Genomic DNA, 123,734 nt, shown 5'->3' with positions numbered 1-123,734 from the left:
CCCCACCCTGTCAGCCACCATCACAACAGTGACAACATCCTGGGAAAAGCCCATGGCAAATGGGAACCATCCTGTCTCTGGGACCCAGGCAGCTGCACTCTGCCACTTATCTGCACATGTGACCCTGCTGATTCTGGGGGCTGAGAAGTGGCTTTCAGCTGTCACCTGTAGTGACAGAACACTGTCATCCACCAAAGGATGCCAGTGTCTCCCCACCCACTTCCCCAACGCCTGGTAGCCACTCACCTGGACTCACCTGCTATTAAGTGTCAGTGAGCCACACACTCCACGTGGCCGTCTATATCTAGCCCTGTCACTGGTATTTTTTAGTTTTGCTGCATTGTAGAATGGATCAGAGTGTCTTTTTAATTTTTTTGGGGGGGGTTGCAGACACGGTTTCTATGTGTAGTCCTGGCTGTCCTGGAACTCACTCTGGAGACCGGGCTGGCCTTGAACTCAGAGATCCACCTGCCTCTGCCCCATGAGTGCTGGGATCAAAGATGTGCGCCACCACTGCCCCACCTGGCTTCAGCCAGTGTTCGTAACTACTGAGATATCCTTCCAATTCCCAGAGCCTCATTCTTGTTCACAGCTGAGCAACACCATAGAGGAAGGTACCTTAGGAGACACCCCAGCTGAGGTGCAGGGCTGCTGAAGGCAGTGGTCACTGTCACTGATCACTGTCCCCTTCATACCCTTTGGGTGCACAGCCTTGGATTGAACACCTTCCCAGCTACTCTTGAGCTGCATGGAAAAAACTTCAGATTCTGGAAACTTCTCTGGGTGAGCTGAGCACACGAACAGGTGGAGAAGAGTGTTGCCTGCACAGACCTGGCAAAAGCCAGCATCATCCTAAAGCTGTTGACCACCTCACTTTGAGACTCCCACAGTCCCTGTGAGCCCTACCCAGATCATAAGTTTTCTTGGCCTTTGAATGGAGAACTAACTGAGTGAGGATTTCTCAGGAAAACTGGCTCAAGGAAGGGAGATTGAAGAAGAGTCATGCAAATAAGGTGCAAATTTAATGCAAATGGGTGGGATCATGCAAATTATAGAAACATAACAGAAGAGGATTTTGGGAGACAGGAGCTGCATGACAAAATTGAGAAGGATGACCTGCATTCCTTGTGGGATTAGCTCAGGAACTTCCACCCACACAGGCCTCCAGCAATCTCCAGTGGATGGAATTAGGACAGCAGCTTTCTTTCCCAGTTCCCCAAGCATACTCTGGAGTCCCCAAGGATCCCCTCCCTGACCACCCTCAAGTCGCAGGGGATAATAAGCAGGGCTGGCTGAGGGAAGGGGTCAAAGTTCAGGACTCCCACTCTCTTCCTCCACCACATTTTCTTGGCATGTTACCCAGACAATCAGTCCTGCTAACGAAACTGAGACGCCAGGAATGAGTAGGGATAGGGCCTGGGTCTTACTGGAGAGGGCAGGTTTTACCTTCAAGAATTTCCATGATGACATCGTGGGTGCATTCAAGCCCCCTGCTGCCATGGCGGATGACAGGGTGAGAGAGAGAGTGACCAGAATCAACCAAAAGCAGGAGGGACCATAGGGGACCTCGAACAGGTTGCAGTTATCTCTTTAGCCACAAGGGGGAGCAGTCAACCTAAAAAAAACTAAATCCTGCCGCCAGACTCCACCAACCATCTAAACAGATTGAAAGGAAACCTCTGAGCCTCAGTTTCTCTATCTGTAACGTGGGGACGTCACAAGAACAGCCTTCCGAGAGGTCAGCATCCAACACACAGATGATAACTGTAAAGCACGACTGTTGGGCTGAGCCCAAGGGGCTGGGGACTAGCAAAGGCCCAGGTGTTCCAGGAACCGGGAACATGGAGGCAGAACTGCCCTTCCTGCCCTAAGGCCAGCGAGCCAGCGCTTCCTGGGGGAAGGGGACTCGGACTACAAAGGGATGAGTCCCTCGGCAGCAGGGTGATGCAAGTAGATGGGGTTGGGGTGGGAGCGGGGTGCTCGACCTGTTCTCCCAGGACACCCAGGTCGCCAGTATCAGGCCTGCTATAGCTGCCCCCACCCAGCAGCAGGTGGCCTGCCAGCGACATTCCTCAGTGCCGGGCGCCAGGCAGCCGCTCCTGCCGGATGAAAGTGGGCCTGGCCGCGTGGGACTCGTGTTTTTCCAGCAGCTTCTTCAGCCACAGCCTGACCACAACCTAGATTCTGTAGGGCTAGCCACTTCGTGTTTGTGTTCAGCCTGGCCAGACAGTAGCAGGGCCAGGCCGGGGGCCCTGGCCTCCCAGAAGGTCTGGCTGCCCAGCCTGAAGCATGCGCTCCTCCCACGAGAAGCCCTTGTTACAGCTACTTAGCTGTTATTTCCTTTTCTTTGTTGTTTTTGTTTTGAGACAGGGTCTCTCTAGATAGCTCTGGCTGACCTCGAACTCACCACATAGTAGAGAATGATAGAGAATTCCTGCTGCCTCCACCTCTCACAGGCTGAGATGACAGGCATGTGCCAACGTGCTGGGCTTGGCTTGTAGCCCTTAGAGTCAGTTTGGAATGGGGTGGTAGTCACTGCTGAAGGTGCAGACCTGGGTTGTGTGTAACAGGCCCACTTGTCTGTGACTGGATTCTGTGTCCCAGCTGTCCCAGCCACAGGTCCCCAGCTGAGAAGAGGGATCTATTAGGACATACACACACACACACCTTTAATCCCACAATGGTGGGGCTGAAGCAGAAGGCTCTAGTTCCAGGACAGCCTGAGCTCCATACAAAACCTGTCCCCGTTGGTGTGCAAACAGGCAGTGAACGGCTTATGTTCAAGTGTTGGCAAGGCCGAACCCAGTCAAGCCCCGGCTCAAGCACTAAGGTCACAGCCATGTGCCCCTGCAGTCTGCTGAGCCTCATGCTCCAGACCTGAAGCTCCTGGGGGCAGAGGATAAACCTACAGCTCAGAGTTGTGGATCAGACTTCACCTTCACCCCTATAAACCCCAGCAAACAGAAGAAAAACTAAATTTAAGACTTTCAGTCTTTAAACCCTTGAAAGCCCATATTGAAAACTCCATGTCCTCCAGACCCTGACCCTACAAGAAGGAGGTTTTGTGCCCGTTTTGCCTTGACTTTCTAACTGCAGTTCCTAGGGGTCATTATCTAGGCACAACTCTACATGTAGCTATCTCAGAAGTAGGGTGTGCCCTGTGTGTGTGCCTTTGTATATCTGTGTTCCACACAGGACCCTCACAAGACTGTGGGCTAGCCTATATGCTTCATGATGCAGACTGGGACAGGCTGGCCCTCTGCGAGCTCACGTCTCCAGAAGCCCTCAGGCAGGAAGAAGGCCTCACCTCTGCCTGGCTGGTCCTCAGCCTGGCTCAGCCGTGCTCCAGCCCTGTCTGGGGCCAGGCAGCCTTTGAGGACATAGCTGAGGTTTGGCGGTGCCGCCTCTCCGGGGCTGAGTCAGCATAGGGAGGGAATCAGGCCTCCACTGCAGAAGCAGTTGGGATCTTGGAGGCCAGGGTCCACTAGCCCACTTGGGCTTCAAGAGGGTGGGGTGTGCTCAGTGCACCCAGCTGTAGGCAGCTGGACTCTGTAGGACAATTATGTAGGCTTCAGAAAAGACCCTGAAGTCACCAGTCCCCAACATCCTAAGCTGAGGTAACTGTGGGGCACACAGGCACAGGTGGGTATGGTGTGGCCTCCAGGCATGGGGCCCCACAGAGGTGGCAGTGTCCTGCCTAGTGCATCCATAGGTGTCCTAGGATGATAGGATGATAGACACTAGTTAGGTGTCCAGAAGGTTCTTGGGGGGGGGGTATCTGACTGTAAGGGACAGAGATCGGGTGTGGTCAGGAAAGCCTGACCTCAGGCCTGATGACAGTCAGGCATGTTGGCTCTGACTGACACATTGGCTCTATGTCCTGGACAGTGGCCCTGGGTGAGGACATGTCTGTCTCCCCATGTCTCTGTCCAACAACTGAGAGTCCCCTCTCTCCATGCTGGTCCCCTCCTGATGACCTGCTAATGCCCCCATCTGGGGCCTGGGCTTGGTCCCTGTTTCCATCCAAGGCACCATCCCACAGTAGTGTCCCTGCACCTGCACTAACTGGAGCTGGTGTCTGCCAGGCCCATCCCTGAGAATGAGGGGAGCGGTGGTAGGGGAGTGGTGGGTGGCTGTGCCAGGCCCACAAGGCCACTACAGGAGAGCCAAAGATGCTCTACCAGGACTGAGCTGGGAAAGAGTGCTGGGCCATGTAGTGAGAACAGACCCCAGAGAACCTGTCCTAAAAGAGAAACAGCTCATGGGGGCTGCAGGAGTAGGAGTCTGTCCTGAGAAATGTATAAGGTAGGCTGGGCCAGCAAGATGGCTCAGCAGGTAAAGGCACCTGAGGACCTGACTTCAACCTCTGGGACCCACATGAAGGAGGAAAGAGAAAAGCAACTCAACAAAGCTGTCCGCTGACCTCCATACTTTTGCTGTGATATAAACATGACCACACATGCACAAAATGCACAGGGAGGGAGGAAGGGAGGGAGGAGAACGTTGACCTCTAGAGGTCTCTTGCTCTAGAAACTGCTGCCCTCCCTCTGTGTCTCTTGCACTCTTGTCCCTCCAGATTTTGAACGTGTTGCTCCAGCTAGCTGCTGTGCCCTTCCTGCCTCACCTCCTTGCCAAACTCTTACACATCCTTCAAGACCCAGTTCCTAGCTGGGCATGTTAGCTCACACCTATCCTGCAGGGTTGGGCTAGAAACAGGAAGACTGAGAAGTTGAAGGCTATCCTTGGCTGCACAGTGAAATTGAGGTTAGCCTGATCTACACAAGGCCCTGTCTAAAAAAACAAACAGAAATGCCCAGTTACCATCTCCCCCAGGTCACAGTATCCACACCAGATGAGGCTTTCTGCTATGAAGCAGGGCCCAGTCATTCTCCCTATAACAAGGCTTGGGACCCCAACACACTATGTATGCATTAAGCTCCCTTAAAACGTCTAGTCTCCAGGGCCACATCCTGGCGGCCCACAGTGTTCATCTGTCTTGCCATCCTTCCTCTTGGATTCCACTGTTTTCAGACTTGTTTTAAGTGTTTTACTGGTCCAAGATTTTTCTCTTTACCACAGTTGTGAGGAATTTTAAGAACCCCTGGTTCTAAAATTATAAAATCTAAAATGTCAGGGGTGGGACATTGGGCCTCCTATGCCCCGAGCTGACCTCAGGGTGGCAGGAGCCGGGTCTCTGGGGGGTCTTGGCCCTGATTCCCTGCTCCCCCCCCAGCCAAGGGGTGCGTCCTGGCTGCCTTGCTGGGGGTGGAGGAGGTGATGGATTTACCAGAAGCTATGGCTGAGGTTCCAAGAGGGAGGCTGGGTCTGAACACCAGGGTAGAATGAAGGCAGAGCAGCAGCCAGCACAGGGCAGCTCCCCCTTCCCTGGGAGTCTCAACTTCCTTATGAGGAAATTGGGGGCAAATGCTGTCCTGTTAGTGAATAGGCAGTGAGGGAGGAGGTCCACAACCCAGCTGACCCCACCCCACACTAACAAAGGGACCAGGGCCAGGCCAGTCACCCCCCTAAAACCCTGCTGGCAGCTAGAGAAGCCCAACACTTTCTCAAGGAGAGGTATTTGGCAAGAGAGCCGGACACCTCATCAGGGGCCTGGACTCCATAGTAGGCTCCCCCTCCTGCTGCTGGGGAGCTGCTGTGGTGGGTTAACCTCGGACTCCCCCAGGCAGCTCTGACAACTACTCTGCGTGACCGGGACTCTAAGCTTCCTGTCATCTACAGGAAGAGCAGAGCCCTGGGGTCACCTTAGAGGCCAGGATCTGGACTTGCCATCTTTTTACTGGCCCTTCCAGAGCCACATCCCACAGAGTACAGGAAAGTGTTTTGGTGTGGGTGAAAATGGCCCCACCAGGAGGGGTTTGCTTCTCAGGGGTGCTCATGAGTGGCCAGGCCTAAGCAGAGTCTGGGGGTTAGCTGAGATGGAGACATGTGCAGGATTGCCATATGAGGGGACTGGGGTCCACAAGAGCTGACCCCAAAGGGGTCCTGTGTGCTTGCCGGTTGCCCATCCCTCATGAGCTCACACAGCTGATCACCTGCTGCCAAAGCTTGCATGGTGGGTGATAAAGGGATTGTGTAGGCCTAGGTGACAAGGCACTCCATGCCCCGCTCCCTGACAGGACCCTGCTTCCGGGAACTTAGGTAGGCACAGGACTCTTTCTTGGGGCTGGGGATTTGGCTCACTTGGTAAAGTACTTGCCTAGCATACACAAAGCCCTGAGTTCCAGGCCTGCCCTACATAAACTGGGTCACACATCTGTCATCCCAGAACTGGGAAATGGAGGCAGGAGGATCAGGAATTCAAGGTCATCCTTTACTACATAGTGAGTTTGAGACCTCAAACCAAACGACCCTCTCCGAGGGCCCCACTGTCTCCAGGCTGGGGCTGCAGGGGCACACATCCGTTTCTCTGGAAATGGGGTATGATGAGCACCCTGTGCTGTGGAGTGCGCCTGCCTGCCCACTGCAGTTGAGCAGGTCAGATTCTGCTGTGCCCTGACTTCCCATCACCCCGAGGCCAGGAGGGTGCCAACAGTGCCTGTAGCTTCCATGGTTGGCCAAGGTATGGCTGTGCCTCCACATGAAGGTGCCCAGGCCAGCATAGTGGCCTATGTTGAGGAAGTCCAAGGCAGCAGTGGTGGTAATGGCCACTACCTGCCCCAGGAGCTTCCCCAACAGGGCCCTTCCTTCTGGACCACTAGCCAGGCCTAGCCAGTGGCTGTTATGGAGTTACTGTTTCCTGCTCATGGCCTTGGCTCATAGTCATCCCCTTTGCAGCCAGGTACCTGACACAGGTGTGCCATGCCACTTGGGAGTCCCTGCTGACACAAAGGACTCTATGCCTCCAAGCCTTGTTTGGTGGGTTTTGTTTTCTGAGACATGCTGGCTCTGTGGCCCAGGCTGGATAATATCAGAATCCTCTTGCCTTAGGTGCCCATTGCTGGGACCACAATCCAGAGTGTGGTGTTCTGCCCCATGCAGACTCTTCCCTTTTCAGATGACACGACAGGTTAGGAATACAGTGTTTAATTGAGCTCCATAGCACCTGCCCCCAAGTGGAGGGCGTTCCCAAGCACCAAGGAATCACCACCCTGCAGCGCCAGCTTCCACTGCATGGGGGGCCCCAAAGCACCCTTTCCTCACATTCCATGGGGCCAAACTGGATCCCCACTCACTGAAACAATAAATATGACCTCAGAACCAAAGCTGGCGCAGGGAGTCCCACAAAGCTCACAAACAGGCTGCCACCTAGTGATTTCAAATCAAGGACTGGGCATGGGAGTGAGCCAGAGCCTGCCTGGGCATGGGAGTGAGCCAGAGCCTGCCTAGGCTGGAGTGAGGCCCAGGCCTCAGGCGGACAACCATGTCCTCGGCCCAACATTCTTTCTGATCACAGAGCCACAGCTGTCTGCCCAAAACTCTCATCAGCACCCACAGTTTTTGTCTTGACCAAATTCCGGGCAGGAAAGGGGAAAGGGGACCCAGAAGCCTGGGGACAAAACGGGGCAAGGCTTTCTGAAGACGCCAGAGTCTAAAGCAAGGCAGAGAAGCGAGGTGGTGAACCAGATCACTGTCCGGGGGGCAGACCGAAGGGGTCGGTATTTCCGGCCTGGGTTTGGGCAAGCCGGGAATCGCGGTTGGCCTGACCCATCTCCCTACGGATGTCACCAAGCGCCGATTCTGGGTTCTCCAGCAGCCGCTGGAAGAGGCTGGGTCTGGCACGGGGTTCACGGCACTGGAAGGTGACAGCTGTGCCCGCATCTGCCTTCATTTCCCGGGAGAAGCCGTCGGAGGAGCCGTCGAAGCAGCGGCCGATGGCAATCTCCTTGGCCAGCCGCGGGCTCTGGTCGGTGACAGTATAGACGCCATAGTTGTGGCCCAGTGCGTCGAGCGGCGCGAGCATAGCGAAGGTGGCCGGGTCGTCGTCGGGAGCCGTCGGTGGGTGCCGGGCCAGGTAGTCCTGTAGGAGCGCGTTGACGGCCACTCGGCGGCAGCTGCCCTGAGGGGTCACAGTCACCAGCGTCCTGTCCACCTGGCGCTGGTCAAACAGCATGCCCCCGCACTTGAACTCCACGCAGGCGGCCGAGGCACCGGGGCGCTCGGGGTGGCGCACGCTTCGGGTGTCGCGGAGGCCGTAGAGGCGGCCGCGCGTGCCCACGTGGGTGCCGCCCGCGTTGTGCGAGCGCACCATGTACTCCTGCGGGCCCTGCAGCCGCACCTTCAGGAAGCAGGCGCGGAACTCCTGCGGGTTGGGCCACCAGGCCAGCAGGTCTCCGGTCCACGAGGCGGGCGCGCCCTCACGGAAAGGCACCACGTCGTACTCGTACTTGTCCGCCTCCACGCGCGAGAAGCGGAAGTGGCTGTGGGTGACCGGCGCGTCCTCGCAGTCGCGCAGGCGACGCCACGGATACATGGGCCCGTGCGCCTCGGACTCGCGGCCCGCGCGTGGGCGCGCGAGGTTCACGCGGAAGCCGGTGCGCTTGAGCGCCGGGTCGTCGTGGTCGGTGCGCTGGTAGCCCAGGCGCTCCAGGTAGGGCTGCGTCACGCCCACGGCGGCCGCGGTCGCGCGTGGCCGCGATGGCGCGGCCTCCAGCTCCTCGCCGCCCAGGGTGGCGGTCACCAAAGCCGTGTAGGCGTCGGGCCGCTCGGCGTCGCAGAAGGCGGGCACGCATGCGCCGTTGGGCCCGGTGACCGCGCTGTCGAAGCGGCCCCACGCGCGCGGGTTGCCCGCGAAGCCGGGCGCGGGCTCCAGGTTGAGCAGCGTCACCACCACGCCCTGCACCTGCTCGGCGGGCGCGAAGCGGTCGGTGCCGTACGCGCGGACCTTCACGAAGCAGCGGCGCCGCTCGGGCACGTCCAGGTTGAAGAGGCGGCGCTCGCGCACGGTGAGCGCGCCCACGAGGAAGGCGCGCTCCTCCCTGCGCGCGCGCCGCGCCGCCGCCTCCTCGCGCCGGAAGCCGCCGCCTCCCTGCTCGGCCCCCTCCCGCTCCCACAGGCCGCTCTCGGGCTCCAGCGACCAGAGGGCCAGCGCCTCGGCGTGGCCGGGCATGCGCACGTGCTCGGCGTCCACGCGCACGGCCGCGCGCGCCGCGTGCAACTGCTCGGCGGAGCCGGGGGCGCGCAGGTCCACCGCGAACATGCCGTAGGTGCGCAGCGGCGCCATCTCGCCCGAGCTGTCCAGGAAACGCAAGTCGCTGGACGCCGCGGACGCCGACGCCAGGTCACGAGGGTCCACGAAAGTGACGCGCGCTTCCACCGGCCCGGTGTAGGCGCGGCCGTCGGGGTGACGGAAGGTCCCGGGTGGCAGGACCAGTTCGCCCAGCGCCGGCGCTGGCGCCGCCGTCCCCTCCGCGCCGCCCAGCGGGATCGCACCGCCGCGCTCCGCGTCCAGCAGCACGGAGGCCGCCTTGCGCAGCGCACGGACCTCGTGGTACACGCCGGCGCCGCGGGGGTCGAAGGGCAGCACGCGGACGCTGTCCACGAACTCGCCTGTCGGGTCCACGAAGGTCACTACGAGGCGGTCGGTGACCGGCGGTACCTGGATGGTGAAGTCGCCCTGGTAGGAGGTGAAGCCGATGGGCGCGCGGCCCAGCAGAATCCTGGCGAAGCGCAGGGGCTCCCCGGAATCCGCAGCCACCACGCGGCCCCTCACCAGCCCCAAACGGGGCAGGCACTTGCGACAGCCACACTCGGCCACCACCTTCACCGGGAGCACGTAGCCGGAGCAGCGGATGTCCCTGCTCTCCAGGCGCAGCACTGAGCAGCAGCGAGAGCCCGTGTCCCCACAGCTAGGGCCGGGGTCCGCGGGGCCCGCGCAGCGCGTATCCGCGCACAGGCCCACATCTAGGTACGCGGGGCCGCCGCCCGGCTGGCCGCAGTCGTCCGGAAGCTTGATCAAGTATTCCTGGGGTCGGGGATCGCAGGCCGGCTGGCCGGGAGCTGGGGAGTCCACACAGCTGGGTCAAGGGAGGGGGCTGAGATTGGGGACGTGGACTGGGCTCAGGTGGGGCGGGACCGGGAGGCTCACCGAGCACCGTGAGCTGGGCGGCGCGGGAGCGCACGGCGCCAGCCTCGTTCCAAGCCTTGCAGTGGTACTCCCCTGCCTGGTCCTCGCGAAGCCCCCGCAGCTCCAGGTGCGACCCAGACCCATGCTGGCGCCGGTCCAGCAGGGTCCCGTTGTGGAACCTGAAGAAGGCAGTAAGTGGGGGTGGGCCGACTGCCTCTGTCATTAGGTCTGGTGAGTGGCTTCCTGGAGCACAGCCTTCTCCCTGGACCTCTGCACTCTGAATAAAGGGAAACTGAGGTGGACATTCTCTCCTAGAGGTCTTGGTTTTGTTGAGACATGGCTGTGCACCCCAGGATGACTTTGAATTCTTGATCTCGACAGGCGTGTCTACCAGGGCTGCTTTGTTTCTTCTTCTTCTGAGACATGGTCCCACCACTATGTAGCCCACTCTACTTCAAGCTACAACAATCCTCCTGCCTCAGCACTGGGATCGTGTGTTCATCACTGCACCTTAGGTTTTAGAGGTGCCAAAGGGGACAGGAACTCCCACCAACCCAAAGCTGGCCCAGTTCCCTGAGTTGGTGTAGACACTCACCAGGAATATTTCTTAGGCATGGGGGTCCCCGAAGCCTTGCAGCAGAAGGTCACATTCTGGCCTGCCTCTTGCACTCGGGACTCGGGGTGTTTTACCAGGTATGGTTTCCCTGAGGGGATAGGAGTTGGCCAAGGTCATGGCCCCAGAGACCCCTTTTCACTCATGGACAGCCTGCCTCACCTTGTACTGTCAACAAATGAGTCATATCTACCCCCCCTTGGCCTGGAAGGTCCTCCCCTGTCACTCAATCCCATGTTCTTGGCTGCAAGGACACTCACCTAACTCTTTGAGGACGATGGTCACCACGGCTGAGTTGGAGCTGTTGGCATGGGCCAGTGCTGTACCGGTGGAGAAGCCATCCATCTGGGCACTGACATTGGTCTGGCCGCCAGCACAGACTCCAGGCACCAGGAAGGTTCCATGGGTGTCACTGGTGGCTATGGTGCCAGGTCTGGCTTTAAGGAAGACCCTAGCTCCTGGCAGCGGTCGCCCAGATGGGGTGACCACTGAGCCCAAGAGGATGTGGTCAGGGCACCTGCAGGTGTCAGAGCTACACCCTAAGGGAACATGGGGCGGCAAGGACAGAGAACTCGTGGGGAGAGCTTTGCACTCAATCATTCAACAAACATGTAACACCCCCCCCCAACCAATTCCCCTTGGGCTTCAGTGTGGCTGGACTGGAGTCAGGGATGAGTGGGCACAGCTGGACCTGGGGTGGGGGTGGGGGAGGGGGTGGGGGACGGACTCCAAGAGGCTGATTCACAAAAGATGGTGAGCATTCATTCACAGAAACACCTAGGCAGGGCTGGGAGGGAGGGAGGGACACAACATCTGTCTCACTTCCAATGCTGCTGCTTCTCCACAAAATGGAAAATTACAGTGGAAACTTCAGGGCAGAGATGCCGGTGGTGTGCCCACCATTGGCAACCTCGTGCCCCCACCCTATGAGGGCCCTGCTGTAGCTGTTTGCAGACCATGTTTGTGGAGCCCAGGCCCGAGTGGAATTTCCAGTCCCCTCCTGGCTGGCCCTGGGCATCGTGTCTGCGTGGGCGAGCAGGACAGACAGAGACTGAATGCTGCATGCGTGCACTCAGTAGGCAACTGGCTTCCGTCTACAGAGGGCTGTGTGTACACTAGAGGAAATGACTCCTTAAGTCTGCCCATGCCTGCCCGGTATTAACCGACCTCTGCGTAGTCTCTTTGCCTTGCGTATACTGGGCCTAGGAGTCTATGCCCAGTAAAATCGCGTTCGACTGTGTGAAATCACGACCCAATCGGGCAAAGGAGGGAAGGAATTGCCAGTATTGTACCCTTATAGGCCCTTGCTGGTGTCCCAAGCTCCTCCCTTTACTGGCCTGACCTTTTCAGGGCCTCCACTTCAACTAGTCCAGTCCTCTTGGCTCCTTATGCAAGCCCCACCCCTGACCGTCCTGTCTTCAGGCTCAGTCCCTCTTACCTGGGCACCGGGACCTCACGCACTTCTGCGCCTCCTGGGGATTACCAAGACACGTGTCCCCAGACGAGCTTTGACAGCTGCGGCGGCGCAGGCGACGGCCTGGCCCGCAGCTCTTGGAGCAGAGACCCCACGCACCCCATGGTCCCCACGCAGCCTCTGCGGAGCAAGGAGGGAGATGAAATAGAGCTGCTCACTCCCCGCAGCGGGCTCTCTGGACTATGCGAGTCCGGTCCCCTGCCCCCTCCCAACATACACAGTGGTCCTGCACAGAGCCAACCCCGGCTCCAGGCTCCCTGCTAAGTGCTTCTGGTTAGCCCTGCTGTTCCCCCATCAGCCTTGAATACGATGGGGGCTCAAGCCATCCTCCAGCTGTTCAGGATGGGCCGATGGGGTCCTGGCATTCTGGTGCACTACCTACCAGTTCCTCCCCTCAAACCAATGCCAGCAGGTGATGGGTGTGTCTCATTGAAGCCACGCCCACGGCCCCACCTAGGTGCACACCCAGGCCCTGCTTTCGCTACGCCTTGCTCCCCAGGGTCACACTTTCTATGGTCCCGCCTTTACCGAGTGGGCAGCGGAAGCGCACGTGGTAGTTGGAGCAGCGGCGGCCTCGCGGCTGCTCCCGATTGAGGCACCAGAAGCCGCGCGCTGGGTTGGCGTGCACCTGCTCGCCCACGGAGGCCGGTAGCGCCCAGTCTGTGGTGCGCGCCTCCAGCGCCAGAGGCCGTGGGCACACGCGCGCGGGACCGTAGTAGAAGCGGATGGCGGCCAGGCTCTCGAAGTCGCCATCTCCTCCCGGATGGTCCACGTTGAACCATGACGTCCACTCGCTGGCCTCTGCGGGCACCGAGTACTGAGCCCAGGTCCCCACCTCCCGCCAGTCCCTCTAGCTTGAGGCCCTGGGGTCAGGGCTTCCAGGAGCTGTGCTATCCAAGAACTCCACACTCTCCCCACCCTCCCCCATAATCCCACCAGCCCCAGGTCACACCGCCGGTTGCAGAGGCCCTGACTCACCCTCCCAGTCCTCCAGGGCTGGCGAGGGCTGGCCGGGGTCTGGTCCTGGGAGGCCCCTGGCAGCTTCGATGCGCTCCTCAGTAGAGGTGGCGTCTGCAGGAGTGCAAGGAGGCACAGGATGGGGACCGCTGAGACCCCCTTCTGGCGCAACAGGGGGAGCACGACCACCGCCTTTCGCGGGATAGGAAACAGCTCTAGCCCCGGGGGACCGCGGCACTACCCATCCCCTCGGCGGCTAGTGCCATCACTAGACCCCGAAGCCCTGTCCCTCTCCACGGGTTGGGTGACTATGTCCCGCTCTGTGCCCCAGTGTTCATCAGACACAAATTTAATCGCCTGCATTCGCCTTTCTGTGCGTTTTTCTGCCCGCAGACTTCTGCGTTCTCTTCTACTACTTCTGGTTCCTCCTCCTCTACTCTCCGGGTCTCTAGGTGGGGCTCAGGGCACCAGCAGAGAGGTGCTTGGTTCCTCTAGCCTCCAGCTTTCAAAGATGGACTAGACGGAGTGACAGCCCATAGAACCCTTCTTGCTGGGTCCCCAGCCCCGCGGAGGGGCAGCTCCGACCCCTTGGCACAGGTTTGGAGACCCAGCGATCCAGGGTTCAAAGCTTTGGCCTGGCGCTCTATCCCCGGAGGGTAGAAGAGGTCTCCTTGTGCGGCTCTCCGCGAAGCTCGTGAGGTGCCCCACCCCGTTTTCCGCGGCCTGACCCGGGATCCCGGGCGTCTCACCTCGCGCTCCCGCTAGGTGCGCCGCCGCGATACAGAGACAGAGCACGGGCAGCGGGGACGCCATCGCCAGGTCGCAGCGGCTCGGCTGGGCGCTCGGATCCGACTGGGGCCGGTCCGGCGGCCGCTAGGCACTGGCGAGGGCGGGACGACCGCAAGCCACGCCCCCTCCAGCCGCACGGGGTCGCCCTTTGGTCCCCCCCGCGGCGCCTCCGCCCTGGGCCGCCTCGCGCCGCGCCGCGCCGCCCCACGGCTTCCGCAGCGGGTCCCGCGCCGCGCCCGAGGCGTCATTTAGTCTTAAACCTAGAGCCCCCGGGCGCTCCGGCGGCCAGAAGCTCTCCTTCGCGCTTAGTTAGCTTCGGTCTTCAGCGCTCTAGGCCACCCCCGACTGCCTGAAGTCGCTCCCGGTCTGGCCTGTGCTGCAGCGCACAGCTCCCCTCCCCAGGCCCCGGGAAGCCCCTTCTCCCGCACCCGGTGCGGCGCACAGAGCAGGCGAAGGGAGAGTGCAGACGTTTATTGGGCGGGCGGGCGGGTCACAGCGCGGCCACGCACTCGGTGCCGGCGTACTCGGGCAGGCGCAGGCCGAACTTGCGGCGCACGTCCTCAGGCACGAACCTGCCGGCCACGAAGTGGCGGCGCCCGGTGAAGCGGCGGGCGCAGCTCTTGGGCGCGGCGAGGGACACCAGCACGTCGGGCTGCAGGGCGTCCGCGGCGTCGCCGCCGGCCTCGGCGTCCCAGCCTGAGGACGGAAGGGGGCGCTGGGAGGAGCGCGGCTCCGGACCCGGGCCGCCTGCCCGCCCGCCCGCCTGCCCGCCGCCCCCACAAGCCGCCCAGGACCCTCTGCCAACCCTGCCCGGGACGTCTCCTGCCTCAGGCGCGAGCCGGAAGCCGCCCGCTCCTCTCTGACAGGAGGCCTGCGGCTGCAGGGTCCCCCTTGTTCCCGGCCCCCGGCCCCCGCCCCGGGACAGCCGGAGGCCCCGGCTCGGATGCTTCCACGCAGCCCCCAGAGAGGGCCGGCAGCTGTGTGTCCCCGCGGGCCAGGCCTGAGGAGCGAGCTCACGTCTGCGTGGTCCGGCACGCGGACGGACCGCGAGGACACCGGGTCACCTGAGGCGGCCACTGGCAGCTTCCCGGTCCTGAGGGTGGGTGCGGAGCAGGATGAGGGCAGACACGGAAACCGAGGCTGAAAGAGCTGGGTGGGGAAACTGAGGCTTGGGGCGGTGGGGGGGGGCAAACGAGGGCACAGAGGCTGCCCGGGCGGCATGCCTGAGGGGACGTCCAGGCTCACGAGCGGGATGGAGAGCCGCCTCAGGGTGGCCAGCGCGCGTGCGCAGGGCCCGCCCGCCTCCGCCGGCAGCACTCCAGGGCCCAGCAGGGCGTCCACCACCAGCCCGTACGCGTCGTCGATGAGCCGCGCCTGTGTGAGCACCGGGGTCAGCGGCCCGGACCCGGGGTGTGCCGGGCGGGGTCAGGGTGGGCGCCGCTGACCTCGGCGGGCAGGAAGGACAGGAACGGGATGTCCATCTTCTCGCACTGCGTGGTCAGGTCGCGGTGCAGCGTGTCGGCCGAGCGCACAGGGCAGAAGATGCTGGGCTGGTAATCCTGGAGGGACCGGACCCGTCCGGTGACGGCGGCGGCGGGAGGGAGCCCGCCCCGGGTCTGTCCCCCACCACAGGGACCCTGTTACTCACGAACACCCGCAGGTGCCGCGCACACGCCAGCCCCACAGCGCCGTTCTGCTCGGGGCCGCACACGACCAGCACGGTCCTCTGCTTGCGCGACAGCAAGGACAAGGGGAAGGCCTGCGACACAGCACAGCAGGGTGGCTCGATGAGAGGGCAGAGGGAAGAAGAGGTGGTCTGCCAGCAGGGCAGGTTGACTCGGTGCATCCAGGCTGGGAACCCGACCTCTGCGCCGGGGCCCCGTGTGGTTTGTTTACTCCTTGCACACTCCGGGCACAGCCCCGCTTTCTTGCGCAGCTACCCCCGATTTACAGCTTAAAGTGGGGCTAGCATCGCGCCTTTATCCCTCTCCATTTCCTATCTGTTGCCTTGTATTTCAGAACCTCAGTCTGCACAGGGTTTTTTGCTTTGTTTTTGTTGAGAGGTTCTCGATCAAGCTGGTCTTGAACTTGCAGCAATCCTCCTGCCTTAGGCTTTCAACAGCCTAGCTGGCAGTTGTGAGCCACTATGAGGGCAGTCTGGGCTACAGAAGAGGACTCAGTAGATAAAGGAGGGACCCGAGTTTCTTTCCTGAAACCCGCATGGTGGACGGAGAACATTAGCTCCCTCATGCTCACACTCACACGATGGGGGTGGGGGGCAAATAAATGTTTTTTTTTTTGTTTTGTTTTTTTTAAGGAAGGAGAGGCTAGACTCTGGAGGAGCGGGGACATACGCTTCCTTGGGCTTCTGCATTTATAACTGAATTGCCCTGGTCCTGCAGGACCCCAAGGCCAGCCAGCGCCTCTGGGGGCACTTCTGGGGTGAAGGTTACCTGAGCAGGATACACTACTTTGAACCCTGCTTCAGACCTCATTTGACTACCCTGCCCATCTCCTCGTGGGGGCATTTAAGGGCCTGTACTTGGGCGGCCCAAGCCCCACCCTGTAGGTGTTGCCCCTCTGGGACCCCACTTGTGCCTTGTCTGGCAGTGCGCCTGGAAAGGAAACCTTGTTCTCCAGTTTCCCCACCCAGCACTGGGTTGAAGGACCCTCGAGCAAAGTGGGCTGGTACCTTGGTCACAGCCACCGCACTGGCGTGCCCGTATAGTTCCACCAGCTGCTGCCACCCGAAGCGGTACTCATCCAGCAGCTCCCGCTCCAGGGCGGTCGCCTCCGAGGTGCTGCAGGCAGAGTCCGGCAACTGGCTCAGAGGCACAGAAAGGGAACGGAGACTCGGGGATGGCTCTGGCCTAGTCCTGATCTGTGTGACAGCATCTCTTGCCCAGTTTCCCCATCCCACAAGCTTGTTTTGAAATGGCAGCCTGAGGCGTGCGCACCCTCTGGTGGTTAAAGATACACACGTCGCTCACTTCAGCGGTGTTTTTTGTTTGGTTGGTTTTTTTCCCCCAAAGCTGAGCGACCCAGAGATCAGAAGATTCTGAATGCAGTCCGATTCTCCCAGCTGCATATCCCAGTGTGCCATCCAACTCCTAAATCTCCTCCCTCAGATTCATATCCCAAACCTTGAGAATTTGATGGGGTGGTGAGATTTCTTCCACAGAGATTAGTGGCTCTAGACACTGGAGAGGGCAGGGAGTGAGGATTGTCAAAGTGGGTTTTGAAGATTGCAGAATTTAGCAGCTCATTCAGGAAAATGGAAATGGGACCTTTAACCATGAGACCCTAGACGGCTTATCTTCTAGGACAATGAAATTAAGATATCTGAGCCTTGCTTTGTAGCTCATGTCTTTAATGCCAGCACCTGGAGGCAGAGGAAGGCAGATATGTGTGCATTTAAGCCCAGCATGATGTTCCACATGATGTTCCAGGCTGGCCAGGGTGAACCTGTCCTTGTTTGTTTTTTGTTTTTTTTCCCCCCTAGACAGGGTTTCTCTGGGTAGCTCTGGCTGTCCTGGAACTCACTCTGTAAACCAGGCTGGCCTCAAACTCACTGAGATCCACCTGCCTCTGCCTCCTGAGTGCTGGGATTAAAGGCATGCGCCACCACTCATGGACATGAGGCCCTATCTTAAAAAGAAATAAAGATTACTACCACGTGGCTGAGGGTTGTCTCCAGCTACCTCTAACAGAACTGAATAAATTACATAATTCATGAGTCTGTGTTCAAAAGTCATTAGCAATTCAATGTTGTGTGTGTGAACACCTGCCAAGCATGTGTGAGGTCCTGGGTTCCACACCTAGCACTGGGCAAAAATAATTTCTAGAAAGCAATGGCAAGTTCTAAACGTGTCCCAGCATGGGACAGGGCAGAGGCTGGGGGCCTCCACTTGCTGGGGGGTGCAGGTGAGCTGCAGAGCAGACCCTGCACTACAGAACCACGACTGGGGTAGAACAAGGTCTGCCTGTGCCAACAGCCCTCTTCCCTGATTTCCCAGCTGTGAATTGAGGAGGGGGTGCCAACTGGCCAGCAGTCACTGCCATGAGAGGACAATCAGGTAGGGTACCCTGGAGGAGGGGAGGTAAAAGAAAGAAGTAAGAGCTGGAAGAAGTCCAGATGTGTGGGGAGCATGGCAGGCAGGCAGGCAGGCTCAGTGCCACACGCCTGTAATCCCAACACTTAGCGGCAGAGGCCAGTCTGGTCTACAGAGTGAGTTCCAGGACAGCCTGGGTTACACAGAAAGAAAACTGAAAAGCACTGTGAGGTAGACACTGCAGCCAAGAGGACAGGAGCTCAGGGACAGAGAACCTGGAAGGAAAGGAAGTTGGGACAGCACATCCAGTATGCACTCAGTACGGGGCAAGGCCTGGACACAGTGGCACACACTAGAATCCCAGCACTTGGACCGTGAGACAGAATGGTCTCAAAGCCAAGTCTGTGGGGCTGAGGGACTAAGTTCAGCTCCCAGCACCCACGCCAGGCAGTTCACAACCACCTGTAACTCCAGCTCCAGGGGATCCAATGCCTCTCACCTCCATAGGCACCAGAACCACACACACACACACACACACACACACACACACACACACACACAAACACAGAGAGACACACACATACACACAGAGACACACGCACACACAAAATGAGATGATTTATGTTGGTAAATGGCTTCCCTTGCAAGCATCACCTTAGTTTAATTCCCAGAACCCAAGGAAAAAAACAAAAGCAAAACCTAGCTGGGTACAGTAGGAGAGTCTGTAACCCAACTGCTGGTGAGGTACAAACAAGAGAATGTGTGGAACTCACTGGCCAACCAGTCTAGAAATCAGTCAACTTTAGGTTCAGTGAGAGATTCTGTGTCCAAAAACTGAAGTAAAGACACAGAGAGGAAAACACCTGATGTGGACCTCTGGTCCCCACTTTCTGTCTGACAGCCATGGCTGCTTCTGCAGAGGTGATAGTGAGCAATCCCAGGGAACAACTCGACCAGGGCTGCGGCTAACCCTGGTGGACAGAGTGAACAAGAGCTCATGGGACCAGCAGGGAAGCCTGTCTGCTGTTTGGAGGCTGTTATGGGGGAGGTCTCCCCCCACCAGTTCCAATGCTGCTCCTAGAACAGGACCAGCAAGGGTAGGGTCTCTTTCAGGGCCAGTGTTGAGGTCTGACAACCCCAAATCACTTCTAGAAGGGCAAAGCACCCTCCAGTCAGGGCATGCCAGGTAGTCTCTCCAACACCTCTCCCCATCACCTTTGCTCACCTGGTTGCCTGCACACAGTCTCTGTGCCCTGAAAGAAGGCAGCAGCATCACCCGACCCTGAGCCCTCTTGCCTTCTAGTAGCAGCCGGTATTCAAAGCCTCTGTGTGAGCCCAAGTCCCTCAGGGTGACACATCAAACATTGAGGGGAACTATGAGGGGGCAGCTTGCCTGGAATGCGGTTTCCCTGGCAACTAGGCTTCTGCTGCACCCAGCAGACCCTAGGGCCGACCCCAGTCATTCCCCTGTCACCTGCTGACCTGAGAAAGCGCCTCTCCTCTGGTGCCTCTCCAAGGCTCTTGGAGGCCAATGCATTGCCGCTCATGGTTACACAGGCAGGCAGGCTGACTCGCACTCCCTTTTAAGCAAGTCTGGTGGGCGGAGCCCTGACTGGGAGCCTGCTCCTCAGGGGCTTCTGTGTACAGTCATTGGCCCAAGCACAAGGGCGACTTAACCCATGATGTGCCACGGCAGCAGACTGGTGTAGGGGGATCCGCAGAGTCAGACGATGGCATTTATTTGACTGTTCTTTATTGTGGATATCGCTCGGGCCCTACGTATACCAGGTGAAGCCGAAATTGGCGTTGTCCAACTCCTCCTGGGTGCGCAGCCCATACAACTCGGAGTTGAGAGGCGGCACCCAGCGCGTGGTGTGGAAGACAGACTCACCCACCTAAGGGCAGGAGCAGGGTCAGTCCTCAGCAGTCCCCCTGACCCTGGCCGCCACCCCACCCCACCCCCACCCCACCTACCCCCACCCTGGACTCACCTTCCAGTCAGGCACATCTTTCATGATGATGGCCTCCTCCTCCAGGTTCTCCCGAAGAATTTGCAGGGTTCTGTGGCCACAGGGTGGGGCTACAATCAGACCTATCCAGGGCAACCACTCTGTCCCTTCCTTGACCTATAGCTCCTCCCATTCTGACCTACCTCCGGTCCTTCTCTGCCTGGAAGAGCGGCATGAGGGCGATTCGAGCCTCCAAATCCTCGATCTGCAGGCGCCTGTGAAACCAGGACACCCACTCGGGGTCAAATGTGGCCACTGAGGGAGTGTTAGACACAACCTGACAGGGCCACAGGGTGCTGGTGGGGAGCGGGGAAGGCTGGCCGCCTGAGTTGGAACAGGAAGGCAAGTCTACAGCTGACACAGGCAGGCTACAGCAAACACAAAAGTGTTGGCTTCACACTTTCCTTTCAAATAAACTTTTTTTTTTTTAAATCCTAAAAATAGCCCTGTCTGATGATCTGGGTGGAGAGGGGGGCACACTCATCACCAGGCTCTGGGCCTTACAAAACCAATTTCCCTTTGTTCTCAAAATAGCAGGGTGCTGGGTCTGAGGTCTTCCAGCAGTTATTACCCCCACAGGGAGTTGGGAATCTCTCAACTTCAGGAGCTGGGAAACAGAATCCAGTGATGTGGTTCAGGAAGAGGCCTCTAGTGGAGTTCCTTTTCTAGTGACACCCCCATCTATGACACTCATGGTCCTAGTCTCTCTGCCTCCCATGGCCTGGTTCTTTTTTTGTTGAGGTCTCACTGTGTGGCCCTGGCTGGTCTAGAACTCATAGAGCTCCACCTGCCTCTATGTCCCAAGTCCCAAGCATATCTGGCCTGGTGATCACACATAATACCAGATGGGAGACCCTTGAGTCCCAGGTGCCCTATTTATGCTAACCTGGCCTGGGAACAGCTGAAGGCCTGATCCACCAACCCTTTATTTTAGGACAGGAAGTGAGGGGTAGGACAGCCAGCCAGGACTTTTGCCCTCACAGAACCCGGTGCTGAAAAGGGCCCTCCCTACCTGCGCTCACGGTTCCACTTCATCATTCTCCAGTAGCCAAAAAACAAGGTCCCGATGCCCACAGCAAACATGCTGTAGCCTGCAAGAGAAGTGAGGCCCTCCTTCTCAGCATGGTCCCTCAGGACCCCACCCAGCAACACTGGGTCTCTGTGAAGTGTCTGCTGACTCTCCTCCACAGGTGGCCTGTCCCTTCCCAGCCACTTCCCCAGAACAGTCACTGACAGTCCTGCTTTGTGTCAGTCCAGGCTGCCACACTTTCTGGAAGGTACAGGCAGCAAGGGCACAGGAGAGCCCTATGGTCTAGAGCAGAACTTCTCAACCAGTAGGTCACGACCCTTTGGGGTTCAAACTACCTTTTCACAGGGGCCACATATCAGATATTTACATTATATTTCATAATAGTAGCAAAATTAGTTATGAAGTAGCAATGAAAATGATTCTATAGGTTGGAGTCATCGCAACATGAGGAACTGTATTTTTGTTGTTGTTTTTCAAGACAGGGTTTCTCTGTGTAGCTTTGGAGCCTATCCTGGCACTCACTCTAGAGACCAGGCTGGCCTCGAACTCACAGAGATCCACCTGCCTCTGCCTCCCAAGTGCTGGGATTAAAGGCGTGCGCCACCAATGCCTGGCGGAACTATTTTTTTTTTAAAGATCTTCCTTTAAAAAATAAAAGATTTATTTACTTATCATATACAGTGAAAAGGGCACCAGATCTCATTACAGATGGTTGTGAGCCACCATGTGGTTGCTGGGAATTGAACTCAGGACCTTGGGAAGATCAGCCAGTGTTCTTAACCCCTGAGCCATCTCCCCAGCCTGAGGAACTGTATTTTTTAATTGTTATTTTTGTTTTTCAAGATAGGGTTTCTCTATATACCCTGCTGTCTTGGAGCTCACTCTGTACATCAGGCTGTCCTGAAACTCACAGAAACCCACCTGCGTCTACTTCCCAAGTGTTGGTATTAAGGCTAGCGCCACCACCATACTGTGAGGAACTGTATTAAAGGGTCGCAGCATTAGGAAGGTTAAGAACCACTGGACTAGAAAGACAAAGGTGCCAGGTGTGGTGGCCCACGCCTTTAATCCCAGCACTCATGGTAGAGGCAGACAGATCCCTGTGAGGTGGAAGCCTGCGTGGTCTACATAGGTCCAAGACAGCCAGGGCTACACAAAGAAACCTTGTCTTGTGTGTGTGTGTGTCGGGGTGACAACAACAAAAGGACAGATGCCTGGTCCCCACCAGAAAGCATGGCTCTGAGCAGCACCACCAGAGGCTGGAAGTGCCCCCGGGGTTGCACAGCCTGCTCCTGACTCCAGGGGTGGTGTAGGCGCCACCAGTCCAGCAGGGTAGGCCACCTGCCTTACACCCAGGGGAGACAGGGACCACTATAAATAATTACTGAAGACCAGCAGGGGCAACTCCAATCCTGACTGGCAGGACAAGCTCCAGGGATTATCTACCAATGACTAGAGAGGGTATGGAGAAGGCTGGGCCACAGGGGGAAGAATGGGTTCTGGGGTGCAGCCTGACTGGACCCTCAGCTAGGTCAGGAGCTAAATATTTCCACCTACTCAGCTCGGACTTTAAGGCTCATGCTCAGAGGCCAGGCCCTCCAGTAATGGAAAGCAGGGGAAGCCTTTGGTGTTCGAGGCCATCTCTGGCAGGCTGACTGCAGGGTTAGTCAGCCCTCACCCAAATGGGAAAGCACCTGTACAAATGCTGCACCCTCATTTCCAACAGCTAAGAGGGCCCTAGGGGCCTCATCTTCAGACTCAGTCCCAGAATCTGACCAGAGCTGCTCCTAGTAATTTCTCAGACCAAACAGGCCCTTGTGGGGGGCTCTGGTCCTCAAGTGTGGGCACAATTAACACTGAGGCAGCCTATATTCAGGAGGTGCCATGGGCGAGAGTAGAGCCCACACACACCTTCCCCTCCAGCCACCCCCCACCCAGTAGCTGAAGCTGTAGGAGGCATTGCCACCCTGTGCCATTCTTTCCTGAATCAATAAACGTGTGAGTGAGTGGCAGTTCTTCCCCAACTGTGTGCAGACTCAACACAATCACCATCACAGCCTTGATCCTTTCTCCTCTGCAGAAACCCACAGTCAGGTCATGAGATTCATATGGAAGTACCCAGGGCAGTAATGCTGCTTTCAGGAAATGTGACAGCTTCAAACTCATCAGGCAGCTGTGCACAAAGACACGCTTGCCAGCAGGACAGAACCGGACATCCACGATCCGAAAATAAACCCTCAAAGTTTATGGCCAATTAGCTTTGGACAAAGATACCACAATAATTTAATGGGGTTGAGGAGACTTCTCAGCACTGGACCACTGGCCACACAGAGATGCACAGTGCCCCTGCTCACCTGGAGAAGGAACTCAACTCCCAGTGGATGGAGACCGGAAAGTAAGAGCTAGAGATGTCCAGGGCTGAGCTATTTATTTATTTATTTATTTATTTAGGTTTTTCGAGACAGGGTTTCTCTGTGTAGCTTTGGAGGCTGTCCTGGCACTCCCTCTGGAGACCAGGCTGATCTCAAACTCACAGAGATCCGCCTGCCTCTGCCTCCGCCTCCCGAGTGCTGGGATCAAAGGCGTGCACCACCAACGCCCGGCCAGGGCTGAGCTTAATAGGTAGAATGCTTGCCAGCCTAACATGCTGACTCCTGATCCCTAACAGCATCATCCAGGAGTGGAGGCGCATGTCTGTGATCCCACCACTCAAGAAGCAGAGGCAGGATAATCAAGGGTTCAAAGTCATCCATGGCTACATAGGGCAGCCAAAGCTATATGAGAACCCATTACACACACACACACACACACAGACACACAGACACACACACACACACACACACACACACACACACACACACACACACACACGGCTAGAAGTGATATCAAAAGCCTTAAGGCAGGTGGATCTCTGGAGTTAGAGGCCAATCTTGTCTACATAGAGTTCTAGGCCAGTGAGGATAACATATGAGACCCTGTATCAAAAAGAAAAAAAATAGATAAATTTAAAAGGAAGGAAGGAAAGAAGGAAGGAAGGAAGGAAGGAAGGAAGGAAGGAAGGAAGGGCCCGCACCTTTAACTCCAGCATTCAGAAGGCAGAGGCAGGTGAATCTCTGAGTTTGAGGCCAGCCTGTTTCACACAGTGAATTCTAGGCCAGCCAGGGCTACAGAAAAACTCTGTCTTGAAAAAACAAAAGAAAACAAAAGAAAAGAGAAGAAAAGAAAAGAAAAGAAAAGAAAAGAAAAGAAAAGAAAAGAAGAGCCCAAGTGCCCTGATGCATTCTTATAACGCCGGTGCCCAGGAGGTGGAGTGGGAGGGTCACTGTTTGCAGCTTCCCTGGTTTGCAGCAAGTTCCAGGCCAGCCAGGGCTCTGCAGTGAGACCCTGGTTCAAAGAAAGATGTGCACAGCATGGTGCTCCCCCCACCTCCTCCAAAAAACAGTGAATATATAAATCTACTTTAGAAGAATACAAACAGGACTTCCTTAAGTAAGAGAAACTATTTGTGTAAATGACACTATTAGCTGAGCAGGCCACTGGGAAGGGAAATATCTGCAGAGTATCTGAAAATGTCACAGTACCCCAAACTCAAGTCATCAATAATAAAAATCACATACTCTGGGTGGTGGTGGTGCACACCTTCAATCCCAGCACTTGGGAGGCAGAGGCAGGTGGATCTCTCTGAGTTTGAAGCCAGTCTGGTCTACAGAGAGAGCTTCAGGCCAGCAAAGGCTACACAGTGAAACCCTTTCTCTAAATAAATAAATCTTAAAAACAAAACAAACAAAAAAAGGCGCAGAGCAATAAGGCCAGCACAGCTGTGTCAGGATCTAAAGGGGAAAACCGCATGTGATTTCCAAACAGAAGGAAGCGCTGGGCAGGTGGTTCAGTGGGTAGAGTGCCTACCTAGCAGGCACAAACCCTGGGCTCCACAGCCAGCACCACAGAAACCAAGCTTAGTAACACACACCTGTCATGCCAGCACTCAGGAGGTGGGAGCAGGTTCAGTGCAGGGTCACACTAAGCTACAGAGAGAATTCAAGAGCTACATGAGACCTTGCCTTTAAGTAAATAAAATGCAGGACACATAAAGATTAAAAGTAAGGAAGTAAAGCTTGTAGGCCTGAGGAACCCCCCAGCTTAGTCTAGGTGCCTATGGGCAAATGCTATGCAGTCAGCATGGTGCAGGCCTGAGTGGGGCACAGGCTTGGGTGTGTTACAGCTCAGAAAGAGATGAAACAGAGGAGCTGCCAAGTGGCTCAGCTGGTAAACGCGCTTGCTGAAGAAACCCCGTGATCTGAGCCCCATTCCTGGAACCCCCACGAAGAAAGAAGAAGAAAACTGACCTCCCCATACACATGCATACACAAAACAATTATTAAAATATAGAGCTGGGCCTGGTGTTGGTGGCGAACGCCTTTAATCCCAGCACTTGGGAGGCAGAGGCAGGCGATCTCTGAATCTAAGGTCAGCCTGGTTTACAGAACTAGTTCCAGGACAGCCAGGAATGTACAGAGGAACCCTGTCTTGGGGAAAAACGGAAGGAAGGAAAGAAGGAAGGAAGGAAGGAAGGAAGGAGACGGTGTACACACCTATTATTCCAACACTCCAATGCCTGAAGCAGGAGGAAAAGAGAAAGGGCATTCAAAGCTAGTCTGGGCAAGAGTAAGAATCCTCAGAAAAAAGAGAAGCTGGGCAAAGGAGGCAGCTCAGGGGCTAGGAGCACTGGCTGTTCTTGCAGAGGAACCAAGTTTGGTTCCCAGGACCCATGAGGTATCTCACAGTTGTCTGTTACCTCCAGTTCCAGGGTTTCTGGCACCCTCAATTGGGCTTCAAGGGTATACACAAACAAGGTGCAAAGACATACAACAAAACACATGAAACAAAAGATTAATTAAAAAAAAGGGGGGGGGGGGCTGGAGAGATGGCTCAGAGGTTAAGAGCACTGATTGCTCTTCCAGAGGTCCTGAGTTCAATTCCCAGCAACCACATGGTGGCTCACAAACATCCGTTATGAGATCTGGTGCCCTCTTCTGGTGTGCAAATATACATGTAAGCAGAATGTTGTATACATAATAAATAAATAAAATCTTAAAAAAAAAAAAAACTTTAAAGAGTACTTGCTGACCATGTGGTGGTTACACCTTTAATCCCAGCACTCAGGAGACAGGCAAACCGATTTCTGGGTCAGCCTAGACTATAGAGTAAACTCCAGACAGCCGGGCTACACAGAGAAACCCTTTCTGGAAATAAATAAAGCACTTGCTGCTCTAGTTCAGTTTGCAGCACTTACATGGAAGCTCACAGCTGTTTTTAACTTCAGTTCCAAGGGATCTGACACCCTTTTCTGGCTTGCACAGACACCAGACATGCATGTACTTTGTAGCCCAAGCTGGCCTTGAACTCAAGATACCTGTCTGCCTCTGTCTCCCAAGTGCTAGGATTCAAGGTGTGCTGCACCTGAACCACCACCACCACCACCACCACCACCACCACCACCACCACCACCACCACCATCACCACCACCACCAACACCACCCAGCCAGGGATTCTGTGTATTGCTTTGGAGGCTGTCCTGGAACTCACTCTGTAAACCAGGCTGGCCTCGAACTCACAGGGATCACCTGCTTTCAAACAGGGTCTCACAATATAGTCCTGGCTGGCCTGAACTCTTCACATAGTCTAGGCTAGCCTCGAACTTGGGATGATCCCATCTTTGCTTCTCCTGGGTAGGGCCTGAAGGTTTTGTTTTTTATTTGAGGTATAGTTTACAAAATATGCACAGTAAAGTATAATGAATTAAAATCTAAATCCGCAGAGGGTGGAGTTACCAAGCTCAGGTCCTCTGGAAAAACATCAGGTACTCCTAAACACCAAGCCATCTCTCCAAGTTCCTGAATTCTTTCTTTTCTTTTCTTTTTTTTTTTTTTTTAGCAGAAGGCAGCATCATGTAGCCCAGGATGACCGGTGTCCACCACTTGGTACTGTTTATGCGGAGCTAGGAGTGAGACCCAGGACTTTGAAATGTTAGGCGGGCACTATACCGATTGGACCCCAACCCCTAACTATGGTATTTTTGTAACCCTGAGCAACGAGGGTGGGAAACTTAATATTCTCCCCATTCTTTTCCTGCTGAAATCAACAATACAATTCTAAATGTTACTTAAAACACACATGTCTGTCAGCCTGGCAAGTGGAGGCGGAGGTGGGGGGTCGAGAGCTGCAGAGTGGCCTGGGCTCTGTGCCAGGGCACCATCGACACACACGGAACCTCCTCTTTGGGTCAATCTGTCATTCCAGCACCCAGGGGCAGCGGCAGGGCGGCCACGATTCTGAGGCTAGCCTGGGCTACACAGTAAGGCCCTAACTGCAAAAAAAAAAGAAAAAGAAAAAGGTGCAGACTTGTCAGGTCCTCCCTCGGCCGGCCTGAAACCAAACAAAGTCTGCGAATCGCGGCTCGCTCTGAACGTCCCGCAGCTTAGCTTCTCCAACTGTGGAAGCCACCTGGGGGCCGGGGAGACGCGCAGCCGGGTCCCTCAGGGCGCTGCGACGGCGAGGCCTCCCTCCCTCCGTCCTTCCCTCCCTCCCTCCCGGTGTGACATGACCCCCGCCGCACACTGACCCGACAGGCCCCGGCGGGGCAGGTTCCGCTTGTAGTCGATGGGGCCGTAGCCCCCTGGCGGGGGCATGTCCTGCTTCACCTTCGACGCCGCCATACTTGCGACACCCCACTTCCGGTCACCAGCGGAAGTGAGGCGACGCTCGGCGGCCATTTTGAGTGTGGCGGAAGTGGGTCGTTCTCCGACGGTTCTGAGGTTCCCGCCGGTCCCCGGCGGCCAGCCCCGAGATGTGCACCAGGGCCGCCGTCCGACCCATCCCGGGCCCCGGCAGCCGGCCGAGCCCACCCCGCCGAGCAGCGTCGCCCCCCGGGCCGGCCGGGCCGCGCCCCGCCCCACGGGTGACCGGTCCCCCCGCCGGCGCCTCACGGGGAACGGGCCCGGCCGAGCGATTGAGTCACAAAGCCCGAGGCGGCCTGCGGCGCCCGCGCGGGGCGGGCAGCGCGGCCCCCACCCCGGGCCCAAGTGACGCCCGCGGTCACTTCACAAGGCAGAAATTGTTACCCGGGCAATAACAGTCGTCGCGGCTCCAGGGCCTCGGGAGTGGGCACATGGGGGCACGGGGGTGCGGGTGCCAAGCACCATGGGTTAGGCCCGAGATCGGAGTCCGGCCGCCCCCCGACAGCAGCCGCCTCCTGCTCCCCGCGCCCCGGGCGCCACCATGTCGGGCGACAAGCTCCTGAGCGAGCTCGGCTACAAGCTGGGCCGCACAATAGGTGAGGGCAGCTACTCCAAGGTGAAGGTGGCCACCTCCAAGAAGTATAAGGGCACGGTGGCCATCAAGGTGGTGGACCGTCGGCGGGCACCTCCCGACTTCGTCAACAAGTTCCTGCCTCGAGAGCTCTCCATCCTGCGCGGCGTGCGGCACCCGCACATCGTGCACGTCTTCGAGTTCATCGAGGTGTGCAACGGGAAGCTGTACATCGTGATGGAGGCGGCGGCCACCGACCTGCTGCAGGCCGTGCAGCGCAACGGGCGCATCCCGGGGTCGCAGGCGCGCGAGCTCTTCTCGCAGATCGCGGGCGCCGTGCGCTACCTGCACGACCACCACCTGGTGCACCGCGACCTCAAGTGCGAGAACGTGCTGCTGAGCCCCGACGAGCGCCGCGTCAAGCTCACGGACTTCGGCTTCGGCCGCCAGGCGCACGGCTACCCGGACCTGAGCACCACCTACTGCGGCTCGGCCGCCTACGCGTCACCGGAGGTGCTCCTGGGCATCCCCTACGACCCCAAGAAGTACGACGTGTGGAGCCTGGGCGTCGTGCTCTACGTCATGGTCACCGGGTGCATGCCCTTCGATGACTCGGACATTGCGGGCCTGCCCCGGCGCCAGAAGCGTGGCGTGCTCTACCCCGACGGCCTCGAACTGTCGGAGCGATGCAAGGCCCTGATCGCCGAGCTGCTACAGTTCAGCCCGTCCGCCCGGCCCTCGGCGGGCCAGGTGGCGCGCAACGGCTGGCTGCGGGCCGGGGACTCCGGCTAGGAGCCGGGGTTCTCGCTGTTCCCGCCGCACCAGGCCCTAAGCCAGGGCGGCGCACGCGCGACTGGCGAGCTTCGGGAAACCCGCGAAGTCGCCGCGCGCCACTGCGCACGCGCCCTGTCCCTTCCCCTCCCCCGACGGCGGCGGCCCGCCGAGGCCGGCTGTTGGATTCCTCCTGCACAACCCGATTGCTGGAGGGCGCATGCGCATCCTCGATTTCTGGCGAGAAGGCCCCGGGAGGGGCGCTAAGAGAAGAGAAGGAAGCATTGCGCCTGCGCGGAATGAGCTCCTGCTGCGCGGTGGGTGGCCGCGGCGCGGCGAAGCTGCGGGCCAGCCGTGCGGGCCAGCCGTGCGCTCCAAGTTCCAGTTTGGAACCTGCAATAAATTCGCTCTTCCTCGCAAGTGGCGTTAGCGGTGGGCCCTTGTTAGAGAACAGGGGGTAGGTGAGGTCTCAGCACCTTAGAGAAAGCCATGTATGTGAAGATTCCAGCGTCAGAACTTTCAATTCCCCAAACTGGCCAAACTTCTGGAGGTTCTGTAGTCGTCAACAGGTTGTGATGATGCTTGAATTGGGATCGGCGTGCGTAAAGGAAGGGAGTGCCTGTCCGCAAAAACCGAGCATTGGCAGATGGGGAAACTGAGGCCCACACAGGTGTCAATTGTGCAGAGACGACTATGGTTTGTACTCGGGTATCAAGATGCCTGATGGTGGAACTCTCCCTAGTTTACAGGGAGAAAACAGACCCAGCAAGCCCAGTTCTTCGTGTCTTGAATCAGGTCCTGGGACTTCAAAAGGCTTGAACCATCCTTGCCTAACAAGGATACAAGTGCAATGCCAAGTAACTTAAGATAAAATGTGGAAAGAATTGTAAGTTATAAAGGATGTTAGGTAGGGCAGGGGTATCCAGAGAGAGACTATGAAGCTGTTTGGGGGCTGTGCCCAAACCATTAAAAATGGCACAGAATGCCAGGAGTGTGGCACATGCCTTTAATCCCAGCACTCAGAAGGCAGAGGCAGGTGGATTTCTCTGAGTTTGAGGCCAGCCTGGTCTACATAGTGAGTTCCAGGACAGCCAGGGTTAGAGAAACCCTGTCTCCAAAAACCACACACACACACACACACACACACACACACACACACACACACACACACACACACACAGGCCAGAAAACACAGGACAGAGTGATCCTGGGGAAGTTCCTGGGGCTGAAATAGGAGGGGAATGAGGAAATGGAGGGGAGCTAGAGCAGTACTTCAAAGGGGACCCTGGAGGTGATTTTACTGGGGTTTAGTGACTGGGAAACATTTTCAACCGTCTCCTGCCCCTGTATGAGGCCCAGGTAGTCTAAGGGGCTGTCTGCTGTGGGTCTTGCTATGCTCAACCCCTGCTCCCCTCTCCACAGGTTTCTGGTACCCTGGAGGTCCAGCGTTAGCTCTGTCCTCATTCTGGGTCTCAACTGCCTCATGATGGGGAAACTGAGGCTGCAAGAGAGGGGGGGACCTAAACTCTAGTACTGTCTGGACCTAGTAATGCCAGACCTAGGCAGAAACAGTCCACCCTCTGGTGAATAGGGAGGCTCTGTGGTCACGGGTTTGTGCTCAGTACCTGAGGCATTGAGCAGGACACAATCCCTGGGGCTTGGGCAGCAGATTCCATAGATGGAGTCTTCCAGATTCCAGCACACTAGAATGGATCCTTATGTTCACACAAGCTGAACTAGACATACCACCTGCTTCCCATCGTTCCTCTCTCATGCCGGGGATGGAACCCAGAACTTGAGACTAGGCAGGTGATGGTCCCCAGGGCAAGCCCCAACCCCACTCTGGGGGATTCTAGGCATGGGTTGTACTGCTGAGCCACACTCTCAGATTTGTTTTTGTTTTTTTTTTTTTGGGGGGGGGTTCGAGACAGGGTTTCTCTGTGTAGCTTTGGAGCCTATCCTGGCACTCGCTCTGGGGACCAGGGTGGCCTCGAACTCACAGAGATCCACCTGCCTCTGCCTCCCGAGTGCTGGGATTAAAGGAGTGTGCCACCAACGCCCGGCTAGATTTGTTTTGAGACATGGCTTTGCTATGTAAGCATGGCCAACCTAGGATACTTAACATGTAACCCAAATGCCCAGCTTCCCATTTTCCTTCTGTCTTCCAAATAGTCTCACTATGTAGACCAGGACAGCTCAGAGATCCTCTGTCTCCCAAGTGCTGGGATTAAAGGTGTGCCCCCCCCCATTTTTTTGCTTTCATTTGTGTATGCTTTTTTTTGGCATGTTTGTGCACTATTTGTTTACAGAGCCTGTGGAGGCCAGAAGGCATCAGGTCCCCGAGACTGGACTTACAGATGGCTGTGAGCTGCTGTGAGGGTGCTGGGGACTAAACCGGGGATGTCTGCAAGAGCAGCCAGTGCTCTTAACTGCTGAGCCATCTTTCCAGCCCCCAATTTTTAAGTAAAATGTTTCTAATAGTGGTGGATGCCTGTCTTCCCTGCACTTGGGAGGTGGAAGCAGGAGGATCAGTTCAGGCCTGAGCTTACAGCAGATCCTGCCTTAAAATCACAAAGTGAAACTGGGCATCTCAAGCTGATCAGACACCGGTGGTGGGCCAAGCCCACAGTGAAGCCCCACAAGGTGCTGGTAAAGAAATTACTCCGACAGGTCCCTGTAGCCTCAGGTGGGCAGAAGTCAATTGGGATTCTCACTGGAATCCAGCCTGTTGAGATCAAATAGGCTGGATCAATGCCATGTTGAAAAGGCATGTGCACCCCACCTTCCACTCCCCACTTTAAGATAGGCTACCAGAAGCTGGGACAAAACACTGGGGCCCCAGGAAATTAAAAAACAATACAGTGACATTTGGTTGTTTTATTGTCCTTCAGTGTCTCAGAACTCCCAGATACAAGGCGGCTACCAATTCCAGCTCATTTCTTGGAATATATAATTCCTTTGGTAGTAAACTTTAACACATTATCAATGACTCAGTCACAACAAATACAAGTAGAAGCTGTCTTCCCCAATCCCATACCCTGCACTAGTGTAACTGTTACACTGAAAATTTAGAAACCGCTTTTTGGCAATAGTCCAAGGTCTTCAGGCTGACAGGATTTGGAATGGTGAGGACCATCCTTCTCCAAACACCAAACAGGACCATTCAGGCCGATACTCACCTGGGTTCTCTGCTACAGCCAGCACTGTCACCTTACTCTACCTGGGGTAAGCTTTGGTTTTCCTGAGGTGTCTATGTGGGTGGTCAGGTCCTGAGGCTGCTCATAGGGTCACTATCCCCCACATACCTACCCAGGTGACACTTGGGAGTTGGGCAAGGTCCCTGAGGTTTCTTCAAGCAACTGCCCCCTTCAAACCTGTCCCCAGCAACAAGAAGATACTGAGTGAAGTCCATGTGCCCCCACTGACCAGAGCGTCTAGGCAACCAGTTCATGCATGAAGTGCCATGCCAATCACATCTAACTTTTCACAAGTGTTTTTTTAAAAGTCAGGCATGGAGGTGGAAGCCATTAATCCTAAATCTCAGGAGGCAGAGGACAGCAGATCTTTCTAGGGTGTTGCAAGGAGCCCAGGACCCAGCTCATCAGGATAGGGATGGAGGCAGCTTTGTGGCTGACACCGCACCCTAAGTACTTGGTCTTCCTGGCACAGTCCTTAGTCATGTCACTCTGAGGGCCTGCTGCTCAGACCAGTGCAGTGGACAGGGGCTGGCAGCACTTAGTAACTGAGGGCCCTCACTCTCTCAGCCCTCCTCACACAGTGTCACCCCTGGGAGTGACACACCAGCAGCCCTGGACCTCTGCTGAAGCTTGTCCCCTGTGAGGTACACAAGCCTTAGGTGACAGGTCAATGTCAGGATGGGGAGCAATCACCAGACGTAGATGGCTGGAAGTGTAGGGAGATCACAAGTATACCACCAACAGAGCCCTCTGGTCAGACCCTGACAGTTAATAGAGGTCTTCATCCAGCACCAGGTAATGGTTTGAACTGAGGACTACTGGCTAGGATGACTTCTAGCAGAAGCCACCTAATGTTGCTGCTTCATGGAGGCAGAAGACCTTGGTCCATATGTCACTGAGCAGAGGCCAGCCACTCAGGAAGGGCAGATAACAGGAACTGACTTACCAGGCACACAAATACTCGTGTAAGAAATGCTTGCATATATTGAAATATTTACATATACATTTATTGGTGTAAAAACACCCCCTCTCCCCCAAAAAGGGTCGATTTCTTTTCATTCCCCCAAATCCACCCAGGGAAGTGACACACTCAAACCTAAAAGCACTGAGAAACTTGGGTTTCACACAACAAAAAGATTTTCCAAAACTTGAACTCCCATATGCCCAAATAATTCCTAGAGATGGAGGATTTGCACACAAGTGAGCACGGGGTTAAATGAGCCTTTATTAGGAGGAGGCAGGGGCATGTCTGCAGAGGGTGTGTCTGCAGAACAAGGGTTTAAATTAAAGTCCCTAACTGTATTGTGTCGAGGGAAGCCAGGGCTGGTCGGGATCCGACAGCAACCAGTCACTACAGATGAGCAGTAGGCTGCTCTGGGCAGGCTTGACACACAGTGCTGCTTCTGCCTTTCACCATGAAACCAATTTCTTAGTGGGAGGGACAAAATAAAACTAAAGTAGACCTGGCCCTTTCAAAGACATCCCTGTGGACTGAGAAGTCGATGGAAGTAAACCCTGCCGGCCCCAGGCCCCTGTAGGGTTCTGTATGGGCCTACCTGGGTGCCTCTTGGGTACCTTGAGCTTGTGTCCATCAAAATGAAGAGGAAAAGGAAAGAAATTTTAATAAAATAAACCACAAAAAATAACCCAGTACCCTCCCTGCTAGCAGCCAGCTCTGGTTCCAGCACAGTAGGCCCAGCATTCCCTTGGAACTTCCAAGTGTCTGGCAGAGTCTGGGGCTGCGGTTCATTCTGATAACCGTGGAAGCCAGGGGCTGCAGCAACAGACACAACTGGAGCCGTGGTGGCCCCTGTCATCCCTGGGTACTGCCACTCAGAGCATTCTCTGGGACCAGGGCCTGCCAGGATGACACTGTGCACAACAGGGACCCTGGGTCTACACAGTTCACTTTTAATTCCATCATCATTGTGAGGTGATTAAAAAAGAAAAAACAAAAACCCAAACTTCAACCTATAGATGGCCATGAGGAGGCAGAGACTGGGGAGCTAAGACGGGAAAAGCCAAAAGAAAACAAAACCCTGGCTCAACTTTGGGAGCTCCGGGTGCCAGCCTGGCCTGGGCATGTCACAGTGTCCAGGGTGAGCTCCTACCCATGCTGGCCAGGCAGAGCTGGCCCCAAGGTCCGAGTTTCTGCTGGTGTCGGGCAAACTAAAGGCAAAAAGGAAGGAGAAGGCCCTCGGGGAGGGTCCCTGGTTCTGATCCCGGGTACCAGGGTGGCACCCTCTTCTGAACACCGCAGGGCTAAATAGCCAAGGCCTGAGCTGTCTCAGGCAACTGGTTAGGAGGGTGGTCTGTGTGTCCTAGGCCAGGGGCCTCGGGAGAGCAGAGGGCCTGTCCTCAGCTGGGCCGGGCTCACACTATTTCCACGTGGCTGACTGGGGGATGGAGCGTGGAGGGATCATGTCCAGGAGGTATTCTCGCTGACGGTCCACAGCTGAGGAAGTCTTATGCACTGCCAAGCTTGGGCTGACGAAGGCAAGGGTGCCACCTACAACAGAGCACAGTGACAGGTAGAAGTGAGCCCAGCACATACCCAAAGGACCCATGAACACCACGATCAATCAATTGTCTCAACCCCAGACCTCATTAAGGTGACCTATGTATGGAACAGTGGGTCGGGGTTTTGTGCTAAGATATGGGTTTTTGCATCAATGCAATGGAGCTTCATGGAACAGTGTGACTGAAAAGTAATTCTCCACATGTATAAGTACACATAGGTGAGGTGAAGAGTCTCTCTGTGCTGGCCTCAGACTACAAGCCTAAAGCGGTCCTCCTGTCTCGTCTTCCTAGAGCTTGAGGCCATGGGATGGCAGCTTGCCCTGCTTGGGGTTTTTTAAATGGTTTTAGTCTGCGTGGTGGTGGAGCACACCTTTAACCCCAACACTTGATAGCCAAGACTACACAAAGAAACCCTTTACTACTTTATTTTTTGAGACAGGGTTTCTCTGTGTAACATTCCTGGCTATTCTCGAACTCGCTCTGTAGACCAAGCTGTCTTCACTGAGGTCCACCTGCCTCCCAAGCACTAGGATTAAAGGCATATGCCACCACCATGCTGCTCACAAAAAGATTTAGAGTGTGTGTGTGTGTGTGTGTGTGTGTGTGTGTGTGTGTGTGTGTGTGTATATGTATGTATGTATGTATGTATGTGTAGGTGCCATTAGAGCCACAATTGAGGTTTGATCCCCTGAAACTGTAGTCACAGGCAGCTGTGCCCCCAGGGTGTTAACTCACTCAGGGCCTCACACCCCTCAAGCAAATGCTTCATCACTTAGTTATCTCCTTTTAGTTAGTCAGCAATTTCTACATTGCCTTGGCTTGTCTCGAACTCTTGGGCTAAAGCCATCCTCTTGCCTCAGCCTCCCAAGTAGCAAGGACAGTAAGTGAGTGTCACTGTGTCTACTCTCACACCTAACGAACTACAGGTGTATGCTATTATGCCCGGATCACAATAGGTAATTTAAGAAAAGGCCACAAGTTCTTGGCTCTTCCTTGAATGTGCCCAGACCTGAGCACCACCCCTTCTATACTGTCTTGTTGAAGAATATTTGTTTTACCACACAGAGATGTGTTGCATTTGTTTAACTATGTAAAGATGTGTGGCTGTTTCACCTTGCCTGCCTAAGGCATCTGATTGGTCTAATAAAAAAAAAAAGCTAAACAGCCAATAGTGAGGGAGGAGGAATAGGCAGAACTTCCAGGAGAAAGAAAAGGAGATGATGGAGACACCAAGGGCCAGACAGACAGACTCGGAGGAAATCGTGAAAGAAGGGATACTAAGTAAAAAAAGGTATAAAGCCCCAAGGCAAAATGTGGTTAAATTAACAGAAAAGAGGTTAAATTAAATTAAAAGAACTACTGGGGCAAGCCTAAGCTAATTCATAAATAACAATAGCTCTTCTTGTCTTTACATAGGAGCTGGTTGGTGGCCCAAATTCAAGTCCAACTACACTGCCTGCCAAGGCTCCCTGGCTCCTGACCTTGACTGGCACACACCCTGTTCCTCCAGCAGAGTGGGCTAGAGGACAGCAGGGTTGGGGGCTGACAGCCCCTGCAGCCCTGTTAGCACCACAGCCTACCTATCTCTGACCTCATGGTTCTGCTCTGGGAGCTGGTACCATTAACCTCTAAAGCAGGGCAGCCAAGTAACACCAAGCGCAACAAAGGGCTGAGGAGGGGGTGAGCATCAGGGTAGCGGGTGACAGTAAGCACCCCTCAGCTAGGTGCTCACACTCTGAGGCAGGCTAAAAGTGAGCCACGAGAAGCTCTTCTGGTGGCAAGGTGTCACTTGTCCCAGGAGGGATGGGAGTGTTTTAGAATAGAACTGTAAAGGTGTGTTACATTTGTTTACGCTGCATTTGTGTAATTATGTAAAGTGTTGCTGCTTTAACTTCTTGCCTAAGGCACCTGATTGCTCTAATAAAAAGCTGAATGCCCAATAGACAGGCAGTAGTAGAATAGGCAGGGCTGGCAGGGAAACAGGTTGAATCTATGAAAGAACGAAGGAGGGAGAGGGAAAAGCCAGGGGCCACCCAGACATAGAGAAAGGAAGGAAGGAAGGAAGGAAGGAAGGAAGGAAGGAAGGAAGGAAGGAAGGAAGGAAGGAAGGAAAGAGCGAGCCCTGAGGCAAAATGCAGATGAAGAGAAACAGGTTAAGTTACAAAAACTAGTGAGACAAGCATAAGCTAGGATGCACATTCAGAATAAAAAAAATTGGTGTCATGATTTGGGAGCTGGTTGGTAGCTCCAAAGAAAGCAAGCCTACTACATGGGAGCAAGAGGCTGTGCACTCAGGAGGAAGCGGGATGTACACCCTCTGTTGGGGAACCAGGTTGTTCCAGACCAGCCTGTACCAGACTACACCCCACAAACAAGGAAAGGCAGCCTAGTGGCAGAAGGCCCCAGAGGTAGAGTTATACCTGTGCTCAGGGTCGTCTTTTTCCAGTTGGAAGTGGTGCCCTTGCTGGTGCTCACAGCTCTCTCGGAATGTCTGGCAGTCCTGCTTACCAGGGCCGTAGCTGAGGCTGCATTCTGCAGTTTGGGTGACTGGCTGAATGTGTGCAGAACACCACGAGGTGTTGTGGCTGAGCCCCGGGACAGCTGACTGGAAGCCTACAGAACACGAAGGGAACCAGGCTTAGCATGGGCAGGGGTGGCCAGGCTGCTTCGAGTGGCCTTTCCTTGTCTGGCTGACCTCTTCCCACCCACTTGTGTCTCTAGAGTCCAAAGTCAAAGCGGCCATGTGAGTTACACTAAGGGGTGGAGAAAAGGGAGGAGACAGGGAGGAGGGAGGGCGGTGAGAGGAGAGCGTGAGAGCAGGAGCACAGCAAGGACCGGTGTCTGCAGTCGGGCAGGCGGGCGAGGCCCTGGCTGGGTTCTGACCTGTAGCACAGCCCCGTTACTCCAATCACGGGCCTCTCCTGAGCGGAACGCCAACTTACGTCGGGGCTTTATGACCTACACAAATAGGATTGAAAGGTATGTCAGCAAGGACCATGACACTAATCCAAACTGGCTGAGGGTGCCCTATCAGACAGGCCTGGCCATGATGGCAGTGCCAACACCTGCCGACTCCAGATACTGCATGAGATGGTGAAAAATGTTTCTGGTGAGGTACAAAATGTGATCAGACAGAAACCACAAAAAGAGCAGCACACTGGGTTAGTGGTGCACACCTTAATCCCACCACTCAGGACACAGAAGCAGGTAGGTCTCTTGTGAGTTCAAAGTCAGCCTGGTCTACAGAGTGAGATCTGGGACAGCTGGAGCTACATGGGGAGACCCTGTCTCAAAAAAGAAAAGAAAAAAAGGGATAGATTGGTGCAGGTCCAGGTCCATACCCTACTCCTCTCCTTCAGCTATCCAGGGTGTTCTCACCAACACCCAGCAAGGCTCTCAGCAGTCATTTTAGACAGAAGTACTTCCCAGTGGACTGGGAGTGAAAGCTACAAAATCTAAAGAAACTGCAAATTAGTGTTTTCATTAAGTGCAATTTAACCTGCAGTTAAGCACCAGGCGGGTGGGCAGAAGAGGACGCCGCCGGAAGATCCTGCAGTCTAAGGATGGTGATGGCTTCAGCTCTCACCTGCTTCAGCGTGGTATGTGGGGCTGCAGGCTCGGCCTTTGTGCCGGTGGTGCCCACACCCTGCTGCAGCAGCCGCTGCTCCATCTCCTGCTCCTGCTGCAGCGCCTTCACAAAGGCAGCCTTCAGCCGACTGGTATGTTCCACCTTGAGGGCCTTCTTTTGGTTGGACGTCATGCAGTTCTCACACATGACAACTCCGCCCTTCTCCCGCCAGCGGCATGTGAAGTCCGTCTTGCACTGAACACACATATAAGGCTCCCGGGATAACACAGCAGCAGCTGTGCTGGCAGAGATCCTGCCTGCTGTAATAGATGGGGTGACTTTGTCAAAGTAACCTCAATGGCTGTGGGCAGTGGCCTGGGTAGGCACCTCCCATAGGTACACAAAGACCACACACAGTGGATGAACTTCAGAAAGGCTATGGTTGAACATCCCTGGTACCGACTCTGCAAAGTCCCTGTGATACTGGTCTGGCTTGGCCTTGCCATGGCAGGGGTCCTCACTAACAGATGTGTCATAAGTTACCCTGCCTTGTCAGTTACTGGCCTTGCAAGCAAGTGGATATTTACTCCCTCTTCTTGGGGACATGCTACCAAACACTGACGATGGCTGAGGCCAGGAAACAAGCAACTTCCTCTTCGTGTAGCTGGCAGTAGAACCAAGCCTCAGTTCCAGGAGGAGCCTGGCTGCACTATGGATCAGCTGCATTACTGAGTTGCTGGCATGCACTCTAGGCCTCACCGCGGGCCACAGCATGGATGGGGCAGAGGGACAAATGCACACTGAGGAATATGGCAGACAGGATTATGGGGATGTTCCAGAGCTAAGAGACAGTACCTGTACTAGCTGTCCACAGCTCTGACCCACCTCACCTATACACTGAATGGGGGAGTGGGCCTAACAGAATGAGGGTGGGCAGGGTTCTGGTTTAGTCTAACCCCCCCAAAACAGGGTCAGAGCTGACTGCTGGCACTCCACAGGCAAGACTCCTGCCAGCCCTGCCTGCGAGGGATGGAACCCGGCTGGCACTTGCATGCACTCAGTGCCCTCTCCCAACACTGCTACCAATGTCACTTCACTACAGCATGCTAGCACCCAGGCTTTCCAGAAATGCACACTTGGTCTCTCTTGGCAGCCCAAGAGGTGTGCATTACTAACCCCACGCCACAGGGGCCTGCTGGCTATCTTCAGTGCAATTCTGTGCTCAAGGCGTGCTACAAACGTTACCAAGGAGTACACACAGGGCAAACCTCTGAGCCTATTGGCCCTCAGTGCTCTGGGGTGTGGTCTAACTCAAGTGTGTGGGGCTGGGGGGTCCCAGGAACCAGCACCCTCAATAACCAGCTCCAGGGAGGCAGTGGGCACAATTCTGCATGCTCCCACCACATTCCTCTTTGCACAGTGGCATGGACAATGGAAGCCCTTCTCTGTGCACACTGCCCCTTCCATCTATGTCAAAGAACCAGCACTAATGACCACAGTCAAGGGCCAAGGTCTGCTGGGTTCAGTCATTGTCACCCCTTTTTCTCCTGGCATTTGACAAAGCCACTTGAGGTAGGAAGAGAGGCTGACCACCTCTAACCTGCCATACCAGCTCAAAGGTTCTTGGTGTATGTCTAGGTGCCAGCTGGGCCATTCAACCACTCCTTTCTTGTCTAATGCTGTTTCAATAGGGGCCTACAGATGCCCTATCCACACTGTCCCCAAAGACAGTAAAGAAACAAACCTGGCTGAGGCAAAGGTATCCCGATCTGTCCTTTGGGCCAAGAAGACTAGAGGCTTTGAAAAATTCTGCCTCATCCAAGGATCAGCCTCCTGCAGATGCTCAACCTCACCCCTAACCACACCAGCACTGACTTCATAGTGCAATCGGTGGCCACATGGCTGCCCAATAGCCAATTCTAGAATGTCTTGCCTGAGGCTGCAGCAGGAGATAAGGCCACCCACCCACCTTGTGTCTCCAGCAGGTTCTGCACCACCTCTTCCAGGCCGACTAGGTAGATGAACTCATTGTTGGCAGCACTGGGCAAGAAGTTCATCTCTGGAGCAGGAGGCTTGGGAGGTGGGATCTCGAGCAGAGTCTTCTCCAGTTGCTTTCGCAGTGCTAGCTTGGCAGCAGCCTGTCGACTAGCTGGAGACTCAGCAGATGCAACCACAGAGGCCACACTGGTGGGGGTGGAGCTGGCCTGAGCAGAGGCAACTGTTGTCCCCTTCAGTGAGGCTGCAGTGGGCTGTGGAAGACAACTAGGTGAGGCTCAGGCTACCTAAAGCAGGCTCCATGTCTGATGCACACTGAGCCGGGTACAGTGGTGTATGCCTTTAACCCCAGCTCTAGGGAAGCAAGGGGAGGCACATCTCTGGAGTTCAAGACCAGCCTGGGCTACATAGTGAGACCGTCTCAAAGCAAAAACAAACTACAGTAAAGCTGAGTGGCTTGCTACCACGTAGGTCCACAGCTGCAGAGATACCCAGCTCCCTGCTTGCTCAGGAGTCCAGCAAGACCAAGCTGGGAAGCAGAGTGCTGCTTCTCTTGACTCTGTCTGTCTACAGGGCCATGGGGGTATATAGCTCCTGCTTGGCCCATGCCACACCCAACTTCATGTCCCCATTAGGGTGGTCTCCACCCACCCCACTGCTGGGCTTAAACCCAGGCTGACCATGCCAGTGTCCCAGCTCCTAGGGTGTTGTGGAGGGATTGTCAACATCTCCACAAAATACAAGGCACCGTGTACTACTTTTTCCCTGGATGAACAGATAACCAAGACACACAAACATCACTCTGTGAGGGCTCTAGATGCTGAAGCCCCACTTAGCAAGTGGATCCAGCTTAGGCTTCCAGTCTCTGACTAGCAGGGGCCCTGGCTCCATCACTACCAGATCACCACGGTAGCATACTGAGCAAAGCAGAGGTGGAACATGGGCTGCTGTGAAGAGTTGCCCAATTCCCTCAGGCTTTTGTTTTAGCTAGAACACACACCCTTCTAAGTGGGAGGCAGAGATAGCCATTGTCTGTGCACTGGAACTGGACTTTAACACAGGCAAGAGCCCTTTGTTAGAGCTGTCCAGAGTCCAGCCCTGTCTTGTCTGAGGAGGGCGGGCAGTGACAAACAAGAAGAAAGAACTCGCTGTCAGCAAAAGGCCTGCAGACTGGGTAATTTCATCTGTCAGACAAACTCTTACTCTAGCCCTTTTCTTTCCATCCTGCCACTCAGGGGTGGGGACAGACCCTTCCCAGCTCAAAGACTGTGCAGAGGTGGAAGGACATAGCTAAGAATAGCCAGTCCACGGGGCTATGGGAGATCTGTGGCATGCTGTCCTCCAGCCTGAGGACACAGTCAGCGGGAGCTGGGCGAGGTATTGCAGCAGTGGCTCTTGGAAGGATGGGAAGCTCCCGAGGGCTCTGGTGTCCCTCTAGTGGTCTCCCCATTTTTTACTCAAAGCCTGCTGTGTCTCACATGCAGTCCCCACACTTTATCAAAAGCTTCCTAACTTTGCTAGAGGCCAATCTGTGCATGATCTTCACACCTAGAACTCCAGTCCCACCCTCAGGGGTGTCCAAGACCCCACTGGACTCAGAAGTCAAGAGTGTGACACTAGCCCACTCCCAGAAGAAACAATGACACCTTGAGACCTACCAGCAACCCTACTCCAACCTTGCACCTGGCTTCCAGTCTCACCTGAGGGATGTTAACAAGCAGACTGGTATTGGGGACATTGGCGACACGGATGAGTCCCTGCTGGATGATCCTCTGTCCCTGAATTTGCATGCTGGGCACTGAGGCACGGGGGGCTAGGAGGAGAGGTGGTGGCCCCGTGGAGGAATGCTGTCTGATGTTGTGAATCTGCTGGGAGACAGGGGACAAGAAATGCCACTGAGACCAACCAACCCTGGCAAGACATGGAAGGGGTGAATACCTGGTGCCACCCCAGCACACATGCCGGACTCACCTGGGCCCCTCTGACAAGTGGTGGCATGACTACTTGGGAACTGGCCTGTGGTCCCAGCTTGGCAGACACCTGCTGCCCACCTCGGACCAGTGGCGGAGGGATGATGCTGCCCGGCATTCGAGCAGAGGAGGTCTGTGGATGACATTGAGGCCCAGGATCATATATTTGTTCTTTTTCTGTTAGAATTGCTTCTGCCTTTACTTCCCCAGTGCATGGATGACAGGTGTGAGCCACCAACCTGATTTATGTGATACTCAGGGCTTGGTAACATGAGGCAAGGAATCTAATAACGAAGCCACAGCTCTAGGTTGGTTTCTGTTTTAAGGTAACAAATTAAAAACCAACACAGAAGCCATGCCATTTAATCTCAGCACTAGGGAGGCAGAGGCAGGCCAGGGATACACAGAGAAACCCTGTCTCTCAACCCCCCTTCCAACCACCCTAACCAAACAAAAACCCACCTAACACACACACAAAAAAACAATATTAGCTAAAATACCTATTTGTTGTATACACGACTCTACCAAGAGCCATGGGAAAGCAGAGGAAGGAAAGGAGGGTGAGACAGAGCCACTGGGACCTGTGGGCAGGCAGAGGTCTGAGCTGAGAAGCCTCAGTGAAGCCCACTGAAGAACATCTGTCCTACTCTAGCCACTCTTTCAATCTCACTGGGTGGTCACCACTGACCAGTCTGTGACACTGATTGTAGCCTGGTATGGTAGGGTAGTTTGGGGTACACGTGACACTTCCGGTCCTTGCCTGTTTACTTGGAACGAGGCCCCGTGTCACTTTTTTTCAGAAGGAATAGGCAGCCACAGAACCAAGGCTGCTCAGGAGCCAAAGTACAAACAATGGTGGTGCTGGCCAAGAGGCAGAAGGGTATGCACAAACCTGAAGTGATGTCTTGCCAGCAGGAATGTTCTGGTTACCCCGCACTAGAGGGGGAGGGGTGGTCACGGTGCTCCCTGAGGAAGCTGCAGGCTGTAAGACAGCAGGGTGCATCAGCAGGGTAGGGTGTGTGGACTGTGGATCGTCTTGCACACACCACCACCCTGTAATCATCTCCTGCTTGCTCCCTCCTACCCAGGCACCCTGTGTGTTGGGCCTCTGCCCTAGACCAATCCCTCAAATCCTGGGATGCCCAGATTCTGACAAGGCTCTGAGGTGGGCAGAACATGTACCTTCTGCACTATGGCTTCCTTTTGTATTTGACTCTGCCGTAGCTTCTTCAACAGGACCAGCTTAGCTTCCTCTAGCCTCAACTCCTCCTTCAGCTGCTTGATCATCCGCTCTCGCTCTTCTGGGCTGCTTTTCTATGAGAGCAAGAGCATAAAATTGGCAAGAGACTCACTCAGTAGAGACTCTGCAAAGCAGTGGCTGGACTCTCAGGCATGGGCACAGGCCCTACAAAGTCTTACCAGTAGCGCCTCAGTGCTGGTGTCCTTCAAGGCTGCTGTGGTCAGCCCATTCATCCTTGGGCTTGATGGCTGCTCACTGTCAGAGAGCACGATCACATCAGGTGAAGGAGGTCTCTTCTCGGACTTTATGTCACTGTCAGACAGAGGCAACAGGGGTTAGTAGAACAGAGCACTCGGCCCCTCCCAGCCTCCTCCAGATGTTCTACTGTCACCAGCTGTCTCTCTTGCCACCTACATCATGGTCGTCCCTACTAACTGGTCCCTAGGACTGTCCACCTCAGACCATATGCCCTGCCTGTGAGAACATGGTATATCATGGATACTGTGGAAAGTGCTACTCTACTGTTGAGCTAGATCACAGGTAAACACACTGAGCTGCAGATCTCAGTTTCTGAGATGTGGGCAGGACAGGACATGAGCACTCTGAAGCCAAGGGCCCCCACCTGCTCACACTGGGAATCACACAATGGGAAGCCCACCCCTCCTTTAACCCAGTCCCATACAAGCCCCAGAAAACCAAAACAGCTAGATGGCCTGCTGTTGGCCCTTGCTTTTCACTTCACAAGGGAACCTGGGGCCATCTGTGAAACCACCTACCTAGGACACACATGGCAAGTAGCTGCAGTGACTACAGGTTTTCAGACTCAAAAGAACCACTGTCTCAAGGCTCAGAACGGCTCTGCCTGAGGATACCAACGCTGTCCTAATCGTTACACTTTGTCCTCTACCCCAACTCTGCACACTCTTTCCAAGTTTCAGAAGAAGCTACACCACACAACACTCACCACTATCACCCAAACTTCTATGAACCCAACAGCCAAACAGGCCCCTGGGAGCTGAGTTATGGCAGGAGTGTTACGGGCTGCCAGTTACCAAAGTTCTCCAATACTGTGCGTTCTTTCCACACTCCCTAAAGGCAGTCACTGAGCCAATGGCCCAGCATAGTCTGTGTCAGTTAAACCACACAGGAGCTCTGAGGACACTGGACTTCCCTATTTGTAAAGGGTGTCAGAGGGTTGCTTCTAAAGCCTCAGGGCCAAATGTGCTCTGCTGCTGTACCACATGGGTGGGGACAGCAAATCCTAAAGAAGGTGCTGTGTGCATAGAGGGCAGGCTACAAACTGCCCCTGGGTGTGTACCCCAACACCCTCTGAGGACTCATCTCCCATTTGGCTCCTGGAAAAGCAGCTCAGGACATGTCCACTAGGTGGCACTGTGACACAGGAGACACACGGATAAAGTTAACTGGAAGTCACAGCACAAAGCATTGCTGTGGTTTGTGCTAGAGCAAAGTGAGGAGTCACTTACTGAAGAGCCTCTGGACCCCCACAGCCCTCAGGAAGAGTCAGAAGCAGATTGACCAGCCAGAGGTGGTCCTGGTTTCCTGGTTCCACTCAGGAGCATGGCAGCTACACATGAACCCTGACAATGGCTACCAGGTTGTCAGGACAGGGGTAAGGAAGGACAAAATTGCAAGGCCCAAGCCTGGGGGCTACTTTGTGTCAGTCTTTGGCAGCCCAGAAACTGTCATTGGAGGGTTGGAGAAATGGCTCCATGGATAAGGGCACTGGCTGCTCTCCCAGAGGGTTCAGGCTCCGTCTCCAGCACCCACACAACAGCTCACAGCTATCAGTGACTGGAGTTCCAGGGGATCCGAAACCCTTACACAGGCACACAAGGTAAAACACCAATGCACACAAAACAAATTATTTAAAAAATTGGAGACCCTGGGCTGCTCCCTCGGGGTCTCTCCTGAATGAAGGCCCCATGGGCCCTACACTACCCAAGATCAGCTTTTAAGGTGACCTGGCAGCTCTGATTCCAGGCCATGGGCTGTACACACCATCAGCTGCACACTGTGCTGCAGCAGAGGCCCAGATGGATGTGGTACTGGACAGAGCAGCCAGGCCTTAGAAGCACCCAGGACTGACTTCCTGGGCACGCACAGACTGAAAGGCAGCCAACTGCAGGAGGTTACCTCTTTTCTATCTTCCTGAGGTAGACCTCTAATAAAGGGATGAGGGGTAAGGCTGGGGCAGAGACCATCCTGGGCTGAGGCCTCCCTGACCACTGTGCCCTCTGATCCAATCTTGGGTCCAAACTAATCAATAACACATCTCAGAAGTGATGTCACTGCCAGTGATCACTCAGCATCCCAGCCACAGGCAGTCAGCACTGAACTTCCTCTATGCTAATCAGGCCACCAAAAAGTCATGTGACAAAGGCAATTCCCTCCTTGGTCATGTGACCCTTTAACTGTGCCTTCCAACGTGAAAACCATGGCAACGGGCAGTTCTAACCGGTTTGTGACACACAGCCTTCATTTTGAGAAGAGAGGTAAGGGTTCAGGTGCTATCAGAAAATGGAGGCTTCACTCACCCTGAGGCCCTTTCTGTGCAGCCTCCAGGGGACTGTGCCTGTGTCTTAGGCACCCGGTCACCTGAGGTCATCTCTCACATACAGAGGAAACCACAAGCCCATCTTGTTCCCAAACTGAAAAACTTTTCAAAGCTCAGCTTTTAACAAAAGTACCTTCAAGATTCTCTGTACTTTTTAATTTAGGAACAGGCACACATGGATTACCCAGCAACAGGCACTGGAGGGAGACTTATGAAAGAGTATAAACAGAGCAAGCGGAGCGTGGAGAGTAGTGCGCAGGTGGCTGTTGCATGGCCAGGCCGTCTGGGTTGACTGCATTTATCAGGAAACTGTATGAACGTGTCCTGCCTGCTCACGCCCAAGTTGAGAACACACTGAAGCACAACGTCACTAGCAAAGACCCCTGCAAAAAGGCCAACCTGGTCATTAACACCACAAGCTCTATTTCCTACCAGGGTGTCTGCAGTGTCCTGCAGGGTGGCTGAGCTCTTAACCCTCTTGCCAGGGGAGGTGCTCAGTTCCTACCTGTGCTCCCTCAGCCTCATGTCAGGAAGGGGCTTCATGGAGGAGATAGAGTTGGCCTTGGGGACTAGACCTTTGTGGTTCTCAAATGAGGCTTCCTGGGGCCCAGTCCTCCCAAACCTACATTTTCTTGGTACCCACTGAGTAGTGGCCCACTGGAACACACAGGACACAGGAGAGAAGACACGTTCACAGGTGGGAACAGAACAGAAGCACTAAAAAAAATAATGGCCCTAAACTTATTTAAGGGGAAGATTATTCAGTACAAATGCTAAACATAAAGCATTCTTATGCACCTCAAACTGCAAAAACCCATAGAAAAGGTTTCCAAGAAATTGTTGCCCAGACCCACAATGCACAAACAACACATCACCTAAGGTGAGAAATGTGTCCAGTGGGGCCTCAGAGCTAACCATGTCCTACAGCCCAAAGACACCTCACTCAGGACCACAAGTCCTTCTTGGGGCCAACACTGGGGCCCAGCATAGCTAAACCATGACCCACCCACCTACCCTTCTGTACCCAAACCTTGTACCACAACACACAGTAGCTTGAGTTACACACCTGCTCCCTGTCCAGCCTTGTCTCCATTACCCTCCAATGGTCTTCTGCCATCAGAATGGTCCACGTGTACATTCATTAGCCCAATGGCTCCTGAAGGAGGCCCCCAATCTTGCAGGAACCCCTCAGTTTCCCAAGGGACTTTTAGAAAATGTGGCATTAGTCACTTAGTGTATGTTTGTGTGTGAGGAGCACACACAGACAGGATGGACAGATGACACCATGCCCCCTGAACAGGCTGGCTGGCCAGTCGGCCTCCCTCCCTCCCTCTAGGTGGTACATCTTTCCCTGACTCACAGGAGGGATTCCCCACTCTGAGAATGTATCTCTCACATAGGTGACACAATCTCTGGTCCCAGTAAAGGCACAGGAGGATCAGGGCACCTTGCTGTGAAGATCCTAAACAAGTGCTCCTCCCACCAGAGTGGGAGAGATGGATTCACTAAGACTGAGCAGGCTGGGGTGAAAGAGACCATGGGGCTTCTTCCCAGAGCCAGGGAACTGTCCCCTCAGTACTGTCTCCTATAGGCATTAATACGGTCCTGTGAGAGAAGCACCCCGAAGCTGTGCTGGAGACTAATGGGACTGGCTGCTGAGTGCCCCACACAGTAAGAGACAAGACAGCAGGCATCCTGACTTTTGCTTCGTAAAGAACACCACTTTTCCTCTACTACTCTCAGGGTCTCAAAGGCTCAGATGTCTCAGCCAACAGGCAGAGTGGGAGTCGTATTGACAGCATTAGGGGCTGCTCTGTCCCCCAACGCTCACCTAGGAGTGGCTTCACTGGTCTTAAAGGACCTGTTTCCACTTTGACAAGATGTGGCTATCTGGCCAGGCACACACCTTTAGTCCCAGCACCTGAGAAGCAGAGGCAGGCAGATCTGAGTTCGAGACTAGTCTGGTCTACACGGTGAGTTCCAGCACAGCCAGGGCCACACAGAAAAACCCTGTCTCAAAACACCTAAGACAAACAAACAAAGGTAGTGTTGTAGGCTCAAATCCAACTTTGAGGTTGCTGTGTCCTGTTCTATTAGGCCACAGGGAATACCTCTCCAAATCTGGCAGGCCAATGTCCCAGAGGCCACAGCAACAGCAGACTCCCCTGATAGATATGCTGACAGATTAGTAGCCCTGTGAGCTGGAGGCATGGGGTGGGAGTTAGTTACCTCAAGATGGTATCCAGCCACCACAAAGATCTGGATTAGAAAAGGGAGGGGCCCTCCTGAGATCTTCGACTGGGAGGGGAGGGGGGAACCCACACGGAGACCCGGGGGTTGGGGTGTGTGTGTGTGTGTGTGTGTGTGTGTGTGTGTGTGTGTGTGTGTGTGTGTGTGTGTGTGTGTGTGTGTGTGTGTGTGTGTGTGTACACCTGCTCAGGACTGCAGGCTGGCAAAGGGTGTGAAGAATGGGGTCCACTGCTGCACCTTGGGAGATTCAAGACAGGATGTGTCGGCTCAGGATTCCACTGACATCTAGGGTCTAAGTGAAAATCTTACATGTGTAGGCAGCTACTGAATACCAAACCACCTGAAGTTTGTTCATGTGAAGTTTGTGCATGTGGTCACAGCAGCCTGGCAGCTTCTACACAGGCCTTCAGAACCCTGGCTCTGGGCTATGTGTAACGGCCTCAGGCCACATGACGTAGGACAAGTCCACAGATGGGACAGAAATGGGTTTGGCCTGTGTCAGCCACTATATGTAACTAATGGAAACCCAGGACAGTTGACAGGGGACCAGCTAGCCCACACAATGCCAAACAACACAGCACTGCTTTAAACCACTACAGGGAGGGGCCTAGGCCTCCTTCCTTAAGGCTCTCCCCAACAGAGGACACTCACCGGGACAATGCAAAGGAACAAGAAGGAAAACAGGAAAGGCATCCATCTACCAGAGACTGCCATGCACCCTCAGCAGCTCCCCACACAGGGCAGTGGAGGCAGCCTTCTGTCTATGGTAGGACAGGCTGAGCCAAGCACACAGCAGACCAGAGCTGCAGGATAAAGGGTGTGTAAGGAGTTGCCCCGGGGGTCCATGAGAGGCTGGGGCGCCTGTTTCAGAAGCCACCTGCAGTGCATCTGACTCAAACTCAGAACGCTCACTGCAGTGCTGCTCACCCAACACAGACCCACTGCAGAAAAACCTACTAGACAGAGAGCGCCCACACCCAAAATGCTTTCTGTGTGTAGCCCTGGCTGTCCTTGAATTCAAGAGACCCACCTGCCTCTGCCTCTGCGTGCTGGGATTAAAGGTATGTGCCACCCTTCCTGGCACCATCCCCCACAATGACCCAGCAGCCCCAGGGCTGAGTATGGAGACACTTTTCAATGGCCTTTCTTACCATCTGGGCACGGGAACAACTCACATGGATTCCCCCACCCCCGCCCCTAGCCTGTTGCTTTCTCCTTCAGGGACCCTTGTAATGAGAACAGCCCTGGCTGGCCTGTCTTGGGCTCTAGAGCCCACCTGCTCCTTGCCAGCAGGCCTTGCTCAGCATCCATCATCACTTCTCCCAACTATAACCCAAAGGCCTCTGACTGAGAGTTGGGATGCAGAACATGGGCTACAGAGGTAAGCAGCTTTGCTGGGAATTCAGAGTGCCGGCAATCACTCTTCCTGGAGACTTTACCTCTAATTTCTGCTCTGGAGCTCCAACATAGTGAGATGCAGGGAAAGGCAGCACATGGCCTGTGGGGCTGCACCACAGAGCAGCAAGGCCTGCACTGCCACCTCCTTCCAGGCAAGGACAGTGAAGAGCAGCTGAAGGTTGTAGAAGCAGCTAGGGGACCACAGTGGCATACTCATGGGCTCCCAAGGAGGCCAAATCAACTGGTGCCTTGGGAAAGCTAAGTCCTATGTGCTTGTCTCAGAAACAGTAGAAGCCATCAGCAGGAAGTCCCACAATCACAGAACTACTGACCCTTTACAGTGGCCACCCATGTCAACCACAGTGTGACATTTCTTATTTAACAGCATTGCCAATGTGCAAGGGAAGACACAAGCCATGACAAGGGTAGGTGACTGCCCAGGGTCATTCAGCCAAGCCCTGCAGACAACTTGCTCTCCCCCAGGGGTGAAAATGCCACTGTGGGGATGGAGCGGCCCACAGGGGCTGCTCAGCAAAGAACATGAGCATAGGGAAAAGCTGGTCCCCACACACTGTCAGTTCAGACTATCACTCAGTTTATCATGTCCCATTTGTGTAGTTAAGTTCATCTTTATAGCTAAAGTCCTGGACCACAGGTGGCATCCATAGCAGTACCTTAAAGTAGGTAAGAAAGGGACAGTTTAAGGATAGGGATGTAACCTTCATACTGCATTAGTAAACAGGAACTTGTCCTACAGCAGGTCACCAATTGACTGCCACAATACTGGGGTAACATTTGGTTAGGGTGTAGTGTGCAGCACCAAAGGGTGAGCTCCAGGTCAAAGTGCCCCCCAGAGAGGAACATCATGTAATGTCCCAGCGAAGTAGAAGCTGGACCTATAGCAAATGTATGTAATCACACCTCCCAGAAAAAGAGAACAGCTTGATCACCAGCAAAGCAAAACTGGCCTGCATGCTGGGAAAAACCACAAGAAGCCAGTGTAGGCACAGCACAGCTGCCTATTGGGCTCCTTCAGACACCTGAGGTTCAAAGTGCACGCAGCCCAGGCTAGGCAGTACACGTCAGTGTGTGGACAGAAGTCATGATGCCTGGTGGCACTCCACCTGTGGAACAGAACAACCATTTACCACGGAAGTCCTGAAATATGTTTTTCCAATACTCTGTGACAAAGAAAGAAACAGACAGATGAAGTAGTCCTGTCGTGTGACATATGTATTTTCCTGGAGGAAAAATAGGGGAAAGACTTGTGCACCTGTAGGCACTTCTCCTAAAAGGGTCAACACAAAGGCCATCACTTCACAAAAAAATTCCTGGTGCTGATTGAGACTAGTAATTAAGTAGAATATTCTGATGAGCAAAGTTTAGAAATGTGGGCTGTATGGAGCTCGGAACCTTGCCATGGACACTAGTAATGGGGCATTTGGAGTCCCTCTGTGCCTACAGAAATGAGTGTTCTGGGCTGGAGAGATGGCTCAGCCGTTAAAGGCTAGGCTCACAACCAGAAATGAGTGTTCTATCATTCCAACAGCACTACCAATGCACATGTAAGCTCATGAGCATTTGGGGAGAACAGGGTTGACTCCCAGAAGGAGAATCCTACAAAATCAGAGTGGACCGCTCTCCCCTGAGGAGGCAGCCAGAGCCTCACATTCTAACACAGGCAGTACAGGGGTTTCTTTCCAAAGGGCACAGGGAAGAAACCAACATGCCAACCAGGCAAGAGGCTCAAGGTGGGTGCCAGCTGCAGTAAGTCTGACAGTACAGATTACCCCAGTCTTGCTGTCATCACAGAATATCCAACCCTGATAGAGGGACAGCAACAGAATACCTGGTCAGCATATCTCCAAACTATCCTGAGGTGTGGAAGGTGTGGTGAAGACTAAACACCACTTGGAGGTCTGGGGTACTAAAAGGACATTTGGGGATAACTAAAGCAGTAAGAACAGAGACTGGGATGGTTAATACCTGTGAAGCTTGGTTCGATATCTGTGCCAAGGTCCACAATGATCTGTTCACAATGGAGTACACAAAAGGGCTTTGCAAATACTCAAGAAAAACTATGGGGTTAAAAACACATATCAACAAGGTTAAGAGTGCTTACTGCTTTTGCAAAGCACCAGGGTTCAGTTCCCAGCATGGGTGTGGCAGATGAGAAGAACAGTAATTCCAGCTCTAGACATCTGCTGCTGCCTTCTGACCATCAGTACCAGGCACACACATGGTGCAGTTACATGCATGCCAGTACAACACTCGTGCACATAAAATAAAAATGTTTCTTTGGAGTCAGGTGTAGTGACTCACACCTGTAATCCTAGCATTGGAAAGAAGCTGGGGCAAGAGGATTCCAATGGGTCTGAGAACAACCTGGACTACAGAGTTTGTCTCAAAAGCAAACAAAAAGGTTTCTTTTGCTCAGTGTGCAGGAACCCAGTGGTTTCCATACACCCACGGGGCAGGCACACATGGTCACCCCACAGCACCACCATCCTCCCTTGGTTCTGCAAACGATGGTCTCCTGCACACACCTCCATTCTAACAGCCACCACCAAGCACAGAAACAAAGAAAGGGTCCAGCAGTAAAGTATTCCAAGAGATTTACTAAACAGAGGTGGCCAATGACTTAAGATCTTTGCTTTATGATAACAGAAAATCAGGAAGTGCAGTGACAACTTTCAGCTTACTATGGGTTTATTGAGACATAACCCATCAACCAGCCAAGGAGCACAAAAACACAATGTATGCTGCTACTTCAGAGGCTTATTACAGTCACCTTTAATTCAATTAATAACTATTTCTAAATTTTCTACTACATTAGACATCCACAGTCATTCCATAAATCCAAGTAGCATGGAGCCATCAGACCCCTGGAGCCATATTTACAGGCAGTGTGAATCTCCTGACATGGGCCCTCTGGAAGAACAGCTCCTGTCCTCAGCTGCCAAGCCATCTCTCCAGCCCTAGAAAAGGTCACTGGGTGGATTCCCCAGTCTTATCATCCCAATTTGTCACAACCTGTGATAACTTTTCCCCTGGCTGCCAAGGCTGTGTTTTCAAATCCAAGTCACTGCCAGGCAAGGTGGCATGCGCCTTTTATCCCAGGACTAAGGAGGCAGAATCAGGCAGATCTCCGCGAGTTCAAGGCCAGCCATGGCTACACAGTGAGAGCATTTAAAAAAAAGGTTTAAGGTATATGCTGGTGTAGCAACACAGGCCTGCCACCCCATCACTTTGTAAGTAGAAGCAGATCAGAAGGTTTAAGGCCCTCCTCAGTTACATAGTAAGGCAGACCGGACTACATGAACCCTTGTCTTGTTTTGATAGCAATTATACTAAAACTGGAACAGTGAAGAGATTAATTAATGCAGCCTCTCTGCACAAACCTAAGTGTTCCAAACAGAACACACGCACGCACATACGCTCGCATGTGCATGCCCTAAGACCAATTACTGGCAAGTCTCCCATCTCTCAAGTCACCAGATACCACTTCCCCATCTCCCACTCCTGAGGGAGCACAGGGCCTTCTATGTTGCTATGGCACCTGCCTGAACCTCAGCCTCAGGGAACTCAGCATCTCCCTGGCTTTGCATGTCCTCCATCCCTCAGGTGTCTGGGGCACATTGTCTCTCCAGTCCTTCCACAAACTCACACACTTGTCCCTGTAGCACTATGAAAGGTCTGACTCTGTGATGAGACAGAGACAACAGGGCTCATCCTCATCCAAGGCCACGCGGAACCAAGACACAACACAGCAGGGCTACTGCTCTTCCTCTCCCCAGACTCACTATCACCCTGGGTTTATCTTTTGACAATATAAAATACAACCCAGAACCCTACCCAGAAGGCCTGCCAATGTTTTTCTAAGGAGCCCTTTCATAAACTAGGACAGTCTACCTTCTGGTATGATTCCTGCTGCTGCACCTGGGGCCACCAAACCCTGTAAGGTCCTGGTACTGACTCTTGCTTCTAACTGCTCTATATACCAAAGACTCTTCTTCACTCTGCTCTTCCATCAGGACAGGAGGCAGGACTCACTCAAGGAGCACTAGGCCAGGAAAAAACTGTACATCTCCAGTTCCAAGGAATCTGACATACTCTTCTGGCCCCTATGGGCACTAGGCACATACACATGGTGTATATACACACACATGCAAACAAGTCTGGAGGTGGGGGGGGGTAGTGGTAGCACACATGAGAGGCAGAGGCAGATGGATCTCTGGGTTTGAGGCCAGTGTGGTCTACAGATTGAGTTCCAGGATAGTCAGAGAAACCCTGCCTTGAAAGAGAGAGGAGAGAGGGAAAGAGGGGAGAGAGAAGAGGAAGGGAGTGGGGAGAGGGGAAGGGAGTGGGGAGGGGAGGGGAGGGAGGGAGGGAGGGAGGGAGGGAGGACAAAAAGAGATGGGAAAGGGGGCACAAACTGAGAAAGAGATGTGTAGGCCATTGAGTCCAGAGATGGCAACTGGGGCAAAAGAGAGTATTAAGGGCATGTACCTAAGTTCCCAAAAGCAGAACTTGCTTACATGACAGCTATGACACAAGGTGGCCTGTGGCCTTTTCTTTAAGGGGACATTCCCTGTCCTTCAAGCCACCCAGTATTCACGGAAGTCCAGGTAGTACACAGAATTAGAGAAAGGCAGCAAGTACCAGAACTCAAGGGCACTGGAGACCGGAAGAGAATTTAATCACAGTGGAGAGTGTTTGAGAATCTACAAGAAGGTACACTTATCCTCAGACCAGGAGCACAGTTTAGAACACTGGCTTCCTGACAGGGGCTACAAGAGATGGTGATGGTGGCGCACACCTTTAATACCAGCACTTGGGAGCCATAGGCAGTTGGATCTGTGAGTTCAAGGCTAGCCCGGTCTACTGAGTGAGTTCCAAGACAGCCAGGGATACACAGAGAAACCCTGTCTCAAAAAGCCAAAAATTCGAGACCACACATGTACATGCTGAGGCTGTATCTTAAGACATCACCCAACATTTGCATTACAGGCTGGCAGGCCCAGTCTGCATTCTGGGGAAGATGATGTCTAACCTGTCCCCATGTGTATAGTTACCCCAAAATGCAGCTTATGATGCGCAGTCAGACCTGGCCTTGTGCTTCCATTAGAGGGGCAAAGTGACAGAGATACATGCAGGTAAGGGACCTAGTGGCCGAGTCATAAGAAATAAGCTGCCACATACAATTTATACCTGGACATCTGAGGGGAAGCCTTCAGCTTCTTAAGGATGCCTGAAACACACAGACCTCAGGAGCCTGCTTGCCATCAGCTGCAAGCATGGGGCAGGGGCAAGGTCGGTCACTGTCCACATGAGATGATCACATGGCAGGCAAAGCAGTGTTCAGCCCAAATCAGAGCCCATGTAAAGAATGGTGGGGGCTGCAGAACTGAACTAACCCACATAGCAATGTTGAGTCAAGGAAGGCGATGGCAAGAGGGTAGAGACTGTGGCACTGGGGAAGCCTCTTCCAAAGGCTCTGGGTGATAGGTGCTTTACCTTGCCAATTCTCATGTATGTGCCTGTCAGAACTCATCACAGGGCAGAATTAGGAGAGGCTCTGCCCAGACAGCTTGCATCAACAGAAGCCATGTGTTATGTGCCCACAAAAACAACTATGAGACTCTCGTTTCAGCTGACCAGGAGCTGGGCAGCTTCCTCTACCTACACTCCCACTACATGCGGCTTCAGTACAGGCCCAAAGGCACTGGTACCCACAACACAGCCACATCCCTAGAACATAAGCAAGCCTTTCTTCTGTGTAAATGCTCACCCATGGTGTGCAAACATCTGTGGTGTGCATGCCCGTGAAGGTGAAAGCCTGGAGTTTACTTTTCTTGTTAATTCTCCATTTGCTGCCATTGAGGCAGCTATCTGCCAACTCAGACTACTCTGGACAGCCAGTCTGCTCTGGAGATCACATCTCTGTTTCCCCAGTGTTGGAGTTACAGATAGCCATATGCCCCGCTCTGCTTCCACATGGGTTCTGGGGAATTCAAAATCTGGTCCTTAAGCTTCTACAGTGAGCGATTTGTCCACTGGACCATCTCCCTAGCCTTAAACCTTCCCTTTTTCTCTTTTCTGTTCTTCTGAGACAGACAGGGTCTCGCTGTGTGGCCCTGGCTGGCCTGGAACTCTCTATGTAGACCAGCCTGGTCTCTAACTCACAGATCCACTGCCCTTACATCAAGTGCTGGACTTACAGGTGTGCAGCATGCCAGGTGCTGTCCTCACACAATGGCAAATCAATGGCCTCTTTATGAGGTGGCCAATCCAAAGTTACCTTTACCCTGTGTCCCAAGAGCCACTAGTAAAAAGCGTCTCAGTACGGACATGGCCTACTGGCCTCAGCACCATGCACGTGTCTCGAGGCCTACGCCATCTCTGCACAGAGGAGGCAAGGCCACCCACCCCACCCTCCCCTTGGCACTCTTAGAGTCACTTGGCTTTTGAGGAGGACACAGAGCACTGGTGGGTGGGCCACAGATTTGTACACAGGTGCCATTGCCCTTCAGTGCTCTCTCGGTGATTCTGTCATGAAGGACAAGGCACCAGTGTCCTTCTGGTGTCCAGGCTCATTAGAGGACACCATGCAACACCAGGGGGTCTGAAGTCCACAACCCAAAGACTGAAATGGCTCTACCAGCTCAACTTCAAGTTCTCAAAGGTCAAGGGCCCCCAAGCTGACTAAAAGGAGTGTGCCACAGCCTGTGCTCACTCCATATTACAGTCAACAAACTACCAACACAAAGGAAAAGGAGGAAGGGAAGAGACAATTACCTGAAGGGCAGGTACCAGCCTAAGATGGGCTGGAAGTAGACCCTGGAATCCAAGACCAACTTGACAAAACACAGAGCCTACAGCCTCCTCTCAGGGTAAATGAAGGTATGGAGACAGTCATGCTGGGGCATTCCCTTCAAGTAAGCCATACTGCTAACACTGCCTTCCTCTGCAAGAACAGCACCATGCACAGGACTCATCCTGCAGCCCAAGGAGATGATGCCACAGAAAAGGTTCACGCAAGTCCCACATGGTGGCCCACCTATCATTCTGTCCCTATGGAGGGAGAGGATGAAGGATGGAGAGGAGTACAAGGCCAGCTGGAGCTAAGCAATGAGATCCAGACTGGAAAGGGAATGGAGTGAGGGGCCACAAACAGCCCCTCGGTACCAGCTCTGCCTTGGCCAGAGGTCTGGGCCAGAGAAACCAGGCCATGACTACATCTCACAGATGTAGACCTTGTAGACTAAGATACACAACCTGGGGTAAGCTCTGTGGATTCTATTTTCATGAATACATTTACAGATACTAGAGTTTTAACTTCCATTATTTTTTTTGAAATGTTAGAAGTGGAACACACGGCCTTGTACATGAAAAGGGAGTGCTTCACCACTGAGCCAGACTGCTAAGCCCCACTTATTTCTAAAACATCCACATGAGGGGTAGCACACAGCAGAACTCAGTGTCATTACTAGCAGTATTTAGTGTGGAGGCGTTCCTCTGTAATCCCAACACAAGAGGGGGGAGGTGGATAAGGAGTTTGGACGCAGCCTAAACTACATGAGACTCAATCAGTGGCTTTTAGTATCAATCACCAAGATGTCCCCTTATACTACTGTTCTCCCACTGCCTGGCCCCACATAGCTCATCTTAGCTATCCATGCCTCCCATTCTAGACCTTAGTCAAAACTTTAAAATCACACGGTTTTGTATGTCTTGGGCACACATGTGACACAGCCTGCACATGGAGGTAAGAAGACAGCCTGAGACTGGGCTAGCTTTATCCTGCCATGTGAGTCCTGGGGCTCAGACACAGGCTATGAGACAGGCTGGCAAGCCCCTTTCTTTATCCACTGGGCCACTTCATGAGCTTTATCTCTAATTCTTTCCCCACTTTTGTTCTCAGTGCTAGAGATGGAACCCAAGACCTCATGCATACCTTTTTCTTGCCCATGTCCTCTAATTTAATTACATGTGCTCAGTCACTGGGGTCTGCTATGGCCCCTTCAGCATGGCCAGCTGTGGTTCATCTGTGTCTTAGAACATTATCTACTTCCTAGGAATGCAATATTAACTTGCTTTACAGACATCTGGGCATCTCCTATCACCTCTGGACCATGCTGCTAAGGCTACAAACAACTGAGTTCCCCTGTGTGAGGAAAGTGATTCCTTTTTGTTCTCAGTCATGTCTAGATTTGGAGAAAAATATCTTGTGCTACTTTACACTCTGACCAGAGGCATAGCTTGATGTTGTCTGTTATCTTTTTTACAGCCAACCAGAGAATATTCAATGCACACTTGAGCTGTATTATGTTATGCAGATGTCAGCCAGGCCAAACGGCACAACAGTCAGTAGCTATGTCCTCTGAAACCTTGTTTATTGAGTCTAGTTGCCTTACCAAGTACCAAGAGTAAACCGTGACATTAGTTCTTTTAAAATTACCACTACTATGTTCGTGCATGACAGATAGAAGCACATGCCACAGTGTGGAAGACAGAGGACATGCATGTGGAGCTGGGTCTCTCCTTCCACCTCTATACAGGTTCTGCAGAGGCTTGAGTGGCAAGTCCTCCTCCTCCTCCTCCTCCTCCTCCTCCTCCTCCTCCTCCTCCTTTTGGGGGGGGGTTCGAGACAAGGTTTCTCTATGTAGCTTTGGAGCCTATCCTGGCACTCGCTCTGGAGACCAGGCTGGCCTTGAACTCACAGAGATAGGCGTGCGCCACCGACACCCGTCCCTCTTTTTGGTTTTTCAAGACAGGGTTTCTCTGTGTAGCTTTGGAGGCTGTCCTGGAACTCACTCTTGTAGACCAGACTGGTCTCGAACTCATAGAGATCCGCCTGCCTCTGCCTCTCGAGTGCTGGGGTTAAAGGTGTGCACCACCACCACCCAGCTTGAACCATCTATTTCTAGTATGAATCTTACTGGTCTAGGCCTCAGGCACTCAGGGCTCTCTGGTTAAGTGCACATGTGCTCGTGACTGATTCTTCCTTATCTTATAAAATGCCCCTCTTTGGGCTGGTGTACATATTCAATCCTGGCATTCAGAACAGAGAGGAGAATCTCTGTGTGCTGCAGGCCAGCCTCAACTACATAGTAAGAGCACCCATCCCCAAAGTCCCTGTCTCACTTGGCAATCCTATGAGATAACAGTTTCTGTCTTCAAATCACTTCTTCATTCATGAACTCACCAAGAGCTCTCCTGTTTGCTTTCCTCTCTCTCCTTGAACCTATGGGATGTTGTGTCACTTAAAAAGAGACACTGTGTGTGTGTGTGTGTGTGTGTGTGTGTGTTTGGGGGGAGAGAGAGAGAGAGAGAGAGAGAGAGAGAGAGAGAGAGAGAGAGAGAGAGAGAGAGAGAATGTGAGCCGGCGTTGGTGGCGTATGCCTTTAATCCCAGCACTCGGGATGTAGAGGCAGGCGGATCTCTGTGAGTTCAAGGCCAGCCTGGTCTCCAGAGCGAGTGCCAGGTTGGGTCCAAAGCTACACAGAGAAACCCCGTCTTGAGGAAAAAAAAAAAAAGAGAGAGAGAGATAGAGAGAGAGACTGTGTTTCTGCGCTGGACTTTATTGTCCAGCCTGATGCTCCCTGCCTACTGGTGTGGCTGCTCTGCATATACATCTGCCTTCTTTCTTGTTCTCTTTTCTTCAGCAACTTCATCTTGTTTTATGTTAGACATTGCTTTCTTCTTTGTATTTTAAAGTTATTTCCTTGTTTGAGACAGGTATCACTATGTAAGGCCAGGCCATGCTTTACTCTTGGTTCTCACAACACTGGAGTGACAGTTGTGGTCATTATCTTTTCAAGATTCACTGACCAAAATCCATGATAGGCAAAGTGTTGCCCCGGACTCCATACCCCGAACAAGCTGCTGGTCCTCAGCCTATACGCACCAACAAGTGGGAGAATGTGTAGCAGTCCCAGTTCACATACCACACATCACTCTTCCCTCCCAAGACTACCAAGTTCCTGGGAAAGTGTATCCAGGAAGACGCTGTGAGCAATGGCAGGCTTCTGAGTGCTGAGGAGTGCAGTTTCTGTCTCACTGTGCCGCCCACTGGCTTTTGGAAGGAAATTTGATGCTTCTTCAGTTATAAACCCAAACTGCCCTCCAATCTCAATTTATTACAAATATAAAGCACACTAGGAGACGGCGAGAAAAACTTTAGAGTGGAAGATGGGCATAGAGTTCTAGCCCCACTGCTACATCTGCCACCCATGTTCCAAGTCACCTGGCTGCAATGACATACACAGATATTTACAGAAACTTCACTTAGTGATTTCAATCCAGCCTCCTACTACTCCTCAAAGAAAACAGAAATCCCATGTCTTTGCCACCACCAGAACCTACTCTAGCCTTCAAAATATCCATAATGAGAGCATGAGACAGAAGTTTTGAAAAATTAGAATTCTATAAGCAGGCTGGAGAAATGGCTCAGTGGAGCACATACTGCTCTTGCACACATTATCAGGCACTTCCCAAATGCCTGGAACTCCAGCTTCAGTGAGCTGACACCCCTTCTTGGGCACACATACCAACACACATACAGATAAAGGAGAGAGAAAAAAAAAAAAAAAAAAGGAATTCCGGAAGCATACAGTCAAAACACTTGGTAGCAGTGGTCAGTGATCCCAGGCCTTCTCTGACCCCCAGTTCTGAGATGCTCCAGTCTCTGGCATAACATGGTGTGAGACTTTGCACAGAACCTGCACATGCTGGGTTGCACATCATTCAAAACAGCTGGTTTACTGTGAATGCTGCAAGCAGGCATGCCACACTGTGTAAGGACTAGTGACCATAAAGTCCTCAACATGTTTAGCATAAGCACAAATCCTACACCCTTTTCTTTTTGGTGCTGGGCATTGAACTCAGGGTCCTGTGCTCTCTACCTGCCATAGTTAATCTTGACTGTCAGATTGATAGAATTTATAATCATCTAAAAAAGACGAACATCTGGGCCACTGAAAATGAAGGCAGCACCACACCATGGCCTGGAATCCAATTCTGCACAAAAAGAAGAAACGATTTGCATGACAGCATTATTCTTCATCCTCTGCTTTCTGACTGCAGGAATTCTGTTGGTGACTAGGGGCTTCATGTTCCGGCCTCCAGCCCTCCCTGCCACCGTGCGTTTTTCCTCAAACATTAACCAACTAAACTTTTCTCTCCTTAAGTAGTTTTTGTCAGGCATTCTGTCATAGCAATAAGAAAGATATTTCTACTACTTTACACCCTACCTAGCCTACTCATCATTTCTGACTGTGATTGGTTGAAACTATTAGTATGGAACTCCTAAGTAGAGAGTACTGCCTGTGCTATGAAACAGTGTGCATTAATTCCACAGATATAGTGCAAAACAAAAGCCAGGTGACAAAGAGGTCAGACACTCTACATAAAGCCTACAAATATACACAAAGCTAATCCACTGGAAGCTAAGCTATCCAGTCAGAAAACCACATATCCTTGGGAGGGCAGGGGCTACATTCCCAGAGGACCATCATGTTCATCTCTCGGTTTGGACCAAAGACGTGGTATCACACACTTTTCAAATTTACGAAGTAGGCAATGGGGAGATGGCTCCACCCCAAGAACCCACATAAATAGTAGGGGTCGGTGGCATCTCAGGACTGGGGACATAGAGACACTTGGGTCTCTGGGGGCTCACTTTCCAAACAACCAGACCAAACTGCCAAGCCTTGGGCCAGTGAGAGAGAGGTCTCAAAAAGTGAGTTAAACAGCTCCCGAGTAATACCTGTGGCTGACTTCTGGCCTCCATGAGCACACTGAGTCCCACGCCGATGCCCCACGCCCCCACCCCAAGTTAACAAAACCACTTAAAGGAGCCAGTCATGTTGGCACACATCCAGCAATGGGAGACAAAGGCAGAACGATGGATCTCTGAGTTCAAGGCTAGCCTAGTCTATATCCATAGTTCCAAGTCAGCCAGGGCTACCAGTAAGACCTTTCCTCAAAAGAAAAAGGGGGAAAAATTTACTCATTTCAGCACAATTAACAGCAAACGTAATACATGGATGCCTCCAGTTTGGCTCATCTGACTGCTGAACCTAGAAAACCGTGGCCACAGATGTGGTCACACTGCTCCTTATAGGCATCTTATTTGTAGGATTTGAATTTTGGAAACTAGCTTTGCCTTATCACCCTTGGAAAAGTGTGCCAATTTACCAGGTTGAGCTGGCACTATATGGAAATTACAGCCATATTGGTCTAGAAATGTTCAGCTTAAAATAGTCTTTCCATGGGGGCTGGAGAGATGGCTCAGAGGTTAAGAGCACTGACTGTTCTTCCAGAGGTCCTGAGTTCAATTCATAGCAACCACATGGTGGCTCACCGCCATCATTATGAGATCTGGTGCCCTCTTCTGGTGTGCAAATATATATGGAAGCAGAATGTTGTATACATAATAAATAAAAATAAATAATAAATTTATTATGTATACATAATAAATAAGATTAAAATTAAAAAAAAATAAGTCTTTCCATGGCCAGGCAGTGGTGGTGCACGTCTTTAATCTCAGCATTTAGGAGGCAAAGGCAGGAGGATCTCGAGTTTGAGCCCAGCCTGGTCTACAGAGTGAGTTCCAGGACAGCCAGCGCCATATAGAGAAACCCCTTTTTGAAATCAGACTCTACATGAGTCTATACAATCCAACTCCTGCTTAACACCAACAGAACACACAGTGCTGAAGGGAAGTCCTTAAAGATGACCCTGAAGGGACCAGCTCCCCTTTCAGCAGCCATAATGGCCGAACATGTGCTTGACTGACCTTGTCCTAGACACTAGAAAGTCAAATGCCTGCCTCGTGACAAGGAACCAATCAGAAGTTAGCTGGTGACACTATGCTTTATGACCCTGGGTTTGCTTTACGGACAAGTGCACAGCAATGATGCACAAAGCATAACAACCACCCTGGGAGGGCCTATGGGCCATAACAACCAGTTGACCAATCAACACAGGGCAAGCCCTCCAAGCCTGGAGGCACACCAATCGTGAGCCTGTGCGTACCCCTAGACATTCCCCTTACGCTGTCCTATAAGATCTCTCGGGAGGCCCTAGAAGCTGTCTTTTGCTAGCCATCCGCCATGGCGGGTGGGTGAAAGACCCGAGCTAACATGGGGTTAGCTCGTTAAATTGCAGTTTGCATCAAGCTCTCGAATCCGCCTGGTGATTGGGGTGACCACGGTCGTGGCCTGGAACCCCGGATACCTGAGTTTTCCGGGGGGTCTAACAACCCTGGCCGGGCATTGGTGGTGCACACCTTTAATCGCAGCACTCAGGAGGCAGAGGCAGGCAGATCTCCGTGAGTTCAAGGCCAGCCTGGTCTCCAGAGCCAGTGCCAGAATAGGCTCCAAAGCTACACAGAGAAACCCTGTCTTGAAAAACCGTAAAGAAAAAAAAAAAAAAAAAAAAAAAAATGACCCTGGCCAGACACCCAAAGGAAACAAACACAGACACTAGAGCTGTCCCCACACTGCAGAGGTTGCCCGAGTGCACATTTTCTGTCACGTTATCAACCTGCAAGGCAGGGTAGATATTTCACCAGCAAGAAATGTGGCTGGGATATTCCGCCCAGGGAAAGCTCTAGCATGTGACCTAGCCCCCACTCTGCCCACTGACCTGCAGGGTTGGGTTTCTTCTCCACTCATACCTGTACCTGTACCAGCCAGGACTCTGGGGGTCTCTAATCACTAGGCAACATTCACTCCAGGGTTATCTGGTTGATCTGTTCCCTGCATCCTTAAGTGTCATAAGCATCCTAAGCAGCTTCAGTTTAGAAACAAACAGCCACCAGGCAGTGGTGGCACACAACTTTAATACCAGCACTAGGGAGGTGGAGGTAGGTGGATCTCTGTGAGTTTGAGGCCACCATGGTCTACAAAACAAGTTCCAGGATAGGTTCCAAAGTTACACCGTGAAATAGTATCTTAAAAAGGGAGGGAGGAGGGAGGGAGGGAGGGAGGGAGGGAGGAGGGAGGGAGGGAGGGAGGGAGGGAGGGAGGGAGGGAGGGAGGGAGGGAGGGAAGGAAAGCAAGCAAAAGCTGAGGGAAGGCCCCAGACATTCAGAGGCCTGATGTAGCTCTGGGCTTCGGCAACACAAAAGTGGCTCTTTCGCCCCTTAACGCTCCACTTTGGACTTCATCAGCCACCCACAGAGGAGCAGGCCACAGTAGACAAAGTATGGAACAGATCTGGCATACCCCAAAGAACCTAATCCCTCTCCCTCAGCTTTGGAAGTTCATCCATCAGAGGTCTCACCAGAGGGCTGAGGACCCAGAAAGTCAGAGGGTGGGAAAGGAGCCCAAGCCTGTCCCTTTGACTTATTTTAAAATAAGCTTTAGGTTTAGAACTGGGTAGCAAAAAGCAGCCAGAGAAGACAAGTTTTTGAAGGAGCAAAATAATTGTTATTAAGACAGGGTCCTGAGCATCCCAGGCTGGCTTCCAACTCCATATGTAGCTGAGAATGGCCTTGAACTCTTCCTGTCTTCACCTCCTGGAATGACAGGCATATCCTGCCACACTTGTCCAGGTGAGAAAAGCCTTCCTAATGGCAAATCAGTGTTCTCAACAGAAGGGAGGTTGGACTTTCCCACTGACCTCCAAAGTCAGGATTCTAAGGTACACCAGCCAATATGGGGGTCCTCAGGGTCCCATCACTGAACTTTGCACAAGGCTGACAGACTGAAATCCCTGTGCATTTCAAGGAACATGTGGGAGAACCAGTTCCCTGCACCCCACCAGTGCTGGCCCTCACTTGGTAAACAGTTCATCACAAAGTGGGAGGCTGTGACCTCAGGAGTCTGGGGTAAATGCTCCATTCCAGCGTGTTCTGAAGAAAAATGCTGGGGAAAGGAGTTTCTGAGTGAAGATCTGATGGGAGGCTGAGTCAGACTTCCTCCAAGCTGCCACCTGTGAGTGTCACAAAGCCTGAGTACCAGCAAAGTTCCCTTGAAGTAAATAGTGATGACCAGAAGAAAACACAGAGCAGATGGCAGAAGCCTGTCAGAGCAATGGGAGGCCCTGCCTTTGAGGAGTGACATAGGCAGGGCGTGGTAGCCCAGCCTCCCTGAGGCATTCACACCAAAGGAATATTCCAGTCCTCCTGTAACCCCACAAGTGGCAGGCCCACTGACAGCAGGGGACTTCCACCCCTATGAGACTCATGGACCTGCCACTGACAGAGCCCCAGCCTAGGACTCAGGGACACCTACACCTAGCCTCTGCTAGGCTCCAGCCTGGCCCACTAGGTCTTCTCACTCACCTGTGTGAAGTGCGCATGTCCACAGGCCCATCTCCTAACAGCCCTTCGCCTGATCCTGTGGCTGTGGTCTCTGTTGTCCTCAGCAACCCATGGGCTGGGCCTGTACACGGCTCAGGCATAACCCTGGTGTCTCCATCCACAGTTAGCTCCGATGGTCCTCTCTCCATTTTCATTTTCTTGCTGTCCACATCATCCTCCGTTAGGTCAGGGTCAAGGGCTCGCTTCTGACTGCGGGTTCTACATGCTTCTTCACTCATTCTGTATGTGAAAGGGAGGACACAGCATTTGAACCAGGCATGGAGAAGCAGACCCTTCTTAAAGTCTGGAGAAGGGACAAGGAAGGAATCAAAGAAGCCCCTCCAAGACTTTCTTCACACCCTCGGGATTGCTGGGCAGGAAGAGGGTCCACAGGCCTCTGGGGTGTAGCCATCTCTGAGAAGCCATGGAATCCAAGTAGGAGGAAAGCAGTAGCAGCTGCTACTGGGAAGGGGCCTTCTGTGGAGGGACAGTGCTGACTGTGGGCCTGCAACCAGCCCAGGAACCTAGACCTATATTGCAATTGGTGGAGAGGGGGGTTGGACAGAGGGAACCTCAGGTGCTATATGCCTGAGCTCCTCCTGCTGCTCCCCTCCAGGGAGCCAGAAGTGAGGGTCACATTAAGCTCTTTTGTTTGGCAGAGATACAATCTGAGCAGAGTACAGACTGGTCCATCCCTACATGCCACCGTCATGGCCTGTGGCACACACATATCTTGATTTAAAGAAAAAGGAAAAAACAAAAAAAAACAAAAACAAAAACAAAAAAAAAACAAAAACCGCTGAGTCAGTTTTTGATCCCATGACATCACTGGGCTCCACATGACCCTTCCCAGGATTCAGTCAGAGAGACAAAGCACTTTCCAGAAAACCAGTCTGAACCGGTTCCAGACAACACAGCTGAAGTGAAGTGTTGTTAACCCTAGCAGAGACAGGAGGACAGCTTGCTGGCATTCCACAGCAAGGGTCTGGGACAAGGAGCTCTTAAAGGGGCCGCTCAGAACTCAGGTTTTAACAGCACAGGGCACCAGACTAGAGAAAGTCAGAGAGAACCCAGAGCTCACTATGGACAGGAAAAAAATCTGGCTGAGATCGGGCAGGATCCAGGATTAGTTTTTCTTGATTTGTCTGGCACACAGAAGCGTGGCAGGGTACCTCCTTCCAGGTGCCTCAATTTCCCCACTGGCAAATATGGTAGGAAAGGCCTGTCCTAGACAAAGCAGGTTCTGGAAGTCCCCTTCCAGATTCTGGAAGACTGGAACATCCTTATCAAGGATGCACTCCCATAGTCAAGCCACAGTGTCACCTCCTCCACTCCCGCCATCCAGTCACCCTCTTCATAGACCCAGAAGGCTCCCTGACCCATCTCAGAAGACTAAGGGCCCAAGAGCTCTTCTTTAGCACCCATCAGGTATGGCTGATGCTTTAACCCTAATATGACTCAGTCCAGAGTGGACTGGGATAGGGTCCCAAGCCCTATCATATGCCCCCAACCCTCCTGCCACTCCAACCTGTACCATGCCAACTTCCCCCAGATACCAGAGCATCCATCCCACCCCTCCACGACACTCCAGCAAGTACCTCTCAGCTCTGGAGTTACACAGCTTTGCTCTTCCTCCAACACAACTGACCACAATCCCCCCCCCCACACACACACACACCATCAAACATGCTGACACTTTGTGAAAGCAAACAAGTCCCTGCCCTGTGGTGTCAGGACTGCCTGAAGCAGAGGTACTCTGAGTTCTAGAACAAGTGAGGAGGTAGACTGTGGTAGTACCCTCAAACAGGATAAAAGCACACCCAGTCCTGGGCTGGGAAAGATGGGAGCCCAGGACCTGGGACAAGAAGGGCATGTGGAAACTGGGGAACATTATGACTCTAAAAAGTGAAGATTGCTGGGTGTTCATGGCACACCCAGGTGGTGGTGTCACACACTTTTAATCCTAACACTCTGGGAAGCAGAGGCAAGTGGATCTGAGTTCAAGGCCAGCCTGCTCTACAGAGTGAATTCCAGGACCGCCAGAGCTACACAGAGAAACCCTGTCTTGAAAAACAGTGAAGCTCTAGGCCTGGCCCCACCCTCATACTCCATCACCACAACTGCTGTAGCCAGGCAGGGCATTCCTAGCATGGCCTCAGGCCTTGGTCTCAAACTCTCTCAGTTCATCTGAATCCACTAGAGACCCTGCCTAAGGTCTATCTTCTAACCCTCATTGCCTCACTTCCTTGTTGCTATGAAAGGGCTAAACACAAGCAAGGGTCTAATGGGCCGGGGGAACTGTCCTCTATGTCTCTAGGACACCCTCCCATCACATGGAAATAGTTATCTGTTCAGAAGTAAACAGGGTCCAGAAGCCAAATAGCATGTATTAGGAGCCTGTCAGGGAAGCCTGGCGCTTGCCCCACCTGGGTGGGTGGGCTGGGTGAAGGCAGGGGAGGGGATGCCTGGGATTTGCCTCTCCACCTCCCGAAAGACAAGCAGAGCTAGAGGAGTAGGCACCACACAGGAGTCCCAAGCAGGCTGTGCCCTCTCCACTAGGGACTGAGCCTGCACATATGTGCCCTTGAGGAGTGATCAATCCAGCCCACCACAACCACCACCCCCTGCCAAGGCCAGCAGGATCAAAATCTCCCTGGGACCAGTGCTGACAGCCACTGTACTGCAGGCACAAAGTAGGCAGGAAGAAAAAAGCCTCCCCTAGGAAGCATCCTAACAGACAGAAAAAGGGGCTGAATCACTCACTTGCAAATGAGGGTGGGTTTCGAAATCCCCAGAGGGGAAAAAAGAAAACTGCCTGCCAGAGTAACTACCATGTCTGGGGAATGGATGGGTCTCACCAGCCACTGCCTGCATAGCAGCAGCACAGGAAATGACGGTCATTTTCGGGGTAGAGATGTGAATGAAAGCCACAAGGGCCAAGTAGAGGGACTAGAACAATGAGAGAAGAGTCTTCCTGCTCTCTCCCAACATCCAGGGCACAGTGCAGCAACCCTAGCAACCATCAGTGGGGCCTGAAGGCTGGTGGGTAGATGGAGTACATCAAAGGGTTCCCTCAGCAAGAGTCCTACATAGATATCTCTGCCAGCCTGGGAGCAAGGGGCTGAGTCCTTGTGGTACACCAAAGGTGGGTCTCCGAGGCAGCACAAACTCCATTAACTGCTACCTGGAGGCTGCTTCCTTTCAGTAAAATGCCACAATGCAACTGGAGGGAGGACCTTGGGCTAGTCCACTGACACAAGTCACAGTCCAACTGCCACACTAACACACCATGCAAAATCTCCCTCAAGAAAGGCTTTGGTCCCCAGACTGATAGCTGGGAAACCAGCATGGGACTGATCCAGACCCTAGGAACATGGGTTTCAGTGAGGAAACCTCGGAAATCTACGAGACCTCCTGTAGTAGTTCAGTACTTATCCCTAACATAGGTGTGGACTTTGGGAGCCCATTCCACATAGAGGAATACTCCCTGAGCCAAGACACACGGGGATGGGCCTAGGCCCTATCCCAAAGGATATGATAGACTCTGATGACACCCTATGGAAGGCCTTGCCATCCAGGGGGAGCAGAAAGGATATGTGATAGGTAGGGTTTTAGTTGGGGGGGTAGGGGAGGAGAGGAGGGAGAGGAAACTGGGATTGTCATGTAAAACAATCTTGTTTCTAATTCAAATAAAAAAAAAATCTGGGAAAAAGAAAAAAAGAAAGGCTTTGGGGCCAGCAGCTGCACATTCTGAGTTTTGTGTGTGTGAAACAATGAAAAGCAGCCAGACAGTGGTGACACATGCCTTTAATTCCAGCACTCAGGAGGCAGAAGCAGGTCGATCTCTGTGAGTTCAGAGAGGCAAGCCTGGTCTCCATAGCGATCTAGGACAACTTCCAAAGCAATACAGAGAAACCCTGTCTCAAACAACAAGGGAGGGAGGGAGGGAGGGAGGGAGGAGGGGGGGGGAGGGAGAGAAAGGGGGAGGGAAGGAGGGAGAGAAAGGGGGAGGGAAGGAGGGAAAGGGGAGGGAGGAGGAGGGAGAGAAAGGGGGAGGGAGGGAGGGAGAGAAAGGGGGAGGGAGGGAGGGAGGAAGGGAGGGAGAGGGGGGAGGGAGGGCAGGCTTCTCCAAGCTGAAGCTGAGCATCATGCCAACACTCAACAGGTTAGACTCAGCTGTCCTGACTGTGGAGGCTCAACCTCAGTTAGCAAGACTCCAAAATGTGTACCCCAAACACAAACAAGAGTGCTGTTTGTAACCTGGGGAATCTTAGCCTCGGTGGCAGCCCAGGCCTCTACCAGGATAGCTGCTGTCCTCGAACTTATGTGATCATCACTATGTAGACAGGAGCTCACAGCCGGGCAAAGACTGAGATGGCCAAGAGTGTCAGGTGACAGGTAGGAAAGCGTGCATCAGAACTCAGTCTTGATGGGAGATGGCCCAGATGAACTGTTGGGGAGGTGACAGGACCCCAGCATGCAAACACGATGACATGGAGCACAGAGGTCCACCTTGCTCTAAAGAACTGGCTGGCTGGTGGGTAGTAGGGCAAAGACTTCCCTCTGAGGTGTGCTCTGAAGCTTCACTGGGCACAGATAAGGGAAGGGGACTGCTCTGGTTTTTTTGGTTCTACCCAAGCAATAGACTCTTTGAGAATGGAGGAGAAGGGCTGGAGAGATGGCTCAGCAGTTAAGCCCACTGGTTGCTCTTCAGAGGATCCACATGGTAGCTTACAAACTCCAGTTCCAGGGGATGTGACACTTCATACCAAGGAACATAAAATAAAAAGTTAAATTATTAAAAGAAAATGGGGGAGAAAAAGTGAAGACCGCAGTCTGATGCAATGGAACCCTCCTTTAGAGCAGCTTCTACCCTAGGGCTTTGAGGGACATCACTTCCTATCTGGGAGAAAGCAGGCCTTATGAAATAGCTGCCCTCATCTTACAAGGACACATGGAGCCCAATTGTAAGGCAGAGAGAGAGAGGTCCTGCTGCCCAGCTCCTCCTGGCCTGCAGCTGGCACTCTCCAGAGAGTTGTGGCCCATCCTGGAGGCCAGGTCACCCCTATTGGCAACTGGGGCTGAGTGCTAGGACAGCCAGTGCAATACAGAGAAAATCTTGTCTCAAAAACCTAAAGAACCTCCCATGAATTATAGACACCCATTTTTTTCTGAGATAAGTTCTAACTATATAGCCCAGGTTGGCCTTGAACTCAGAAATAATGCTCACAGAGTGCTGAGATTAATGGCATGAGCCACCTGGCACTTTTAAACAAGTATTTTATCTGTATGAGTGTTCTGACTATGTTTCTACGTGTACTGTGTCAGCCCGATACTTGGAACTTGGGATCTAGAGCAGTTATAAGCCACCACATAGGTGTGGGGAACAGAATTCAGCTATTCTGGAAGACCAACAAATGCTCTTAACCGCTGAGGCCCCAGTCATCACCCCTCCCAAATTACATATGCCCACACAACATAACATAAATGAGTAAGTAAAGTCAAATCAGAAAAGCCCAACAGCCTGTCCTAGGCTTCCAAAGCCCTGAAGAGGAGATGCTGAGACCAGAACCTCTCGTGCAGGGTCCCTGGCTGTGTCCAAATAAAACTGTACCATGTAGAACCAGCCTGCCTCCTCCATCCACGCTGCCGACTGCATGCAGCTCTTCCCTGAAGAAGGTCCGGGTAGGGATGGTGATTATGAAGCCCACTTTTAAGAAAAAAGGAAGTTCTACAGTTCACGATAAAGAACAATCAGGTCAGAGCCCTCACTACGTTCCTGCCTGTGGGCAGCCAACTCTCCCTACACACACCTCAGCCAACTCCAGCCCACAGAGCTGAGCTGTCACATGAAATCTTCAACCAGATGGTGGCACACTCCTTTAATACCAGTACTCTGGAGGCAGAGGCAGCTGGATCTCTATGAGTTTGAGGCCATCCCAATCTACAGAGCGAGCTTCAGTATAGCCAAGGCTACACACAGAAACCTGTCTCTAAAACAAAACAAAACACAACACAACAAGAACAACAACAGAAGTGTATCTTCTGTCTTCTGTCAGGTCATGCTGAGCAAAAAGCAGCAGCCCTGGCCTTGGCCAAAAAAACCTTTCAGTCTCTGGTGGCCTCCAGCACTCCACCATGCCCCATACCCCAGTATCTCAATGGAAAGGCTAGCTCTACACAACTCCCTGTCCACAGGACTCTTCCACCAGGTCTCAGCTGATACTCGAAGCTTTCATCTATTTGTTCATGTTTATATACTCCTACTCCTCTGCCAAGGACAGGAGACATCTCACCAGAACCAGTACAGGCACAATGCTCAGCACAAAAGGAGGCACTAGATGGATACACATTCTCTAAACAAACTAGAAAAAGAACTAGAGGCAACCCGTCTTTCCCTCACTCCCCTCCTGTAAACTAAGCCAGAGTCCTCATGCCAGGAAGGAAGATAACTACAGAAAGCCCACAGAAGCCAGCAGGCCATGCAACACTTTTGCAGCCCAGTTCTCCACAAATAGCCTGAACAGCAGAGCAAGGCATCTAGAAATACTAAACCAAGCTAGGCATAGTGGAATTAGCACATAGGTAATTCCAGCTCGTGGGAGTCTAAAAAACGGACAACTGGGTGTGTTCAAATCCGGCCTGGGCTAGAAAGTGAGACTGTTATCACAAAAAAAGAAAAAAGAAACAGGTGTGATGGTACACACCTTTAATCCCGGCACATAGGACAAAGATAGGTGAATCTCTGAGTTTGAAGTCAGTCTGGTCTCCAGAGTGAGTTGGAGGGCAGCCAGGGCTACAGAGAGAAACCCTGTCCCGAAAACCCACCAAAAAAACAAACAAAACAGAAACCACTCAAAATGAATTAAAGACCTGTATCTATACTCTTTAAAAGAAACCATGGGTAGCTGGCTGTTGGTGGCACATGCCTTTAATCCCAGCACTCAGAAGGCAGAGGCAGGTGGATCTCTATAAGTTTGAGACCAGCCTGATCTATAGAGCTAGCTCCAGGACAGCCTCCAAAGCCACAGTGAAACCCTGTCTCAAAAAAATAAATAAATAAAAAAAATAAATAAAAATAAAAAAAAACAAAAACAAAATCAAACCACGCCTGTACCACACTGTCCCATAATCAAGTCTATTGGGGCATTTTTCTTTAAAAAAAAAAAAAGAAGAAAAAGAAGAATTGGAAGCTGGGCGTTGGTGGCGCACGCCTTTAAATCCCAGCACTCAGGAGGCAGAGGCAGGCAGATCTCTGTGAGTTCAAGGTCAGCCTGGCCTGGTCTCCAGAGCGAGAGCCAGATAGGCTCCAAAGCTACACAGAGAAACCCTGTCTCGGAAAAAAAAAAAAAAAAAGAATTGGATGTGATGATGTACACTTTTTTTTTTTTTTTTGGTCAAAGCACTGGAGAGAAGACAGGAGGACCTGAAGTTTGAGGCCAGCCTGAACTACACAGTTGAGTTCTAGGCCAGCTAACGTTACTTAATGGGACTCTGGCTTAAAAGAAAACAACAAAAACAACCCTGGTATTTGAACTGCTGAACTGCTGGCTTGAATTTTATAAAAATCATTAAACGAATTTTTGGCTTGGGATTAGAACTGAGTTCCAACAATGTATGAAATAGTCCTAAACATACTCCTACCATTTTATACTATGTGTTTTTGAGAAGTGGCCTTCTCACCACTAACAATTTTAAAAATCAAAGAAAGAATTCTGAAAGACACTGAAGATACTCTCACAATATACTCAGCCAAAGTCAAGCTTGAGGCGTAGGAGTTCAGGAGTTCACAGACCAAAGATTTGGGAGATTGGGGGGGGGGGGGACTAGGCTCAGGATAAAGACTTCTTACCCATAGACCCCAGACTTATGGTGAAATGCTTTTACCTGAGCCATCTTGCTGACCCTAAACTTTTTGTTATGGAAAATTTCAAGCATACCCACAAAGCAGTAGTGATGCCACAATAACACATGTCCATGGCCAGAGACTACACAACGAACCGGGACACAGGGACACAGGTTCTGTGGTCCACTGATGGGCCTCCCCTTGCATCCTGGTGCTGGCAAGTTCAGTCTAGAGGAGCAGGATACATATGCTGCTGCCATCTCCTCCACATGTGAAACCGCACTTGCTCCCAAACATCCTCTAAAGGGAACCGGGATTGATCGGCTTCTTTTTCTTTGAGCACCAATATGAGCTTGAAGATTTTTCACATTATTTTATTTATTTAGAAACAGGGTCTCACTTTGCTCCTGGGCTTAATGGCCCTCCTGCTTCAGTCTTCAAGAAGCTGAGATCCGGCACCTGGCTTCACCATGAACTTTCTCACTTTATGTGTACTAGGGATGAAGCCAGGGTCTCAGTAGGCTAGCACTCCAAGACCACATCTAACTCCATGGGAACTACCCATCCACTGGGGTGCTTCTAATACCACTGACATGCTCCCAATGCCTATTCAGAGTTCAGTGATCCCAAATTTAATTTTGCGCTTCTCTTTTGGTCCTTGGAGACATTTGTTTCTTCTACAGTATTTGACAGGGAAAAGAATGCACATATTTTTACCCTAAAACTAAAAACTTGACTGCAAGTCATCTGGCAGGGTGGTGCTGCACGCCTTTAGTTCCAGCAACCGGGAGGCAGAGGCAGGAGGATCTCTGCGAGACCAGCCTGTTCTACAAGAGTGAGTTCCAGGACAGGCCCCAAAGCCTGTCAAGAAAAAAGAAAGGAAGGAAGGAAGGGAGGGAGGGAGGGAGGAAGAGAGAAGGAGGGAGGGAGGTAGGGAGGTAAAAATGCAGGAGAAAACATCTGAAGGTCAACCTTGCTATCGTATGCATATGCCCTGCAACCACACACACACACACACACACACACACACACACACACACACACACACACACACACACACACACACGCAATAATGAATTTAAGTGATAAAAAGCAAATGAAAAAAAAAAAAAAAAAAAAAAAACCACAAACGCAGACATACGCCTTTCATCAGGAAAATGGATTCATGCTGTGCTTTCTGTCTAAAGATGACATGCACAAGAGAAACTCCAGGCAGCACTGTTTCTGCTTCTTTCTCCTGATTTTGTCACCAAAGAACACAGGGCCACTCCCACCTCCTTCACCGCAATGCTGGCATAACAAGAAGCTCCCATGTCACAATCTTTTTCCATCACCCACACAATTTTGGGAGACGGTACTAGGGTTCCAGTGGTTCTGTGATGCAGGTAGTGCCTGATCCACTCCATAGGAGCAGCCAGAGCCCACAGGTGGGTATTTTCCAGCAAAGACATCTCAGGAACTCTGCAGCATGCACAATTCTCCTTAGCAAGAAAACAATGCTGACCATGCAGTGGTCAGGGGCCACCGTCTGCACTACTTTCTCTGAAAAGCATATGCTTCTTCTTTAGGGTTAGGGTTAGGTTGAGGGTTTTCTTTGTATAGCCCTGACTGTTCTGGAACTAGCTTTATACACCAGTTTGGCCTAGAACTAACAGAGCTCTGCCTGCCTTTGCCTCCCGAGTGCCCCAGCTAGCATATGCTTTTCTAAAGCCACTCCTTAACTTTGGATCTGTAACACCCAGCTCACAAACAACTTGTCCATGAATCTGACCAAGCAGGAAACCTGCCGGGGTGCACATGTGGTCTGTGTACACGTTGGTAATGTGTAGGAGTTCCTAGTACACTGACAACTAGGAATCAGAAGAGGCTCCAGCTGCAATAAAAGGTGAGTGTAAACTAAAACCTACAATGCTAGCCACTTAGAGGAGGCAGAGGTCTCGGGCTACATAATAAAATACTCACTCGAGAAACAAGCCGGAGCTAGTGGTATAGTGGTACACACTTGTCTGAGGCAAAAAATCCAGGTGAGTTCAAGGCTAGCCTGGACTACATGGTGACACCCTGTCCAAAACACAAAATATGGGGTTGGACAAATGGCTCAAAGATTAAGAGCACTTTCTGCTTTTTCAGTGGGCCCAGGTTCAAATCTCAACACCCACATGGTAGTTCACAGCCATCCTTAACTCCAGTTCCCAGGGACCTGATGCCTCCTCTGACCTCCTCAGGTACCAGACATACAACTGTTACACAGACAATGCAGGTTAACACTCACACACACATAAATTAATCTGAGAAAAAATTAAAAATAAAACAAGCCTCTAACCCTAACACTGTCACAGCCTGTATCCACCTGATAGCAGGGTGTTATCAGAACAGCTGAGTCTCACACAGCCAACCAGATGCCATCAGGTAGAGATGAGCCATTGACAAAACACCTGTCTATTTTGAGCTTCATGCTACAGTCTGAAACCTAGGAGGTTTTGAGGCTTGTCCTACTTCTAGGATGCCATTCAATTCTTTCTTTTGCAGGCACATGGCCTTGAGCCAAAGTGTCACTGCTAGGTCCGGATGATAACAGAAATGCAGAACTCCAGCCCTTTTGTGTTTCCACAGAGCTGAAGTTTCCACAGAAGTGCTGGGCAGTGACTAAAGAACAATTCTAGCAGCCAGGTGTTGGTGGCACACACCTTTAATCCTAGCACTGAGGAGATAGAGACAAGTGTATCTCTATGAGTTTGAGGCCAGCCTGATCTAAAGAGAAAGCTACAGAGAAACCCTGTCTCAAAAAACCAAAAGGGGGGGGGGGGACACGACGGAAACAAAAACCATTTAGGAGACACAGCTGGAGGGAGGTCAAAGGTTAGCCTCTGGTCCCCCCCCCCTTCTTGCGGTCTTTGAGCAGGTGACCAATAACCCTGAGGCTCAAGGGTCATACCTGATCCCACAGTTATGACTTGCCTTCTCTTCCCAAGCAGGGCCCCATTAGGTGTGTGGAGGCTGCCTGAGCCAGCTTTCCATTCCACAGACATGAGTCCCCAGCACTCACCTGGCCTCACGGTCCTGGACACTGGTCCTACTATGCAGCCATGGCCACAGCTCTGTCAAAAGGCAACTTATGTGGATGTGCTGGCTCAATGTGCAGGCCAACCTAAACCAAAAGACAGAAAAACACTGAGTTCTAAAGAAGGGTTGGAAGACCCAGGAAATTTCAAACATCTCCAGTGAAGGGGTGTGGCTCAGTGGGAGAGTCTGCCAAATGTAGGAAGGCGCCCACAACAGAAGAGAATGCCTTCAATCACAGGAAGAGTGAAATATGTCATTGCTGCCTTCCACAACAGAGGCCAGACAAGGAAATCAATTTCTAAGCCCTAGCAGACATGGAGGAAGTAATCTGTGAACAACATCGCAGACCTGTCTTTGAAGCTCTCAAAACCATAACAACAGGTTGTTCCCACCAACACCCAGAACATCAATGCAGTAAAGACTCAAGGACTACCTTCACAGCAACCCAGGAGTCACAGATCAGTATAGTGGGTACTGACCAGTGGGTATGGCCTTAGGGCAGATCCCACTTTACAAAACAAGGACCTGACGCCTCTGATACTCAGGAAACTATCCCAGTGCCCAGATCAGCCAGGTTCTATGAACCACAACCACTGAAGTATCAGCTTGTCCCTAAGGAAGAGGAGGGTACAAGTGCCCAGGGAAGAAGAGACTGCCTGCCGTGCAGATGAGACATGTAGCTAAAGTCCTTGGGCACCAGGAACATACATGGTACACATATATGTAGGTAAAACACTCAAACACATTTTTAAAGAAACCTCTAGTGGGTTAGTTTGGGATTTGTAAGACAGGATCTCAACCATGTAACTATGGCTGACCTAGAAGAACTCAGAGATAGATATGCCTGTCTCTGCTTAAGAGGTGAGATTAAAAGCTTGCCTCATTGCCTGGCGGTGGTGGCACAGGCTTTTAATCGAAGCATCCACCTGCCTCCTCTGCCTCTCAAGTGCTGGGATTAGAGAGAGGCATGCATGGGCCACCACCACCCTGCAAAACCTTTATTCCTAATCTTGATCCAATAATTTGTGGTTCACTAGCATAAGAAATACTGTCTAGTGGGGCTGGAGCGATGGCTCAGCGGTTAACAGCACTGACTGTTCTTCCAAGAGGTCCTGAGTTCAATTCCCAGCAACCACATAGTGGCTCACAACCACCTTGAATGAGATCTGGTGCCCTCTGCTGGCATGCAGACGGAAGACATAATAAATAAATAAAATCTTAAAAGAAAGAAATACTGTCTAGGAAAACTTGCCTAGTGAAGTCGGGAGTGAATGCAGAAACCTCTGCATATCAAGGAACACAAGGCCCCTTCCATGTAAGGTACTTGCCACAAACACTACCGGGGCCTGACTTTTTGGCTCAGTTCAGGCTAGAAATCCAACAAATGCTGTTAACCCTTACTTGCCTGTCTCTCTGCCAGGGGAAGGAAGCCCTGGCGTAGCAGACCAAGCACCGGTCTCTGCAGGATCAAGGCCAGCACAGACAGACCCCACCCTGTGAGGAGTTCAACTTTACAATGGAACAAAAGCAATAGATTTGGCAGCAGCCACCTTTCTGAGTCTCAATTTGTTCCCAGGCTAGCAATATATAGCCTGATCATGTCGGTGGCACTGCCCACACCTCCATCTTACAGTCCCACGCCCAGTGGAGGAAGCAGAGAAACTACATATAGAGGTCCAAGCTGGCTCTTGCCTTTCACCATGTAGGCTCTAGGGATCAAATTTAGGTTAAATAGTCAGGTGGTGGTAAACACTTTCTGGCTGAGCTTTGCAAACCCCTGCTTGAATGTTCTTGATTTGTGACTGTCTTAATTTAGTAGGACCCTCACCATAGTGAGTTATGGGGCCATCAGTGTACATAGTCACGCCAATCGGTCAGAAGTTAGAAGTTAAGTCCACAACAGAATCTGTTTAAAAATAGGATGATAAGCATGATGTATAAGAAAAAAAAGAAACTTCTGCAAGAATATGGCTTGACTCTAGGGCAAGACAGATTATTGAGTCATACATACATACATACATACATACATACATACATAGAACAGAGCTGGGGTGTAGCTTCTTGCCTGGCATGCACCAGGCCTGGGCTCTATCTCCAATATCACAAAAGTAAATAAAACAAATGGAAAGAGATCCCTTATTCATGGCAAGAAGGTACAATTTTTTTTTCCCAACTTAACTACAAATATAAAGCATTCACCATTAGAAACCTCCATGGGCACATAGCTATGGCATAAAGCACTTATCACACAAGCGCAGACTCACACCCTATAGAGAAGCTGGGCATAGGGCATACTCTTATAAACTCAAAATCTGACTTTGGGAATTAACCTAAAAATATCTCTGTATAGCCCCAAGCTAGCATTAAACTCAATGCCATCCTCATGCCACTGTCAGTTGTTATCAGAGGTGTATACACCACTCTCCCTAGCTCAATTCTGCTAGTTCTGACATTAAATGTCTGCAATTTCAGCCACTGTCTCTGCTAAGGTGAACGGTGTTTCTGAACATCTGGGCAGGAAGATGGCTCAGCAGGTAAAGGTACTAACCATCAAGCCTGACAACCTGAGTTCAATCCCTGAGAGCCAAAAGGTAGAAGGGAAGGTGATTCTCATAAGCTGACCCACACGAGTATACAAGCCTGCATGCACACACACTCTTCAATCCATCACTGTATAACAGTTAACTGAACATGCAGCGCCATCAACTCCACACCCCAAAGGCCAGACCTGTGAGCCAATCAAAGGAACTTCGTTTTTTGGCTTTCTGTACCAGCCTTATACACCGTGCACCTTCCCACCATGGACATTTCACATATGAAACAAAACCTGCAAAGGTGGGATCTCAAATCCAGGTCATCAAGAGATAGGTGTGTGCCAGGCAGTGGCAACACAGCTTTGATCCCCGAGCTCAGAAGGCAGAGGTAAGCAGACATCTGAGTCCCAGGTCAGCCTGGTCTACAGAATGAGTTCCAGGACAGCCAAGGCTGTTATATAGAGAAACCCTGTCTTGAAAAACCAAAACAAACAAAAAACAAAAAACACCAAAAGAAGAGATGGATATGATGCACCTCCAGTCACAGGTATACAGGAGGGTGAGGCAAGACTGAACCAACAGCCAAGGCAACCAAATAATATAGTAGCTCCAAAATAATAAAAATAAACACCAATTCTCTAATCTCCGTTCTAAACTGAAAAAGACCTTAAACATAACTACCAGGCCACTGTGACACTTAAAAACCTAATAAATACTTACCCCACTAGCCTCACAACATTTCAGGACATCCTGTCCAGGAGGTGTTTGGACTGATCAGCTGTCTGCTGCTGCTACCACTGTATCCAGTGGTCCCCTGCCCAGTCTGCTCAAGAGTTTTCCAGGAAGGCACCCTCGCTCCACCCCCACCCAGAAGGGAGGCTGTGCAGTCAGACTCTGCCTGGCTTCAGTTCAGGGACCTACAACATCTGACTGGGATGGAGGAGGAGCCAGTCTGGGGAGCCCAGGATGCAGCCCCTCCAATCAATGTGAAACTCACAAGGACTGGGTGCAGACCCAGCAGAGCCCACTTAGCACTCCTACAACAAGGAGTACTTCTTGAAACTGAAGAAAATCATGCACCTCACTAACTGGGTTCAGAAAGCTTTGCTTTTTTTATGTCAAACCCATACATTTAAAACAATATTAAGTAACCCGTAAGTGCACAATTACCAGCTCAAGGGAGACTCTTCACCTCCCCTGATAAATCATTATGGTTTGGCTTTAACACTGCACCTGGGTCCTCCTCCCCACCCTCCCCACACACCTTTCTCCTATAACCCACCCTGACCTAGTGACCTAATTGGAGAAAAACCAGGACTGACAGGAAGACAGCCATAGGAGCCATGGTTGTGCACATGAAATCTAGCCATGGCACTGTGGATGTCCCATCTCCACCTTCTGTTGTCATTTGATCGATCATCTGGGGCAAGGCCTGGAAGATGTTCCCTTTTAACTCCAAGACAAGGCAGAAGAGCCCCCAGGTCTGTCTGGAGATCATTCGTGGCCAACAAAGGAGGTGTCTTTAGAGGCACTGGCACTTGACAGGAAACGGCTGACTGAAGAACACTCTTGGGTCTGGTCCTGCATGAGCACACCCCTCTACTCTCTGCCTACCACCTGACCTCACTGACAGCTCAGCAGTCTACACCCCAACATTCGGCACCTTGGCCTCCCGTGTTATCCTGACAGACCCAAGAACCCACACTTCTCATTGCTCCTGTATCTGCCCCTCCAAGACTGCCTGCCCTGCACAAACAAAGCTCACCGGGACCCTCTGTGCTAATGTTCCCAGCAACCACACCACCATAATCAAGTAGAACTCTTAACACCAGAAAGGGAGAAACCAAGGCAACACTAGTAGAGCACCAAAGGAGGCACCATGGTACTGGCAGGTGGAGAAGGATTAGCTCAAACCAAAAGTCTGTCTTCCTTTTTCTTTTTTTCCTTTTTTTCTGGAACAAGACAGACACACACACACAGCCTCTCCCTTCTTCCCTCCCTCCCTCACTGTGTATGTCCTAGAACTCACTACACAGTCCAGGCTCTCCTGGAACCAGCCTGCCATGGCCTCTCAAGTGCTAGGATTAAAATATATGCCTCCAAACCCAGCTACACAGAATCATAATTCCTTTTTTGTTTTGCTTCGTTTTTTGAAACAGGGTTTCTTTGTGTAGTGCTTGCTGTCTTGAACTTGTTCTACAGAGCAAGCTAGCCTTGAACTAGAGATCCGCCTGCCTCTGCTTCCCAAGTGCTGAGATTAAAGGGATGTGCCAACAGGCCTGTCCTTCATAATTCTTAATATAACCTCCACACGTCGACTTGAAGTCAGAGCTCCACCTGCCTTAAATATGTGCTCCATCAACTGAGTTCTGCTCCAGTCCACATTCAAATTTCCAAATTGGGGGTTGGCACCTTATTGCCTGCTACCCGTAACATTCAAGCACATAGTTTCCCTGGGACATAGCCACAACCAATGCTCCCTCTGGCTGTGTCTGCATACAAAGACAGAGCTGAGCAGTAGTGACACATGACAATAAAACCAGAAATACTATCTCAAATAGTAATGAGGAAAACCCCACATCCACTATCACTGAGCACTGCAGAGCTGCTCAGCAAAGGGCAGAAGGACCCCAGGCACAACAGCACAGAGCACCCCCAGGGAACCTGAGCAGTACCTGCTCTCCCCAAGGCACAAAACCTCATTACCCATGTGCCCAGGGAGCAGGGGCAGGTTGGACTACACAGACTAGAGAAAGTCCCACGAGAGCAAAGGAGCCAGTAGAGAAACTGGCCGTACACCCTGTCCCCTGGCAACCCAAACTGGCACTGGGGATGAAAATGGTAGTCCTGCCTACCATTTCAAGTCCTGACACCCACTGGACTGGCAGCCAGTTTGCGCCTGGAGGCTGGCTCACCTTGTCCTCCCCTACCCATGGTAACAAAATGGTAACGAAGGCCCTGATGGAGGATGGATCTTCTCTCCTGAGCCAACACAGGCTCCCTAATGTCCCCTGAAGACGGATGGACAGACACCTACCTCACAGTACCATATGGTGGTTCACATGTGTGCATGCACAAACACACACATATCACAGCTCCAGTAAGCCTACCTCTCCCCAACTACTCAGACCTACCTGTCCACCCGTCTGCACTGTCAGTCTTAGCCCATGCCACTGCCATGCAAAGAAGCCCACTCATTCCCTCTTGCCATTTCTGATGCAAGTCCCTGTCACCAAAGCAAGCACTCGTTCCCCAATCAGGTCAGGTAGATCGGAATGCGGCAACACAGTTGAGACAATGTCCTGGCCCCCCTATAATGTTGTCAGCACCCACAATGTTCCCATCACACACCTGAGGCAAAAACAGTCATAAATACTAATTCTGTCCTTCCTTAGAATCCAAGGCATGTGGGCCCCAGCCCCCAGCATGAGCCTAGGCCTCCCAGAGAGCAGCTGTTGCTTCAGCCTCTCTCACAGATAAAAGTCCCAGAGGCCCAGCCTTGAGTCTAGAAAAGCCTCCTCCCTGTGACTGCTGGGAACTCGAGTACTGGTTGGTGGTTGGCATACTGTATACACACCCTTTTATTCTCCCCAACCCCACAATGTTAGAAATGAACCCCCAGAGCCTCTGCTTTGCATAGCAGGCAAGTGGTCCCTACATAGACCCTAACCAGCAGCCATCCCCTATTACTGTGGAGGTATAGTATCCTACCCTGGACCCACAAATGTCCTCTCATGGATCGGGAAACAGGAACCCTCATCACACCCTCCTTCCCCACTGGTCATCCTGAAGGCTCAAAAGCACTTCTGGCCAGCTGTGACCACAGTCCTCTGAGAGTCCACCTCCCTCCTGGAGCCCCCTCAGGACTGTGCTGCAAACCAAGTGGCAGCCCCAGTCCCAGGCAGGACCTCCACAGGAAACCACTACTTCTTACTTTGGCAACTGTGATTAAAGCCATTCCTCAAAACGTCTCCGATCCTATCTGGACGGGGATGCTCCTGCCAACGTCCAAGCAGCAACTGGTAACTGCAGAGACCTGCATGATGAATGTGTGGAGCCCAGGGTCTCTGGGCCTCAGAAAGGTCTGAAGTGCTCAACACTGAGATGCTTGGTATGTGAAAAGCTTGTCAAAGACACCTAAAGGAAGTGTGACAAGAAAAAGAGGAAATGGCTTCTCTATCGGGAAATCTGGAACTGTGTGACCCCACCACCACCATCCCAACCAGATAACTCCCTTTTTTTTCCCCATCCCCTTCCTGGCACACAGCTCTCAAAGTCCTTAGGATTTCCAAAGTTCCCATGTCATGGAGGAAGCTCACATGCTGGCTAGTGATAAGTCTGCTGCCCAGTCAGTCCCTGGGTGAGAAGGGAAAGAGAAGGGCTTGGAGGTTAGCGGGTCCTCAGTACCAACAGTGCCTGTCACGAGGCTCCAGAAGCACCCACAGGCCCAGGGTTCTGGAAGCTTCCAGACAACAGGACACAGGAAGTTCCTGGAGAGTGGCTGCCTGCTGAGTACTGAAGCTCCTTCCCAACAATGCAATACCCACAATGGTGAGGAATGTGTCCCAGAATTCTACATGCTGCTGGAGGAGGGGACCTGGGAACCTAGACTGATGGTCAGTCATCAGAAACCCAGGAGAGCCCCACTGGGCAATGGAAGAGGGGAGCAACCCGGAGAATAAGTTTTGGCCCTGTGGGAGCTAACCCTGCCTCCAGGAGCTGTTATGGGCAGAGAGCTGAATTACAGGATGTCCTGCTGTTGTGTGCTGCTCAAGGGCCACTTGTTGAAGTCACTGAGGACTCAGCCTGAAATGTGGGGTTAGCTTTGCCCTGGCTGCCCTCTGCAAAAAAACACACCAGTACATGTCATACTTCCAACAACCAGGCGCACTGACAAATAGCTACAGAAAAAAGGACGAATACCTGAGACCTCCACCCCCAAAGCAGGGCAGCTGAGAGACCTCAGACACTCCCCAATATTTCCTGGTGGTTTCAGGAGCTCTAGGGTCACCCCACCAAGCTGGAGGAAGCGTATCCAGGTCTTGCCCCTCCAGGAGCTAAAGAAACCTCAAGAATTTCCATGCTCCAACACTCTGCACCGGAGATGATGTCACAATGACCCTTCTAGACCCATATCCATGTTTAAAATACCCTAGTAGCTGACACAAGCCAGGCCTCCAATGGGTGCTGTAGTCTCTTGCTAAACTAACTCTGAAGGATTGATCCACAGTCTCATAGTTACAGATTATTTCTGAGTTCACATTTTTTTTTTCGGGCAGTAAATGCACATAATGTAAAATTTATAACTTTCCCTGCTTTGGAGACAGAGTAGGGTCTCATACCATAGCCCAGATTGGCCTTAAACCCACAGTATGGAGGTTTTCCTGTTTCACCTGGTAACCAAGCTAGGCTTATTTTAACCATTTCTAAGTGTACAGTTCAGCAGCATTAAAAATGTTTATTTGCATGGGCCAGTGAGAAGGCTCAGCAAAGACTGCCAAGCCTGACAACCTGAGTTCAATCTCTGTGACCCACAACTCCTGAAATGATGACCTCTGAACTCCTCCCATGCCCACACACGTAATGAAAAGAAAAAAAAAAAAAGTAAAACACCAACACTATCATAGTTTACAGAGCGTATAAAAGTGAAGCCACAACTAGTACTTGTCCCTGCCTCAGGCTCTGGCACCTATCACTGCCTTCTATCTGCCAGGACTTTTATTGCAAGGAGTTCCTGGGTGGGAATCAGCATATGATTTCAAAGTTGAGCTGTGTGTGTCACTGAATCCTCCAGGACCATGCATGCACAGGGATGTCACAGTGCAAAGGGGGCCTAGGACCTGCTTCCTATCAGATAACACCCCAGACAAGCTCCAGCTTCAACTAGGCCCTGCCACTTCCGGAATTCATGGCAGAAAAAGGCCCAGGAAAGTCTTTGGCTGGTGACCTAAGAGCAAAACCCAAGCACCGTGGACCTTGCCAGCCTGGCTAGCCCTGACCTACCACACACCTGACAGCATCATAAGCAAGAGAAGCCCAGGAAGATGGAAAGGACCACTTCATCTTGGCCACACTCTTCCCTTAAATGGAAACCTGAGCATCCCAAATCTCCTGACAATGCTGCACTGGACAGAAGGCCAGCACATCCAACTCCATGTAAGGGACAAGACAAACAGATTTCCCCATCAAGTAATGGCAGGGAGAAGAAAAATAGGGGCATCATCATGCCCACCCCCAGCCTGGAATCCTGAGAGACAAGGAGAGAGAGAGGAGTGAGACGAAAATAGATGAGACAGAGAGACAGACAGACCTATGATCATAGTACTCAAGAGGTAGACAGAGGCGGTTCAAGCCACAGATGTACAGTGAGAACCTGAAGAGAGACAGAGACAGACAGAAGGAGGGAGGGTCTGCGATGAATGGCTTAGTCAGTGAACTAGACAACAATTCAAACCCCAGCAACCACACAGAACCAGGTGAGGTGCTGATTAGCCCAGCACTGGGAAGGTAGAGACCAGAGGCTCTTCGAGGCTCACTAGCCAGCAGTCAGTGAAGTCAGTGGAGCTACAGACTCAGCAAGCAAACCTGTCTCAAACAAAGGTAAGGCCCACAAGATGACTCCAAAGCAAGAGCACCAGCCAAGTCTGTCACCCCGAATTTAAGTCCCATAACCTGCATGGTGGAAGGAGAACTGCAAGTTGCCCTGTGGCCTTTCACATGTGCAAATGTGGCAGCACACACATGCAGACACAGAAATATATAAAGATTTTGTTTTCAGCCGGGCGTTGGTGCACACGCCTTTAATCCCAGCACTCGGGAGGGAGAGGCAGGTGGATCTCTGTGAGTTCGAGACCAGCCTGGTCTACAAGAGCTAGTTCCAGGACAGCCTCCAAAGCCACAGAGAAACCCTGCCTCGAAAAAAAACAAAAAGGATTTTGTTTTAAGACAGAGTCTCATACTATAGCCCTGGCTGTCCTGGAACTCACTGAGATCTGCCTGCCTCTGTGTAACTTTGTAGACCAGGCTGGCCTCGAAGTCACAGAAATCTGCCTGTCTGCCTCTGCTTTAAGTATCCTTAAATCAAAGATGTGTGTCTTCACACCCAGCCAGAAATTTCTAAGATGAGGCAGAGTTTTAAAAGACAACCATCACTGGCCTGCCTCCATGTGCATGCACAAACTGCCCCTGCACACAAAATCTTTACCTAACAGTACATTTATTTATTCATTTATTTTCAAGACAGGGTGTCACTATGTAGCCCCAGCTGGTCTGAAACTCACTGTTAATGGACCAGGCTGGCCTCAAACTCACATAGATCCATCTGTCTCTGCCTCCCAGTGTATGTCTATTTCCTATTTTATTATGTACAGTGTTTTCCCTGTATGTCTGTGTACCACGTGTGTGTTTGGTGCCCACAGATGCCTGAGAGGGCATCAGATCCCCTGAAAGTAGAGTTACAGATGGTTGTGAGCCACCATGTGTGTGCCAGAAAACAAACCCAGGTGCTCCGTTCCGTAAGAGTAGTCAGTGCCCTTCACCAATGAGTTACTACCCCTGCAACTGCCTGGCACCCATCATTTTACTTCTGTGTGGGGCACGTGGAGGTCACAGAACAACTTTATAGAGTTGTTCTCTCCTTTCCCTATAAGAGACCCAGGGATCAAACTCAAGTCATCAAGCTTAACAGCAAGCACCTGTATGTACCTCCTGAGCAGTCCACAAAAGCTTATTTAAAAAAAAAAAGTCTAAAGAAACACCCACAGGCAGATCTGCAGTCTAGAGTAAGATTGTTCCCCTTAACCCCCACTTCTGGAGAAACAAAGGCCCTTAACACTGCCTCATTTCCAGGACTGAGTACCTGTAAGCTGCTGGATAGACCTGCACCTCGGGAACCTCTAGTTCCATCCTCAAGGATCCACAAGGCTGGCAACCCAAAACAGTGAACAAGTGACGGAGTTCTACATGCCGGTAGCTCTTGAAACACTGAAGAGTTAGTTTTCTCATGCCCAATAAGATATCCTTTGGTCCCCATAACCAGAGCCAAAAACTGCCAGCATCACCCCCTCCACACCCAGGAGATACAAGGCCCCATTCACCGATAGCCTTGATACGCCACTCAACAGGTGAGAAATCTGAAGCCATTGCCAGGGTCTCTCAGCTGTAGACGGTGGTAGAGAGAGTGCTCTGCACTTGAGGCCCTGGGTTCTATTCCTGACTCTGTTGGGACCCTAGCCCAGGACACAGATATGAACCACTGCAGTACCAGGGACAATCAGACTTGTAGACAGTCCCACAGCTGGGAAAACATTCCCAGACTAAGACATGCATATCAGACCTAAGGGTCCTCTCCTACATATACATATAGACTTAACCTTTTCCTAGCCTTCCAGAGATTCCCGGTGCACACCTGCATGATCTCCAGGCTGCTGCAGATCAAGCTTCACTGTTTCTTTTAAAACTTTGGTGAATCCCAGGAGCACAGCCAACCACAACCACCAGCATCTGCTTTCAAAACACAAACTTCGGAGTGAATGCCTGCCAGCCTACAAGCAGAGGGAAGGGGTTTGAAGACTTCACAGACAAATCACGAGCTGGTTCATAAGCCAACAGCCATTTTTACCTTCATCTCCCACAGACGCACACACCAAGCTCACAGAAGTCAATCAGGGTTGCACAAAGCATGTGTGTAGCCAGTGGTAGAAATCTGAAGCAGGAGAATCCAAAGTTTAAGACAGGCCTGAACTGTACAGGGAAACCCTGTAGAAAGAAAGAAAGAAAGAAAGAAAGAAAGAAAGAAAGAAAGAAAGAAAGAAAGAAAGAAAGGAAGGAAGGAAGGAAGGAAGGAAGGAAGGAAGGAAGGAAGGAAGGAAGGAGGGAGAAGGGAGAAGCAGAAGAGGATTTCTCAGGATAAGTGGTCATGATGGGTGTAATGCTAAGGTTAGACACTGCTCCTGCTGAGGATTCAAACTCATGCCTGCTTAGCAAGTCCTCTCCCCACTGAATCATCTCTCCAGCTCCCAGAGCATCTTAAGTGCCCGGGGTCTTATGTGGGTGCACTGGAAGAAAAGCAAGTGTTCTTAAATGCTGAGCCATCCCTCTGGCCCCACTTCTGTCACAGCTCACATGTGCAGGTCAGGGAACAACTTAAAGTCATCAGTTCTCTCCTTCCACCATGGGAGTCCAAGGCATGGAATTCAGGATGCCAGGTTTAGCAGCAAGCATTTTTACCTACCAAGTCATTGTACTAGCTCCTTTCTTGGGTCTTTCTGCAAAAGATTCCAAAACTCAAATTGGACAACAGGTACAGTGGCTCACACATGGAGGGTTAAAGCAGGAATGACCCTGAGTTTGAGCCCAGCTTGGGCTCTTACGAAACCCTGTCTCAAAAATAAAGTCAGGTCACCTATTATCCCAGCACCTGAGATGCAGAAGCAGGAGATCTGGAATTCAAGGCTGACTACATAGTAGCTCCCAGGTCAGTCTAGGCTACATGAGACCTGTCTCAAAAAAGAAATTACACAAGTAAAAAATTTAAATCCTCCAAGCTTAAACAGCCTTAGAATCTAAAACAAACACATCAACTCCCAACCAGCTCTCAGGGCTCCAGTACCATACACACACCTCTTCCTAGAGCCCAGAATTGCTAGAAAGTTCTTTTACCATCTAAGGTAAGTTCTGAGTCCTTGTAATTTGCATTCACCTGTCCCTCCTACAATTTCTTTAACAAAAAAACAGAGGAGGCTGTTTCTTCATATGCAAGTGGCCTGCCATTGTTTTACCTTAACTATGCCCCCACTCTCAAAGCTCGCACAAAGCACTACTATCTGTGGAGGAATGCAGAACAGACTCCAAACACCTCCGGGTCAGACTCACTCCCTGAGTTCACAAGGGTGCAGATGGTCACATGGGCTCACCACATGTCCACTCAGGGCAACAAAGCAGAAAAAGGCCACCCAGAGCTATGGGCTATCTCACTCACATCTAGCCTCTCACAGGACCCAGGTCCCTCCACCTCTGCCTAACTACCAATTCCATACCTCTAAAACTCAGGACCCGATCTCAGATCTACATCACCCTCCAGTCCCCACTCAACTGCTATCCCAAACAGGTTCCCACTGCCCTTCCTATCTTAGGGCACTCGAGGGCCACCTTACCTATCACAGGGTCCCAGAGCTCAGCAGAGGCAGAGCCTGGAAGAGACTCCTAACAGTTACAAGAGACAAAAATGTCCTAGTCTCTGACTCCAGTTAAGCACCACCAATCAATCTGCCCACCGTGTCTCAGACACTTGCCCCCCCACCTTTTATTAAGGCAGGCAAACCCCAGGCACATCAGGTTCTCCTGCTCAACAGTGACCCGACAGCCCAAAAAAGTCAGCTGGGCAGGAACTGGGGCCACTTGATCGCATCTGTATTCCTATCATCCATCCCAGCCTGCCGGCTAAGCACCTCTGTCAGAGAATCCCATTTTGTTCCATCCAGTCACTTCACAGTGTGGAGATGAAAACCCTGAGCAGCACTGTACTCCAGGACCATAAGAGTAGCTTAGGCTCTTATATGTCCATCGATTTGGGTTTTTTTTGTTGTTTTGTTTTGTTTTGTTTTGGTCCTGTTGAATCTCTAGGTACACGTGTGCTCTATCCCCAGTCTCTGAATGAACTTAAAACAGCTCAAAAGGGGTGAGTGGGAGCCCATTCAGCAGTAGTGCTCTCGCCTAACATGCACAAGGCCTTGGGTTTCACACCTCCCCCCCTCAATAAAAACAACTTTTAGAACAGCCAACAGGTGCCCCCAAGCAGTTCAGCCTCCTTCCAGCTTCTACAGTAAGTAATAACAACATACAGGGAGGTAGCTCCCATCACAGCCAACAAGAAGCAGCCTCTAGGCCACTCATTTCACAGCAAGTTCCTTCCCTGGGGCTGCCTGTCTTTGTTGCTATCTCTATGTCTGGAGAAAGAACCCACACCCCACACTCCCCAAATACTCCAGTATCAGAAAAGTCATCTACCCAATCCCAAAACCAAGAGCCTGGAGCCTCCTCGGCTCTACCTCTCCTGTGACACTGTGAGGAACACCCCAGTAACTGGAATGGTCTTTGCCAGACATAAAGGCCACGCAAAGGGATAGTCGGACATGACTGGGGTTGTATGTAACACCAGCATGGATCAGGAGATTATGAAACACACTGAGCCCTCTACCAACATCACCCTAAGTGGGATTTGCCAATCTTGCCTCTGTCACTGTCAGAGCTGCTGTGAGGCTGACAGGTGCTCTCTCTGCTTGCTGCTCCCCATTGCCAGAGCCAACTCTGGACCTCCAGAGTGTCAGCAGTTAGGAGAAGTTACTTTCTTAATGAGACAGGGAAGCGCTGCTTAAGCTTTAAACCATCACCCACTGGATTTCTGGGGCAGGAAGCCCTGGGATTCCTGAAGCAGCCCTGCATCACTTCCTCCCCATGTCCTGTCCTCTAAGCAGGCACCCACAATGACCTCAGGCACAAAAGCAGACAAGGCCAGGAGGGAGGAAACCAGTCGGTGGACCTATATAAACAAACCTAACCCTAAGCAAACCTAATGTAAGGGACAGGCCAGACAGACCAACCAGGGTACTCTATATGACTGGCCAGCTAGCAGGCTGTCCTTCCTTCTGCAAGTCAGTGCTAGGATTAAAGGCATGCGCCACCACTGCCCAGCTCCCCTTTGGGGTCTTAATTTCCAGTTTGTACCATGAAGAATTTCCTGGCTCACACTAAGTGTGAGGTTTGGTAGAGCAGAGCACAGAGGAAAGCCCACAGGGGATGCTACAACTGTCTGCTGCCTCAAAATTACTTTTTAAAATCTCTGTGTGTTGTGTGTTTGTGTGTGTGTCATGTGTGTATGTGTTAATGTGTGCAAATACTGGTGCATGCATGCCAAAGTGTGTATGTGTGGAGGTAAGGTTACAGTACTCACCGTCCACCTGGAGACATGGTCCTGTCCAAGTGTTCACTGCTACATACACTAGACTGACTAACTCTTGAGCCTCCCAGGGTTCTCCTGTACCCACTCCATATCTATAGGAACAACTGGGTTACAGGTGCATGGTGTATCCACCTTTACTTAGGGACTGTAGGTGTCCAAATTCAGGTCCTCACACCTGTCCACCCACTGAGCTACCTCCTTAGCACCCAAGGCCAAGGGCTTCAAGCATGGTAGTGCCATGAAGCAGTATCCTCAGCCTAACCGCTCCATTTCTAACGCAACAATCTGATAAACATGATCACACTGCCATCCACACTCAGGACTTAATACCACGAAATGTTCAAAATGGCCAGCAAGACAGCTAAGCACAATAAAAGCACTTACATGCTACGGGCCTGGCAACTGCAGTCCATTCTCTGGAACCCAGTTAAAGGCATGCAGACACGCCCACAATTTCAAACCATGCATAAACAACAATAAGCAGCTGGGTGCAGTGATGCACACATTTAACCAGCCTTCAGGATGCAGACAGGTGACTCTGTGAGTTCAAGGCCAGCCTGCTCTATAGAGTGAGTTCCAAGGACAGTGAGGGGTACAAAGAAAGACCCTATCTCAAAAACTGAAAATAAATAAAGCAGGCCAGGCAGTACCACCCACTACTGAGATCAAGCTCCCACCTCTTCCTGAGGATTCAGCACCAGAACTACTTCTACAGGTGGAAAGAAGGAAAGATTGCACAAATTTTTTACTGCAAAAACAAAAACAGGGCTGGGCAGTGGTTGTGGTGGTGGTGGTGGTGGTGGTGGTGGTGCACACCTTTAATTCAAGCACTCAGAGGCAAAGGCAGTCGGATCTCTGTAAATTCAAGGCCACCCTGGCCTACAGAAGTTCCAGAACAGGCTCCAAAAGCTACAAAGAGAAACCCTTTCTCAAAAAGCCAAAACCAAAAAACAGGTTGAAAATGGCTCAGTGGTTGAAAGAACTGGCTGCTCTTGTAAAGAACTCTGGTTCAGTTTCCAGCACCCACATGGTAGTTCACAACCATCTACAACTCAAATTCCAGGGGATCCCACACCCTACCACCACTGCAGGTACCAAGTACACATACAGTACACAGACATTCATGCAAACACAAAAAAAGCCTCGAGTTGGTGGCACACGCCTTTAATTCCAGCACTCCGGAGGCAGAAGCAGGAGGATCTCTGTGAGTTCGAGGCCAACCTGGTCTCCAGAGTGAGTGCAGGATGGGCTCCAAAGCTACACAGAGAAACCCTGTCTCGAAAAACCACAACACACACACACACACACACACACACACACACACACACACACACACAAATCTTTGACAAATAATCTCCTTTTGGGCACCGTGACACACTCCTTTACTTTAATCTCAGCACTCAGGAGACAGAGGTAGGTGGATCTCTGAGTTCGAAACCAGCCTGGTCAATATATCAAGTTCTAGGCAGCCAGATTGCTTCAAACAAGCTTGCAAATTTTCCTATAGGAAAGCAGGATCCATCACCTACCAGTTCATCTACCAAGCAAGTTAAGAAAAAGGCAAGCATACCAGTAACTATGCTCCAATCAATGGGCATAAAGAGAACCCCCAGGAGGCTGGGCGGTGGTGGTGCACACCTTTAATCCCAGCTCTTGGGAGGCAGAGGCAGAGGCATGCAGATCTCTGAGTTCAAGAGACCAGCCTGGTCTACAAAAGCTAGTTCCAGGACAGCCTCCAAAGCCACAGAGAACCCTGTCGAGAGAGAGAGAGAGAGAGAGAGAGAGAGAGAGAGAGGGGGGGAGGGAGGGAGGGAGGGAGGGGGAGGGGGAGGGGGGGAGGGAGAGGGAGGGAGAGGGAGGGAGAGGGAGGAGAGGGAGGGAGGGAGGGAGAGGAGGGAGAGGAGGGGAGAGGGAGGGAGAGGGAGAGGAGGGAGGGGGGGGAGAGGGAGGGAGAGGGAGGGGGAGAGGAGGGGGGAGAGAGAGGGGGAGAGAGGGGGAGAGAGGGGGAGAGAGGGGGGGAGAGGGGGGGAGAGAGAGGGGGAGAGAGGGAGGGAGAGAGGAGGGGGAGAGGGGGGAGGAGAGAGGGAGGGAGAGAGGGAGGGAGAGAGGGAGAGGAGGAGGGGGAGAGGGAGGGGGAGAGAGAGGGGGAGAGGGAGAGGAGGGGAGAGGGAGGGAGAGAGGGAGGGAGGAGGGAGGGAGGAGAGGGAGAGAGGGAGGGAGGGGGGAGAGGGAGAGAGAGAGAGGAGGAGGGAGGGAGAGAGAGAGAGAGAGAGAGGGAGAGAGAGAGAGAGAGAGAGAGAGAGAGAGAGAGAGAGAACACGAGAACACACCCTCCCAGGACAGGGCTGGCTCAGGAATCCTGAGGAAACCCCACCACTTACAGAATTCAACCTACCAACCTACTCACAGGCTAGAGTACCAAATGAGACATTGCAGAAAAACCTCAACAACACCCAAGCCAAGTATGCCACAGGCCTAAGTGACTCAACGCATTCAATCCAGTTCTTAAGACAATTTGGTTTGGCCAAGCACTCATGGCACATACCTGTGATCCCAACTTCAAGAGGCAGACCATGTAACAATTCCAGCCTCTGTACCTCCCTGAATGCCAATCAAGCTCCAGGCTCTAGGAGAGCCTCTCTCAAAGGAACAAGGTAGAGAGGATAAGCACACATAACAGCCATGCACATACACACACGTGTTTGTGATGTTCTGTTTTCCTATCAAACCTCCAAAAGTGGCTGGGGAAAAAAGGTTCTGTCTGTGGACACAAATGAGGATAAGCACACAAGAAAAATATAACTCTGCATCTCTACCATGAAACTCATACCTAGAAACTCAAAGGACAGAAATGTAGACCTAAGTCCAGCTCACCAGCTAAAGTGAGCAGCTAACTAAGGTGAGAATGTGTTCCACAGTGCAAAGTCAAGGGCAATGTACTGCAGAAGCCATGTCTGGGACAGTGCTGGGGTAGGTCAGAAAATAGATATAGCACATAGGTGCTCCTCTTTCAGGTTAGCCAGGCCAACATGCAGGTGAGAATCCTGCTCCCCAAACCTTCCACACTCAGGGCTGGAGAGAGGGCTCAACAATTAAGAGCATTGGCTGCTTCTGCAGAGGACTGAGGTTCTGTTCTTAGCATCCACATGGTGATTCACCTATAACTCCAGTTCCAGGGGATCTGATGCCCTCTTCTTACCTTCACAGGCACCAGGATTCCAAGTGGTGCGAAACATTCATGAAGCAAAACACCCATGCACAAAATAAAATAAATGTAAACAAACAAACAAACAAACCCCCATACCCTTGGCCTGTGGCGGGAGTCCCTGGTCTATATACCAAGTTCCAGGCCAGCCAGGGCCACACAGAGAAACCCTGTTCCCCTATGCCCCTGAGAGAGAAGGGGGGCTGCTCAATCTGAGTGACTCACTCACTAGGGAGGTTTCAGCTCCAAGGTGAGGAAAAGAGGGGAGACAATGACTGTTGACACTTCCCACTTTCCTCACAGTCATCCTAGAAAGTCAAAAATCACTTGCCTACAGATGAGCAAGCTGAGGCCATGTGGCCAGGTGACCCACCCAAGATGAAAAAACGGTTACTAAGCAGTCATAGACAGCTCTGCCTACTTAGGCTGGCTGAAGAGCTACCTGGAGAACTGTTCTCTAGAAAAATGAAAGACCCTAGTGCTCCCAGTGGCCACTGTGCGCACAACCCACCAGTGACTACACCATAACAAAGACAGTTGAGTAGGACCCACAGCTCCCAAAGGACCCATGGCAGATCTGCTAGTTATGGCTAGAGAAGCTACCCTGAAGCTGGGGTGCTAGGCTGCCTCCTAGCCAGGCATTGGTGGCGCACACCTTTAATCCCAGCACTCAGGAGGCAGAGGCAGGCAGATCTCTGTGAGTTCCAGGCCAGCCTGGTCTACAGAGTGAGTGACTGGATAGGCTCCAAAGCTACACAGAGAAACCCTGTCTCGAAAAACAAAAACAAAACAAAACAAAAGGCTGCCTCCTTTCTTGAGGAGAGAGCCAACCTGGTGTTGCCAGAGAGGCCTGTGACTAGCAGAGAAAACTAAGTGCGAAAGGTGGATATGAGTTCTTCAGAGACCAGCCCAGAAAGTGGCACTCCCAAGCACCTCCTCATGGTATTGGACTTTGCATCCTTCATCTGGATGGAACATGAGGCCAGGCTGTCATACAAAACTGAGACGATGATTCCCAGGGCACACAGACATTGGCGATCTGTTCCAAGGTGAAGTTGCTCTGACATCCCTGACTGCACTTCACTGTGCTAAAGCCCACAGGCATGAAGAGACTGTGAGCATTCCTTATCTCATTAAATTCCAACACAACCTCCCCAAGCAGATATGAAGTACCACCCCTTTTCCAGAAAAGAAGACCAAAGGGCGGTTCACAGCAGCCAGTCACTAGCAAGTGGCAGGCGGGGCTCATACCCAGGCAGAACAGGCTAAGTCAGGCCATCAAGAGCAGTATAAAGTGCTCAAAAGCACCTCAGGTAGGCTGCAGGAACAGAAAAATCAAACTAGCCAGGTTGGGGGGGGGGGTTCCAAAAGAGTTGACAACAAATCCTTCAAACAAGTGGCCTTTACCCTGTCCCCAGCCACAGCGCCACCAGACACAATGTCATCTTTTGAGGACAAGTAGCCTCCAGAGTCCTACAACCCCAAACCTCCAGTCCCAGCCTCTGACAGAGGCATCACCAGACCTATCAAATGAGGAGCCCCTGAACTGAAACTGAAACTAGATCAGAATATGGAAGGTTAAGTCCCTCAGGAGCTCACCTGGGAAACAAGTGCTTCTTCCAAGATGAAGAGAGAAAGTGTGGTGTGCAGCCCACGTAAGTGGCAAGAGGCCCTGGCTGGGCAACCTGAAGCCTCCCAGTCCCATCCTGAATCTACCCATAGGTAGATTTAATAGAATACCTACGGGTATTCTATTAAAATAAATTCCTTTGTCTTCTAAAAGACTAACCTACATTTTCATCACACAAAAAGAGGTCACAAATACAGCCTGGAAAGCTCCAGGAGAGGGAGGGACAGGGGATTGAGCCCAACATTCTCCTGACTAAAAAAGTCCTGGATCACATTAAAGGAGTCTTCTGGTGCCCAGAAGAATGGGCACTCTCCTTTCCTGAAGACACCAGTCTGGTGACTTCTACTTTGCTGTAATCAGCTCAACCACCACTGGCTTCCTAGTTCAATCCAAAGAAGCCACTTTGTACAGATGGGACACCAAGTCGGTCCTGCTACCTGACAGTGGGCTACCTATTGAAACAGCATCCATGCTAACCAATGACCACACTCAGCCTTCAACTGTGGCACTGACAACTTGTTCTTCAGGTTCTTAGGAGGAAACCCCAGCCATGCTCCTCTAAGACTGCACCTACAGCCTGTTTCATAATCTTCCCAGCTCTCTACACTGAGCATAAATTACTTCGCTTTTAAGAGAAATAGCCTTGCTGCTCCCTGTGAGTCCAGGCAGGAGCTTTCTGGAGTCCAGGCAAGAACTTTCTCAACACCCAGACACTCAGCTGCTAGGCTGGGCTCGTCTTAAGTCCAACTCTCTGGAAGGGCTGAAAACCAAGACTTCAAGATCTTAATTTCCTCTAGAACGGACACCAGACAGCGTTGACATTGCTGAGTGGCACTGCTGCTGTCCCACCCACATCTTCAGTGGTCTGTTCAGACCTAGAGAGGTCTGGGCTCTGTTGTTCCCTTTGATGAGTCCCACTGCTCTCAGGGGAAACCCCAGCTGCCAGCCTGCCCAGCCTATCCACAGGATGGAGGGGGAGCCACCCAGCAGAGGGCCTACACACATACATAATCAACACACACTGAACAATTCCAGTCTGCCTTCAACTCAAGCACTCTTCAGCCAGAAACTTTCCATTTTTCTCTCGATGTACTCAACCCCTACTTATCCTGTGACCCCAAAGGGAAAAGCCCCAGCCCACAAGGTCACACAGCCCTTCTCCCCTGTCCCACTAATCTCACTGTACCTCTCCTGAGAAGGCATTCCTAGTGCAGAGCCAGAGGCACAGCATGTGCACCGATATGCACTGAATAATCAATCTGAAAATCAGTACTTGTAACGCCAGAAATTCACAGAATAAATGATGCAGAACAAGTCAGGCAGCTACTGGAGAACTGAGCATCTAAGTCTTAACAACATGCTTTATCACTCAAATAAGGGTTGAGCATTATGCCAAGTTTGAGGCCAGCCTGGGAAATAGTGACTCCATGCCAGCCTATGCTACAGTCCCAGTCTCAAAAAGAAACAAACCAAACATAAAAAACTCCTTCCTTGCCGGGCGTTGGTGGCGCACGGCTTTAATCCCAGCACCCGGGAGGCAGAGGCAGGCGGATCTCTGTGAGTTCGAGACTAGCCTGGTCTACAAGAGCTAGTTCCAGGACAGCCTCCAAAGCCACAGGGAAACCCTGTCTCGAAAAACCAAAAAAAAAAACTCCTTCCTGGGGGTGAATGGGGCAGCACACTGACACAACAGTTTCCAGAAAGCTTCCTGAGGAGGCTCGGGCCCAAACACCAAACAGATCCAACACCATCACAATATGCTTCATCACAGGACCTGCCAAATGACTCAGTAATAGAGATGACATGACACTAAAGAAATGTCATCAGAGTGGAACTGACAAGGCATGGTGATCAATCAGCGATGCACAGATACTTCCATTTCCTGCACTACACTGATTCCAAGGCTAAAGTCAATCCTTGAATTAAAGAGAGGGTTGAGGCAGGATGTTCAGCTGGGAAAGATACTTGCCCCCAAGCCTGAACACCTAATATCTTTCTCTGGAACACATTCGGTGGAAATCAAGAAGCAACTCCTCAAAGTTGCTTGTACACACACACACAGTAACATTTTTAAATGCTTCAGAATTTGAGGGAGCAGATGAAGAATGAGAGATGGTAGTGAGCGAAGAAAGCCTAGGGAACGCTCTCAAAATTCCCACACTTAACTGCTTCCTCTAGAAAACTCTTGAGTCTGCAGCAGCAGCCTGATGACTGTGTCCCTCAAAGGCCAGCTGGATTCCGTTCTCCAGGGACACAGCAAGGCTGGCATAGTGTTCTTGTCACCAGATTACACCGCCTCCATGCAAGCAGAGGTACACGGAGCTTGCCTTATGTTCTGGAGTTCGGGGAATTCTCACAGGCAGGCTGGAAACAGCAGCATTCCCCAACTCTAGCACTGAGAGGAACCACAAGCCCATCTTTAACCTCTACACTAAGGGGGGGTGGGGAGACAACGACAGAGATAGCAAGCAGGTATTAACACACCCAACATCCCAAAGGATCCTTTCTTTCTTTTTTGCTACTTGCTATAGTTACAAAGGAAACTTGGGTCTCGTACACAGTAGGTTCTCATATCTGAGGGCCAGGTCTAAGCCACACATTGGAGGCTATTCACAAACAGTGCTGTGGTATAATGTTGCTTTTTTAAAAAGTTGTAATCTCTGAAGGGCAGGATAAGACCAGAAAAAAAACTGAGGCTCAGACTACAGGGTTTTTCTGTCCACAACCAGGTGTCACTTTGTGCATGGACACACACACACACACACACACACACACACACACACACACACACACACACACACGGATGTGGGGAGCCCTGTGTACTCCGAGAAGACAAAAAAAAGTCAACGCTGTGAAGAAGAAAATGTAAGGCTCAGGAGACTGACCCGGACTTTGTCCTAAAGATAAGGGTGAACTGCCTACAGTGGGTCAGGGTTACAAAACTTGCAGCCCCTGCTAAACTACAAGGGCAGGGAGGAAACGGGCACCCCAGGATGCTGAACAGGTCCTGATAAGGGGGTCCCCATTCATTTCTAGGTCTCAGTGAGCACAGACCCATATCGGTGTCCGGCGGCGGCTGAGGCCTGCCCAGAAGCCTTTCCTTGTTGAAGTGATCAATTCCGATTCTTGGCATTAATCCCTTTAAAAGGCCAGCTGCTGCTGTCTAGTCACTGATGCCAACCCGTTCCAGGTGGAAGAAAAAAAGAAATTAATAGAGCCACCTCGTAGACCCGGAGGCAAATTTAAAGTAGAGGGCCATGAGTAAGCCAGGAACCAAGGGAGGGGGAAGGGTCCCATGGCTCCCCGGGGTCAAGCAGGAAGGGCGCGAGCCCAAGCAGGACGGGGGGGGGGGAGGGGGGAGGGCCAGTCCTGCAGGCGTGGGCGCGCGGGGACTCTTATTCTGACACGGGATCCTCCTCCGCCGCCGCCGCCGCCCCCACTGCCGCCGCCGGATTCAACGCCACCGCCGGGCCGGGACCCCCGACCCTCGCGTGGACCCTCTCCCCACGCCATTCGCCCACGTGCTGCGCTCCCGCCGCCCCCGCCGGTACGGACACCCAGCCCGAAAAGCTCAGGAGGCAGCGAGGCGGCTCAGCCACTTCCCGGGACCCCGGCCCCCAGACCCACGTGCGCGGGCGGCGGGGAACTTTCCCGCGGCGCGAGCGAAGCGAACCGCAGCGCAGCTCGCCGTATTCGACAGTGCTCCCACTTTCCCGCGCCCCCGCCCCGCCTGGCCAAGTTTGCTGGGAACTTACCCGGCTGCGCGCCGACCGGGCCCGGGGGCAGCGCGCGGGTCCAGAGCCGGGGGCGCCGGCCGCGCGTGCTCGCTGCGCCTGAGGGGCCGCCCGGGCCCGCGGCGCTCGCTCCGCCGCTCCACCCGCCCGCGCCGCCGGCCAGATAATGCGCCCCTCGGCCTCACACATGGAGCCCGGCGCCGGCGTCACCGCCCGGGACATGCGCACCAGGTCAGCGCGCCCGGCCCGCGGCCCCCAAAACACCGGGGAGCTCTTAAAGGCGACGCCGCCCTCCCGCGCCCCGATGGGCGGGGCCCTGGAAGGGGAGGGGCTCTGTGGGCGTGGCTGTTGTGGGCGGGGTCGGGCGGGCCTCCCCGGAAGCGCCGCCCTCCCCACCCCGCAGATCCGCGGCTCAGGGCTGGGCTGCCCGGTTTTCCACACGAGCTGCTGCGCGCCCCCCGGGCAGTGGCCAGCTTGGCGCGCACAACCCGGCCGCGCCCAGGGCTGACTCACGCTGACCTCGCCCGGTCCCTGCGCGGCCACCTCTGGCAACTCTGAAACACGCGCTCGGGGCCTCGCGAGGCTCCCTCTCAGAAACTTCGGCGTTGACTTCCTGGGAGAGGGTGCGAACGGCTCCCTCCCCCGAGCCGCCAACAGCTCTTTAGACGAAACAACCCCACCTCCAAACAAGGTGGACCACCGTCCCCCTCCAGTCACCCACATATGACCTGTGCTTCTGGAGAAAACTAAATCCCCAAGAAAACAGACCTGCGACCAAACCAGCACCCTGGAGACAATATAACCAGAAAGGAAGCGAGTTTGGGGAGGTTATGAAGCACCTAAAGCCAATTTACAATTTCAACAGGGAAAGTACAAAGTTCATAGAAAAGCTATTGTGGACTAGCGAGATGGCTCAGTGGGTTACAAGAGGCTTGTCACCAAGCCTAATGCCCCTAGTAACCATCACAAGTTGTCCTCTCACACAAACATGCATTCATAAATAAATGTGTTAATTTTAAAAAGAAAACACATGTGCAGTAATGGCTTAGCAGTTAAGGGTACTGGCTGCTTTTTCGAAACACTCCAGCACCCATACAGTGGCTTACAACCATCCTTAATTATAGTTCAAGGGATGTATGCCTCAAACACATAGTAGTGCACAAACATGCAGAGAAAACCTTAAAAAAAAAAAAAAAAGAGCCCGGGCTGGAGAGTTTGGCTCAGTGGTTAAGGAAACTTATTGTGAAAGAACTGGGTTTGTTCTATTCTCAGCACCCACATGCAGGCACCCCATCTCCTCATGTACCAAGTGCAATTTCTGATGCACAAGGACACACTCATACACATCAAATAATTTTTTTAAATATAAAAAAATAGAAAGCCTTGAGGCAGGCAGATCTCTGAGTCCTAGGCCAGCCTGGTCTACAGATGGAGTTCTAGGACAGATAAGGCTACATAGAGAAACCCTGTCTTGAGGTGGGGGAAGAAGAAAAGAAAGCCTAAGTGTCACAAAGCAGTTGTCTGTATCAAAATCACCAAAATAGGCTCCTGCCATGTTCCTATTCCTGCCTCATGGACTCCTGAAAAGTGCTGAAGTAGCTTTTTTGTAACACACGTAACTGAACCTTGTCACGCACATCTGTAACATAATCTGATGTCTTCTGTTGTGTACAATAGAGAAAAACATCAATATATTTCCCACCCATGAGTGGATCTCATCCCAAATTTGAAAACTATTCCCTATGGAACAAGCTTTACAAAAATGTTCATCTTGTACACCGCCTTCCTAAAGCTCTTCAGAATTCCCTGTGGACTTCCACACAAATTGGCAACTTTGTCACTGATCTCACCCTACACCTAAACCTTCAAGTTTAATGCAACATCTAGCAGGACCTCAGGAGAGGAGCATTCTTCAACTTAAAAAAGATACAAAATACCAATGGGCAGCCGGGCGGTGGTGGTGCACACCTTTAATCCCAGCACTCGGGAGGCAGAGGCAGATGTATCTCTGTGAGTTCGAGGCCAGTCTGGTCTACAGAACTCCACAGAGAAACCCCGTCTCGAAAAAATAAAACCACTAAATGAATAAATAAACCAGTGGGCAAGGAGCAGTGAGAAAGACATGTGAATGCTTCGGCTCTGAGCTCTCAAACTTGAGCAGCTGTGGTTGAGGAGCCTCCAGCGCCATCCCAGTGCAGGTAGGTACCCAGGGTTCCCACTACACACTGCACTGCAACTCTGAGCTGCTGGGGCCACCACAGTGACTAATCAGATGGTGTGCCTTACAGTTAAACAAGCAAAATGTCACCTCACCTGGTTCCTATTAATGCCAACATAATTAACCACGAAAAGAACATAATTTAGTCAAGTGGGAGACCTGAAACTCCAGGCCAAGGTAAGAATTCCAGAGTCTGTGCTGTTGAGCACTTTGTGAGTCATCAAGGTGACAAACTGTCCTGTTTAAAGGAGGTATCAGCTGTGACATACTAATGACACGGCCTTGTAGATTGGTGATAGGTGGGCTGCTCCAGCTGAGAAAGTATTGGGTAGAGAGCAAAGGTAAAACACCATAAGGGTTCCTTCTATGACAGGAGCAGAGCCAGGGGAACAAATGAAGTGGCAGTAGGTGCAGACCTCTTTGGAGGTTCCTTTTTGGCTTAGCTGCTTGGATGGAAATCTCCCTGCCCTGATGCCTTGGGCAGGTTTTTACGACACATGAGGTAATCACCTATTCAACCGTCCATGCTGCAGACACCCTAATTAACAGCCGAGTTTTCCTGTGCTCTCCTTGCCCTAAGAACAAACTGTTAGTGAAACACTTTCAAAACACTTCTCTAGCAGGAGCTGTAGTTCAACAGTGGAACCCTTGCCCAGCATGTCCTAAACCCCAGGGAAGAGCAGAGAGGAGGAAAAGGAAAATGGGGGGGGAAAAACTTTGCTAATAATAGCCAGGACTCCTTACACCCCAACCACTGTTTTAAAAAAAAAAAGTCTAATTATCTTTTAAATACACTATTAAATAAAATAACATCTGAGCCTGTTCTTATACAATGAAAGTACTGAAGGGGAGAGAAGAAGGAAAAAAAAAAAGCCTCTGGGGCTAAATTCCATGTTCCTTCTCCTTCTATAGCAAAAGCAAGGGCCCTTAGCAATTGCAGAAGACAGGAGCAGTGCAGCTCCCCTGCCGAATGCTGGTCTCCCCGAGCTTCTTTCTTATTTTGTTTCTGTTTGGTTGGTTGGTTGGTTTTTGGTTTTTTCGAGACAGATTTTCTCCATTGTAGCCTTGACTGTCCTGGAACTTGCTCTGTAGACCTGACTGGCCTCAAACTCACAGAGATGCACCTGTCCCTGCCTCCTGAGTGCTGGAAATAAAGCCAAGTGCCGCCACCACTATCTGGCAACACTGTACTTTTCAATGCAAAAATTCCTTTCAATGCAAACTTAAAATGCATTCTTGCCTGACAGACAAGCACTAGGAGCTTCACAGGTGAGAGGCCAGTAGGAGCATGCTCTAGAAGCTGACAGTAAGACAGAACAACAGAATACATTCCTAAGACTCGGGTAACACCTGCCATCCAAACACTAGACAAGCAGAGTGGGAGGGTCAAGAGCTCCTGGCCAACCTAAGCCAAAAACTGAAATGAGGAAGAGAAGGGGAGACTCTAGACTCAGCTGAAGCTCAAGATGTAAGCCAGTGTTAGAGGCCCTAGGTTATGTTCCCACCAGCAATAAATAAATAAATAAATAAATAAATAAATAAATAAATAAAGCCATCTGACCTGGGACACAGTTCAGGACAGGATGTCCCGGATAACTGTGTAGAGAGTGGATGAAGTCCTGAGTGACTGTGCCGAGTGGATGAAGTCCTACACATATCTGTATGACAGTGTCAGGTCTCTGGCACTGGAGTTTCAAATAGCTGGGAGCTGCCATCTGGGTGCTGGGAACCCAGGTTCTCTGGAAGAGCTCTTAACTGCTGAACCATCTCTCCAGCCCCCACAGTAAGTATTCTTAAATGCTGAACCATCTCTTTAGACCTAACCCTAGAAAGCTGAGGCAGGAGGATCACTGCAAGTTCCAGGACAGCCTGAGCTACAGTAAGACCCTGTCTCAAAAATAAAAACAATCCCAGTACTCGGGAGGCAGAGATAGGCAGTCGGATCTTTGTGAGTTCAAGGCTAGCCTGGTCTACAGAGCAAGTTCCAGGACAGGCTCCAAAGCCACAGAGAAACTGTGACCTGAGAAAAAGAAAAAGGCAAAAACCCATACATAATCAAGTGCCCATGTAGGTTCACAAGCAGAGCAGAACTGACTCTGTAGGCTTTGACCTACTTGAGATCACTATTATCAAACAGTGGTGCAGGGATCCTACTTGTTTCTTCAGAAAATAGCTAAAGGAATAAGCAAGACAAGTGTGCAGGCATGACTCCCCAGCACTCAGAAGGCAGAGGAAGAAGGACTGCTTAAAACTGAAGCCAGCTTCGGATACAGGACCCTGTCTCACGAAACAAAAGAAAATGAAAGCACACCGCAAGGAGGGTGAAACCTCTGTGGTAGAATGCTTGCCTCAAATACACAAAACCTGGCTTTGATTCTGGGCAACACAAAAGAAACTAAATTATACCAAGCTTTCTTCTATTTTATTTTTATTTTTTTCTAACTTACTCTTATTAAAAAAAAAAGAAAGAAAGAAAGAAAAGAAAAAAATAGGGGCTGGAGAGATGGCTCAGGGGTTAAGAGCACCAGCAGCTCTTCCAGAGGTCTGAAGTTCAATACCCAGCAACCACATGGTAGCTCATAACCATCTATAATGAGATCTGGTGCAGGAATATATGCAGACAGAATACTGTATACACAATAAATAAATAAATAAATAAATAAATAAATCTTAAAAAAAAGAAGGCACTACAACTTCCCAGATGGTTCAGTGGGTACCGATGCTTGCCACACAAGCCTGCTGACTTGAGTTCAATCCCCAGAAGCCACATAAAGCTGAAGAGGAGAGAACCCACTGCAAAAAGTTGTCCTCTGACCTCCATATGAAAGTCATGGCACAGGTTCTCACACAACATGTACATATATACAATAATAAGTTGCTTTTTAATTAAAATGGGAGAAAAAAAGAAATCCACTCATCAACACCCAAAACCAGCTTGTTGCTCTACATGCTTCAGAGCCACTCCTGACAGTATGGAATTACAAGTTCACCTGGGTTTATCCTGTGCCTCCAGAACGTGCTTTGTTTGTTTTTGGGTTTTTTTTTTTTTTTTTTTTTTTTTTTTTTTTTTTTTTTTTGAGGCAGGGTTTCTCTGTGGCTTTGGAGGCTGTCCTGGAACTTGCTCTTGTAGACCAGGCTGGCCTCAAACTCACAAAGATCCGCCTGTCTCTGCCTCCCAAGGGCTGGGACTAAAGGCGAGCGCCACCACTGCCAGACTCAGAACATGCTTCTACTTCTCCAGGTGGTCCTGATGCTGTCCAGGCTCATACAGGATTCCCACTTCCTACAGGATTTCCAGCAACCTCAGTGCCCTAAAGGGTTAAACACTGACTGCTCTAAAATCTTGCTGTTCTTGGCTGCATGTGTCACTAGCAGGCAAGGAATGTTCCTTTTGTGTCTACATGTGATTTACATAGATCCCACCTACTGTTAACATTAAGTCTCCCAAAAGTTTATACAAAAAGTATCTTTTATATAAATTAAAGGAAAACAACAAAACGGATAGAGAAAGAAAAAAGGGAGAGAAGAAGGTAAAAAGAGAGGAGTTCTAGCCTGCTCATAGAAAGCTTAGTCTTTGGATAGGCCTGACTAGCCCTGGCTCACAAATTTAGAAAAAACAAGTTCCAAACGTTCCCATAGTTCACATCCCACTCCAGGCTGCTCAACAGCAGATCTTCCAACCTTACCCAGTACAGAGAGCACACACCTGCCCCAATGCTTCCCTTCTATGATGAGAAGCCCAGCCTTACAAAGAGGTAGGGGCTCTTTCCACTTTATTCTCTCCTTCATGGCATACAGCCATACCTCCTTGAATCATTAAAGCAGCCCCACATTGCAGCATGAGAAGCCTTCACTTCAAGTCAGACCTGCTGGCAGAGGCTGAGAATTCCAGCTACTTCTGTGGCTGAGGCAGGGGGAATGAAACTTGAAGGACTGCCTAAGCTACAGAGAGAGTTCAAGGTCAGTCTTGAACTTGGTGAGTCAAACAAGTAAAAAGAGGACTGGGGTCTAATTCAGGGGTAGAGTGCTTGCTAAGTATGTGCTAGACCACAGATTCCAGTCCCAGAACTGAGGGAAGGGGGGACAACTTTATGTATATCAAAAGCCAACCCTCACTGTAAGGTATGGTGGCACATGTGTACAACCCAAGAACTCAGAAAGCTGGAGTAGAAGCAGGAGAGTTACACGTTTGAAGCAAACCCGGGACTCATAGTCTGACTTTATCTCAAAGGGAAAAAAAAAAGGAAGGAAGGAAGGGAGGGAGGGAGGGAGGGAGGGAGGGAGGGAGGAGGGAGGGAGAAAGGAGAGAGAAGGAGGAGGAAGGAAGGGGAGGGAGGGAGGGAGGGAGGGGAGGGAGGGGAAGGAGGGGGGGAGAGAGAGAGAGAGAGAGAGAGAGAGAGAGAGAGAGAGAGAGAGAGAAAGGTAACCACCAACCGAGGCATTTAAAAAAGGTTAAATATGAAGCATAAATCTCTGGGTGTTGGTGGAATGGATTCTGGGCTACCTCAATTCTCACCCCCCCCTAGGAAGCCAGAAGCATTCCAGGATACTCTAAAAGATTTCAGACCCTTACAAGGAGTCTAGATGACTGACAGGGCTAAATTCAATCTATGTAATTCCACTTCCTATTTATTTGTTTTAGGGAAAGGCCCAGGTGATCTTGGAACTGACACTGATCTCCAGCCTCAGCTCTCCTGGGTGCTAGGCTTGCAGACACCACCACCACACCTGGTTTCCCTTGTGCTCAATCTTGGATCACACTTGTACACATTTCATCAAACTTTCTGCCTTTGAAAACAACTTTGGGCTTTTCTATGCCAGAATTTTGTGCCCACACGCTCTCCCTTAGAATACCCAAATTCTAGCTGGGCATAGTAGCGAATGCCTGTAATCCCAGCGCTTAGGAAGCTGAGGCAGGTGGATCTCTGTGAGTTTGAGGCCAGCCTGGTCTACAGAGTGAGTTCTAGGACAGCCAAGGCTACAGAGAAACCCTGTGGCAAAAAAAAAAAAAAAAAAAAAAAAAGAATCCCCAACCTCTTGACTTCTTGACTACACAGACCCTGGTCTTCCCCTCTTTGCTGCAGCGTTCTCTGTTCTTCCTGACCTCAGCAAGTAAGACCAGTATTGCCCACACTCTTGAAGCCACAGGCATCAAGGTATGAGCTTCTTCCCCATTCAGCCTGTTACACTTCAGGAGACTCTGCAAACCCACGTCAGGTAGCCTGCCTGGGTCCAGCACACACATTGTCTACGTTCCCTCCCCCTCCTGTCTCCTCTGAGATTTAAACATTCCATCCTGAAGGGATGCTGCTTAGGAGGAAGGTAAACAACTCAAAACAGCTTCAAGAAGTCCCTGAAACTGACCAGATTCACTAGGCCCCTCCCTGCCAGAGTAAGCACAGTTAAGCTCCTAAAAAGACCAGAGACCAGACCAGCTTGCCTGGAAGAAGCAGAAACTATATGAGCTGCATGGAAAAAATCTAGACCAAATGAGATACCTGGAAAGGTATCTGATCAACCTGTTTGGCTGCCTGAAAAATGTGTAGTGTGCTCCAGGCTCCCAGCTTTGTGAGCTGTCACCTATGAAGTGGTCGGCTTTGGTGACACAGTTGTCTTTGAGTTACTTCTGCTCCTGTAAATAACCCTAATAAAACTCTTTGGTTCACCAAGTTGAACTTTTATGGTGTTCATACTTTGTTGTCATAGGCTCCCCTATGTGGTGTGAGTGGGCATGTGTGTTGCATCCTCCCAGGAAAAGTTTTGACACACCATAAACACTAGCTTCTTCATGGGCAACTTTAACCCTGTCCAACCTCAAGTAGACAGCTGAGCTATAACTCTGTAAAATCCGCCTCAATGGAGCACCTTCTGTGTACCCAATGCCCACACCACAGATGAGGATGCAGCATCAAAGACTAAGTCACTTGTAATTAAGGACCTTTCCTGATGTCACAGGGTAGCAGATGGCACTTCCCACACTCAAGTTCAAGTCTGGAGGGAAGCAGTGCTGCAAGATTTGTGTTGCAAGCACGGCCTTCAACAGTCCATTCATACAGCAAAAAGACATGACAGCCTCCACGAGTAAAGCAAACAACCTGAGTTCCATCCCAAAACGTAAACAAGGAAGGAAGAAACCATCTCCACAACTGCCAAACCCTAAGAGGCACTATGTCTGCTTCTTGATTCTCCCCACACCTCCCTTGCAGTCCCCCCAAAGCAAGTCACTGAAAGCCACCTGGTGACAGCACAACCAGATACCAGTGCTCCAGCTGGCCACCCTCCCCATGAGTTTGTGGGTACAGCAGCCAGACCCTCTCACAAAGTTTATGATTTAAAAACAAAAAAGGGGAGCACATACTGGTTTTCTGTGCTCAAATTACGGTGCAAGAACTAAGTGTGAACAAAGTTCTCAGACAGAGAGTGAACAGAAAATAAGCAGGTGTCCACTGCTCTGGGCAGAGGTGGGAACTAACCACAAGCACAGCGGCACTACTTGTCCACAGCTACTTCCAATCTGGGCCTATCTCCCAAGTCAGGGTTTGGGTGGAAGGAAAGAAAGGACTACACAGGAGCTCTCCTTTAGAGCCTCTTCCTACTCCCCCTCGCACCCCACTTTTGTTCCCTAAATGAGAACCCACCTGCTCTCTGACTGCAGCCCTGACACACAACCCATAGCTAAGGAAGACACATGTCCAATCATTGACCTGAGTGGGTTAACATGAAGCCTGAGCCTTCCCAGCCTCAACCCATACAGCAATGTCAAACTGGCACCTTCCTAGTCAGATATGAGAGGGGGATACCTAGGCAAAGGGACCCCATGCACCCCCAACATTAACAGTCTGCCAGCTACCTGAAGGCTCACCTTCCCCATGCAATCAGCACAAACCTTGGGTTATATAGGACCATATAAACTTGGTGAGGTAGTACATGCCTATCACCCCCAGTACTGAGAAGGTGGAGACAAGAGGATTGGAAGTTCAAGGTCACCCAGGACTCCATAGTGAGTTTGTGGTTAGTCTGAGATACCAGAGATCCTGTGTCAAAAAAAAAACCAAAAACAAAAAAAAAAAAAAAAAACAAAAACCTAGCATCTTCCTTGTCTGAGTTTTTCATAATTTATTTTTATTTTATGTTCATTGGTGTTTTGTGTCAGTGTGGGGATGACAAATCTTAAGTGTCAGATCTTGTAAGCTTCCATGTAGGTGCTGGGAATTGAACCCCGGTCCTCTGTAAGAGAAGCCAGTGCTTTAAATGCTAAGCCATCTCTCCAGCCCTTGCTTGAATTTCTTTTTTGTTGTTGTTTGTGTAGTCTTGGCTATCCTGGAACTCACTCTGTAGATCATGCTGATCTCGAACTCACAGAAATCCGCCTGCCTCTGCCTCCCAAGTGCTGGGGCTAAAGGTGTGTGCCACCACAGCCTGGCTGATGTCTTTTTTTTTTTTTAAGATTTTATTTATTTATTATGTATACAACATTCTGCTTCCATGTATATCTGCACACCAGAAGAGGGCACCAGATCTCATATCGGATGGTTGTGAGACACCATGTGGTTGCTGGGAACTGAACTCAGGACCTCTGGAAGAGCAGTCGGTGCTCTTAACCTCTGAGCCATCTCTCCAGCCCCATCTTTTCTTTTTTTTAATTTTATTTATTTTTATTTTGTGTGCATTGGTGTTTTGCCTGCATGTAAGTCTGTGTAAGGAAAGTGGATCCTGGAGTTGCAGACAGTTGTGAGCTGCCATGTGGGTGCTGGGAATTGAACCTGGGTCCTCTGAAAGAGCAGTCAGTACTTTTAACCACTGAGCCATGTCTCTAGCCCCTGGCTGAATTTCTTAATAAAAATTTTAAATACTTTTAGGAGCTTATTCTGTGGAGCAAACTGGCCTCAATTCACAGAGATCAACCTGCCACTGCCTCTCAAGTCCCAGGACTAAAAAGGTGTACACTACCAAACCCAGCTTAATTTTTTTAAGATTATTTCTACATTTCTGTTTATACATGTCTGTTCCATGTGTGCAGATATACCCAACGAGGACAGAAGAGGGCGCTGGGCCTCTGAAGCTGTAATTAACAGGTAGTTGTAAGCAAGCTGAGAGTGTTAGAACCTGAGCTTGAATCCTCTGGAAGAGCAGCAAGAAATCTTAAGCACTGAACCATCTCTCCAGGCTGAACTTTTTTTCTTAGAATCCCATAGCATGGTGCCTATTATGATCCCAAAACAGTATGGGTGAGAAAGTGGATTGTGGGAGTTTAAAGCCAGCCAAGAACGGCGGTACACACCTAGCATCCCAGCAGTGCTAAAGGATCCCTGAATTCCAAGCTAGCCTAGGCTACACAGGAAGACCCTCAGGAGGAAAAAAAACTAAAACAAAAAACAGGTAGCCCTATAGTCACAGCTACTTGAGGACACAGTGGGGTGATCCTTTGAGTCCGGGGTATGGTGACCAAAATCTGGAAGAGACGGAAAGATGGCATCCCGGACAGCCTAGGTAATACAGCAAGACCCTGTTACAGCAGGTGAGTAGGTGCAGGTAAGGTTACTGTATAGTCACAGCTTGTCTAACATGAACAGGTCTCTTGATTCCATACTCAGCACCACAGAAGGAAAAAAAAGAAGCTGGGTGGTGGTGGTGCACGCCTTTAGTCCCAGCACTTAGGAGGCAGAGGCAGACGGATCTCTGTAAGTTCGAGGCCAATCTGGTTCCAGGACTGGCTCCATAACTACTGGGAAACGCTGTCTCAAAAAACAACAAAGAAGCTTCAAGATGGGAAGGGTTTTGCTAGCTGTTACCTTCTGTGTAACACCTCTGCCATAAAGGAATGCCACAGGACTCCAGAAAAGCACAGCATGATGGTTCCCAGAGACTAAAAGCTGAGCATTCTGCTCCTGGTTGCCATGGATCAAGTACTGCCAACAGCCATCATAAACCTCACAAATGCCACAGAGCTCCTGGTCTCTGTCTCTAGGAAGGAAACAGAATCTAGGTGAGGAAGTTAGATGAGTGGTGAAGTTTCATTTTGAAAGCTTCCAGAAAGACACCAAGGCTCCCAATGAGACTGGCTGCTGCCCAAGGGGTGTCCACCAAGAAAGCCCATGGCGGTCACGCTTGTTTCCTTGTCTGCAGCTCACGGCACCAGTGACACCCAGGACTCACTCCAGACAGGCGAACACTGTTTTCTGCTCAAATGGGAAATTACATCAACCAGGTAACTTCACACTTCAATTTTTTCTGTTGTTTTGTGGGGTTTTGTTTTGTTTTGTTTTGTTTTGTTTTTCAAGACAGGGTTTCTCTGTAGCTTTGGAGGCTGTCCTGGAACTAGCTCTTGTAGATCAGGCTGGTCTAGAGCTCACAGAGATCCACCTGCCTCTGCCTCCCGAGTGCTGGTTTAAATTTTTAAAAAGTTACAAGGTCTTCCAGGCTTGTGTATCTCATGTATCAAACTTCCTATGTAGCCAATAACCACTAATTCTCCTGCATTGATCATACTGAGTACTGACTCTAGGGCTTTGTGCACACTCTGTAGTATTCTACCAATTGAATTACATCCTCAGTCCTAAAGTGTTTCTCTCTCTCTCTCTCTCTTTCTCTCTCTCTCTCTCTCTCTCTCTCTCTCTCTCTCTCTCTCTCTCTCTCTCTCTGGTTTTCTGAGACAGGGTTTCTCTGTGCAGCCCTGGCTGTCCTGGAACTCCCTTGCTAGAGCAGGCTGGCCTCTACCTCCAAGATCAGCCTACCCCAGCTTCCTAGTACTGGGATTAAAGGTGTGTGCCACCTCTGCCCTCCCTAAGTTATTTTTTTAAAGGCAGGAAGGATGGCAAGATGGCTCAATGAGTAAAGACACTTGCTGCCAAGCCTGACGGTCTGAGCTCAGTCCCCAGACCCACATGGCAGAAAAGGACTGTCTTTTGAAAGTCACCTTCTGACCTTCACACACATGCCAAGGTATGCACTAAACAGCCATTACACATATACAAACAAATAAACAAATGTAAAAAACTTTAAGGCATTCATGGGGCTGGGTTGATGGCCCAATGTTTATGAGCACTGGCTACTCTTACAGAAGCCTGGATTCAATTTCTAGAACCCACACAGCAGTGCACAACCATCTGTAACTCAATTAAGGGATCCTAAGCCCTCTTCTGACCTTCTTGGGCACCAGGACACATGTGGTACAGAGACATGCATATAAGTCAAACAACCAATGTAATGTTTTGATTGTCAACTTGACTGCATCTGGAATGAACTACAATCCAGAAATGGAGGGCACACCTGTGAGAAACATTTTTGCTTGGTTTGAAGTAGGCGAATCCACTTCCAGTCCAAACTTTTGATGTGGTTCTTGAGGCAGGAAAACACACCTTTAATCTGGCCACAACTTCTGCTGGAAGTCTAATAGGACATAGAAGAAGGAAACTTTTGGTTTTTGTCTGCTTGCCCTCAACTTGCTAGCATATCCATTCCTTCCCTGGCATTGTAACCTACTGCTTCAAGACTCCAGTATATACTGAAGACCAGCAGAGACCTCCAGCCTTGTAGACTGAACAACTACTGGATTCTTTCTGTTCACAGCCTGCCAGGTAATCTGTTGATTACCTGGACTGCAGCCTGTAAATCCTTCAATAAATCCTCTCCCTATACATAGATTCATTCTTTAAGTTCTGTTACTCTGGAAAACACTAATTAATACAACCCATGCACATAAAATTTATTTAAATAAACATTCACAAAGCAAAAATTTGACCCCCAGGACCACAATACTACTATTACTACTACCAATAGACAGGAGGTGGTGGGGTGGGAGGTGGGGAGGGTGTCTCTCTCTTCAGTCATGTCTATCCTGGAACTCATTCTGCAGACCAGGCGGGACTCAATTCAAGAGATCTGTCTGCCTTTGCCTCCTGAGGGCTGTGATTAAAGGCGTGCTCGAGGTACCACAACCAACAGCATATATCACTCCAGAAGCAGAAGCCAACTAAAGCTATACAATAAGACTCGGTATCAACCAAACAACCAATCAATCAATATAATAATTTGTTTTTGTTTTTTGAGACAGGGTTTCTCTGTATTGCTTTGGAGCCTGTCCTGGAACTCTCTCTGTAGACCAGGGTGGCCTCGAACTCAGAGATCCACCTGCCTCTGCCTCCCAAGTGCTGGAATTAAAGGCGTGCACCAGCAATGCCCAGCAATATAATATTTTAAATGGTGCTGTCAATGTAGTTCAATAGTAAGAGTGTGCCGGCGCACGCCTTTAATCCCAGCACTCGGAAGGCTGAGGCAGGAAGATCTCTGTGAGTTTGAGATCAGCCTGGTCTACAAGAATTAGTTCCAGTATAGTCTCCAAAGCCACAGAGAAACCCTGTCTCAAAACCTGCCCCCCTCCAAATAAATAGTAAGAGTGCTTGCCTAATGAGACAGAGAGCCTAGGTTCTCATCCCCAGAACCTCAATAATATAAAAACACTTTAATCACTTTACAACCTAAAGTTAATCCCTGGGACCCACATGATAGAAGAAGAGAAGCCACTGGAAAAGTTGTCCTCTGACCACATGCCCTTCTAGCATAAATAAATGGATGTAAATTAAATAAATAAATAAAACCACCTTACTGATAGGCACACAAGTAAGCTGCCATAAGTAGAACTCTTTTTTGTGAGGGAATAGGGAGTGAAGTTTCATTATGTTGCCTAGGCTGGACTGAAACTTACAACCCCCTGCCTCACCCTCCTAAATGCTGGGATTATTGGTGTTCACCATGTGCCTGACTAGAACTCTTCCTGAAGTACTCATGTACCCTTTAAAGGGCAGTTTACAAGAGCTTATCCAGTCATCAACAGATATACAGTACAACAAAGGGTGGGGTTGCAAACAGAAGCAAACCAGAGCACTGGGCATACAAATAACACTTCCATTCATTTAGATGGAACCACCCTGTGCAGTAGTTATTTCCCAGTTCACAAACAGTCTGCTTATTTCTTATCCTCAACATCTCACAGGGACCAAAAAGGACCCAATGCCCCAGTGCTGTTTCCAACAGGAAGGAAACCCTGACTTCCCTGGTTATTTCAGTTACATAAATCAACACTTCCTTGCCGGGACAGTGTTCAGGCCCACGTGCCTTTCAACGATACCCACCAACTGATAACCACATTACATTATGCTGGATTAATGTACCTAGATCAATACTGTTTCTAACTACAAAAGGCTTTTTATTGCTGTAAAGGTCCTTCAAATGTTAAAAAAAAAAAGTTCAAAGATTTTCCTGTTAGATAAACAGACATGGTAGAGGTGCCACCATCTACCAGCAACTTCTGTGGTTCTAGAGACAACGGAATTTCATGGGGAGTGAATTCCTTAAGTTTATTATTTTACATAGACAGATGCATACACACATACATAAATGTAAATTTTTAATTAAATAAATAAAAAGCCAGGCCGGGCGTTGGTGGTGAACACCTTTAATCCCAGTACTCGGGAGGCAGAGGCAGGCGGATCTCTGTGAGTTCGAGGCCGGCCTGCAGCAAGTACCAGGATAGGCTCCAAAGCTACACAGAGAAACCCTGTCTTGGAAAACCAAAAACAAAATAAAAAAATTAAAAATAAAAAAATAAAATGCCAGGTAGTGATGGCAGATGCCTTTAGAGGCATTTTGTGAGATCAAGACCAACTCATCTATAGAACTAGTTCCAGGACAGTCAGGGCTATACAGAGAAATCCTGGCTCAAAAATCCAAATAAACAAATAAGTACTAGCTTGCATAGTGGTTCATGCTATAATCCAGCACTAGGAAGGCTAAAGCAGAATTGCCACATTTGATTGCAACCTGGGTGACACAGTAAGTCCCTGTCTCAAAACACAACCTGCATGCCTGGTAAACATATCCCATAAGCCAGGTAGAAATGCCAGGCATGGTGACGACCTGTAAGCCTAACACTCCCTGGAGCTCTCTGGCCAACCAAGCCTACCCTACTATGACCAGTGAGGAACCCTGCCTCAAAATTAATTAATTAATTAATTTTGTATGGGTGCATGCACCCATACAAATCAAAAACTATTTCAAAGTTTAAGATTGGTGGGCATGGTAGCAAAGCTTTTAATTCCTACATTGGGACGCAGACACAGGGTATTGTAAATGTTATACCCGGCCTACATAGATGACAGACAGACAATTCTAATTTTATGTGAGACACTGCCATAAATAAATAAATAAATAAATAAATAAATAAATAACTGACAGAGTTACTAAACACACTGGTACACATTCTATAATCCCAGCTCTAAGGAAGTACAGGCAGTGATGCAGGCCATTCTGGGCTAGGTGTGCAGTTTAAAGCCAGCCAGGGCAATAAAAGACTCTGACCTTTTTCTGACATGGGAGGGCCTGGCCCAGATTTTCACCTATTATTTACCCCCTGGGTTTTATCCATCTGTTGCCACACTATTCACCCACCGTGATTATAGGGCTTTCACTAATTACTAGGAAAAAAAAAACTACTAAAAAATGAGAGTATTCTATGTGGGCATGGAGGCACATGCCTGTAATCACAGTCCTTAGAGGAAGCAGGAGGTTCCTAAGAGGATCATGAGGCTGAGGCCAGTCTGGACTACATAGTGAATACAGCCACAGCTGAATAGAAAAACCTACCCCAAAATGAGGGACGCAGTGGGGTTGGGGGTGAAAGTGTCTTGTCTCCTCATTCTCAATCCACCTTACTCCAGACTCCTCTCAGCCTCAGAAACTGAGGCAGCATCTTCACAACTCTCTAGACCTAGGTCCCAGAGCTCAGGTGAGCCCTGATCTCACCATGGGCACTAAAGCCACACGCTGGTCTTCTCAAAGTACCTTTATTGTAGTCAAATGCCTCTGTTTGACACTTTCCCAGTCCTATGTTTCCAAATCTGATCCATTACCATGAAAAAAAGGTTCAATTTTCAAGGTTCTGAAGCTCCCACATAACTGTTCCACATCCTACACTGCTTCAAAATGTGGACAGGACCCTTTAAGATTGCAGCTCACCTACTTTTTGGCTTCCCACAATTCTTCAAGTTCATTATCATCTTCTATTTTGCCTCCAGGCTAATTAGTCATCATCTCTCTACTTGCCTTCACTCACAAATTACCCCATTTAACAGAGGAAGATGCTAAGGCCAAGGCAAATACAAGTGCCTGCCACATAGCAAATCTTTCTCACATCTGGTAACGGACACGGGAAAACTGAAAAACTTCCAACACTTGTTTCTCTCTGAGGATATTTAACCTTGGCAGAATATCAAGCCCCCTTGTGGTCTAAGAGTCCAGGCCGGGGCCCTGGCCTCATAAGCATCATACACAGCCTGTGCTGACCATCTAGTCCATCACCTCTGGTTCACTTACTCCCTAAAGTTTCTGAGCACCTCCTGGCAGCAGGAGTCCTCACCTTCATAGCAGTGCACTCCAACATTTAGTAATATGCTGCTTTTGTGCTATAACTTGGTAAGCCACCCATCTAGGGGAAAAAAATCTTTAAGAATGAAAAAGGAAGCCAGGCAGTGGTGGCACAAATTAATCCCAGCACTTGGGAGGCAGAGGCAGGTGAATCTCTGAGTTAGAGACCAGCCTGGTCTACACAGTGAGTTCCAGGACAGCCAGAGCTACACAGAGAAACCCCGTCTCAAAAAAGCCAAACAAACAAAAACCAAAACAACAACGAAAAGGCACTGAGGTCTTCAAGGGGACCCAAGTTCAATTTCCAGCACCCACATGGCAGCTCAAAACTGTAACTCCAAGATCTGACACCCCCACACAGACATACATGCAGATAAATAAAATAAAAATAAATTATTAAAAAAAAAGAGGGGCTCTGGGGCTGGAGAGATGGCTCAGAGGTTAAGAGCACTGACTGCTCTTCCAGAGATCCTGAGGTCAATTCCCAGCAACCACATGGTGGCTCACAACCATCCGTTATGAGATCTGGTGCCCTTTTCATTCATTCATATATATATATGATATATATATATATATATATATCATATATATATATATATATATATGGAAGCAGAATGTTGTATACATAAAAATAAAATCTTAAAAAAAAAAAAAAGAAAAAGAGGGGCTGTAGAGATCACTCAACAGTTAAGAGCACAGACTGCTCTTCCAAACGACCCAGGTTCAACTCCCAGCACCCACATGGCAGCTCACAACTGTCTGTAACTATTAGTTCCAAGGGACCTGATACCACGGCAAAAACATCACTCACATAATGTTGAAAAAGGGGAGGGGGGCCTCCAGGAAAAAGGTGCTATCCCTGCTATGTGTGGGTGTGGTTTCAGTGTCTGCAGAAATCACACCTGTGCTATCACTAGGTTACAGCCAAGCGTGTGGCAGTCAGCCATCAAGCAGTGTGTGTGTGGGGGGGGGGGAGAACGGGACAAGAGGACCAGCAGTTTGGAGACAGTCTTGGTCACATAGCAAGTATGACTCCAGAAGCTACATGAGACCTTGTCTCAACCATGTCCTTCCCCCCAAAAAAAGAGAATAGAAATAACCAGGCTACATGCTGTTAAAACATGAGTCCTTTGGCATGGGCTTAGTGGTACAACCTATAATATCAGTTGATTAGGAAGCTGAGACAAAAGGATTCAAGATCAAGGCCTTCCTGAGCTACAGTGAGTTTAAGCCCAGCCTAGGCAACTTATCAAGATGTTCTCACAATGAAGACAAAAAATTGGGGGAGACGGGTTAGAGAGATGGCTCAGTAGTTAAGAACACTGACTGCTCTTCTATAGGACCCAGGTTCAATTCCCAGAACACAAAGTAGCTCACAACCACCTATAATTCCAGTTCCAGGAATTCAACACCCTCTTTTGACACTGTATGAATGAGATATACAGACTTACATGCAAACACCCACACACATAAAATTAAAATGCATAAATTATATTTAAAGACTGGAGATACAGCTCAGTGCAGTTCAATAGCAAAAGTACTTGCTTATTGTTCACGAGAGCCTGGGTCTATTCAACAATATGGAGAGTGACTTAGGGTGAAGAGCCCCCTTGGTTAAATCTGGAAACTTTTTTGTTTTGTTTTGTTTTGTTTTTTGAGACAGTTTTTCTGTGTAATTTTGGAGCCTATCCTGGCACTCGCTCTGGAGACCAGGCTGGCCTCGAACTCACAGAGATCTGCCTGCCTCTGCCTCCCGAGTGCTGGGATTAGAGGCGTGTGCCACCAACGCTGGCGCCCTTACTGTTCTTGCATAGAACCCAGGTTAATTTCCCAGTGCCCATAGTTCCAGAGGATCCAACTCCCTCTTCTGATATCCTCCAGTTCATACACACATACGGCACACAAAAACATAAAATATTAAGAAAGAAAGAAAGAAAGAAAGAAAGAAAGAAAGAAAGAAAGAAAGCAAGCAAGCTAGCTAGCTAAGTGTGGCACATAACTTTAATCCCGGGATTCAGGAAGCAGAGGCAGGCAGATCTCTGAGTTTGAGGTCAGCCCCTGTAGTGGCATCTTGCCAGTGAACTTGAAGAAGTAGCCCTTTAGGCGTGGTTTCAGGTACAATGATTGCTTTAAGGTAGCTGCTGGCACTAGCTCTCTTGAGTCGGGGAGAGGATGGGAAGGGCAGAGATTGCATCTTCTGGAGCAGGAACACCGAGATGGTTATTTACTCTTATCTGTGTAAGTTGTTCCTCAATAAAACACCTATTTATCTTTATCTAGGGTCTGGTGAACTCCTTAATCCCCCGCCTTTAAGCATCTTCTACAGAACAAGTTCCAGGACACCCAGGGCTATACAGAGAAACTCTATCTTGAATAAATAAATAAGTAGATGAAGGAATGAATAAATAATGAAAGAGTGCATGTGTGCATATGTACAGTTATACACACACCAACAACCTGCTCCTTGTCTTTCTCTTGCCATGTAACATTCTATGCCATCTCAAGACTCAATAAACCTCTTTCTTTATAAAGTAGCCTGACTCAGTCATTCTGTTACAGTAACAAAGGAAACAAGAAACAATTCTCACTTCAAAGTCACCAGTTACCTCTCTTTTTTTTTTTTTTTTTTTTTTTTTTTTTTGTTTTGTTTTGCTTTGTTTTTTGAGACAGGGTTTCTCTGTGTAGCCCTGCATGTCCTGGAAGTCACTCTGTAGATCAGGCTGGCCTCAAACTCACAGAGATCCACCTGCTTCTGCCTCCTGAGTGCTGGGAGCACCACCACCTCGCCTTCCAGTTACCTATTTTAATACTCTGAGCTGGAGTTCCTTTCAAATGATAAATATATACAGATCATCTCATCCCAAACTCCTCACCACCTTTAACTGAGGGTGGTTCCTACAGATGATCAGCAAGAAGCAGTGTAAAGGCAATGGGTCTGCAGCAGCCTCCTGCCTGGACTTGACTAACCCAGGAGCTGAGGACCCAGGAAACTAACTCTTCAAGTGCTTCTCCACAGAAGAAAATAGCTCGAGTTGAAACTTGTGTCCACATGGTCTACCAACAGATTTAGAACTCAAATTATAGCCTCAGCAGAAGTCTTCACAAAGAACTCCAATTAAGCAAGACCCGGATGGAAAGGAAAGGAGAGAGACAGCATTAAGTCAAACTTAGAAAGAGAAGTACAGGCTGAGCTGAGTTAGAAGTTTACAAATTATTGAAATGCTAAACCAAGGGGCTCACCCCCGTCAGTGCTCTGCTCAGGCCAGTTCTCTGGGTTCCCAGCCTGAAAACCAGCCCGTGGCCTTGAAGCAGTTAGAACTTACTCAGATTTCAAGCTGAGTTCATTTCTGTCCTGTGGACCATCTCTCAATGCCAGCATTCATCTCCTTAGGCTCCTGAGAGCTCTACCTTTGGCAAAGCAGATAAAATTAGCTACTGCAGTGAACTCGGAATCTAGGGTGGGCCACTAAAAAAGTACATAGGAGATTTGTAAACACCATGGAAGACCTTCCTTTGGGCCACACCATAGTCCTAAAACTTACAGAAATGTAGTTAAGTCCTCTGTCCCTTTCGCCCTTTGACCCATTTCCTGCTTTTGTCCTTTCATACCAAGGCCACAACTTGGGTCTCCTCTTTTGATCAAGGGGTGAATCAGAGAACTCAAGGCAGCAGGAAGCCCTGAGAGAGCAAAGGAGCTAGCCCTTCTCTTTTCTCAGGAAGGACTGAAGAACAGGACAGGAAGTGGGTTCATCCCATAGGCTTGACCTTGTGATAATAGGGAGACATTGTTTCTGCCTTGTCTCCCAGTGCCCACAGTCTTCTGACACTGGCCTATGAGGTCAGGAAAATTAGTAACCAGAGCAGCATGTGCTGCAGCACACCTGTGATTCCAGCACCTAAGAGGCTGAGGCAAAAGTGTGAGGTCAGACTGCACAAATGACAAGACCCTGTCTCAAGAGGCAGGCCTGGTGTCCCATGAATTTAATCTCAGTACCTGAGAGTCAGAGGCAGGCAGGTCTCTGAGTTCCAGGCCAGTCAAGAAAACATAATAGAGACCTTGTCTCAAAAGAAAAAAAAAAAAAAAAAAAAAAGTAAAAATAAAATAGGCCCTCCAGTTTCATGACTTAAAACATGATGGGTTGGGCTTTCTGGGTTTTGTTTTTTGTGGGCTTTTGTTTTTGTTTTTGTTTTTGCATATAGGTTCCCTAACTTTCCCTCTAACCACAAAAGTTTCAGTCCTCTGAAAACTGAGATAAAAGTCATGAAAAAGTCCAACACTCTGGAAGCCTAAGCAAGAGGATTTAAGGACATCCTAGGCTACTACATACATGGGGAGTTTGAAGGCAGCCTGGGCTACACAATGAGAGACCCTGTCTAAAAAATAAAGTACAATGATGACTAAGAAACCCAAGGAGCCGGGCATTGGTGGTGCACGCCTTTAATCCCAGCACTCGGGAGGCAGAGGCAGGCAGATCTCTGAATTAGAGATTACCAGCCTAATCTCCAGAGCGAGTGCCAGGAAAGGCTCCAAAGCTACACAGAGAAACCCTGTCTCAAAAAAAAAAAAAAAAAAAAAAAAAAAAAGAAAGAAAAAAGAAAACCAAGGACTGGTAAGAAAGAAAACTAAACTAAACAAAGTAAAAATTTCTAAGTCTTTCCCTTCACAATAGAGATTTGGATACACCACATAAATAAGGGAATCTTGAAGATGATAGCTCCAAGGTTAAATGATAAGTCTCTCCCACAGAAATCAAGGAAGAAAATCTCAAGAAGGGAAAAATCTCAAGTAAGAGGTAAGGAACTGCTATACTGCAAGACCCCTCGGGAAAATGAGAAATCCATTCATTTCATCCATAAGTGAAAGGTTTCTATAACCCGATATCAAGCCTCTCTTTCAACTCAGTAATCCAAATCAAACTGAATTAAAAGTTAAAAGTCCAGATTTATTTGTAAAACGCTCCAAGGTGATTTTTCAGCCCCCAGAGAAGGGATAGGGATAAAAGTCAGAAAAACCTGAACATTAAGGAAAGGAATACACAGCTAAGGTAGGGACAAAGGCCACGCATAGTGTCTTATATCTATAATGACATCATTCGTGAGGCTGAGGCAGAAACATGGCCATGAATTTGTTGTTACCATGGGTGCAGAGTGAGCTCCAGACCAGCCTATACAAAGAAAGAAGGGCCAGGTGGTGGCACATGCCTGTAATCCTAGCTCTCAGGAGGCAGTGGCAGTCGTATCTCTTGAGTTCAAGGCCAGCCTGGTCTACAGAGAAACCCTGTCTCAGAGAGAAATTTAAAAAAAAAAAAAAAAAAAAAAAAAAAGCAAAGAGGGGGAGAGGGAAGCACAGAGATCACACAGAAAAATGAGAAAAAAGAATATGCCTGCATGGTGGCACACAGCTTGAGATCCCAGGACTTGCTTAATTGGCTAAGATGGAAAAATCTTTTATTAATTGATTTATTTTTTTGGTATTTTTGAGGCAGGGTTTCTTTGTGTGGCCCTAGGTGTCCTGGAACTCGCTCTGTAGACCAGGCTGGCCTCAAATTCAGAGAACCGCTTGCCTCTGCATCCTGTGTGCTGGGTATTCAATAACAACCTAGGCTACAATGTAACAAGACTGAGTAAAAAAAAAAAAAAAACTAAAAATAAAAATGGGGGGTACATGTCATTAATCCCTGTACTCAGACGGCAAAGGCAAGCAGATCTCTGTGAGTTCCAGGTCAGCCTGGTCTACAGAGTAAGCTCCAGGACAGGCTCCAAAATTACACAGAGAAACCCTGGGGGGGGGGGGTAGGGACAGCTCAGAAATTGGGGGAAACCTTTAAGGAGCACTTCTGTTTATTCGGGGAAACTTGAAAAAAGAAAGAAGTCACTCAAAGTCGGGACAGAAAAGCAGGGAGAGCATTTCACAGAAGGAATCTATCAAAAAATGAAACAGCAGGCCCCGCATGGTGGCGTATGACTTTAATCCCAGCACTTGGGAGGCAGAGGCTGCTGGATCTTTGTGTTCTAGGCCATCCTGGTTGACAGAGCTCCAGGACAGGACATCCAAGGCCACACAGAGAAACCCTGTCTTGAAACAAACAAACAAAAAGGGACAACAGCGCAGTGAAACGACTTCCTCAGAAAATTGTGGGAGGGGGTTCGACGAGAGGCAGAGTGATCTCAGAAACATCCTCCGTAGAAGAAAGGCCCTCAGACAGAAGTGTCTCCTAAGGGAAGTGGAACCTTCCTGAGGGAGGCAAGAATCCCAGAAAGGAAGGGAGGGGGCGCTCATCAGACAAAAAGCCACCTTTTACAGAAGCAGGGGACGGAGGCCAGACTCTCGAAAGAGTGGGGTCCCTCAGAGAATGACTGCATACCCTCAAGGAGGCAGGACAGTCAGATAAGAATCTCAGAGATGGGATGGGGGCTCCCCTCGGGAACCCGGAAGGACTGAGTTGGGGTTTCTCTCAATAAGGTAGATGTCTCAGAGAGACTCCCTGAGAGTTGAGAGTTAACGAAAACAGGGGCTCTCCGTCACAGGTAGGGGCTCACAGGCGCGTGCGGGGCGGGTGGCTAAACAAGGGTCCCTCAGGTTAGATCCTCAGAAAAGTTAAGGAGCTGAAAAAGGTGGTGTTCCCTTCAGAGGGGCAGCGTCCCCTAGAAAGAGTACACTGGGAGACACGGGAGTCCCCTTTCTAGAGTACTCTTCGGAAAGAGACGGGCTCTCCAGAGACGGACCGCCCTCAGAGGCGAGATCCTCCGGAGAAAGGGCACCTTCAGACACTAAGTCCCCTAAAGGAAGGGTACCCTCAAATAAAAGGTGCCCCAGAAAAAGGGCACTCAGACGCGGGGCTTCCTACAGAGAAGGGGAGCCCTCGGATGCAAGGTTCCCCAAAGAGTCCAGTAGGGAAACGCACCAGCCCGGCCAAGCGGAAGCCAGGGGAGCCCGGGGCACCGGAAGCCGGGGACCCCGGCAGCGACGCCGGCCCCACACTCACCGAAGTTGCTCGGCTCCGCACGGTCGGCAGCTGGGCCCCGGGCCGGCCTCGGGCAGAGCGCTCGGGTCCGGTCTGGTCGCGTCCCACGGCGACGGCTCCCGCGGGTGGCGCCTGAGGCGGCTGCGGAGACAGGACGACGGACGACCGACCGACCGACTGCGCGGGCGGCGGGGGCGCGCTCAGGCGGCGAGGGTGCGCGTGCGCGCGCCGGGGCGCTGACCCCGGGCGGAAGGAGCCGCCTCGGCGCGCTCGGAGCCGCGGTTCGGTCTAGCCGCTCCTTCTCACACTGAAATTGCCCGCTTCACAGCCCGGCTTCCCCGGTTGCTAGGCAGATTTCGCCTCTCGCACTTCCGGGTTGAAGCACGTCTCTCCGAGTGGCGGCGCCGCAGGCCAATGAAGTCCGGCCGGGGCGCTCTGGATCCGCACCCCATAATGGGCGTGGCCAGCCTCGGGACAGACAGTTCCCAGCAGCCAATGAGTGCGCTGGCCGGCTGGCCCTCCGGATCGCGCCGGTGGCTGGGGCGGGCCCGAGGGGAGGGGCGGTATGACTGACAGGCGAGCGTCCAATGGGAGAATGGAGCGGGTTGCGGGGGCCAGTCGGGCCGCCACGAGGGTGGGCTTTAGCTTTGGGGCGGGAACGCCGTGAGGGGTGCGGTCTTGGAGGACACGTCAATCCGCGGCCGGCTCTCTCGGACTCCCGAGGGCGGTTCGACTGGGCCGCCGGCGGCCGGCAGCTGACTGAGCGGAGGGTTCCCCTGCAGTGCACAGCAGGGGCGCCCCACCCACAATGCACCGGAGGCTGCCGGGCCTGGACTGGCACCTCTGAGTAGACCTCGGGCGGCCAGTGGCTCGGCCTGGCTCCCGTGGGCGTCGGGGACGCCGCCACCTTCGGAAGAATCTCGGGACGCTCCCCCCTCCCCGCCCATTCCGAAGAGAATCTTCAGGTTCGCGTCGCTCGTCCCGTTCTGAGGACGCCATCGGCGAGCTCGGCCTTCTTTACCTGCTGCTTTTCTGAGAATTGCCTGGATGAGGGTACTTCGGGGGATTCAGCATCACTGAATCTCACGAACGCTACTGAGATG

At 51.1% G+C, this 123,734-nt stretch overlaps 5 protein-coding genes across 18 annotated transcripts; 1 reads left to right on the top strand and 4 right to left on the bottom strand.

Annotated features, from left to right (window-relative positions):
* Positions 1-7,028: 7,028 nt before the first annotated feature.
* Positions 7,029-14,012, bottom strand: LOC103160703 (cartilage intermediate layer protein 2). The gene is made up of 8 exons (XM_027394614.2): positions 13,818-14,012; positions 13,090-13,182; positions 12,640-12,912; positions 12,076-12,231; positions 10,898-11,176; positions 10,620-10,728; positions 10,046-10,203; positions 7,029-9,957 (listed from the first exon to the last, which is right to left on the bottom strand). The coding sequence occupies exons 1-8, from the start codon at positions 13,879-13,881 to the stop codon at positions 7,586-7,588; spliced, it is 3,504 nt and encodes a 1,167-aa protein (XP_027250415.1). The 5' UTR covers positions 13,882-14,012; the 3' UTR covers positions 7,029-7,585.
* Positions 14,013-14,252: 240 nt separating this feature from the next.
* On the bottom strand, positions 14,253-19,531 carry Yjefn3 (YjeF N-terminal domain containing 3). 2 transcript variants are annotated; one of them, XM_027394616.2, is made up of 6 exons: positions 19,392-19,531; positions 16,550-16,658; positions 15,506-15,616; positions 15,303-15,416; positions 15,081-15,231; positions 14,253-14,553 (listed from the first exon to the last, which is right to left on the bottom strand). In XM_027394616.2, the coding sequence occupies exons 1-6, from the start codon at positions 19,454-19,456 to the stop codon at positions 14,348-14,350; spliced, it is 756 nt and encodes a 251-aa protein (XP_027250417.1). In that variant the 5' UTR covers positions 19,457-19,531; the 3' UTR covers positions 14,253-14,347. The 2 variants fall into 2 exon arrangements, with proteins under 2 accessions (XP_027250417.1, XP_035307498.1); XM_035451607.1 differs by lacking the exon at positions 14,253-14,553 and having other exon boundaries at positions 15,089-15,416; positions 16,550-16,817; positions 19,392-19,512.
* Positions 19,532-19,645: 114 nt separating this feature from the next.
* Ndufa13 (NADH:ubiquinone oxidoreductase subunit A13) lies at positions 19,646-27,728 on the bottom strand. Its single transcript, XM_027394619.2, has 5 exons — positions 27,571-27,728; positions 20,931-21,009; positions 20,062-20,133; positions 19,901-19,970; positions 19,646-19,804 (listed from the first exon to the last, which is right to left on the bottom strand). Exons 1-5 carry the CDS (start codon positions 27,719-27,721, stop codon positions 19,685-19,687), a joined length of 492 nt encoding a protein of 163 aa, XP_027250420.2. The 5' UTR covers positions 27,722-27,728; the 3' UTR covers positions 19,646-19,684.
* Positions 27,729-27,753: 25 nt separating this feature from the next.
* Positions 27,754-31,904, top strand: LOC113833388 (testis-specific serine/threonine-protein kinase 6). The gene has a single exon (XM_027394617.2). It carries the CDS (start codon positions 28,227-28,229, stop codon positions 29,046-29,048), a length of 822 nt encoding a protein of 273 aa, XP_027250418.1. The 5' UTR covers positions 27,754-28,226; the 3' UTR covers positions 29,049-31,904.
* A 1,301-nt stretch (positions 31,905-33,205) lies between these two features.
* Gatad2a (GATA zinc finger domain containing 2A) lies at positions 33,206-122,999 on the bottom strand. 13 transcript variants are annotated; one of them, XM_027394626.2, is made up of 13 exons: positions 122,653-122,997; positions 75,949-76,050; positions 65,039-65,296; positions 43,697-43,829; positions 43,460-43,591; positions 43,170-43,259; positions 42,279-42,410; positions 42,008-42,202; positions 40,282-40,561; positions 38,331-38,632; positions 37,628-37,702; positions 37,165-37,357; positions 33,206-34,733 (listed from the first exon to the last, which is right to left on the bottom strand). In XM_027394626.2, the coding sequence occupies exons 3-13, from the start codon at positions 65,293-65,295 to the stop codon at positions 34,603-34,605; spliced, it is 1,920 nt and encodes a 639-aa protein (XP_027250427.1). In that variant the 5' UTR covers position 65,296; positions 75,949-76,050; positions 122,653-122,997; the 3' UTR covers positions 33,206-34,602. The 13 variants fall into 13 exon arrangements, with proteins under 13 accessions (XP_027250427.1, XP_035307497.1, XP_027250421.1 ...); XM_035451606.1 differs by lacking the exon at positions 122,653-122,997 and adding an exon at positions 111,515-111,634; XM_027394620.2 differs by lacking the exon at positions 122,653-122,997 and adding an exon at positions 111,515-111,537 and having other exon boundaries at positions 38,331-38,629.
* Between the last annotated feature and the right edge of the window lie 735 nt (positions 123,000-123,734).

This window comes from Cricetulus griseus (assembly GCF_003668045.3).
Source record: "Cricetulus griseus strain 17A/GY chromosome 1 unlocalized genomic scaffold, alternate assembly CriGri-PICRH-1.0 chr1_0, whole genome shotgun sequence".
NCBI classification, from domain to species: Eukaryota; Metazoa; Chordata; class Mammalia; order Rodentia; family Cricetidae; genus Cricetulus; species Cricetulus griseus.
The sequence above is the reverse complement of the archived record's forward strand: the minus strand, read 5'-3'. Positions and strand labels throughout refer to the sequence as shown.

What these genes read in the sequence shown, in the direction of transcription:
- LOC113833388 (XM_027394617.2), top strand. Translation starts at nt 28,227, where the DNA reads ATGTCGGGCGACAAGCTCCTGAGCGAGCTCGGCTACAAGCTGGGCCGC.
- Yjefn3 (XM_027394616.2), bottom strand. Translation starts at nt 19,456, where the DNA reads ATGAGCGGCAATGCATTGGCCTCCAAGAGCCTTGGAGAGGCACCAGAG. An exon ending in GAGGAGAGGCGCTTTCTCAG is followed by an intron (nt 16,659 to 19,391) that starts GTCAGCAGGTGA and finishes CTCTGCCTGCAG; the next exon opens with CACCTCGGAGGCGACCGCCC. An exon ending in TGTCCTTCCTGCCCGCCGAG is followed by an intron (nt 15,232 to 15,302) that starts GTCAGCGGCGCC and finishes GTGCTCACACAG; the next exon opens with GCGCGGCTCATCGACGACGC.
- Gatad2a (XM_027394629.2), bottom strand. Translation starts at nt 65,295, where the DNA reads ATGAGTGAAGAAGCATGTAGAACCCGCAGTCAGAAGCGAGCCCTTGAC. An exon ending in CACTTGTCAGAGGGGCCCAG is followed by an intron (nt 42,203 to 42,278) that starts GTGAGTCCGGCA and finishes GGTTGGTCTCAG; the next exon opens with TGGCATTTCTTGTCCCCTGT. An exon ending in GTAACGGGGCTGTGCTACAG is followed by an intron (nt 37,358 to 37,627) that starts GTCAGAACCCAG and finishes CGTGTTCTGTAG; the next exon opens with GCTTCCAGTCAGCTGTCCCG.
- LOC103160703 (XM_027394614.2), bottom strand. Translation starts at nt 13,881, where the DNA reads ATGGCGTCCCCGCTGCCCGTGCTCTGTCTCTGTATCGCGGCGGCGCAC. An exon ending in GCGCTTCCGCTGCCCACTCG is followed by an intron (nt 12,232 to 12,639) that starts GTAAAGGCGGGA and finishes CTTGCTCCGCAG; the next exon opens with AGGCTGCGTGGGGACCATGG. An exon ending in CATCGTCCTCAAAGAGTTAG is followed by an intron (nt 10,729 to 10,897) that starts GTGAGTGTCCTT and finishes CTATCCCCTCAG; the next exon opens with GGAAACCATACCTGGTAAAA.
- Ndufa13 (XM_027394619.2), bottom strand. Translation starts at nt 27,721, where the DNA reads ATGGCCGCCGAGCGTCGCCTCACTTCCGCTGGTGACCGGAAGTGGGGT. An exon ending in GCCCCGCCGGGGCCTGTCGG is followed by an intron (nt 21,010 to 27,570) that starts GTCAGTGTGCGG and finishes CTTCTCTTGCAG; the next exon opens with GCTACAGCATGTTTGCTGTG. An exon ending in AAGATGTGCCTGACTGGAAG is followed by an intron (nt 19,805 to 19,900) that starts GTGAGTCCAGGG and finishes TCCTGCCCTTAG; the next exon opens with GTGGGTGAGTCTGTCTTCCA.